This window comes from Scomber scombrus, chromosome 3 (genome assembly GCF_963691925.1).
Source record: "Scomber scombrus chromosome 3, fScoSco1.1, whole genome shotgun sequence".
Taxonomy (NCBI): domain Eukaryota; kingdom Metazoa; phylum Chordata; class Actinopteri; order Scombriformes; family Scombridae; genus Scomber; species Scomber scombrus.
The window spans coordinates 16,888,782-17,013,509 of record NC_084972.1 but is presented as its reverse complement, the minus strand read 5'-3'; the positions used below and the strand labels follow the sequence as shown (position 1 = coordinate 17,013,509).

The 124,728-nt window shown below is 39.2% G+C and overlaps 5 protein-coding genes across 5 annotated transcripts; 1 reads left to right on the top strand and 4 right to left on the bottom strand.

Moving 5' to 3' along the window:
• Positions 1-13,312: 13,312 nt before the first annotated feature.
• Positions 13,313-87,417, bottom strand: tex264a (testis expressed 264, ER-phagy receptor a). The gene is made up of 4 exons (XM_062444267.1): positions 86,924-87,417; positions 74,724-74,945; positions 21,358-21,529; positions 13,313-14,710 (listed from the first exon to the last, which is right to left on the bottom strand). Exons 1-4 carry the CDS (start codon positions 87,179-87,181, stop codon positions 14,340-14,342), a joined length of 1,023 nt encoding a protein of 340 aa, XP_062300251.1. The 5' UTR covers positions 87,182-87,417; the 3' UTR covers positions 13,313-14,339.
• Positions 87,418-90,377: 2,960 nt separating this feature from the next.
• fancd2 (FA complementation group D2) lies at positions 90,378-103,471 on the bottom strand. Its single transcript, XM_062415664.1, has 42 exons — positions 103,348-103,471; positions 103,192-103,259; positions 103,014-103,120; positions 102,836-102,896; positions 102,627-102,679; positions 102,455-102,533; positions 102,214-102,338; positions 102,028-102,115; positions 101,735-101,839; positions 101,535-101,635; positions 101,295-101,406; positions 101,126-101,161; positions 100,601-100,747; positions 100,085-100,219; positions 99,865-99,996; positions 99,668-99,775; positions 99,459-99,568; positions 99,328-99,382; positions 97,912-98,031; positions 97,649-97,722; positions 97,412-97,555; positions 97,225-97,325; positions 97,004-97,119; positions 96,810-96,918; positions 96,600-96,698; positions 96,395-96,489; positions 96,152-96,307; positions 95,758-95,874; positions 95,257-95,385; positions 95,044-95,162; positions 94,803-94,913; positions 94,424-94,554; positions 94,225-94,324; positions 93,497-93,619; positions 93,136-93,229; positions 92,874-92,945; positions 92,574-92,612; positions 92,404-92,478; positions 91,845-91,919; positions 91,392-91,538; positions 91,211-91,306; positions 90,378-90,571 (listed from the first exon to the last, which is right to left on the bottom strand). The coding sequence occupies exons 4-42, from the start codon at positions 102,860-102,862 to the stop codon at positions 90,488-90,490; spliced, it is 3,939 nt and encodes a 1,312-aa protein (XP_062271648.1). The 5' UTR covers positions 102,863-102,896; positions 103,014-103,120; positions 103,192-103,259; positions 103,348-103,471; the 3' UTR covers positions 90,378-90,487.
• A 2,112-nt stretch (positions 103,472-105,583) lies between these two features.
• On the top strand, positions 105,584-107,589 carry gpx1b (glutathione peroxidase 1b). Its single transcript, XM_062444268.1, has 2 exons — positions 105,584-105,923; positions 106,931-107,589. The coding sequence occupies exons 1-2, from the start codon at positions 105,705-105,707 to the stop codon at positions 107,279-107,281; spliced, it is 570 nt and encodes a 189-aa protein (XP_062300252.1). The 5' UTR covers positions 105,584-105,704; the 3' UTR covers positions 107,282-107,589.
• Positions 107,590-109,369: 1,780 nt separating this feature from the next.
• On the bottom strand, positions 109,370-120,043 carry usp4 (ubiquitin specific peptidase 4 (proto-oncogene)). Its single transcript, XM_062444261.1, has 22 exons — positions 119,892-120,043; positions 118,454-118,581; positions 117,845-117,975; positions 117,601-117,727; positions 117,320-117,465; positions 116,735-116,796; positions 116,420-116,566; positions 115,339-115,456; positions 115,004-115,177; positions 114,755-114,913; positions 114,221-114,445; positions 113,975-114,058; positions 113,757-113,851; positions 113,473-113,655; positions 112,987-113,213; positions 112,651-112,872; positions 112,486-112,556; positions 112,285-112,400; positions 112,046-112,195; positions 110,677-110,780; positions 110,149-110,237; positions 109,370-109,962 (listed from the first exon to the last, which is right to left on the bottom strand). Exons 1-22 carry the CDS (start codon positions 120,041-120,043, stop codon positions 109,840-109,842), a joined length of 3,033 nt encoding a protein of 1,010 aa, XP_062300245.1. The 3' UTR covers positions 109,370-109,839.
• A 392-nt stretch (positions 120,044-120,435) lies between these two features.
• Positions 120,436-124,153, bottom strand: emc3 (ER membrane protein complex subunit 3). Its single transcript, XM_062415630.1, has 9 exons — positions 123,962-124,153; positions 123,429-123,595; positions 122,876-122,933; positions 122,665-122,758; positions 122,221-122,325; positions 122,002-122,083; positions 121,807-121,886; positions 121,228-121,310; positions 120,436-121,148 (listed from the first exon to the last, which is right to left on the bottom strand). The coding sequence occupies exons 2-9, from the start codon at positions 123,581-123,583 to the stop codon at positions 121,020-121,022; spliced, it is 786 nt and encodes a 261-aa protein (XP_062271614.1). The 5' UTR covers positions 123,584-123,595; positions 123,962-124,153; the 3' UTR covers positions 120,436-121,019.
• Between the last annotated feature and the right edge of the window lie 575 nt (positions 124,154-124,728).

Sequence of the window (124,728 nt, the reverse complement as noted above, 5' to 3'; positions counted from 1 at the left end):
TCTATTTCAATCATACAAATTCATTTGTTTGCCAACAGATTTGATTTTTATCAAGAGTTAAAGTGTATAAACGTATTCATTTGTTCAGCAGTCTGTAATGTGGTACAAAGTGACCCCAAAATAATGTGAGCATTTGTTACACCCTTCTAAAAAACATATTAGTAAGAAAAATGTGACTCATCATGAGACAAATAGGCCATTTGAGGTTTAAGTTTTAAAAACTGCAACTTTAATGTTAGAGTTAAGTTCTGTTTGTGAATTATAAAAGCGTTATACAGACATCCCAACCTGCAAAAACTCTTTTGGGGGGGGTTCGCAATCGGTGTCGGTCCGGGTGGGTGCCAGAGATTGTATCTCATTTTCGGGCGTCAGGGAGCCGCTATCAATATGAGAGTTGGGATGTCTGCATTATATGTGTTCATTTATACAAAAAAATAACACACAATTGATATGCGAGGTAAGAGGGTAGCATCAGCTGCAAAATTGATTTCAAGAAAAGGGAAAAAATGAGTGCAAGATAAATATTATACTATAGTGGCCCTATTTTGCACTACTGGCATTTCGTAAAAGGAACAGTTCGCCATTTAGGGAAATATGCTTATTTGCTTTGTTGTTGTCTTTGATTGATCCCACTCAAAGCTACAGCAGTCAGCTCAACTTATATATACAGGGAAATACAGGGAACAGCTCGCCAGACGTCCAAAGGTAACAAAATATGCTTACCAGCAACAATAATTTTGTGGGTTATGTAAGGGACTGTTTGTTTGCCGGGTGACTTCTTAAGCTAAACTAACTGTATGCTGGCTTTAGCATAATGTAACCATATAAGAATGATTGTGATCTTCTCATCCAACTCTCAGCAAGAAAGTGAATAAGTACCAAAATGTTCCTTTACACACACATTGAACTCAGTGTGGTTCAGCTGTTTTCTTAAATTATTAAAATCCTGAACGGTACTTGATGTGTTTTCCTTTTAACACAGTAAGAAGTCCTTAGTCTGAAATGGTACCATTACAGATCAGTAAAAAAAAGAAGAAAACTGGATACTGAGGTGACTAAAATCTGTCATCAATCTGGCATCAGTACTGTGCTGAAACACAGCACAAAACTAGATTTACTATGACACTTCCATGTGGGGAGTTAAAACTGATCCAGTTCATGTATGGATTGGCAACAGAAGGGATGGGGGGTTATTGTTCAGTGCTGGTGTCAGTCCCCTCAAATCCCAGAGGCCTAATTAAGCAGAGTGTTGAGTGTGGAAGAAGTTTATCGGAGTAAATTATTGAGCTACAATGATCTGTCTCATATCCATTGTCTCAGAAAGTCAAATAGGCTGTCAAGAAGTAATTAACTGTATTGAAGTAATATCATAAAAACCAAGAACTCATACTCATAATTTCTTTCCTTTCTGTTTCAAAATACTAACTTACCTATTAAAACAACACAAAGCTCTCAAAAGGAGTCAGACTGTAGACCACATTTGTTTTTTTTTTCTTTGTTTCTCTCTCTCTCTCTCTCTCTCTCTCTCTCTCTCTCTCTCTCTCTCTCTCTCTCTCTCTCTCTCTCTCTCTCTCTCTCTCTCTCTCTATCTCTCTCTCCCTGTTGTTTCCATGGAAACTTGCCAGTAGATGAAGAGGGCGAAGAGGAAGTGGAAGACAGACCAGGACAAGTGGGCCAGTCTGACCATGCATACTGCTTGGTCCTATGGGAGAACTGGGAAGCCTGCACAAAGAACTGACCAAACTGCCCAGACTTCTGTCAGAGCTTTTCATGTTCTGCCTTTTAAACATTGAAGAATCCCAAATAAAACAAGTGCATTTAATAAATCTCTCTTTCAAATAACTAATGTATTTATATATTGCTTTTATATCTTGTCTTTGATCCACCAGTTATTCGTTGTCCAGCAGTTGTTTGATTAAGTATTATTGCCTTAGAGATGCTTCTGAGGCAAACACTGCAGTGCTTTAATAAGATATAAGATGTGACATGTTGCATTACATTTGATGAACTGTTAGTGAAACTCAAAGGTCCTTATTCGCTTGCACAAAATAAGTGTGTGGATGTGAGACTTTCCATTTGCTCCCACAGCAGCTTGTCAACAAGTGAAAGTCTGTCGCAACAGCCTGCGCATACGGGCCGAGTCTCCACTTTCCTCGCATGCAAAGGCAACTGCAAATTCGATTGTGTACAACAAGAACATTTTAATGCTTGGGGAGTGTATTTTGGCTGTATTGTAGCTCTGCAGTGTGTGAGACATAAATGCCCAAATGGCGAATGAAACTACAAGTCAGTGCTGTAGGCTGACTAAATGTGTTTATTTTAAATAGAAGTCTGCAGTTTAAAAAAAATGTCGGCAATAACACTGGTAAAGCACTTAAGCACACAGCCTCAAGAGAGAATGGTGACAAAAGGATTTCTGGCTGACACATTGCCAGTCTCCTCCTCGGTCATGCATTCCCACAGGAGGCCTCCTTCTCACCAGTGGACTCTCTTTATCTTTCACTGTCTTTGCTCACTTCAGCATCCAGCCTATTATGATAGTATACACATTCCTCCTGGTAAATCTACTTTTAGACAAGTTGTTGTTATATAGTAAAGGTTGGTAACTTCCACATTTCCTTTCATGTTGCAATTTTCATACGAATGCTACTAAAGCCTTTTAGACCAAAATAATTCATATATCAAGGTTTATCCACAAAATCAAGTTTAGAGGAATACTTCAGCATTGTGGGAAATACACATATTCAAATTCTTGCTGAGGGTTAGATGAGAAGATTGGAGCCACTGTAATGTTTATATGGTAACTATGGGAAAGCAGCTTAGCATAGCTTAGCGTAAACACTGGAAACAGGGGTGAGCTAGCGTAGCCCTGTCCAAAGGTTACAAAATCCTAAAAAGAATCCCCAAACTATTCTTTTGTCCAGCACGTGCTAGAGTGGTTATAAGCGCACACTTCAGAAGTATTAAAATGTACATATTTTATGTATGTGTGTGTAATTTAAACCCATGAAGATTCTTGACATAAAATTAGATGGCTGTTGAGTATTGCTTTGTTTGTAATTCAAACACTAGATCAGTGATATACAATTCCAAAATGTTCTGTGTATGTATAAATGGCAGGTGCTAAGAGCAATATTTACACATTAGATGTAATTTCCCACCCAGGATTCTGTCTACACGTTATCTTCAAAGAAAAACCATGCTTCTCATTTTTTCCTCGCTCCGCCTATGCAGCCATCTCTGTTTCCCTCTTCACCAGATTGCCTTTTTAATTCAAGAGCATAAAGCCTGCCAGCCTCTTACACACTTCAAACCAGACTGTGCGAAGGAATGGTAGGAGTGGATGGAGGGGGGGGGGGGTGAAAAAGAATACAGAAAAAGATAGCAGATGCGAGAGAGCAGGAAAAAAAGAAAGAAACAAGAAATGGATGGCAGTGTGGGCACCAGCAAAAGAGGAAAGAGGGGTGGGGTCTTAGAAAGATGCTATTCAGGCTGACTTTTTTATGGCACTCATTTGGCCCAGAAGTGGAATGCAGCATTAATATGGTAATATCCCCCCAGGCAATAGCAAGTGTTGAGGAGTGGGGGTCATCTACTGTGTATGCAGCCCTGAGCCTGGAGGAGGAGGTTGGAGATCCCCAGTGGAATGACTTGGAGGCTGTCTAAGAGGAAGCAAAGGTAATGGGAGTCAGGCTTCCCTAAAATCACATTTCCAGCTGACAAAGAGGATGGTCCTAGGTGGGGGAAGACTGAAGATGGTCTGCTAATGAAAGAAGGCTCAAGAGTGCTCACACACTTACACATACACATATATTACCGAGTAAATCTAGTACTACTGTACATGATCCACTTACTACTTAAGCTATCCCTCAAGTTCACACTAATGTTGGCAGAGCTGGTTTCAGGTTTTATGCACCTTTTAAATAAAATGAACTGCAAACTGCTGTCAATATAAAGACTTGTATTCCTCTTAAAGATTTTAAAGCTTTATTAACTGATTATTTTTATGATTCTTGTGAATATTTATAATAATTCCTTTTTTATTGTGTAGTTGTGTTGTTTCTGTCTGTTCTTTGCTTTTCAGGTCAAAGAGATCTTAATCTCAGTGATTGTGCCTGATTAAAGAAATATTAAGTAAAGTATTACATTTAAATCTTGGAAGCACCTGTGACAAATGAAATGATTAAATATTTGATATTTCATTCAACTTCTTGACATTTAATAAAGGATAAGGCTGACAATATTCTGTATTTCCTGGTTGTTGACACATGAAAAGACATAAATTCAACAATGAATAAACTATTAAGTATTGTTGTAATGAAAGCATGAAACATCTTATTTCTCTGTGTCATGGAGCGCTATTGGTGTCCAAAAATGATTAAAAACACACCAGTGAGCCAGACCTTTGGGTGACATGTTTCATGAACAGTTTTGCTACTAGATATTGATAGTGCACTGAAATGTACTGTGCATATATCAATCCCCATTAGTTCCCAACATATCCACAGTTTATTACTGCATTTACATTTTTTTTCTTCTCCCAATTGGATTGACTCATCAGTACCTATCTCCCATCTCAGCCTAGGTTTGCAGAGGTATTCATATGTATCTTTGCAGAAGCATGATGCACCTTAAAACTGTTAATTTTCTGTCAATCAACTGACCAATTCATCCACTCAAGGGTGAAATCTTCAGTCAGATATTGGGTGTAAGGGGTTTTAGGCTTATCTTGGACTTTTAGCTACTTAAAATAAAAATGTCCTGACAGCTTTGATGGAGCTCAGTATTGATGTTTCTGCAAAATCCCAGAGACATTCAGTGACACCTGAAAAACATTATTATAAAACATTAATCTAAGATGTTTCAGATGTGGCTGAGTCACATTAATACTGAATACCCAAGAAGTAAAATCAGCAAAATACATGAACATTTGACTTGATTGCCTGTATTACATCCATGGCCTGTATGCATCTGGTTATGCGCAGCAACATTACATGTTGCTCCATGTTAAATGTCAATCTGTTACATTAAAATACGAGGAGCAGAAATATTCTAAATTTGGCTCGAAACATTCCGGGCTGAAGCAGTGGTGGCCCTCTGAACCTACAGAACAGGTCCAAAGCTTTGGCATCGTACTCACAGCTGTTGTTCACTGCTGCTGGTTGAAATGAACAGAATTGAGACACAGTAGGTTTTCTGTGACTGATACACATCCAGTGTATTGTGGAGTCAGTTTTACACTGAATAGTAAGGGAACAAATTAGCTTTAACTCAGCTTCTGGTGGAATCAGAAGCATTAAGTCGTGTAAATGACTTAATTACTTTATTATTGGGTGGGACAAATTTCGATGTTTCATATACTGGGGGGATGTAACCCTATGTCCCCTGCAGCGATTACGCACCTGGATGCACTTTTTTATTGTAGAAGAGTTACATCTAAATACATGGGAGTGCAAAGAAGAAACGTTATTGGATTCAACTTACACATGACTCAAAAGACTGTTTTATAATGTTTTGTGAGTTGGTGTTATTTCCACTTAGACTAATGTGGATAACTGGTAGTAGTAGTATTAGTTGTATTAGTAGTATTATTAATAGTAGTAATAGTAGTAGGAGTAGTAGTATCATTTTTGCAGCTTCTTTGAGGCTATTTGAGATTCTCCAGTATCCTCCAGAGATTCTCCGTCATCTTGCATACACAGTCCAATCAGCGTCTGAGAGGTTTTTCACTGGCAATTTGCCAGTGAAAGGCTGGTTTCTTTCTGAACGTGGAATGCATTTTTATCTATTATCAAATCATTTACAGGTTTTTCATATTGAACCTCTGTGGAGTTACTCATAATGACTCACTCCAATCGTATAGTAAATAGGCCTATGGATGCTTACAGAGATGAGATGCTGTAGGTTTCATCTGATTTCACAGCAAGCCTACTTAATTGTCCGACTGTTAGATTTCAAAAGACAGATGACTGCTCCTCATCTACAGAACACATCGATGGCTGATAAGATATTTACAGACAATCCTACATGGATTATCTTTGAGAATCATTTAGAAGCAGCTGAATGTGAAGCCATTTCAATTAATGCTGCAAGGAAGATTGACTGGATCAATGATAACCACTGAAGTTACATCGGCAAAATGAGGAACTGCTTCCAAAAACTAAAAACCGCTGACCTTTTCATACAACTAACGATCAAGGAGAGAGAATGATCTGGAAATTTAAGTCAGCTGATAAGTGATCAGCTGACGTGACTTGAAGGTGTTTTTGAACAGAGGCCCACTGCATCACTGTAAAGGTTTACAGTCACACAACTGTGCCCACTTCGATTTGAGACTTTCAGTAAGTGGAAAGCGAACCTCATGTTCAGTTCCTAATCTTAATACAGTACAATCCACCTATACGTATGCTTATATTCTTCAGTTTAAAAACAACTTGCTGACTGTACTGCACCTCCCCCTCATCCATATCCTCCTCTCTCTCTCTCTCTCTCTCTCTCTCTCTCTCTCTCTCTCTCTCTCTCTCTCTCTCTCTCTCCACCTGTAAAGGGGAAATCCATTGCATCTGTTCACCAGTCCCATCACCTCCCACGAGCCCCATCCTGCGTCCTCATCAAACATTCATCCTCTCTCTTTGTCTCTCAGAGATCATTACTGCTAGGCCTATGATTGGTCTGAACACAGTGAGGGATGTATGGTGCTTTTGTTTCAGAGGGCTGCATGAGGTTTTTATTGTATCTTTGCATTATTCATCATCACACCACCACACATTTAAAAGAAAGCATCTTAAAGCAACACCATTTTTGGGGGGAAATCATTAGAAGTGCTTTTCTCTGACTCATTATTAATATTTGTGGGGGAATTAAAGTTATATTATCTTGAATCTGATTATATGAGATCTAGCATTCAGTTTTTCTCTGTTTTAAAATAGCAACTTTTATATAATTAAAAAAACAATATTGCAAAGCAGTAAGAAGTGTTTTTAGATAGCTGCTTCAATTTTTCTTAATTTTGTTCTTGCCTGCAATATCAAAGTTTTATTCACAGTGTATCATGATATTTTTTGAGGTGAGGAACACCACCGTGCAAAATTACACAATGGAATTTCAAACTTTATTGCAGAAGGCAACTGTGTTTCCTTCTCTGTTTAATTTTTCCTCTGACATTTTATGATTTTTACTCCACTATCTAACTTTACTCAAATAAATTTGGGAACGTTGACGTTGCTGTTGACTTGATTAAGAGACTTTCACAAGCAAGTAGTCTTAGTTTTAAGTCCAGTAAGTAAGTATCAAATTGACAATAGTCAGGTTTAAGTCAATTTGATCAACAGTGATCTGACAACATAAATAAACAATCCGACACCTGAAGCTGAAGTTGAAGAATGAACTAAGAATGTGGAAGAAAATGAGGAGCTTGAGGTTTAATATGTGAATGCTTCCAAACTGGGGATCAGGACTCCAAAAAAGGGTCAAGAGATGAAATATGCTGGTTACAAGTTGATTGCCAAGATTGGAATGAAGAATGGATTTTTATACCTTATTCATAAATTGCGTCATTTTAAATTTGATTATTTTTTTCATTAATTTTGCTATCAATTCTTTCTTGTGACATCAGGGTCCCAAAAAAACTCTTAAAATGAAACAATGGGTGTGGGAAAATGAGTGGGGAAAAGCACTTATTGAGCTGCTAACAACTTAAAGCCAAAATATGGGTCGTTAGAAGATATTGCTTGATATGACAGCATCACAAGCCAAACATCCATGGTTCATCCACAGCTGTGAACATTTTTTATTAACTGTTTCTACACTGCCACATACATGAGTCCCTGTACCATGACTGAATAATTATTTATTTATATATTTAGAAAGAGTTTTAAGTAGAAGGAAACTCATCATTACTCCCGATTGAAATTATTGACGTAGCTGACCGAATACTCACCTTGGAACTTCTCACATGTACATGAGTACAATAAGAGTGGGTCATTTCCGCTCAGTGCAGCAGTTAATTTTAATCGTAGAGTCATGCACATATCATTAATTAATTCGAAGCTTCCCTGTGCATTCACTTGAGCAAATGAATGCTTAAATCTTTCTACTTGAGTAGAAATCTATCGAAAGCGAGGCTACTTTTCTCAGTTTGATGTGTTATTTAATCACAATTTTATCAAGACTGCATCATCAGTGCTTACTTTGCAGTAATGTAGTTGTGTTGAAATTCAATTTGTGGTCATACTAACAGAACCAGAGAATGTAATTACCTCCTTAAAACGTACACATTTAAAAACATTTGCACTCATTCTGTCTGAAACTGCATCTCAAATTAAGGCCAGGGCTGCTTTCTGTTATTTCAGGGTCACTTAACCGTCACCTTGCACAGAAGATGCTCACAATTAACGCTGGTGCAGATGTATTATCAACTCACAGAATACAAATAAGCATTTAAATACATACATTTACAATAGTGCAGAGACACACTTAAATATTTAATTTAACAAATGTTATGGGCATCAGGTGTGCAGTATAGACCAGGGTTTAGATACTGGCAGACATCCAAGCGATGTAGTTCACCTGCATGCGTGAGTGTCTGCATGTGTGTGTCTGAGTCCATGACCATAAAAAAGAGGAAGCTATTAAGCTTTCATTTTTGATGACTTGAGTGACCCATCATCATCTCGGAGTTTAATCACTAATAGCTGGGAGCTGATACAACCCGGGTATATTGAAAGAGGTCTGAGTGACGAAGAGTCAACAAGGCAGATGTCTCTTGATATAAAGCCACGATGCAGCAAGCAGGCTGGACAAAGTTTAGTCATGCTCTGTTAGATGTTAGAGTGTGTGCAAACATCCAAATGTTAGTACTAATGTTTATGTACATATGAGTAATAGACAGCCTGTGTGTAGATTACTGCTATCTGCAGCAGCTATTTAAAGAAACAGTTGTAATAATGGGAGCAGCTGTACTAGGAAGAGATCAGGCAGTTGGGTTATGTGTTTGCACATGAACATATTTTAGAGAGAGGCTTTGCTGCATGGTTTCTCATACAGATTAGGAGCTGTTACTGCATAGTTTGTTCCAAAACTCTGACTCTGGCTGTCCAGGAAACCCAGAGTAATTAAAGTTCCCCATCCTCGTGTAAGACTGTATGTGAGTCAAGTCAAAAGTAACAGGTGAAAGAGACTGAAACACATAAAGCATAGCTGTGCAGGCACCATAGGGCAGACAGCCTCGCAACCCTCCCACCCCCTTTTCGCCTTTTTTTGTTTCAGGATTCAGATTATGGCAGTGGAGCATGATCTTCTTCAGTCAGCCAGGACCTGAATAATTTACAGTAATCAACATCTTCAGCTGTGACTGCTGGGCTCGCCATCATTCCAGATTATTTGAGGGGGATTTACGAATATGCCTCATTCCTTTATGTAACAAAATTCAGTGTCTGGCACACTAACGATCAACTGAAGAGTTTACATATATTAAAATATAGTTTCTATTTAAGTCTGTGTGTTGACTGAACTGATTACTCTGCATTCTGAGCGTTGTCTTTATGTGCTGAACATGCAGCACAGATGCCCCTGGGACTGAGGGAAGCATCCACAGTACATTTTGCTCCCCTTAATGACTTTGTCCAGTATTAACCAAGCTGCCTCTAAATATTTGTGCCTTGGGGTATTCATTCATATTCTTTGCATGTTTAAAAAATATATTATAAACTCCTGATTATATGATAATGGAAGAATTACACAGACTCCATCACAGAATATCCCCATAGTATCCCCATGTTCTCATGTTAATTTACAACAGTATGATGTTAATCTGCACTGATGTCTGTAAATTCTCAGATTATTAAAACCTTCATTTTGATTAAAAGGGGAAAGACATTAATGATAGATAACGCATTTCTGAGCATTCTGGGGTCGGAGAAGGTAGGAAATTCCTACCGAAGATAGAAACCAAACGAAAATTAACATGAACCATCTTTGTTGAGATCATCCTTTTCCTCTCCAACACCCTGTGGCACACAAACTAATTCTCAAGTTTTTGACTTTTTAATCGACCTTCCTCGACAATGTTTCGCACTTTTTATCAAAGTGCCTATCCAAATGAGCTAGATGAGGAGATATGGCGGTTGTTTTGTGCTGCAGCGCCTGTTTAGTAGTTTATCAGCAGCCGTGCACATGTGGAAGCTTGTGCATCAAGTAGACATGGCTGTAGCCACTGGCGAATAACAAGGAGGCAAAAAATGCCCTTCATTGACAATATAATGGAAATATAACACTATTGCCAGAAAGTGACGCACCTATTGATTTCTCCACTTATTTATAATAGATGTGTTACATTGTAAACGTCATAAATACGGCAATTCTCATTAGGATGTAAACAGTAAAGATTTTTTAATTCGCCAACAAATTCCAACCTGAGTGAACTGACTTTAGTTTAGCGTCTATGCAAAACAGATTGTAGAAGTTCAGAAATATTGCACCTTCAGGCATTCAACGCACAGAAGACAAAAAACAAAAAAAATCAAACGTAACCTACACTGCATCTCTTACCTGTGCGGGGTTCCTCAGTTTCCAGCGCTGCCGTGCGATGAATGGACTGTGTTAACACAACGCATATCCTTTGCAGCGGTGTGAGTTTTTAAGCCGAAAAACCAGCGTCGCTGTGAATTACAGTGGAGCTGGATGGATGAATGAATGGAGGAGGCGATCGTCGCTGCCTGAAGTTTGAACTGCAGTTGAGCGGCGCGCCAGGAGCTGTCCGTGGTGCTGAAAAAAAGCCCCAAACACACGCCGAGCCACTGGACTCCTGCTGTCTGCTGTTCAAAAAAGTCAACAATCATACACACGCAGAGGATACTACAAAAACGAAGCCACAGACGAGTACGTCATAGTCTCGATGAGAAAAATACGCTTCACTCTGTCGAGCATCAAGTGTGGAAGAGAAACATAAAAGAAGACCAATCTAGCAAAAAGGGACGTTTATGAGTCTGCTTTAGAGTGCAAGAAATCTGATAAGACATCAACTTTAAATTGTACCTGTTACTCGAGTAGCGCTACCTAAAAAATCTGAACTAAAAATGTTTTTTCTAAAAAATATCAGCTCGCAAACGCGCTTGCTGCAGATGAGCGCACCAAGCTGGAAGAGCCTGAACTCTCAGAAGGTTTGGACACTTGAACCGTAAACATAAGCGCAGTTTCTCCACGCAAGAACAGTCCTGGAGATAGTCTGCCTCATCGCAACCGTGTGTTAAATGAGCATTATGTAATTCACAGTCTTGTAGAAACGACTAAATGATATCTTTCAGCCGCTTTGAAAGATGTTGGGTTGCATTTGAATCGCAATGGGGAAAAGCTTTGAGAGTCGCCCCCCTATTTGTTTGGTCAGGAGGGGAGTATATCAAAAATAACGGTTCCTTCGAGACTTCTTATCGTCAGTGGTCTAAATTTCTATTTGGGATCCGCAAACAAGTTGTGACACGGCGCGGGAGAGTGTGAGGTCAGTCCCAGATGGCACTAATGCGCGCAGGTGATGTGCCTTTCAGAGGGATGTGCTGCGACCCTTTTCTCCCTCCTGCCAAAAGCAGCTTCAGACACGCAATGGTCGGCATCTAAATTTGTATGTTGAGACATCTCCCTCTCTTCCTCCACTTTCAATTTAATGAGATTAATAATTAACATCACGGGAAGGCAATAATCTCCGCACCCTCAAAGCTGCATGACACCCCAGTGGGTTTCACAGTTAATTAAATCAGTTGTTGACCCAGTGTGTCATCGCAGTCTCTTCCAGACTGATTTTCATTTTTTGCCTTTGGACAAAGGTCGGCGTGCCAGGATTAAAAGTGCAAGTGCAACAGACATGTGGTGAGGGCATCTGTCCCTGCAGACTGATCACACCTCTGTAGACACAAGCTACCAATCTCAGGGTGTAATCAGAAAACAAAATGTTACCCACAGACCATCAGATGGAATATTTTAAAGCTGTCTAAAGCAGTCATTTCTCCCATTAATGAACAACTAGGGAGATATGTTGGTAGATGTTCCTGTTAATTGTTCTTAGATGGACAACATAGGATATGATGTTATCTTCTATATTGTACTAATATTGTGCTGTATTATAATGTAACATGCAAGACTTTACAAATAGAGGACAAATTAAAGTGTCTTAATAAGGCATTCCCTCACCACAAGCTGTGAGAACAGGTCCAATGCTACTTGTAATGGATATTCCAAACTTCTCTGAAACTACTGGAGGAATGGAAAGGATTCTTCCAAAAGATATCCCACCATTTGATGTGTTGATGATGTTAGTGGAGAGTGTGCTGTCTAACATGTGGGCCCAAATTCTCCCATAGGTGTTCACCTTGATTTATTGACAATGCCATACGACAAATGATCAGACACAATTTTCATACAAATCATTCGACGATGCTCTGCACAGAAGCATCACATAGTATCATGTTTTTCTATAACAAGCCAAACACCAGACCAGAAGAGGAGAGTGTTAGGTGTTCTACCATGACTCCTGTGGTGTTAAATTGGTAAGAAAACATGTATACTTATAGGTCATGATGCTCATTAAGAATCATTGGCTAAAGAACACACGTCCATCAAATATCAATGGTCTGCTTGAACTTATTCTTCCTCCTCTCTGTACACATAGCTGATTAAATATATTGTGACACAAATGCCATACGCCTCAATCAAACACTGACCTGATCAATGCAGCTCCTGTCAAGGTTAATTTGAATAGAATAAGATTGTGTTTATGCTTCCCATCTGTAGTATTATGTGCATATTAATTAAACATTTTCAGCTTGCCAGGGGAATTTACTACCTCAAGAACACCCATGCCTAACAAAGCTGTGTTTAATTTTCTGGACTTGCACTAAAAAAAAAAAAAATCAATTTTGCTCTTATTGGCTCTTCCCTGAACGTTTTCTTCTTTCTTTTATCCAGGTTTTTGAATTCCACGTCTGTACTTTTCCAAAAGAAGCGGTGGCACTGGTCATTATTACAATGTGAAATCTTGAAAGCTGGTATTAAGTTAAAGTAATTAGAAGCTTACAGCCTCATCAGTAACATTTGGACAACAATGTGTCCCACTGTCACCCACACAGTGTTACATCTGTCAGTTTCTGATGGGAGACGGACAATTTTTTTTTTTTTTTTTTTTTTTAAATATCCTTAGAGTAGAGCAGTAATAATGTGGCTCTGTGTGATTAAAACTTAAAATTGAGCTTGTTGTTAACAGACATCCTTATAGAATAATGATTATGATAATTTTGTTAGTGCAACAACTCACTCCACTTTTCATTTAAAAACTTTATTACAGACAGAAAGACACAATCATGGCAATGTGCTGTACATAATTCCAATGTGTCACAGCACTAACAACAACCTACAAACATGTCACAACTAGTCTCTGGAAGTAAGTTAACTTTGGCTACAACATGATAAACACAACAATAGAAAGAGAACATTGTGTTAAAACTAAAGCAATTATCTGAGCAAAGACTGACAAAAAATGTTCTGTACAGTATCCAAGGGGGGAAAAGTTAACATCTTTGAATTGCATCATAAATCCTTGTCATGGTGACTTTGAGGCTTGGGCGGTGTTAGTTAAATCTTCCCTGGTGTTGATGCAGGTTTTTTTCTCTGCTTGGATTTCAGAATTCCCCTTGTTTGATAGATATCATTCATCTTGGTAAAATGAATAAAACAACAATTTAGGTCCATCAACATTTCTGTAACATTAGCTCCTGCACATTTTCACCCAACTATTACTTTATATCAAGACATCAAAGTCAGGAAATACACACAAACACAATGTAAGTGAGGAACAATATCAACTGTTGCACATGGGCAAAAATACTCTGTATGAAGATCAAGGGCTGCTGGTGTCAGTGTTTGTCCATTGATGTTAATCTTAAACAGATGCATAATCTGAACATGAATGGTGGTGAGTCAAACAAGATTACAGTTTGAAATGAAATAGGGAATTAAACAAATCTTGACTCTCATTTGCAGCCCACCATGAACAGAGAAAATTAGCTTTACTCAATAAGACTTTACCCTATAGGGTCTTCGCTTGTTCCATCCTGATATAGTTTAAATATAGGATCAGGATTTATTTTTAAAAACTGAGATTAAAGTATAACAAAAAGTACAGGCTTCAAAAAGAGAACTAGAAGGCGTAGAAATATGGCATGTTGGTCATGGCATGAACAGCTTAACATCCACCAACAAGATTACATGACAGATAACCAGCAACAGCAATAAAGAGAAACTCTCTAGTATGCCAGTGTTACATGGCTACATCCCTTATCTCTCAAGCATCCTCCCTACTCCTCTCCATCCCCTGAGGGCTCCTTCTTCTCAGCCACCAGTTCAACTGCTTCTTTTGCTCCATCTTCACGCTCAGGGACCTCCTCCTCTTCTCCATCTTCCTTCTCCTCCCTCTCTCCACCCTCTGCCTGCTCCTGCTCCTCCTGATCCATGTCAAGCTCTTCAAAGGAAGAGCCGCTGCCCATAGACTCATTTGAGCCTCTGTCGCTGTGGTCCCTGTGCTTAGTGTCTTCGTTTGCATCCATTATGTCCCTCAGTGGCAGGGAGGAGGCCAGGGAAGCGGCTGTGGAAGCAGCCAGGGATGTCTCTCTGCTGTCCCAGGGTGCGCCGCCACTCACTGAGCTCACATCACTGTGGGAGTCTGCACCTGCAGCAACATGGGAAGAAGACACAAATAAAAGAGGCTGTGTGATTAAGCTTTGTACAATACCAGTCTACGATTACTAGCATTGCGCTGTAACCACTCGAGGGCGCTCCTATAATTTATTGCATTTATTGACCATCTGATACTGATGTTGGTATCTTGAAGGCATTCCTCTTGGAGACTTTAACATTGACCTCCTCGAAAGTGAGTTTAATTTATCCTGAATATTTTTTGTGCAACTTGCTTATAGACCCTCATCTAAAAAGCAACTATGATAACAAATATAATATCTGCAACTTTGATTGACACTATACTTACAAATTATTTTGAGCATATAATCAGATCGGGATTATTGTTAACTGACATTTCTGATAATTTCCCAATATTTCCAAACGTAGTCCACAAGAAAAACATAATGTGAGGATGAAATATTGTACGTTTACTAAGAAAAATAAGGGCTTGTTTAAAACCTTGATGGGGGAGGTTTCATGGGAGAAGCCGCTCAGTAATCATGATGTTGAATTGGCTTATCTCACATTCATGAATGTATTCACTTCTGTATTTGACAAGTGCTTTCCACTTGTTCAAATTAACAAAACATGTAAGCCTAAAACCTCTAAGCCCTGGATCATTCCAGTTGTACAGAGATCCTCTGTTATAATAATAAAGTTTATAAAAATGTATTATAAGCCCCACTCCATTTAATACTGAATTGTTAAACAAGAAGACCACAGTATTTCACCTCAATTATCTAGTAGTGTCAGAAATGTCACTAATCCTATTGATATAACAAATGGTGTCAAATGTTTTTGTTAATATTGGTCCATCCTTTGCTAAAAAATATTTTTTAAACCACATTCCTTCTACCTCTAAAGAAATGCAGGACATTATACTAGAAAATAAAAGACTTCTCTGCAGGGCATAGAAGTCTTTTATTGTTTAGAAGGTAAAGAAGGTACTTTTCTCCATCATTGACCTCAACCATGTTTTAATTTTATCCATCAAAACAGCCATTGTACAAAGTGGTCTTAAAGTAGCTTAAATCATACCACTGTTCAAATCCACCTTTACTATTGTCTTACTATCTGTTTTACCCTGTTTTTCTAAAGTTATTGAGACTACTATATTCAAGGATACAATAAACATATGGTTTTCAGAAAAGAAGTTCAACAGAAATGGCTCTTCTGCATTTTGTTCACAAAATCTCTATGCCTTAGGCAACTTCTTCTACTACAACTTCCTTAGACACATTTTCAGATTTGTCAAAGGCCTTTGATACTGTCAATCGCAACATCCTTATTGCAAAATTATAAAAAAAATAAATATAGCTTTCATGATATTGTTTAAAATGTCTAAAATGACTGCTTGATTATATAAAAGACAGAACAGTATCTATCTATTAAAAGGCATAATTCAAATAGAGCTAGGTTACTTTGTAGAGTACCTCAGGGCTCCATCCTTGAACCTGTCTTGTTTTTTTATTTATATGAATGACCCACCTAGGGTCTGCAAAAATGTCCTGCCTCTTTTATTTGCTGATAACACAAGTATTATTTTTTCAATTGAAAATTTTAGTACACTGATTAGAGAAGCAAAAGAAAAGCTATTTTCTAAAGGGTTTAGATGAACACATTTCTCAATATAAATAAAACCGAATTTGATATTTTGTAACAAAAATAAGTATGTAGAAGAAAAAGCCCCCCCAACATTATTCACATTTAATTTTCCTGTGCTGTGGTACTTCAGAGCAAATTGTAGCTTCACAGGGAGGGTATGTTCATGCTGCTGTCTGCAGCACATATTACATATCTGAAATCATCATAAAGAACGTCCATTAGCTTAATTGATGGAGATTTCCTCACCCACATGATCTGCCTGCTAATGCTTTCAGACTAAATCTGATTCTAATTGGCCTTTGATCTATGATTCTCTGTGACCAAATAGCCATTCATTATCCCTAACTAATGTTATTCTTACAGAAGGTGTTTGTGTGTTAGCTGCAGTGTGCTTGAATCCAGTGCTAATGTGTTTTTTGCACACATTTGTGCTCTGAAACACAGTAACTGCAGGAAAAACAAACATTATGAAAATCTTACTGGAAGGTTGAGTGAAATTCTGTCCAACTATTAAAGCACTGAATGCACATGGGTCAAAGATAGAAGCAAACTAAACTAAACTATACTATGAGAGACAAATAAAATATGTGAGACATTTGTTACTTAGCGTAACTAAAAAAATGTCAATAGGCATCAGGACAGAATGTAAGAAGCACATCACATCTCCTCCCTACACAACAAGTCTTACTCAGTCAATGAGCTTTTTACAGTTGGTCTTCAGAAGAGACTTCAAAGGTGGAAGAAAAGTATACGTGAGTTGAATTCATTAAAAAGGATTATATATTCATAACCTTTTGTTTTTCAACACCTGTTGAAGTTATGATCAAGATGAATACCTCATCTTCTGCCAAAATTTGCTCTCCAAAGACCTTTCTGGTGCAGACTTTAATTATGGGTAAAGTCTTTCTTAATGAAGATTGTGTTATGTTTTTTTTTAGTATTTGTCTCTACACTCCTGCTTTTGCAAAAGTAAAAATGAATGGCTTCAATATAAAATGTGTTTCACAAATAAAATCTGACTTGATTTGACTTAACTATCCCATAGGACACTAACACACTATTGTCCAAGCCATTTTCCTGCTGCTTTCACACTCCAAACAAATCTCATCCACACATCAAAGTGTGTTTGCACTAAATGTGTCATCAATGACCAAAATATAATAAACAGGGAGTCTCTGAGCTCCTTGATAAGGTCAGTCTTCCCTTTCCATTCATTCACATCTCAAAATCACTCAGCAATCTAATTATCACATCCGAGCAGATCTGATCCTGTCTGCAGTGGAGATCATCATATATGGGAAGTCCATTTAGGTTATTTATAATTTCTTTTCATTGGCTGAAAAACATCCTGTTGATTAGGTAACAGGTCCAAACAAAACCACTGGGAACATTGTCATTGGAGCAGGATCAGTGTGAATGGGATTTGACACAGGGATCTTGCTTTAGGATCAATATAAGTGGGGTTCATGGCAGGGATTTATATTTCATTTGCATGTTTCAGTAAAAGCACTTCTCCAGAGAGATTAGTTTTACAATACCAGGAATTTTATGGGAAATAATGGGTCTATTTAGGGTAATTGGGTGGACAGCCCCCCAAGGAAGAGCCTCAATATACTGGATAACTTTCAACCCCCTCTACTATTGCAAGAAAGCACTGAAATTGGTACCCTAGTTGAAGCCAGCTTTGCCTCTGAAAGTCTTTTAGATAACATGTGCCTAAATTAGTTGCTAAATTGGGCCCATTGGGATTATTAGCAGAGAATCAAGGTCTTGTTCTTCAAACTGTTTGAAACAGAGGAGAGGATTTTTAAGGAGGTAATTACACACAGACAAGGCTGAGGCATGCTGAGAGTTAGAAAAATCAGAGTGGATGGCGAGGAAAAGTGTGATAGGAGTCGTATAAACTCAAGTTAAAAAGTGATTGTTATGTTTACAAATGAGAGTTGAGAGGAAGGAGCAGTTTAGGACGCTCCTCATAAAAAATGCACATGTATTGTGTTTAATGACTGATTCCTAATATGGGAAGTTCGAGTGGAACATGTTTGTTGAATTGCTCCAATGTGCAAGGCATCAAAGTAAACATTGAAATATAATATAAGGAATACATTTAATAAAAATAAGCTTTAATTGTGCAATGGCCTCAATCTACTGCACAGCTGACATTTGTAGATATCTATGAGTTTGTGTTCATCTAACAATGTCACAACCTTTTAGTTGCACCACATTTAACACTTAATAACACCACCCACTTCTGATGGTAATACCTCCTAAATTCATCACAAACTTTTATTGAGTGTTATTTCCTAATTATTTTATAGTGATTAGAATCAAATAAACAAATGTGAAATAGAAATACATTTGCAAGGTATATATACCATAGTTGGGTCCAATAAGTCCCCTGTGATGAAGGGAATATTTATTATTACTGTAAATGGTATAACAATGAAGCCCACTGGCCTTTTTTACACAGATGCTGGTTTGTGTCCTCAAAAGATTAACAAGCTTCTTGCTACACAAACACTGACTGTGATGACCAGATTATCATAAAAGTGTTTCCACTTTGTTGGAGTGCTTACTATTCACAGTTTGCTGTGATGGTGGAAGCCGGACAAATGTTTGGGCACAGTCAGAGTTTAAGGCCAAGACGGTTTTTAATGTGGACAGTGGAGCTGAAGAATGAAAAGTCGAAGGCAATCTCCCAGGTGCAGCCAGAGTAGGATTTCCACAGCTGGCTTGTCAGACTAAGCTTAGCTTTACTGATTGATTGGGCTCTCATTAAGAAAGCTTAGCTGTGTCTGGGATAGAACACACACACACACACACACACACACACACACACACACACACACACACACACACACACACACACACACACACACACACACACACACACACACACACACACACACACACACACACACACACACACACACACACACACACACACACACACACACACACACACACACACACACACACACTCTTATTTCTGGCAATGGCTCCTGAGTCCTAAAACACATGTAATATAACAATACAAATTCAAACTCATTTAGACATACATGTAGATATGTGTAGCACAAAAACAAAACATTCTTGTGTATCCACCATAAGTCTTTTATGTTAGGATTAATACTCCTGATGCTAGATGGGTTGGATTCAGAGGAAAAATTACATTTAAGTGTATGTGAGTGGTGAGAAATGACAATAAAAAAATCACACCTGCCATCTCCTTGTGATAAATTATATATGAGTTAATGGAGGAGTAGTGAGAAAGGGGTAGAAATGCTAGGCTAAAAGCTGTTGTAATTTTCAGTCTAGGACCATTATCATGTCACGTCATCAAGTTTGAATATTTTTTCAGATGAGAAAATAACAGATTCGCAAAATGTGGTTAGTTAATCATAGTAACACCTGTTGGAAATTTGCTCCAATACTTTCGTGGGTGTGAGGAGCCGCTGGCCAGGTGAGACCAGTCGGTCATCTCAGCCACTAGCAGCCTGATTCCTGACATGATCGGCCAGTCATTGTCTGTCGTCATATTGGGAAGAACATGATCTGATGAATTGATCTGTGCAGGTATTTGGTAATTTACTGCTGGCTCTGTAGCATCTTTGGAGCATTTTGATATCTTGATGATGCCTTAGCACAGATTCACCAGTAGGGTTCTTCATCCTCTCATGTTAGACTGAGGGCAGACTGGATGCTACAATGACTCGTTCTCGCCTCCTGAGGTACAAAGTGGTATTATGAGACAGGAACAGACTGGGACAATTCTTAGATGTAGCACCTGTAACAATCTCCAAGCAGTTACTGTTGTTACTGTTTTCCTGCATAATTGATCTTATAAACATGTATTTTCTGTAATATGTTGCTGATCAACCCATTCGAACACTATCGATCATGGTTGCTTGTACAGTAGCTCCACCTTGCCTAATGCTTTGTGGCAATGCTCAAAATTGGTTCAACAAAAAGTTTTGTATTTATTCAAATGACTGCTCCATAATTATATTTTAGTTTAAAACTATTTCAGATGGTACAGACTCAATTTCAAAACATATTTCTGCGGGGGATGATATAATGATTAAAACACAAAAAAACCCCAGCAAAACTGGAGATGTGTGTGTGCTTGTGTGCAGTAAGGAATGAAGACACAAATACAAAATGCCGTGATTATAATACCTGCAAGATCAATTTAATTTTGTCTGAATTACCTGACTGTTATTTTTTTTATAGAACTGTAGGTCTTCCCTATTAACGTTCTAATTTGTTAGAGAAGCAGAGCAAATTAAGACTTTGTCTCTGTCTGGTGATGCTGACAGTTCAGCCGTCAGAAAAACGATCTCTAACTGTCTAAGATAATGACTCTCTACTTCAAAGACAATCCCAATCTAAATATCCCTAAATCCATGAGATCATGTAGGACCCTCTTCCTAATATGTCTTCTACCTTTAAGCTGTGTTTACAAGGGTGTCACATGATCCAAGCTCAGTGTGGACAGCACCTGATGTAAATCAGCCCACTACTACCCACTCTGTCCCATCAACCCCGACACTATTTTCTTTCTCTAGTGATTTGTACAATGACAAAGTCAATACTGCCATGGACCTACAGGTTCAGCAAGTTTGAAAGAGTAATAGCAGCTGAAAGGACATTGAGCTTGATGACACACACTTGGAGTGACAGAACAATTACAGCCTCTCATATATCACACGTCCTCCGTGATCAAGGGCAGGAAGAGTATCAGTGCACTGCAAAATAACTTTTGCCACATTTTTCCCTCTTTCTCCTGACACAAGCTATAATCTCAACAGAGCAGAAACCTGTGTGTTTCTATCAGCACACTTCATTAGACTGCAATTAGACATAACATAATACTACAGAAATCAACTGTCATGTGACAAATCTGCTTTTTTTCTTCTTCAGGGAAACAAATGAACACTTCCTTCATATTGTGAATTACCTGGAACAGGAAAGCTTTTTGGCTGACACTGTCAATTAATTTGAGATGGGGGCTCAACAGTAATAGCAAATTACCTGTAATGTCGGTCCCTCTGTCTTCATCAGAATCCTCTTCTTTCACATCTGTTTTGACCTCTTCCTTCATCTCTGGAACAAAGAAGTCCGTCTGGCGAGATAGTGGAACCATATACTTGATGACATCTGTGCTACAGATCTCAATGGTTGGGAATGCACAAAGCTTCCTCTCCTGTTAATATGAGAGATAAAGTGGAAAGTTAGATTTACAGCATAACATAAGTCAAAGAGTTGTTCTGTACAGAGATGCAATCAAAAACCGGAAGAAATGTTTGCACAACACAACTTCAAAACATTTGAAGAATGTCCTCTAATTAAGAAGGCCATTACATCCTGCTGGGAGTGAAAAGAGAGAGAAGTATACCTCTCAGCTATGAGAAAAAACAAACCAGCCTGAACATTTAGGTAGAAATTCATGGCAGTATGAACATGAAAGATCCTGCTATTCAGCTTGATCCACTGCCGCATTTTCACACATTCATGATTACAGAATTATGTGTATTCATCTTTATGATAATTCCCAAACAGGCTTTTTTTTTTTTTTTTTTACAGTGGATATTTTCACTTGTTATAGTAGAAAAAGCACAGGTTACTAATAACATGAACAATGCCTCTGGACCCTGAAAATGAAGCAGCTACATAGAATTCAGCTATTATCAATTTTAATATTTTCACCTGTGCTTTTCCTACTGTGACATGACTACTCTTTAAAAGGCTTGTAGTCTTTTGCATTTAAAAATGGCAAATGCTGCCACCACCACCCCCACCATCCATATTCTGTTTGTAGGCCCAAATGTTTGAGGGGAATCTGGCAAACATGAAAAGACAAAACAGTTTCACTCTGAATAAGACCACATGGTCTCTAGCATTGGAAATGTATTGTATGTCAAACTGTATTGGCAAATGTGCAGTGAACGTTTTACATTTATTTGTAATTTGTCTTATTTATTTAATTGATTTGTTCAGCTTCAAAACTATTCAAATGCATGACAACATTTCCTGTTAGATCCCTGCTCTCCACAGCTCTTACATGCATAGGACCCAAGAGCCATGACATATCTACTGACTGCACAGCGACAGATCTTTTTACAACTGCTGCTAAAAATTTGAAAAGAAAATATTGACAGGGTCAATAACTGTGATGCACTTAAATAGCTAAAATATCTCAAGACAAGCAGAGATTATCACAGATCTGTAGCTTCAAAATGTCTTCAATTTGCTGACATAACAGTTAATATAAATATATATGCCCTCCCATGTGAGTCCATTAAAATTGCATTACCATCCACATCTATGTGTCTAAATTTGCACTCTCCAGTGGTATGTAGAAAGTGGAGGGTTTATAAATATTATACCATATTTTCTCTAAAGAGGACATTAGCCTTGCATAATTTTGCTTTATGCTTTTATATAGTTCTTAAAGAAGTGCAGAGAAGGGCACTCTCCAATGGGCCATCAGAGTACAGCTGGGAGGGCCTGGGTGTCAGGTCACAGCTATGATTGGTCGCAAAGTGACAGATGAATGTTTTAGTATGAGACACTGTACTGGAATAGTTGGCCAAATGGCTTGACAACAGATTAAAGTTAAACACTGCCAAGTCCATAAAAGTCAAAAAGATTCACAGTTCACACGATTCTTCGAAAATATCCTATTCCTATCCTATCCTAACTATTTAACATACTTCCATAACGTTTAGTTCAGACATTTATGTCTGTCTTAAAATTAGTTGAACCACTTTACTTCCTCATCTAGTAACATCAACGGGTCAAAATTTAAATTAGCAAACTACTTTTATTTATGACATACCTGTAAACTGATGCCATCTTCATGATTCACAGCTGTACTTTGTGTTGTAATGCTGATTAGCAAATGTTAGCATGCTTACACACAAAACTGAAGTGATGAAAATGGCAAACATTATAACTGTTAACCATCAGTGTGTAGTAAGTGCAGCCTTAAAGACACTTCCATGACTCCTTGTTCAGATCTCAATAAAAATAAACATATAATGTGGACAAAGCCTGGCAGCAACAAATCCTGCTTTTAACCAAAGTTATTCTTATTCTACAAACTTTGTTTTTAAGAATAGCAAATGTAATGCCATCTCCAGTATAAGAAAGGCTTCAAGTTAAATTCTTCTTTTTATACTCTCATGGCTCTAGTTCTGACCTGAGGAGGAGCAGTTTCTCAAAATGCCTGCATTCTTTTACAGATACTGTGTTTTCTGTAGTCTTATTTGCTGAGTGAAAAACCTCAACGTTTCCTTTCCACGAGGAATCATTTGCATAAATCTCTTTTTTATACTGAATAGTACTTTTGTGTTACACTTTTCTTTGTTTGGGCTCTCTTGTGTTTTTGTACACTTCCTGCCCCACGTTGACATATAAATAGATAGATCACATCATTTATAGTGTACAATGAAACTCCCTTTATTTGATTTTTTATGTTCACAATGGCATGCTGCTTGCTGTGTGAACATTCTCAGAAAGTCATAAATCTGTAGTCTCTAAATTTCAGTGAATGTCCAAGTTGCAATGTTGCCATGGTTGTGCAACAAAAAAGCCTATTCTGGGTTATTCAGAGAGGGCAAATAGCATGTTGGATGCTCTAACAGCAGTCACCTGACTCATTTTCCTCTGGGTCAGGGTGATCTGAGCTGATTGATTGGTTTTAATCTAATCTTCTGCAAAATAAGACTGTAGGAGCTGGTATGAATCACCTGGCTGCTACACACAGGGCCCCCAGCCTCAGGGCTGTCTATGCAAATGAGCACCCATCTCCTTGAACCCGCTTCGATAATGAGCAGGGAAATCGAGACAAAGACAGTTCACTACACACATACACATACACATACACAGACACACACACACACACACACACACACACACACACACACACACACACACACACACACACACACACACACATACACATACACATACACATACACATACACATACACATACACATACACATACACATACACATACACACACACACACACACACACACACACACACACACACACACACACACACACACACACACACACACAAGGGATACTGTCACAGATAAGAGAAAGAAAATGTGAGAAAGATGTGCACCAATATATGGGTGTATTACTGACAGCAACATTTACCTTGTTGAAGCAGTTACTTGTTCATAATTATCATATTCTCTGTGTAAGAGACCCTGGTGCCACAAGGGACTGCAGTTTTTCATTTCTACCAGAAACGACATCAGGTGATTTTACTGATTAACACACCATCAGCCAGAGAGGAGGAACTCTTTATGAAATCGCCTCCTATCATCTTTACTTAGAAATGAAAACCTGCAGTTTCCCTTTTCGCTACATGAAAATATGAAATGTTACCTACTGTATGAGTGGATTTTTGCCTTCAGCACAGGAAATAAGAAAGAAAGGATATTTCTATACAAACCCAAAATATGCCGTCAAAGATATTCATTGCTTACATCACTCCAGCCTTTGGAGCTACACAGTAAATCATTTTGGATGACTGGATTATGTATGAATCTCATACATAATGTATGAGTAAATTACTCTTACAGTATAACACTCACTTCATCTTCACTGTGTTTAAAAAAGATAGCTATCAAGCATTAGACTTTATGATCGATCATGTGTAATGTCTTGCTTTGCAAGTAACTGGTAAGTGTAGATATAGTGGAGTAAAAATTTCTACGTAAAAATGTACTTACTGTTAGTAAATTAATTGTTAAATTCTTCCACTGGGCAAATCTATTCTATTACCTAATTTCATCTTTTTCTCATCATTATTTCCAAGATGTTTTAGCTGAATTCAATAAAATGTGCAACTGTGACTTGTGGCGAGAGCTGTTAAGGTATTTTGAAAAATGAAGTGGGGTTTTAAAAATTGACATTCACACCTTCCAAACCAGCTTTCTCAAAACTGAGTCGTTAATTAAATTGTGTCCCTCCCCGCAGGTATTTTCCAATGTTTAATCTGTGATTAAAATATTCATTTCAGTTGCCTGCTTTCTTTTGATATACAGAGTGTTGCCCTTTGATGTATTTCAAAGAACTCTGTGACTCCACATGTGAATATTAGCTTCTTTCTTATCACTCCCTCGATTGTTGACATAAGGAATTGCTCAAAAGTAGATGCTAATTTATACATACCTGACCTACCTGCATTACAGGTTTATAAACAGTGTCACTGTTGCAAGAATGAACACAGACCAACATGTATTCATCCACAATGCTGAGCGACCTGTTTGAAGAATCTTAAAACTTTAACTAAGAACTTTACCTTCTTTCTGTGCTACTATAAATATGGTCTCTAAATTTACAGATTAAAACCAGTTAAACTAAACACATTGATGTAGGGAGATTTAGTGTCCTTACTGTCCTTGAACATAAAGGTACATTTTGTCAATTTATTTGCTGCATTTATTTTTCTCCACAGCTTTAATTTGAGGAAGAGTAGCAATTAGATATCAGGGAAGAAATGTAAACAAAAAATTGCCGCACTCTAGACTCTTCTTCACATCAAGTAGGATCCTTGCCCTAAAGTTTTTGAGTACAAGACAGTGTTGTCCAATCGGAGCTTAGCAACTCTAAATTGGCATGGCATGTTTGTCAACTTACAATTTCATTTAGCAAATGCTTTCATTCGAAGCTATGTAGATCTAATAGTTAATACAACACAAACAAGGATCTATTCGTGAGAAAACAATTCGAGTAAATGCCATAAATAAACTTGCCATAAGTTTGAATCCAATGGGATGTAGGTGCCAACAGGCAGTGCACACAGGCAATGCATAGAAGTAGATTTTTTCTTTTTTTTCAAGTGCGGAGGTGTTTGTGAGATTTTTTCTTAAAGACTGAGAGGGACTCTGCAGATCGGACAGATTTTGGTTACTTGTTCCACTACCGGGGAATTACAGTAGAGAATCGTCTAGCTAGCGACTTAGGGCCCTGTTGTGGTGGTAGTACCAGACGCCTTTCATTGCCAGAGCGTAGTGAGCGGGAGGGAGCATAGACCTGAATGAGGGAGTACAGATACAATTTGATGTAGCGAGTGGAAGGATATGAACAGTGGGGTGACATATACTGTTTTGGGCCACTTGAATACCAGCTGTGCCACCATGTTCTGGATCATCTGCAGAGGTTTGAACGTACATGCAGTGAGGCCTGTCAGTAAGGAGTTGCAATACTAAATGAGTAATATTACGAGAGCCTGTGCCAGGAGTTGTGCAGCATGCTCAGACAGGTAGGGTCTGATCTTCCTGATGTTGTAAAGGGCAAATTGGTATGATAGAGTCATTGAAGCCACATGAACCTTAAAGGTTAGTTGGTCATCAATTATGACACCCAAGTTTCTGACATACTTTATAAGCATGATTGGAATGCTGATCTGTTGTTGTGGTTAGGGTTAGGGTTAGGTTGATAAGGACATCAGTCTTAGAGGGGTTAAGTTGAGAGAGGTGTTCTTTCATCCATGCAGAGATATCAGCAAGGCGTGACAGGAATGTGTGGTCTTCCAGTGGGAATGATAGGAAGAGCTGGATATTGTCACCATAGCAATAGTGGGACAAGCCATGGGAATGGATGACACCAACTGAGGTGGTTGATATTAAGAGAAGGGGAGCAAGTATTGATCCCTGAGGAACCCATATGGATAAGCTGCGCAGTTTGAACAGTTATCCCCTCTAAGATTTTCTAAAAGATCTCCATGAGAGGCAGGACATGAACCAGCGGAGGGCAGATCCTGAGATACCGAGCTCAGTGAGTGTGGAGTAGAGGATTTGGTGGTTAACCATGTCAAAGCAGCTGACAGATCTAGTGACAGTAGAGCTAAGGACTGACTAGCAGCAGGAGTGTAATCTTGGAAGAGTAACCCTGTTTAAAGCCAGACTGATTCAGATCATACAGGTTGTTCTCGGAAAAAAATTCAGAAACTTGTTTAAAGTCTGTGTGCTCAAAGTTTGGATTTCTCCACATGCCAAAACAGTGTAGATGGCGCTCAAATAAGAGCGATACTCAGTTCATTGGTGTCTTTCTTTATAAAATGTCTATTAAAAAAACAAAAGTATAAGAAATGGACTAAACTGTGTGTTTATCCGCTAGTTACCTACTAGTTATGTGCTAGTTACCATAACCTGCAAACATCAGCATGCCTGGCTAACAAGCTTACTAGCTCTAGTGGTAACTTAGCATTATTTCAAAAGTAAAGTGAAATGTCATTAAAAAACTGCCAGCATCAGTCATCATTTCCCTTGATATAATCCACAGCTATTGGTTACAAATGAAAAAATCTGCTTTTGTTTACTTTCTAATCAAAGAAAAAACAAAACAAAAACATACTTTCTGGTGCTGTGAGAGACCAGAGAGATTAACAGGCACAGCAACAGACACTGGCCATGTTTGTAACTCGCTTAAGTCATTGCCATACAGTATAACACTCTAAGCTTCCATAAAATGGGCCATAAACTTTGCTCTTTCCGTATCTAATAGACATCAGTCTGAACTCTATACATTTTATTTTCCTTAACCACTTAATAATTACGGTTATCTCCAACCAATGATAAGCAAGTCTCATCTCTGGACATACATTGCACTCTCTCCAGGGAAATGAATAAAGAAACAGGCGGCAGATTAACTGTCCTGTCATAATCAAAACTCGCTCCTGGCATGAATGTTTTAATTATATGAAAAGCAAGATTTTCTATTTCCTCCCAGTGCCCTTTTCTGGCCCCAGCCTCCATGTCCGCAGTCTGATTGGGTGCCATCTATTTCCCTGTAGCCTATCATGGGAGTCAACATGTTTCCACTTAACCTGTGTCTGGGAGCTGCTTAGATTGAAATGTGTTCTCCTGCAGGATACAAAGGCAGATGAGAATTAACCATCTAAAAACAGGTCAGTCGTTCTTCTGTGTCGCCTCGGAGCAGACTCAACATTTATGATCATCACAGTCGCACTTACACTCTCATGACTGATCCATCATCCTGGGCAAAGAACCAGAAAGTGAGCAACCAGTTGATGAAAGCACCACTAAAAAACAATGTATCCTACAGACTATTACCTTTTCCCAGCCTCCATCATGGTTCAGCAAAATGGCTCACTTTCAGTCGTCCCTGTTATATAACCTCAGTATTAATAATTAATGACTTTGCAGCACTTGTGTGCTTTGTCCACTAATCATGTAACATTTAAATTTATTTTGTGATTGAGAATAAGTGATCCATTACTATACAACAAACCCTGCACTTGGTTTCAGTGTGAAAATCACACAGCCTTGTTTGTACCTGCATAAACTGGATGCATCTCAGAACTCAGTATCAAGAAATCAGAATATACAAAAGGTACAAACTATTGCAATGTTTATGTGTCATTTCAACCAAACACAGCCCAAGCTGGTTTCACGACTACATGTGGTTATAGCCTCTCAAGGTAGGAAAGCATCCTAATTACAGAAATGGGACAGTGGAAAGTTTGGTTGGAATAACAATCTGAATACTATTGTGCCTTGATGGTAAAACTGTAAAACTGTAAGCATCACTTGAAATAACATAGATGCCTTCATTATTCTTTAGGGTCGGGTTATATGACAAAATGAGACAACAGAAAGTTGTCAACAGTCAGAAACTTTGCTGTGCTGTTTATACTGAGATATTTTCTTTTAATTTTGCTGGTTTTGTAATTAGGTCATCGTGTGGGATGTTGCACATCAATGAGCAGATCTGCTTCACGGGAACATTGGATTTACAGAAACTGTGCATCAATGTGAGGAAATGCCTTGGGTTTTTTTTCAGATATTTTCTTCCGTAAATTAGCAATTAGACACTTCTTATTTATTTTATGTATAAACTGCTTGTCATTTAATTTTCAAGAAAGTATTTTTAGCTGATCAACAGAAAATTAATCACCAACTATTTTGTAATTGATTAATCGTTTTAAGTATTTTTTAAGAAAAAAAAAGAGCAAATTCTTGTGTTCAGCTGCTTAAATGTTTATTTTTTTGGGGGGTTCTTTAGTCCTCTATGATAGTAAATTGAATATTTTTGGATTGTGGACTATTTGTTGGGACAAAACAATATTTTAGGTTGCATTTTTGGCTTTCGGAAACGGTATTTGGCATTTTCTAGACAATAAAAATCAACTTATCACAAAGATGCGCTATTTAGCATAGTTTCTTAAAACTAATATTATAATACAAAATTAATAATAGCAACAAATATACTGTGTGTATCTCACACAGTGGAAACATGTGTGAAGGGTGGAGGCCTCATAGAGAAGGAAAGTTGTTGTGCTCTCTACTAACGTAAGTGGCCTACCCCTGGTTCAAGATGATTTGGAGTATGTAAACCATCAAGCGCTTCCTTTGCAATAATTTCCATTACTTTGCTTTTCTAATCTTGCTTTTTGACTGATCAGATAAACCAAGCCTTCTTGACTTTGGGTTAATTACAATATATTATATAATATATATTTTCATGCCTATATAAGAAAAAAATAATAGCCTTCTCCTAGAAAAGTTGGGCTGGAGTTGAAAAATACTAGACAAAGTATTTAAATAGTAGAGTAGTTACAGAATGACGGTGAGCATATGCAAGAAAGAGGTGTGACCATAATCAAGCAAGAAAATAACCATTTGTGAGACCATCATTTAACTGATTGAAAAGATCAAGTCCTCTTGACTCTTGCAAACTCCATTCTGTAGTTTACTTTTTATCTTCTTCATAAGACACAAGCAGTAATTTCACACAAAATCAATAAAATGATCACATTTTATTATGATTGCTCACCAAGTTGCCTCCCAGGAATAGGATATTTATAATTTAAGCAATCAAGTTGAGATTCATAATCTTCAGGTGACAGCTAGAGTACCAGCTGTATTTCTCAAATCCAGCTAAGTGAAACCAGACTACTTTACTTCAGACAAATTTGAAAAAAAGAGATTTTTGTTACCGCAAAAACAAACAATTTGAAGGGAGAAATCAGTGCTGCTGTAGGTACTTTATTTAATTGAAAAATTAATTTAAATGGTGATGTAACTGGATGTTCGGACAAACCAGGAATGTCTGGGGAAAAAAGGCGTCTGTGTGTGTGTGTGTGTGTGTGTGTGTGTGTGTGTGCGTGCGTGCGTGTGTGTGTGTGTGTGTGTGTGTCTGTGTGTGTCTGTGTGTGTCTGTGTGTGTCTGTCTGTGTGTGTCTGTGTGTGTCTGTGAGGAGGGTGGGTGGAGGGACAAAGAAACAGACAGACATAGGGAGGATCTCATGGGGCTTTGTAGTGTTTTTGACCTCTCTGGCAGCTGCTCTCTGTGAGTACACAGCATCCCTCCTCAAATAGAAATACCAATAAGAGGAAAGAAAACACAGATAACAACACCCCTGGAGCTTGATTTACTGCATCACTTAACTCTGAAATATAAACATGGCAACAGCATAATTGGGCCATAAGTATAGCAGGAGAGGCTAATGCCTGACACTGCACTGTATATGACATTTCAGCCTTTCATAAATGAAATATATTCTTTCTCTCACGTCTGATGGATAACACTGACACAAACAATCTCCCACTTCCCAATGTGTCTTTAAAGACATGACACCAAGAACCTATTTTCAAAGATCTGTGTGTTAGGTTTAATGTCCTTTTCATGCGTCATGTCTCAACACAGTGTTTGTGTTCAGCTCAATGGCTACTGACCAGAAATTAGAGATAGGATACATCTGAGAATCTCACTCTCCAGAGGCCAGCAAAGAGTCAAGGAGCAACCCACACTGAATATTAATTTACTGGAGATTGACCCAGACAGATGGGACATTTTTTACTTCACTCTGTTTTGCATGTTTTCAGAGGTGCCATGTATTGTAAGGGGTGGATTAGCTGCAGGGCATATAGCCTGGATCCTTCTTCCCAAGTCCATAGGGTTGCTCAGTGGTGTATTTATAGCCATGCGAGCGGCATGACTCCAAGGATGGCAATGTGGTCTGTCAGTGGGTCCACCACTTAAGTCCAGACTGAAATATTTCATCAAGTATTGGATAGATTAAAAGCAGATGTTGGGAGCAAGAAAGATTGATCAAAGCTATACAGCTGATAGATAGGCAATATTCAGCCTCTCCATGCCCAGAACTGTACAAGGAAAGAGTGGAACTTAAGGCTAAATATGAGTTATTGGCATCGGAAAAAACTGAAAGGATGTTGTTAAAATCACGAGGTATCATGTATGAACATGGGGAAAAAGCGGGTCGGCTTTTAGCCCACCAGTTAAAAAGCAGATCATCTCAGCAACATATCTCATGTATTATGAAAGATAATGGGGAAGTTACAGTTGATCCTGTAGAAATTAATGACGCATTTCAAGCATTTTATGCAAAGCTATATTCATCTGAGGCTCCTAAAGACAATACAGTTATGGAAACATTTTTCAACAATTTAAAGGTGCCCAGAATTAATGCAGTCAGTAGAGCAGAATTAGAATTGGATATAAGGCACACTGAAATTGCGGACTCAATTAGGTCCATGCAAAATGGAAAGGCACCGGGTCCTGATGGATACCCAATTGAATTTTTCAAGACATTTTCTGAGCAACTAATTCCACTTTTACTAAGGATGTTTGACTTCTCAAAAGATAATGGTACTTTACCTAGGACTTTAACAGAAGCCTCCATAACTTTACTATTAAAACCAGGCAAGGATGGAAAGGAATGTGGGTCTTATCGCCCTATCTCTCTCCTCAATTGCGATATTAAGATATTGGCAAAAGTTCTTGCACGCCGTTTGGAAAGAGTTATGCCAGAGGTGATTTCCCCAGATCAAACAGGTTTTATGACTGGGCGTCACTCTTTTTCTAATGTGCGTCGCCTTTTAAATGTGCTATACTCTCCTGCATCCAGTAGGGAGGCTGAAGTTGTCATTTCTTTAGATGCTGAAAAAGCATTTGACAGGGTGGAGTGGAGTTTTTTGTTTGAGTGCTTGAGCAGGTTTGGTTTTGGCCCTAGTTTTAGGTCATGGATTGAGCTTTTGTATTTTAGCCCAAAGGCTTCAGTAGTCACCAATAGGAATTGTTCAGAATTCTTCTCCTTAACAAGGGGGACACGTCAGGGATCGCCAATAAGTCCACTGTTGTTTGCTTTGGTTATTGAACCTCTTTCTATTATGCTTAAGTTAAAGCAGGAAATATGTGGAGTTCGGAGATGGGGACTGACACATAAGGTATCGTTATATGCGGATGATTTATTATTGTATGTGTCAGATCCTGTAAATTGTATTCCCCATGTGCTGAACATGTTGCAAACATTTAGTGTATTTTCTGGGTATAAATTGAATTTAACTAAAAGTGAGTGTTTTCCTATAAATGCCTTGGCCCGATCTCTTCAGGACTCAGAGTTACCATTTTGTATGTCCAGAGATGGGTTTAAATACTTAGGTATTAATTTGACTCAAACCTTCCCTGAATTATACCATAAAAACTTCACTCCACTAGTAAGTAAAGTAAAGGCTGACTTCCAGAGATGGAATGCCCTTAATTTGTCTTTGGTTGGTAGGGTTAACTGTATTAAAATGAATGTCCTCCCTAGATTTCTTTATCTTTTTCAATGTCTTCCCATTTTTTTGGCCAAAACATTTTTTCAGACTTTGGATGGGTATATCACATCATTTATTTGGGCAAGCAAAGCTCCTAGAATTCAAAAGAGATTCATGCAAAGGCATCGTGCCACTGGAGGCCTGGGGTTACCAAATTTACAATTTTACTATTGGGCGGCAAACTGCCAGAAGATACTTTATTGGTGTCAGTCATCTGATATGGATTGGTGTGAATCTGAAAATAACTCTTGTCTTTCGACATCACTCCCAGCTTTAGTAACTTCTAAAATCCCTCTAACTATTTCAACACATACTTCAAATCCAACGGTCATTAACACTTTGCGGATTTGGCAACAATTTAGAAAACATATGGGTTTACCTAATTTCTCCATTCAAGCCCCAATATGCAATAATCATTCATTTATTCCAGCTAGACTAGATGCTACTTTCCTAGTATGGAACAGGCAAGGTCTTGTCAGATTTAAAGATCTTTATAAGGAAGGTATATTTGCAAGTTTCAGTGATATATGTGAAAAATTTAATCTCTCCCGCTCAAGTCATTTTAGATATTTTCAAATTCGCCAATTTATTCGTAGTAACACGACTGATTTTCCAAATGAACCAGATCCATCTGCCTTGGAGGATATCTTGGATTTGTCTTGTAATTTAAAGGGACTCATCTCCAGAATTTATAACATTATTACTTGCCATGGTGATAATATTTTGGATAAAATTAGAGCAAAGTGGGATGATGAACTGGGAGAGGCAATACCAGATGGTATATGGGAGGAGGCTGTGTGTAGGGTCAATGGGACTACGTCCTGTGCTCGGTTAAGCCTAATCCAGTATAAAGTTTTACATAGGATGCACTTTTCTAAAGCTAAATAAGCAAAAATATACGTAGGCATGGATGAAACTTGTAGCAGGTGTCATAGCGCTCCAGCAACTTTGACCCATATGTTCTGGTCATGCCCATGCTTGGATGACTTTTGGTCAGGCGTATACAAAACGTTATCAGAAATGATAGAAATAGAATGTGAGCCCAATGTGTATACCTCAATTTTTGGAACAGTACTGGATGACCAGATAGGTCGTTCCAGGTACAAAGATATATTAGCTTTTTCCACTTTGATTGCTAGGCGGCAAATTCTTTTACTTTGGAAATCCCCAAAACCACCAAAAGTGGCTGTATGGTTGACTGATCTTATGATGTATCTTAAATTGGAAAAGATAAAGTATGCACTTAGAGGGTCCAATGAACGTTTCTATGGTATCTGGAACCCAGTAATTACATATTTTGAAAAACTTAAGACCCTTCCTGACATTTCCTAATGACATGCAATGCACTAGGACACTGATGTTATGGGCCTGAAGAGTTCTGCAAATACTTTATTTTTATTTATTTATTTTTTATTTTTATTTTTTTTTGTATTTCTGCTATGTCTGTAGGTGTGTGATCGCATGTGTATTTTTTAATTTATTTTTCTTCTATTATGGTATGTGATGGTTATAGGTGTACTAATGACTCACTAATGTATTCTGTTTGGTGACATTTGAAGACGCATAGGGGTTCTGTTGGGGAGGGAGGGTGGGAAGGGGGGGTTATATTTTGTAAAAGAAAGAAAACAAATTGCTTTTCCTTTCACAATGTAACCTTGTTGTTCTTGGTTAATAAAAAGAGACTTAAAAAAAAAAGTATTGGATAGATTGCCATGATATTTTGCACATACATTAATGGTTGCCAGGGGATGAATCCTTATGACTTTGATTGTTCCCTGAATTCTCCTCGAGCGCCATCATGTGGTTGACATTTATAGTTTTGACTCAAATGTTTCAACAATTGGATCTGGTAAGCACATTCATGTCGCCCTCAGGATGAACTGTAATAACTTCAGCGACTTCTCATCCATCTCTACCATCAGGTCAAAAGTTGTCCAATACCTTGGTTCATGACCAAATACCTGCAAATATAACAACATTCTTATCAGCTTCAGCTGTAATTTGTGTGTTAGCATTGTTACAGTCAGCACATTACAGTAACATGCTGATGTTGCATCCTCAAACAAACAGGACCCCATCTTTTGTTTGGAAACTGTATTTTCCTAGGCACTGCATCTGTTTTTGTGTTTGGCTTTTTTTTCCTCAAGTCACCACCAGAACTGGTGGACCATAAACATGCTCAACATAGACTCAACTCAAGTGCAGCGCCACAGCTGCACAAAAACTGAGGAGCTACCGTCATTCGAAACAACAGTACAGCACTTCTTTAGTATAAGCAAAAACAATAGTATTGACAAAAAAATTATAACATAATATAATGTATAACAATGACACGAAAAGCATCTTGGGTCACAACATGGCATTAGTACTTAACTGAAAACCCTACTGTGCCTAAATACAACCTCATAGAGCCACTAGCATGGCTAGTGAGAGATAACACTTTATTTTACCACTCTGTAATTTCTTAATGATTTCCTGCATTTCCTGGGAAAAAAAAACATTGAATTTGACACTAATAAAAGCTAAAATACTGTAAATACAATGATCCATCATTACTTTCAATCAATTAATTCAAATTAATTGCAATTGAAACCTGAAGAGTCCTTTGTCAGTAATTGAAACACTTAGGTCACCTAAAATAGTCTTGTTTGGTGCTTGGTTGTCCTAAAAGATCCTCTGAGGAATCAGTTGTTCGGTTTTTCCTAGTAAGTACATTTTTTAAAATGGTTTTAAGCATATTTTTCACTAAAGAAAATGAATATTATCATTAGCATGATCACAGTTAACCAAGGCCTGTAAATTTACCATACTGACCAAGTTAGGAGCTAGTGCTAGGGTCAGCTCCACCCTCTTGTCCAATTATGGCCACTTCTGGCTCCAAAAATCAAAGTTGTTTTTCTTTTTTCTTTTGCAGTATCAGCCTCTCCCCAAACACATGGTTTAGAGAAAGGCTGATGCTTAATTGTTTCAACTAGACACTCTCTCTGTCTTGCCATTATTTTCACTCCCATTAGGTTCATTACTCTCTCAGCTGGGAGCAGCATGCCCTCTGAGATTCTCCAGACATTATAAGGTATTCTAAGAAATTTAGGAAATCATTAACTTAAGTAGGATTTGACAAAGCAGTCTGAGGGACAGTGTATGCCAACAAAAAGGTAAGTTATATAGTTCATCACAACCCCTGGAGTGCTGTGAACATCATCGATGGAGGATTTATATCAGAGAATGAGAGGATCTGAAACTGTGTTTTTAATTCAACGACAAGGTGGCAGAATGGGACTGTGATTAGGGACCCTGACAGATATCCAGAGGGTTATTTGATCCTAATAATGCACTTCAACAGTTGTGAGCAAGGCACTGAGTCACCGCTATCTATTTTATTGTAATCCACTCGGAACAAGAGCAACAACTAATGAAAATTTCTCCTTACTTTCCACCTAAGCTCTTTCTTCCATCAATCTGCCACATGCCACTGACTAAAGCAAAGTCAGCAGAGCCTGTGTTTACTCTTCATCTCTCTCTAGGTCAAGGGTCACAAATTGATCAGACCAACTGCAAAAAGGTATTCCATAAAACTGAGATTTCAAAATGCTTAGAGACATGAACCACATACAAGATTTAATAAATGTAAATGTTTCACTTAAGTGAAAATTAAATTACATTATATTTTTCTCCCAATTTCATCATCAGAACAATTCCTGCATATCAGTAACTTGTTGTGATTCCACACAACTGGAATCAAACAGGAGATGCAGGACAACTGTCCACTTCTGCTTTAATGTGAAAACATAGTCAAAGCCATGGTCCATTGGCCTGCAGTATTGCTCCCTAGTTGACACTGGCTACCTGACGCTACATAGCCAAAAGGTAACCAATGACTTAGTGTAGCTTCCATATGCGAGTGGCCACAAGGGAAGCCTATAAATGACTGTCACATACATGACTGAACACAATTTGTGACTGGTAGCCCATGATGGCACACTGCACAGAGGTGGGACAAAAACATATCCTGACTTTTGCTGTGAGAGAGCCATACAACTGAGTTTTAGGCCTGTATTTCTGAGATTGTTGTTTTGTTTTAATTGAGTAGTTTACTTTATTTGTATATTCCAACAATCATGTTGTATCATGACACTCGATAGCCAGTGCCGGCACAGTTGCCCACCTTTTTGTCCTTCAATTTTATTAACTTTACTAAACCGACAATCTGACACTCACACCCACTTCACAGGGATTGGGCAGGTGTGTGGAGGTGAGAAAGTGAGCAGGATTTAAACTTCTCTCTGAGGCTCTTCTTTCATTATCATTCATCAGCTACTTTCATCACTTTTTGTGTGTACAGTCTAGTGTAACACCATGAATGCCTCTGAGGAGAAACTGTCTGAAAGTGTGCATCATTATCCCCACTTGTTTTATTCATCGCATCTCACCCCCTCGCTGTGACGGCAGGCGATTGGAAATGCTATAAACACTTTTGCCTTTAGATGTGTTTGGACGACACTTCAGTTATGGCATCAGACAGAAGCAGTAAAAATCAGGTTTTAGTGAAAGTCATTGGAATGAAACAAGAGCTTTTTCAGACCAGACCCATCATTTGTCAAACAGAGAGACATCTATCATGCAGAAGAAGAGGCAGGGACACCAATTTCTACCACAACAATAGCTCAGAGCAGCCATTGCTTTGAATTAAGAGTTTGGCCATGGTCACAAACATGAAGCTGCTTCTGTACTGTTCAACGTCATTCCTAATGCTGCAAATCATTATGTGAAGTAGAAGTTTATAACGCAGTTTGATGGAGAGTAGGCACACCCAAGAATCTAAATAGAAAACTTCACAATGAATTGAATTGAGCATCATAGTTAGACGAAACCTTAAAAAGCATCCCTGGCTGGATTTCCCCATTAAATGTCACCAACTATCATTTTAAGAAAATTACTGATGCTGAGACGGAAAAAGCTGTTGTCCTGCCAGCAGTAAGAATCAGTGACACCATACCTCCCTCTCAGGAGAGCGGAATGAGATATGGCGGAGGAGCAGTGGTGAATAATGAAAGGAAGATAGAACGTTCATTCAACCCTGCATTCACATTGACAACCTACAACTAGTATGGAGCCCATGGCAAGATGGAGAAAGACCCTGGCCCATAGCTATAGATGTAAGCCACTTTATCACAGTGGGTTATGTACAGAAGACACACTCACACACCAATCTGTACGCACAAGGACACACACAAACATATGAACACACACACACACACATCTATTTATAGGTGGATGATTTCTCACCCCGGTCCCCAGGCACACAAAAAGGAAAATTAATACAAAAGCTGGGTGATTCATGGTGACAATTGGTGACAGTCCCCTGAGTTCTCTCTCCCCTGGTCTATTTACTCCCACTGTAGCATTACAGCCAGATAGTCCATCCTCCTCACACCCACCATAACCTCTTCTTCCCCTTCTTTCTGTGGAAAGAGACAAAAACTCTACTTCACACCTCTACAGAGGTGTCCAATTCAGACTGTCCCTTATGGTCACACTTCACCGGAACACAGTATTTTCATTCTGCCTGCAATGAGGCTATTTTCTGCATCCGTTTGAGCAAGCCCAGACCTCCTCCATCCCCCTCTTGCTTCCATGCCCTGGTGGGAGTGTGCAAAGATGGCTTTAGGTGGAAGCAGCAGGGATCTGAGGACTGAAAATGGCATTGCTATATCAGCCTTGGTGCTGGAGGAGCTGAAGGCAGGGCGATTGTTGCAACCTCTCCATGCACCCATGCAATCAATAAGCAGAAACACTTGATGAGCTACAAGTATAGTGACTCTGTCAGCAGCTGCTGTGGTCTTCAGAGGTCCTCCACAATTGATCTGGTGAGCTGGCAAGAAGTGAGAGGCAATAAGAGCAGCTAGTCTCCCTACTGTGGATTAACCCCCCCCCCCCCCACACACACACACACACACACACACACACACACACACACACACACACACACACACACACACACACACACACACACACACACACACACACACACACACACACACACACACACACACACACACACACACACACACACCCTTTTGCTTCATGGGAGCTTTTGGACATACAAGAAAAAAAAGGTGCCTATTAACTGTGAAACTTTGAAATACTACATTGGATGTCCTGTTTCACATTATATATTCTTCACAAATCATTGCTGAGGAAGTAATACTTTGATTATTAGCATGGACTCCAATACTTCTTCAACCGTATATGCACATGAGAAACCAGGCTATTGGAAGAAATCAGGTTTGAGCATATTTTATATTGCAAAAGGAGAACATGTACTGTACTGTGTGCTGTGTATATGCATCTAACTAACTGTCTGCATTTCAGTAGTCTAATATTCAGCTAAGCATATTTTTATCATTATAGTCCTGGTCAATTACCTAAAGTAAATACTCACTAAAAAAGCAAACAGCAGCTTTAAAGTAGCTGTGAGATCTACCTCTGAAATCTGATTCAACAGAAAGACAGGGGCCATTAAGAAAACCATTGCAGAGGTTTGCAGTCAATTAGTCCTGACCATTAAAGCTTCAAAACTCAGTGAACCATTGCAGGGACAGGAGGATATGGAAATACATGGATATGAAGAGTGATTCATTTTAAACAGGCAGGCTGATTCCCTCATTTAATTGAGATCTTAATCTGAGAGTCGAATGTTAGAGATATTCACATCTCTATTCTAATGAGATACAATTAGGAGGAGGAGATGTGGACAGTGGCTGTGAGATGGGGAGATATCGGACGATCTATTCTTTTCTCCTGCAGGCCTCTCATGTGTCAAGCACCTTAAATATAAGCCACATAATAAGCCTTTACACACCGCTAAGGTCTCTTTGCACTAGCAGACCTGGAGGAATTTAGTTGGGCTGAGACATTATAAGTGAATAATTTCTGACCTGTTGTGAAGAGGGCTTAATTCTACATAAGTGGCATTTTGTTTCAGTGGTATAATGAAGCTCCACAAAAAATCAGTAAATCTTTGGCAGATCATTAGAGTTGTGCCTATGTCCCTGTTGCATCCTTATATAGACAAGCGGAGCCAATCAATTTTTATACGTGCATCTTGTCTAGACATAATTAAAGGTTTCGATAGGCAGCAGCAGTGTTCAAAGAAGGGAAAAGGGCGTTATTAATTCAACAGTGATGGGTTCCGTCTACTGTTTTACAAAGATTTGGCCAAAGAAGAGAAGAGTATGTTATAACAAAGAACTGTGAGTTGAAGAAAAGACCTGCACAGAAGAGAAAAGATGTAACAGGCAATTAAAATCGTTCCTTCTGCTCATCAAAATTAATAATCAACAGAGAGAGATGGAATTCTGTTGACCAGGATTCACTTGATCTAATGTCCTTCACAAAGTCTCAACCAGCATGGCCTTGTAGGCCTAGAAATGAGCCACCAGGCATTCTACCACCTCTCTATGAATAAACCATGGGCCCCCAATGTTGGTATTCACACAGGAGGAGGGCATAAACCAGCTCAAAGCACATGTGGCCATGGCGCACACACCAAATTAAATACGACAACAAAAAAATTCCTCTCTTAAACCCTCATTTTAAAAATATCCCATCCAGTGGCTTTAATACACTTATTGTTTATTCAGTACAATATCTGTTTGTTTCAATATTTAATTGGCGTCATTAGCAGCTCCATTATATCAGATGGAAAATTCTAGACACTGTGTGCATCATTTTATGTCCACACACATTTCTCCATGATATAGTCTGACATATTTGGCATCTTTGATAACCCAGACGTCAGTCGAGCATTATTTCTATTTTTTAAAAGTTTTTTGGGTCTGAAGACCCACATTCACAGAACATGTTTTTCCAAAAGCCCTGCCACACAGTCTGCTAACTGGTAGAACTAATTGTCACAAGTCTCAGCTCTTCACCTCAACTCCTGAGCCGAGCACGCAGATGATTGAAAAGCCCTGGAGCAGAACACTAAGACCTCAAAATCCTCCTTGTGTCTTACAGCTCCACATGGCATCTCCTAAACTAGAGAGCCCATAGAGCTGATTTAAGGACTGGATATTGGAACTAAATCTTAAGCATTTTATAAGCCGTGCCAGGTTGTGCTGATCATCAGATGGATCCACACAGCTTATGAATGTTTGTAATGGACAAGCTTTACAGTAGTGATGACGAGACATCATTTAGAAGAAAAAAAAATAATATACTGTTACATAAAAAAGACAATAACTCCTTTCAGGCTAAAAATCATGTGTGGTTGTCCGAGAGGAACATGGTGGGAAGGAGCACAAGTCTGAATGCCAAGCTACAAATGTTTCTTATAATTTCCCTTTTCTATTCACGCCTGTGACAACTCTTAATAGGAGGCAATGTGACACCTATCACAATACATAGGCCTCAAAGCAATAGTCATGTCAATAACTAATTAGGACACAGCACAGTGGCTAATATGAGTTTAATTCTGTTTGAGCCTTTCAATTAACCCCAATAATCTGCACGTACAGCAAACGCAGAGCTGTGATCAAGAAGGCAAACAAACTTCACTTCCATGGCTACAATCACTGTGAGTGGGACACAGACAAGAAAACAGGAAACTGGAACTAATCTTCTAGCTAATAGCATGTTTTAAAGAGGTACCAGAGATAACAATTTGTTTTAGCTCCACGCCCACATCCCCAGAGACTAAGGAAAAACACCGGGAGGGATGATCTGGTGTCAGCTACAAGACAGAGACTGTTGGGTCTGGGTTAAAGTCGCTATAGACCTGCTGCTGTCCACAGGGCAAGAGCCACGTTTAAACCACAGGCCAACCTCTATTAGAGCTCTGTCAGGCTAATGGTTACAATTAACAATCCCTTCTGCTGACAGAGCTCCTATCTGAAAGGCCCCTCTGTGCTCCTCTCAGCCTGATCCGGCCCTAATGACTGTGTTTTATGGGTGCAGTGAAAGAGAGACCCGGACCAAAAAGATGAAGCAGCAATGTGACGAATAGAGGATGAGCACATTTGTAGAGAGAAGATAAAGTAAAGTATGAGACAGAAGTTGAAGACAAATCTTACAGTGAATAGAGCTTTCAGAAAATGAGAGAGAATGCAACAGTTGGATTTAGATAAGCAGTAGTATGTTACCTATGTAACAAAAAAAATGCTTTTTAGTAAAGAAAAACCAAAACAACATAATGTTTTTTTCGAGGGAAGTGAACTCTAGATAACAGCGACTCCCACTATAGCTCAGAAAAAGTGCAATAAACTCCTGCTTTATGTTGTCTGATCCAATCTTTTTGGCTGTCTATTTTGCTCTGTGCCTTTCGCTCAATCAAAACACAATCTGTGTTCTTCAGTCAAGATTTGGAAGCAAATTTATTTAAGCGTTTCAACTTCTTATGAACATAAGCCACACTTCTTTTGTTAATATATACTAAATCAATTTTTAGTAGTTTTAATGTTTCTATCTAAATGATCAGGAAACGTGCTTCCAATTTAATGATACTGTTTGAGTTATTTAGTAATTCAAAATAACACTTGCATGGATATTGGTAATCAGAGGCAAACAAGCCATTTGGAGAAGTGGGAGTTTTCCTGGTGGGCCGGTCGACCAGTGGGCTGATGATGAGTCCAGCAACACCAATATAAAATCAGGAAAAAAATGAGTCATGTTTGATCCTCCATTAGGCTGACCGGCTGTCTCTATACAGATGTGAGTCTGGCAGCATTTAAATTCATATTTCATTAGTCTATATTACACTTACACTAACAATAAACAGTATTCTGCTTTCAGGTGTCAGTTGGAATTTCATGGTGACAACATGTAAACAAGGGGTTGAAAATGATTACTTATATGCAATGGCACTGTCAAATTTAGTGATACATACAATAAACTTCCTGAGATTACAAAAATATCAAATAAAACATTAATAGCAAATTCTTATATGCACCAAAATACAGAGCAAATTTTGTTTGTGAATAGAATTTTTTTTTTTTAAAAGAAGCTTTTTGTGCCTGACTTTTCTTCATTTAATTCTCTCTTTGGTTCATGGACATGTAAGATGAAAACTATAACAACAAGGTTTGTAATGACAATGAGTTTTTTATGATTTATGAGCGGAATGTATCAATGCAAGCTCTCTTGCTCAACTCAGTTTTTAACTAACAGACACCTAATTAGTAACCTGTCAAATCACAGCCTGTTGCACACTGATGATGGGACGTTGCATCTGAGATTTGCTCAAAACTCCATTATCAAGTCAGTGTTTTGTAGGTTTAATATTGACCTTGGAAACAGCAATTTGACAAAAATCTCACCTCAAGGTCCAACAGCTCTTCATCATATTACATGATCGTGTACATCATCAGATTCTTGATGAAGATTAGGTGATGACAGAAAGCTCCTGCAACTAATAGATGGACCTTAAGGGTGAGATTGTTTCTTAAGCTTTAAAATATTTTAACTGAGGCCAGTATCAGTGCAGTCAACAACAGGAAATCATTTGATATGATCTGTATGATGTATTTTATAATTTCTTATATTGACATTTCATCTTATTTATTAGTTTCTTTGTCAGAGACATTATGGATTAAAATAAACACAAAATGAATAAACTTGAGTTAACCTAGAAGGTTTATTTTAATCTGTGTGTGACCAGGGACAACACATATTTCTAGTCTGCTACATTTCATTTATAATATAAAAACAAGATGCAGATTATAAGGAACCTCCTTACTTTTGTCATCACGACTGTACTCTACTCATACTTCTCCCACTTTTCAAACTCTTTTCTCTAAAGAGCATATCACCTTGTTCCAAAGGGCACTTAAATCTGACCGACCTGTCTTCCTAAAACCCATTCAATTTGGCCACACCTCACTGAGTCTAAATTACTATTTAAATAGCTAAGAAAATCCTCATCAGAAAAGCCCCTGTGTTAGAGCAAACCACCTATATTAGTATGCCTATTTCACTGCTTTCCATCACTATTTCTGTCCATCAGTCCAAAGTGTCTTGTCGACTACAGTCACTCCTTCTCTGATGTGCTCATTATAGGCTGTCCCTGGGGCTAAAACTTTAACTTCTTCTACTGCTCCGCTGTCTGTCACTCGGAGAGCTTTCTCCTTTCAGTTACCTACTGACTTTTATGATAGTAAAGCTTCACATCAAAGATATTGCTTTGTACTCTGCCAGGCTTTAATGGATTTCCTCACAGTTCCTTTACAGTTTTTTGTATTATTATACATGGACATTTATCCATTGAGTGCAGTGCTGCTCCATTTGATATGGCAAATATTTTCATTTTAGTCCTTAACTATTCATGCTTCACATTCTAAACTTGTTAACAAAACATTTATTGGATCGTAGGCTCCCTCTGGAAACAAGTGGGGTCTATGTCAGCAGCAAAGTTGTTTTCAGTCAAGACCAAACACCAGCTGACATTTAAACCTGCTTTGGTCAAAACTTAAGGTGCTGTCAGTCGTGAATTAGACATAATTTGGCCCTCAAGATTTTGGATGATGTTCCAATCAGGTGTGAATTAATAAATATTCTCCTGACTGTCAAGTGTGTGAAGGTATCAGGCTTTAGCAGTCTATAGGAGGAAAGGCCATTTCAAATGACGCAAAGGGGAGTGTAACACGGTTTTACTGGAGCACGTCATAAAGGGAGACGGGGCCTCAGACAAACCTGTGGTTGTGCCAGGGAACCTGCCGCTTGTCAGGTACAGTTCTTTATAATTTTCTACTAGGGCTGACAGGAACATAGATGATGGAAATGTCAGCAATGACTGCTTCTTTCAGTGAAACACATGCCACTGACTTCAGCCTGACAGTCTTCCTCAAAAGACACCGCTGCACAGGAGTGTGAAGAAAACTGAAGCGCTCAGCAGCTCTGCCTAACAACCCCCGACACAATCGGTTGTGAATGACAACAGCTTGGAAGCGCACGTTCAAAAAATGCAAAAGTGGGACGTGTGCAAGACAAGACAATGCACCGCCAAAGTGAGTTTGACTGCAGGTGTCAAAAGTTCTGGCGTTTGTAACCAGCATAAGGAAATCTCAACACTTTTAATGAGGAAGTCGTCCTTACAGCACTACAATATGCTGTCTCTGGTGGCAGTGCAGGTCAAAAAACATCAGGTAAAGGAAAGAATCTTTGAGAAAAAGGAAACTACTGTTTCAGGAAACTCTTACAGTTCAAACATACTTCAGAAACTTACAGCTCATCAGAGCAAGGGAGAACAAAAATCTAAAACAGATCTTAAGCTACAGTATTTTTTACACTATCCTCCTCCTGTGCTTCTCATTGGTCTAGGACAGGTAGGTACTCCAACTTTCAGTTCTGTAGTTAAGTCAGTTGTGTTTTACCTCTGCTCTGGGCATCTGACTCAACCAAGCTTGTTGCCAGGGTAACCGCCTCTGCCAAAGAGCCCCCTCTCCGTTTTCCATGGAGACCGGATACTTTGATAATCTGAGGGATTGCAGAAGACGTGGGGGGACTGTGGAGTGGCTGCCAAATGTCTTTTGAAGCACAGTTCTCTCAAAAGAATAAAATGAAAAAAAGATGAAGGAATGCCATGAGTGATCCTGTGTTTTATTGAGATGTCACCTGTTCAATTTTAAGAGGTGTATTATTTCTATTTTTCAGTCTATTAAAAAATGTACAAGTAGAGCGCTACTTAGTGAAGCTAATACATTTCAAGCAGACATTCAAGGAACAAAATGAAAACAATGTACAACAAAGGAGTCAATTTAATTAAAAAAAAAAAATACTGTTATGCCTGCTACTTATTGCCTAGTTGTAGGTATTGACAGTTTGTATATGGATTGCCATATTGCCCCGTGCTTTACAGATTTTCTTAAAATCCTAAATATAAATAAGATTTTTAACAGAAAATAACAAAACTGACCTCATGCAAACTGATCTTATGACACTGGATGTGTGCCTTCAGACACATCTTCCTCATAAATGTGTCCAATCAGTATCAAAGAATTATGTGAACGGGAGCAGCTGACTGTTCCCAACCCTTTTTTAAAGTTAACTATTTCCTACAGATACAAGAAAAGTTATGTGTTCTGCTAATGAGTGACTCTGAGGGGTTGTGGGTATACCAGAGGCAATTTTTATATCAATACATTTTAAATTAATTATATTAACAACTATTTGTTGATTTGGTCAGGTTAAGAAGAACTGCTTTCTAAATATGTCAAATATTTGAACTCAGGCTAAGTCTAATTACTCCTTTGGCAAAGAGCAGATCCCTATTTGGGATGCTGTTGTTTTTAAAAAATGGTAAGAAATCTACTTTCATCTGTTAAACCAACTAACAAGGATATGATTCTTCTGGCTAATGGCTTTCATTCTCAGTGTCTCAAAAATACAGCTTTACCCCCAAGTCAACTTCAAAGTGTTAATAGGATTTGTGACAGAGATGCAAATTCTGTGAAATATGTCAAGGAGATGATGAAACGTTTTAGAGATTAGTCACAAACCTTGTTGACTGCTGCCAAAGAACACAGGTTATGTAAAATCAAAAATACAGAAACCCAACATAAAAACCTTTATACAGGAATCAATCCTACAACTCTAGCATATTTTAAAAACTGATATCAGTCTTAAAGATATATTAATGATAATAATAAAGATATAAGAGAGAATGTCATCTTAGAAATGGACTGCTGCTTGCTTACATATGTATGCTGCCTATTTCAACAGGTTGAAGTCTTCAGTGAATTGTTTGGATATAATCAAAACTCTTCCAAAATAGGGTGTTTATTGCCTTTTCTTATGGAATTTTAGCATCAAATAAACATATTTTTGATAATACACCATGATATTAACATTATACTGGATAATATCTGGGGAGACACCTGATATCAGAGATAAAAGTGGTTCCTAAATCACCAGGTGGCATCATTTGAGTATGGGAAATTTCCCAGTATAAGCAAAAGTGCTCATTTGATTCTCTACATCATTACACTGCATCAGCTAAAGTAAACAGAAAACATAAAGTCCAGTTGCTCTTGGGCAGAGAAACATAGAAAATGAGCATATATGCAAATGAATCAGGGAAAGAAGAAAATGTAAATGTGTCCCCAGCTCTCCACATAAACCAGAGAAACTATTTATCTTCATTCTCAGCCGAATATGAAAAAGTTCCCCAGACATGAAAATATGGAGAACAATAAGCTACCAACGAGTCTCAGGGGACTTTGTATCCATATGAAAGTATTCCTCATAGCTGTGTGCTGGTGACAGGAGGGAGATGAATGAAGACGCAGCAGATTGTTCTTTTCTCAACAGTGGCAGAGTGATGCTGTTATGCCACCTTATTAATGTACAGCAAACAGGGAGCAAGCTACATTGCCGATCATTTCCTGATTAAAACTGTCAGATGCAGTGGCGACAAGAGATGTAACACATGTTCGCACCTGCACACACATATACTGAGTTATAAAGTGAGGAGCATATCTGAAAGAAATTCAACTTCCTAAGCAATGTGTAAATGTTCCAAGAAAATTATATTTATAGTGCATTTGCCACTCCAATTACCAGAGATAAGGCAAAAGCAAAGACACACACAGACAGACACACACACACACACACACACACACAGTAGTAATTCTGATATTATAATTCCCCCAGTTTCTGCATCATCAATCACTGATTTATAAGAAACAGACAGACATATACACAATATAGTGCACATAATCTGCTATTTATATATATAGTATACGATATATACACATATACACACACACACACACACACACACACACGTGAATGTATGTACACTATTACACATCATATACTGTAGAGTACTTGTAGAAGACCTAGGCACAGTATAGCTTAAAAGATAGGGTCACATTTTTTCAATACAGTCTTAAAACAATACTCTCACAAAAGAATATGTCAAAGTGTCTCCTAACATAGAGTAAGTGTCATATGCCAATGCCTTAGTCTGACTCCAAAATTAGATATGGGGGACAAAATCCACAGACCTGACAAAAATACATTTTCTAATGAGGCTTCAGCAGTAGCAGTAGCCAACTATTCTGATAATCAATTAATCATTTTGAGCAATTTTTTTAAGTAACAAATATCAAAATGATCTGATTCCATCATCTCAAATGTGACAATTTTCTGGTTTTGTTTAGTCCTCTATGACAGAAAATTGAATATCTCTGGGACAAAGCCGTCACCTCAGGCTGTGGGAAAGTCGATTAATCGAGAAAATAGACAGATTAAATGATATAGAAAATAAATGCCATTTGCAGCCCAAATCTTTTAAATAACAAAATTATAATCCTTCCATCAAGGCTCAGCAAAGAAACACTGTCCACAGAAACACAAAGAAGGAATTACTAAATGTAAAAGTGCTGAGCTTCAGAATGCATTTTGCACAGAACAAGGACTGTGGATCTCTTGTAGTAAGAGAGGATCTCTTGAACAGGAGGAATGATTACAGCTTTTAGTGTAGACATGGAAATATGAGTCATTTTAAAACAGTTGAAAAAGTTAATGTCCTTTAATCGTGGCCATTTTATTTACCAAGTGCCACATATTCTGAGGCGTGTCTGTTCCTTCATTTCAGATCTGCATTTGCTGTCATCCTCCTTGATCTGTGGCACAGTTCGCTGGTGTCCTGTTGCAAAGTGTGTCTGCTCCTTGAGCCTTGAACTCAGTGGGTGAGCTTAATGCTATAGGCAACTTATATAGGGGACCATAAATACACACCCAGTAGACCAGAGAGGAATAGGATATCTTGTTGCCGTGGTCTACATGAAAATATCCGCTCTTCACTCATCTGCTCATGCTGTACTCTTCATTGCACTCGGGTGCCTCCCATCACCTCCTGCCATCCAGCTCAGCAAACCGCTCAGTGCCATGAAGATGTTTATGGTATTTCACACCCTACCCTGCTCTGCCTCATTCCTCTGAGCGACAGCTTCCTGAATGGCGTTAATAAATTGAGACGCCCTGTTAGTCTTCTTCACTTCACATCACAGAGGAACAAGCACTCAGCTGGCATTTAAGAACGACCTCAGGTCAGGGTGGGTTTGTCTGAGCCGTTTCATCAACTGAGAAAATGCCCACTGTGTGGCCCAAGTGTGTACACTACATTAGTTTCTTATTATACTGCTAATAGTTCACAGAGTCCTGTCAGAGAGACACTGGACTGGGTTGCACCAGCTGTTTTTAAATCTGTCACTAAGCCCTTCCTAAACTCAGTAACCTTAAATTAAGATTAAAATTAAAATTTAAGAAAAGTCTGTCTTAGCTAGTAAACACTTGAATAATGTGTAAATTGGTTGCTACAAACATCTGTAGTGTTGTCCAACAGGAAGCAACCAGTTATGTAAATAGGAAATCACTGTACAGTAGCTTCACAAGCTGTAATATCCATCTTCCAAAAATGACAGATTTAAGGGCCAAATGACAAAATAAACTTAACTGCTAATCCTTTGTGAATGTAGGTAAGACTTTGTTTTATGTCATTATGTTTAAGAGTTGGTAGTATTCATGCAGTTAACACTTAGAGGGATTATGCTAAGCTAACCGAATATTTTGGTCATTTGGTCAAATGTTATTGGCGTAATGTTTTGTAATTTGAGGTTTTGTGTGTTTTTTATGTAGAATTTAAAGAGTCAGGTCAGACACGTCGACCATAATTCCATATAAACTCTTTTGCACATTAATCTTATTGATTTAGATATTAGCCAATTAATGTTAGCGGTGTTAGTTGGTTGATTCAGCTTGAAACAGAGCAGTTACACCAGGCAGTTAGTTGGTGTAAATATTCAGTAACAACTAACGTCTAGGAAATAACTAGTTTGTGTGGTGCAACTGGTTTTAATTTACTGAGGCATAAATCTCAGCTTTGTAAACACTTGACTAGGTAAACTTTTAACTTAATCGGCTCCTGGTCTGTATGTAGTCAGCTGTTGGGATGATACAACCTGGGGTTGTATTATGACTGCGTGGTAAACAGCAAAAGCAGATACGTAAACATGATCCTCCTTATTTTTCCGCTTACAGAAGATGCAGTTAGACTCACAGTTTACATCACCACATCTTCATCTCTGTATCCGGCCCCAAGATATATGAATCTCATGGAAGTTCACCCATTCCTACTTCATCTCCCAGCATAAAAGGCTAATGTAGGCAGGCATCTTAAAACTGCCTCAGTTTGTATTCATCACCATCCCACATACAGTACATGTCCTATGTGTGTGTGTGTGTGTGTGTGTGTGTGTGTGTGTGTGTGTGTGTGTGTGTGTGTGTGTGTGTGTGTGTGTGTGTGTGTGTGTGTGTGTGTGTGTGTGTGTGCGTATAAGATAGTCTTCCTTTATAGGTGATGGACCAAATGTGAAAACATCAATTTTAATCATTTGTCTCTCAGGGGGCTCACAGGGCTGTTTGGCTCAGGCTCACACTTTGACATCCTTCCTGTGTAACATTAACCTTTCCTCCTGTTCCTAATGTTCCCAGCCCCTGCGGCAGACAAGAAAATTAGAGTGGGCATGGGAGGGGAAGACAGGCCAATAAGGACACATACAGTGTTTGTGATGGTGAGGAAAGATCTATGAGGAAAGTGAAGGGCAGCGGGGGTGGAGAGGGATGTGCATGAGACTGCTGATCCATAACCTGTGGCATGTTGAATGTTAAAATATCACATCTTCTCCTCAGATGGAAAGCCCTCCCCTCACCCACTCTCCTCCTACAACGATTAAAACATTGATGCCGGGGCCGAGCGCTAAAGGAACATCTAAGTGTTAATCTTCTTTTTGGCTCGTATTTTTGCATATTAATTGGAAGTTAACCCTAGGCTAATTTCTGTATTATGGCTTTCTTGTTGTATTTCAAGCTACCATTTAAGTCATATTAGCCATTACACCAAAGAAACCTCAACTACTTGAACATTCAATAAACAGGAAATTGACTAAATAAAAGTAACACCTTATAATACAGTGCTTTGAAATTCTATTTTATTTTTATTTTAGGGCAGCAGAGAACCATAAGCTGACACTGATTATGAGTGACACCACCCTGAAGGACATTGGATGGACAAAGAATAGAAATAACCCAGTACAATACTCCTTCAGTAAACACTTGTTGATCATTGTTGATCCTATATTAAACAAATATTTGTTAAATATATTTCAGTCAGTGTTGGCGAGTTGTCAACAACTAACAACAGTTTCTATTTGGCTATTTAGATATGATTTTCTGTATTTGACATACTGTTTATCATCTTAGTTTTGAGACCTTCCACATGAAACATATTTTAATTAGCTGCAAAAGTCATTTAGAGTTGATGCAGCATGAGGAAACAAAATGCAAGATTGTTTTTTGCCGAAGAAACTCATGCATCTGAAAGACAACAAAATAATGTTATCTGGCAAGAGGTAATCGCTAAAAAATTACGACAACATATATCAAGTACAAGAATCTGCTTTAGCAAAAAGGGACAGCGTAACAGCCCTTTAATACTAATGACTAAACACTTAAAGCATTCATTTCTTTACAGTGCGAGTGTTGAATAAACACTTCTGACAGTCTAAAAAAACAAAACAACAGTTATCATATGCTTTAACAAATTGATACTTACTGCATAGCTACTGTACTGTGTAATAGAGTGTTAATGTTTTATTCATCTTCCATTTATTCAATTTAGTATCACTTATCATCATGTTTCTCTGGCTGTAAGAAATAAATGGGATATCAGAGACTGGATTATGTATGGAGTGTGGGTAAAATAACAGTTAAGAGCCATTTAGTTCAATTTAAACACGTCCTGCAAAGTGTATTACTTACTATGCCCATTTACTTTGGATGGTGAAGACTGAAGTGCATGCTAAGACATCAGGAACTCCTTAAACTGATCAGTTGAGGGTTTGGATCAACACTTTTTGTAAGCCAGATAGTTTGTGTAGTTTAAAACAGTAGCTGCCAGTTTTGGTTTTGACAGGGAAAGTCCCACTGTAACGGAACAATTATTTACAGTTAGTGTAGCTGTGCAATATGTTGTCTTGGCTTTTGTATTTTGTGTTAAGTCTGAGGAGGGTCTGGCCTGTCAGTTGAACTGAACTGAAAAATGTCCAGCTACTTCCTTCTATCGTGCTCAGCTTCACAACAACTCCATTAGCAAAGATGAGGAAGAAATACACTTTAAAATGCATCCCACTAGTTGAAGTATTACATATTTCAAACACAGTGGGTGTGAATATACAGTACCACACTGTTTGATACAGCCTCTAAAAAATATTATTATGACCACAGCCCATTCCCCAGCTGTATGATCCTGCTGACCGCAACACGCCTTGGCTTTGATAGTAGAGCTGTAGCGGTGAAAGGTGATAGATGAACCGCAGCTTGTATTGTCCTCTCACGAACAAAGACCCTCTTTGCCAGTTGTGATACATTACAATAGTGCTCAACATCAAAAGTCCTGCACAATACAACATTAATGTCCCTTACTTCTCATGTGTTTCAACATGTAGATATATTGAAACATTAACAATCGCAAATGTATTCTTGATTCTTGATACCTGTGATATTTTTTATTGTTACACAGCCCCTCACCTTCTTAGTCGAGCTGGCAGAAAGAAACAGCACAGAGGTCAAATGCATAAAACTGTGTAGCTTCATGACGAAAACTGTGTGTACACACAAAGAGAGAAATATGCATTCTTTTCATTAGGTTTATTAAGCAGCATGCATCTGTTCTATAATTCTCAGTCATTGTGGAACTAGACGCACGAGCACAAGCCTAAATTCCACACCTACAATTAGCCATAAATGGATGAAGACATGCCTTTAACCAGCTGTTTTCACATCAATTTGTCACCTGCTCCAGCACTCTGTACAACTGTCAATGAAACAAATGGGGGGAAGAGAGTGCAGTTTCACTGAACAGCACCAGAACAACTGCCATTACACAAGGCTGTGAAGCTCTTTACATTGTCCATATCATTAATACTTTACATGGACCTGTAAAGCATTGTCAGCAATAATATCACAGAATGATAATCTTTGTAGCACTCATATCTAAACTGATAACAACAACTACAAGGTGTGATACAATTAAGGATAAAATAAAAGAATATCAATAGCAAAATAAAATGTTCACTAAATTAAAAAAAAAAGATCAAATTAACTCCATAAAAGTAATTAATCAATGTTATCTTAATAAATACAAGTTTGATTGCACACAGAATCAGTGCATCTGATTATTAACCTAAACAAACAAGATGTTGTCTCTCACCTTACATTAATCTCCACCCCATCACCTCACCCTCAGAAAAACTCTAGAAAATTGTGTAGGCCTGGTCTGAAGAATGCGTGAGATGTGCACATTGTCACTGCACATTCTGCTTTTTTAAGTACCAGTGTGGGAAATGGCGTTTGTATGATTTTTGTGTGTATGCATCGTATATGCATCTGGCTCCTGGGATCTTTCTTTAAACAGGTACTGCACACATCTCCTACAGTATGCCATTTACTGTCTGAATACTATATAAATCAGGATGGGGGTTTCTGCTTTGTCTGAATAGGAGATCTATAGGCAGTGCAGGTATCAGGGCTGTCAGTGTGATGTCACTGTGGGACTGGGTCTAAGGCATGCTAATGTGGCATTTGGGTTCAGGAGTGAATGTGACAGGAGATAATGGGAGTTGACAGGGGACAGGCAGGACCCTTATTATCACTGTGATAACCAACTCTTCCTTTTTCTCGCCCATTTCATATGAGGCAATTCTGAATTCAACCAAAGGACACAGTTCAATCAATACACACATGCCCATCTACTTTATGATTTAAGTAGCCTCTGGTGCAGAACTGATCAATGAAAAAGAATAGATACAAGCACATCATGCACACAAAAGAGAGAAATATCTGAAAAGTTGCAAGTGGACACAAATATTGAAAAAGGTATTTTTGAAGAGCAATGTTTTGACTTTGTATTACATTATAAAGAACATCAGTCAAAGTCAAAAGGCTGTGTCATGTAGCACAATAAGCTGGTAAAGCTCTATAAGTGGAACCGCATTTCCAAGGTTTCAAAGTGGCAGGTTACTATCTTATTGCGGTTTCTACTCTTTGGAGCCATTTCTAAACAAGCTATGGTAACCAAACTCTTCATGACAAAGCAAACATGTCACTCAGTGTAGCAGTGTGACTGAAGTTTTTTTAGTAGTTTTTGGACAACAGAGGTCTACAGCACAGAGGAATACAATAGATCAGGCTTTAGATGCACACACATACACTCTTTAGCTTTAGATACACTCTTTAGCTAAGTTTGTAACTTGGTGATAAATCAGATTCTTTCTCAGTGATCACGTGATCTCTTCTTGCATTATTACCATTTAAGAAAAGATTCAATGCAAATGAATGGAATTCGTCTTGTTGTCCTGACTGAAGTCAAGCTATCTGTGTTTTTCTGAGAACATATGGACTAGTCAGCCACAGGGGGTGGATGGGAATGTGTGTGGGATTAGTGTTTGGGCCTCTGTCATTCTGTAACGTCTATTGATCACAGTTCTGCCTGCGATCTCTAGCCTTCTAACTTTGCTCCACTTCTCCATTCCTGCTCAGCCTATTGGCACATTAATCCCAATCTGCAGTAGCTCCCGTAACGCAGATTGCATTAGCTGCTGAGTGATCAAATTAGGCGCCAGCACGCTTACCCGCCTCTGCAATCAGTGGCACTTTCTGATGGAGACAACTACACGCTTACAATCAATTTGCTACCCTAATCTAATCGAGCGGCTCACACACAGCTCTGTGCCCTGTTTTATTTCTTTTACATGTGGTGACATGGAAAACATGAGCTCTGCTGCTACACTATGACACACAGAGGAGTACACGCACCCACGCATACTGACACAACTGCATGCGTGCACATGTATAAACCCTTTTTTCGAGCATTCATATTCATACATGCCCTGATGGACATGCCTCACTACAGCCACAAATAAACAAATTTGCCTCATGCCTCTCCAAGGAGCTCACTGCCTTCTTATTAGGAGTTGGTTAAGATGTAGAGCAGCAAGCGGAGAGCAGGCAGGAGATGATGCTAACACTGTCTCTTAATCAACACCATTCTTCTCCCAAACATGCCTTTAGCAGCTTCACAAGCAGGTGAGAGGCAAGGCAGTGAACACACCACTATTCTGCTCACTTTGGGATGACAGATACACTCAGTTAATAACAACTTCTTTTTTTCTTTTAAACAAGTTGCACTTCATCATTTTACACTCCAACCCCTTTTCCCTCAGAAAAATTCAACCACGGAATTATTTCAGCAATGTCTTAAAATAAATAAAAAAGTGCAACTAAAGATTTTGTTGGATCATCAATGAATAAATGCTCAAGGCTTGTCATTTTCATTTAAACGACAGTTAATACTTCACCAGTTTTCTACATTTCTTTTTCATTTTGTAGAGCTGCATTTGGTCCATGAAAGTTTATTATTATTTTTCACAATCTTCACAGGAAAATGTCCAGATTCTTGCAAATCAAGAGATTGGTTTTAATGGATTTATCCTATAAATCCAAAAGTTGTCTTTCCTACTGTAATTAAAACTATAGAGTTCACTGTAGTTAACAAATCACAAATATAATTTTGCAACAGTACAGCTCAGAAAAATGGGGAGAAAACAAAAATGAGCTGCTGATTATGCAGAGTCCCTTTTAATCATAATGATAAAAAAATAAATGCAGTGTTTGTGTTACATGTGACATCTTCTACTGGGGAACCATTTCTTTTTAAATATTTAAAATGACCACAGATATTTTGTTTCTTTTCAAATTGAAAATAATATGTCATACAGTTTGAATGCTGTTGAGATGTTGCTGTAAAATCTGAATGACTTCCCTCTTTGATCATTAATCAGAGCAAACATTTAACCACATGGATCTACAACATTCGTCCCACAGGGAGAGAATAAACAGAATCAATATTTGCACCCATGAAGCATTTCTCCAGGCTCCACAGTACAAACCACTGATGTCTCATCTCTTTTAATGAGCGATGGCTCAGCAGGCATCTTTAACACACAGATTGTTCCCACTGCAGCTCAAGGCTTCTGCTAGTTAGAACGTGTGCAGTTCATGGGGAGATGCAAGATGTGGGCTGATGACATTACACTTCATCCATACGCATGGAGATTGGAAAGGTGCCAGAAACTGGAGCAGATCTTAGCATTGTACTATGATGCATCATTTATCCTGATTTTTACCCTTTGTATCATGAGCATCATATTATTCAGCCATATTTGCTTACAGAAAAAAATAGTTTTGATTTTTAATATTAATATTACCATTAGATGGATTTTACACTGTTTGACAGATCGGTTGCAATGTATGAGAGTTAATGTTGCCCTATCAGACAAGCTTCATTCTGACTACATCCTTGAGGTGAACCAGCAGATGTCACCTCTCCTTTATATTTTTTACACAAACAGCTGTCAAAGTAAATATCAAAACAGACACATTATAAAGTTTACCAATGATTCTGTTATATTTAGTCTCCTGGAGGGAGAGGAAATAAGGCATTTTGCTGGGGTTTTTTTTAACTGTCCTCATTTTGAAGTGACCTCACAATTGTATCTCGCAATTGTAATCTAGATTGTTGCATTATTTGATTATGTTTTTTTTTTTTATGATTAATGTGTGTTTTATTCGCATGGCTGCACCCAAATTTCCCCTGGTGAGATAATAAAGTTTGACTTGACTTGACTTGACTAAAGGGAAGAATATGAGGCAAGACACAACTTTATTGTATCTGACACTCCATGGACGTCAAACATTAATGATTCAAACAAGGCTATGTTACTTTTGTCTTCAAAAAATATTAGATGGCCCCTGGGTAAAGTGTGGAAGTACATGAACTATCAACAACATTTGTATACAAATTGTTCTGCTTATATGTTGTGCAAGCTGAGCTTTAGCTGCAAAACCAATGGTTTTTAAATGGCAGAGGGCACATAAAGTATGGCAGTACTAGTGCATTTACTGGCTTTTGATGTGTAATTTTGCCTTGCAAGCTCAACCGCAAACAGGCTTCCCATGCAGGCAAACATGGACATGGGTCAAATGTGATCAACATCAGCATGTCTTTCCACATTTGCAGAAAATGAAATGAGTTTCCGCAACTGGTTTCTTCAGAGCTGGTGGTTTATACGCCAGTGAAAAATGACCTGACTGACTGCAGGTTAGGTGAATTTCAAACTATAATTTGTTTGAAGGTGTGAATAAGAGTGTGAATTTCTTCGTCTATATGGCTGAGTCAGTCATGATGCAATTAACTAGTGACCTGGACAGGATGCATCCAGCCTCTCACCTGAACCCTATCATGTGTTTCTACATTAATTCACTCACTGCAGCCAACCACTAATACTTAGTGCCACAGCAATGCCTTGTGCATAAAATGAAGTCTTATTTAACACTATCTGCCTGCAGTCATTCTGTCACTCAAACATCACTGTCACTGTGGGACTCCATATAATTGTCTGTTCTGCTTCATTCATCCGCTGCTATAAGCTCATGTTGATGTGTGAAGCTAACATTGATTTTAATTCAATACTTATCTATGTGTGTGTCACAATTAATTAATTCAAATTAAATGGCAGTGTTAAGTGTCCAGTGTTACCAAAACATTGGTAGCATTGATAAAGTATATCTAAAAATAAATGTTAATTGTTTTTCTTCACTTTTTTGTCAAGAAGTGGGTATAAAAATATTGAAAGAAGTTTTATTTCATCTCTGACAAAGCACAATAAGGGGAAATTACACTTTATGAAAAATATGTACATAATGTTTACTTTTCAGCATGCAGATATCCTGCAGACATACAGAGAACAGTGTGTCTGCCTGATCTCAGCTCAGTACTGTTTGTAAGATAGCTATCTATACACATCACCAGTGATCTAACATGTGCATGTGACATGTATTAGACAAGGCTAACGTGATGCCCTCAGGTCGCTATATGTAAAAAATGTAACTGATGTTGACATGAAGCTCTACAGCAGGTGTTTACAGGCGCTCTGATTAAATGAGGATGCCAGTGCCTCCTCCACAATAACTGTTAAATAAAACAGAAGTTCATTTTTCTATTTGTGAGGGAACAAAGACACGCAAACAAACTGACACACCAACAAACACTGTAAAAGGATGAGAGACATAAATAAATACCTGCTTAATTAAAAGGTAGTGTAATGGACAAACTGCTCTCTGAAGCATACAGACTGCCCATCGCTAGCCTGTAAAGAAGGTCTGCACTCAGTTCATTAAAGCCTGAAATTACAACTGCACCTTGGATTGCCAACTGCAGAATCATCACTAAAGAATCAATAGGACTTTCGGGTCAGGTGTTGTTGCAGTGGGGGCACAGTTTTGGAAAACAATCTACCAGAGATGGGACACTAATCCAGGACCACATATCAGGTCACAAAGTTCAACATACAATATTATGAGGCAAGGCAAAGGCAAAATATACGTCCCCTGATGCCACAATAGTGGAAAATTGTGATTAATCCACATATCTGTGTATATTGGCTGTATATTTTTCAGACATGGAGGGGTGTCTATAGATTTTATGGTCTCTAAAAGATCAGCAGTGGTGATGCAGGAAGGCTGTGAGATTCATATCTTATACCCATCAACACAGTGACAAAACAATTTTAAATAAACTTCATGGATAAGGTTTATAGTGACATTCAATTTTCAGTTTTTTTATGCAGTTTTTTTAAATTTATCTGATGTTTTTAGTCTTTTTGATATGATTTCCCAGGGGACTTCTATTAATCCCATTAAAAGCACAATAACATTTCTTTTTTCTCATGGAGGCTGCAAGAATGGACCACAGCTTCAAATGTAGAACGGATTGGGAAGCCGCCTGGGAGAAAGAAGAGAACGGACACGGTGGTAGAAAAGGAATTTGACAATTACTTTCACATGAGACAACACAACGTCTGTTGCAATAAATTCCCTCTTTGAAGCTCTTTAATTCCTCTTAAGATGGCAAAGCAGCAAGTGGGCAGTGATGCCGGTGCTGAAGATGTGGCCACAGCACAACACTGATGAGAACAAAGGATATGGGAGAGGAAGGAAGTTCAGGTCTGATCAAAAGAGATCGAGGGGCAAATTCACAAATGGACTGCATGGCTTTCTGGACTGCTAAACTAGCACAAGTAAGACAAAAAGAAACCATGGAATTCATGAAGCACCTGCAAAGGGTGAAATGCACCCCTAACTGCACTGCCAAGCAAATCGTGTCTGGGTGCTCCTTTGTTATTTGCATGTATTAAAAGTAGATAATATGCAAACATTTGGTGCAAAATTAGCCCCTTTCTATACAAATGAACCTCATTGCAAAAACAGTCCAATTCAGACCAGTGCTAATAACAACATGCAGTTAGAGTGAAATTATTAGTGTCTTCAGAAAATTGGTGGTAACTGAAGTGCATGACATATTACTTCGCTCAAAATCATTAATTTTTTTAAAGGATGCTGTGACAGGATGCAATGACAGTTGTGTCATGAAAAATGAATAAAATAAAGTTCCCCAACATTGTCATTTTTTAAAATAGCTACATGTGGGAAAAAAGAGAATATGAATGAAAAATAAGGTGCAATGGCACAAAGGCAACATTTATAGTTTGCCACATGGTTAGTTGCAATCAAACGTAAAACATGGGACAATTAAACTGAGCTACAAAACTTTATGGGCGTGTTGATGCTGTAATATCATTAGCTCAACATCCTTGTAACTTTGTTATATCCATACAACTGCACGTGATGTGCAATTCTATCAGTGGCTGCAAGTCATTCTTTGTGAATTCAACCTTTTATCTGAACCTTTTACATAATTGGTCCCTATTTCATTCAAAAGTTCATAGTGCTGCCTTCAAGGGGTGTTTCATAGAAACAAGAGCCAAGAAACAGTGTCACAACACACATTGTCCTAGTTTACAATCCTCATGTCAGACATGAATCCCCTGCTTACTGGTGGTGGGAGAAGAAAATACTCTGCACCTGCTCTCAGGGTTTACCCAAGCGTACCTATAGTATGTGTCTTCCCCTCTGAGAGGGAGTTCTCCACCGCTGGAAGCACCATCACTCAAAAAAGACATAACGTTGTGCTTGAGAGAGAAACAAATGCTGCTTAGTGCCAATTAGTTACCAGGATTAACAGATAATGTAAACACTGTTTTTTAAAATATGTTGTATGTTGCATATAATTTAATATGCAAGTAAATACAGAAAATAATACATAATTGAGTATTAATTTACATTTTTAATATGTTCATCTGCAGTTGCAAAATTAATTTATAAACAGAATCCATTCATGAAAAATAATTTGTTGTTACAGTATGTGAAAAGGGAAAATTAAGAATTTGAAATGAATCAGCTTCACTACACAATATACTTTGATACTGGATTCTGCTGTGATTTAAAGCCTTCAAATGTTGACAATATGAGGCTTTTTCACACTTTCACAGTCTCATTTTTCCCCCCAGTGTGGGTTCCGTCTGAAAGACACCTCTCTTATTATTCCTACTCTTTATATTACAGCTCAAAGTCCAGCTTCATGTTGCCTTAACTTTATATTTCGTATAGGCTCAATCAAAAACAAAAATGTAAGGTTATTTAATATAACCTTGGATATATCTCCCAGTTGTGCTGCCATCATCTCTGTGAGCGAGACAGTTTGTGTCATCTGCAGTGATTTGGGGATAGGTGAGCTTCTTTGTCACGGTTGTTACATAACATCTGCCTTCGGGGCATCAGTGGTTCGATTGAAGTACCTCTCAATGGGATTACTGCAAAACCATTTTCTTATACTTGGACTATATGTTTTTTGTTAGTTTTTGTGAGATAGACTTATACAAGTTTGTCACACTTGTTATAGCAAAGCAAACACTCATAAGTATCAAAGAGTACCACGTGTAAAAATATGAATGCTACCTGTGCTCTTGAGCAGAGCAAACTAGCATAATTTAAAGGGTAGCCATAAAAGACAGACAGGCAGCCATAAACAGAATTTCTCTGTGTCTGAAGTGTAAATACTGTAATAAGCTGTTAGGACTTTAACCCTATGAATGTAAAATGGCTGATATTAAAGCTGTATATCATTACATTCTAAGTACTGTAAATGTTTTTGTCTTTCTGTCCATAAGTGTTCAAAAATAGTAATGTTTTTCTTTAAGAAATACTCAATCCAATTAACAGATTATCCAAACAGCTGGCAATTAATGATATATTTATCTACTTATCAATACATTGACCAATTGTTACAGCTCTATAGTTATATCATTAACTGGCAGAACATAAATAAAGGAGACAATAACCACAATATCAGTGTCAAAGTTGTATCAGACTATGGCCACATTTGCAACATAGACACAGCATGCTCCATCTCCCGCCATAATATTCTCCTGCTGTGGCTGTGGAAGCGCCTAAAGGCCAGTGCGTGTCTGTGTGGCTACTTTACATAAGCCCAGCATCTTAGTGTGCACCCACTGGAAAACAAACAAACTCACAAACGCACAGAGAAAGAAGTCTGTAGCATGACAATGGCTTTAAAATCAAAAAGACAGAAAACCAAAACTTGTAATACATTTTAGGAAATGTCAACAGCTGATCTCTTTTGACACCTTTGCTCCTGCTCTTCTCCTGTGTCTTCTCCTGTTGTGGATTAGCTGCTGTATGTTCCATCCAGACGGAGCCTTCTCAGAAATCTGGCATCTATTTAAGATTTGCTCACAGCTGCAAGGAAGTGTGGCCTTTTCACTGTGGGACAGCCAGAGAGACAGGATAATTGACTGATCGAGGGGACTGGATTAATTTAGTCCACAGGACAATATATGTGTTCTGACCCTGAGGTCAGTGCTACATGTGAGGTGGAGATCAAGGACTGACCAGCAATTGTGGGCAAGATGGAGACCTTTGATAGAAGTGGGAATAGGGGTTGTGGAGCAGACTTGGGGATTATTATTGCTGACAAAAAGGTGATAGTTACAACACCTAATTATGTTTTCAGTAATTTCATTGGTGTTCTTATATAAGTATGGCAGATTTTCTTGTAAACATGGATGATCCTTGTTCTTTTGTACATGTGATCACTTGATATTATGTTATGTTCCTACCTGAAATTTGATGAACAAGACTTGCATACTCTGCACACAAGCCAGCCATTGTTGACCATCATAAATACTTTAAAGCTTTCATCTTAAAAGCTAAGTTGATGCTGATTGTAATTTCTCATTGTTTGAGACCACATACAGCAAGCATGCATTCTCACAATGGACACTGGAAAGTATATGAAAAAAATCCAGTTAATGAAAGTACAGTAGCACTGGGCTGTGAAGGGTTCCTGATGAGTCAAAGTGTTGCTCCGTGATTATTAGTTCAGAAATAATTTGCATATACTGTACATGATGGCAGACCTCTTAGCACTGAAAGAGACCTGAATGCAAATTCAGCTCCAGAATTCAGACTACTATGTGATGTTACTCAAAGTGGTGGTCAAAGTGAGACAAGACTTTTGAAGTAAGCTTTGAAACTATGGGGAGATTTTAGTGAGTAAACACGATTTGTCACAGAGCCAGTAGTGGTCATTTTTGTCCATCCAGTTGGGCGATGACCAAATACTCTGTGGATGCACAAAGCTTCTGCCATCAAAACTCTAACGTTTACAACACTCCCGCTGCCTCAGTCTCACACTAAAGGTGCCATTCTCCATGCAGATGAAAAGGGGCAGGCCCACACATTCAAATAGACCATTATTAGTTCTCTGCAGGTCAAAGCATGATTTCACGGAGAGAAAAGGACAGCACTGAATATCAAGGAAACACAATGTGTTCTGCATTTATTCAACACAGCAGTAGTTAAAAGCAGTTTCGAAGACGTTATGCAAACAATACCTGTGTGTGCAAGTATCAAAAAACATGAATACACCATAGCAATCATTCAATTATCAGGTGAGGCTGAGTGGGTCAGAAAAAATGTGAAAGGCAGCTTTAACCCTCAGCTGAATGGGAATAAAGTGCACACAGAATAGAGAGGATGGACAAATACACACACGTCACACATACAGTGGTGAAAGTGCTACCTGTCAGAGCGCGCTCAGAAGAAAGAGTCTAATTGGCAGCATGGTTTTTGATGCCCAGCTGGACTTACAGAAGGGAGAGTATCCCAGAGCCAGAGGGAAGCAGGAATCAATAAGAACACCACAAACACTTCTGCCTGTGACCAACCTCCCTTACTATATCAGCTGGATTGTCACTAAGTATAGGAGCCTCAAACCATATGAGACAACCAGAATGATCAGAGCCTGGGATTGCTTACACATGTACGACACAGTCTCGGAAAAATGCAAGTAAATCAAATACTTAAAGAGCTAGTTTGGCATTTTGGGAAATCTTCTTTGCTTTCTTACAGAGTTAGATAAGAAGAAGAATACCACTCTCATGTCTGTATGCTAAATATGTATATACATATACCAGCAGTCTACCTTGGCTTAGCATAGAGACTGGAAAAAGTGGGAAGCCCTGGCTCTGTCTAAAGTTAAAGAAACGTAAAAACTGGTTTTATGGACGTTGCATGTTTTAATAATCATGTCTGGGCACTACAGACTGTGCCCAGCTGTTCCCCCCTGCTCCTTGTAAACAAAAGTTATTTTTTTGTTTTTTTTAAGAGTTCTGTACATTGAGTTACATAGGTGACAAAGTTACGTGTCCTTGTTCTTTTTTACATCTGATCACTTGATATTATGTTATGTTCCTACCTGAAATTTAAAGAACAAGACTTGCATACCGCACACAACCCAGCCATTGTTGACCATCATAAATACTTTAAAATGTTCATCTTTAGAACTAGGTTGATGCTGATTTCTCACTTAGGACACATTGAGCCCACAGGTATGGCAAGCATGCATTCCCATAATGGACACCGGAAAGCATAAAAAGTTTTTTCCAGTTAATGAATATACAGTAGCACTGGGCTGTGGAGGGCTCCTGATGAGTCAAAGTGTTGCACCATGATTATTAGTTCAGAAATAATTTGCATATTCTGTTCCTGATGCCAGACCTCTTAGCGGCCAAAATCCCAGAAAGAGACCTGAATGCAAATCCAACTCCAGAATACAGACTACTATGTGATGTTAGTCAAAGTGATGGTCAAATTTAGACAATAAAACTTTTGCAGTAAGTTTTGAAACTAGAGAGGTTTTGTTTGAAAATAAACATGATTTGTCACAGAGCCAGTAAAGACGATACTGGTACTGTTCTTTCCTCATCTATCTCTCTTCAATATGCTATTTTAGATGACCGCAGAGCTGCCTGCCCATGCTTTAGCAGAGTGTACTGCCTTATGGACCTCCTGTACAGATGATGCCAAGATAGGCCTAATCTTCACAAACCCCATCGTCCACAGTCTGCTACTTCAAACCGACAGATTTAGTTAGACTGAGCCCAAAGTTCCTACAGAGAATTGCTTCTTAAAGGCCATGAACTTCTATTTAAAGGCCAAGATGTCCTTGCTGACTTAGCTGGTTGTAATAAGCTGAAATCAAGTCAATAAACCTCACGGAGCTATCTGATGAACAAGCTACTTGACACACACACAAACAGGATTTTGTGTGTACATGTGTATGTGTGTGTAAAGAGGGTAATATTGCTGCCAATGAGGGATTGTCCGTCCAGATGGGCGATGACCAAATACTCTGTGGATGCACAAAGCTTTTGCCATCAACACTCCCGCTGCCTCAGTCTCACACTAAAGGTGTCATTCTCCATGCAGATGAAAGAGGGCAGGCCCACACATTCAAATAGACCATTATTAGTTCCTTGCAGGTCAGAGCACGATTTCACGGAGAGAAAAGGACAGCACTGAATATCAAGGAAACACAATGTGTTCTGCATTTATTCAACACAGCAGTAAAAGCACATTTAGTTATCATAATTTCAAGGACAAGTTAAAACCTTCTAATGCCTTCATATGCAAACAATACCTGTGTGTGCAAGTATCAAAAACATGAATACACCATGCCTTATATGGTATGGTTACCATAACAATCATTCAATTATCAGTACAGGTGAGGCTGAGTGGGTCAGAAAAAATGGTAGCCTTAACCCTCAACTGAATGGGAATAAAGTGCACACACAATAAAGAAAATGGACAAATATACACACGTCACACATACAGTGGTGAAAGTGCTACCTGTCAGAGCGCGCTCAGAAGAAAGAGTCTAATTGGCAGCATGGTGTTTGATGCCCAGCTGGACTTACAGAAGGGAGAGTATCCCAGAGCCAGAGGGAAGCAGGAATCAATAAGAACACCACAAACACTTCTGCCTGTGACCAACCTCCCTTACTATATCAGCTGGATTGTCACTAAGTATAGGAGCCTCAAACCATATGAGACAACCAGAATGATCAGAGCCTGGGATTGCTTACACATGTACGACACAGTCTCGGAAAATGCAAGTAAATCAAATACTTAAAGAGCTAGTTTGGCATTTTGGGAAATCTTAGATAAGAGTTAGATAAGAAGAAGAATACCACTCTCATGTATGTATGCTAAATATGAAGCTACATATACCAGCAGTCTACCTTGGCTTAGTATAGAGTCTGGTAAACTGGTAAAGACTGGCTAAAATGAGAAAATCATCTGTAAATTTGAAATTTGAGTAAACATATTTAATTTATTAAATAAATTAAACTTTCATTCATACTTAAAACAGAAATGTTAAAACTGGTTTAAATTGAAACTGGAGTTAAATGCTATAACTACCATGTCTGGGCGCTACAGACAGTGCTCAGCTAGCTGTTTCCCTCTGTTTCCAGTCTTTATTGCTAAGCTAAGCTAACAACCTGCTGCCCCTAGCTCTATAGTTACATACCACACAGGTAGTGGTATAAATCATCACATCTAAGTCTAGGCAAGAAAGCAAGCCAGTTTTTCAGAATGTCAACCTTTAATAGACATTTACATTTTATTGGAAAAAAAATAAACATCAGTTCACTGAGTCTCAATTATACAAGTAGGAACATTTGTAGATGTAACTAGATGGAAAAATGAAAATAATAATGGCATGCAGCAGCAATTCTCAGAAAGCCTGGCAAGGCAAACAGAAACAAATAGGCCTTAAATGAAATTTTGGGAAGAACCTAGTGTGTAGACAGAGCTTCAGCACATCATAGCCCACTCTTAGAGGGGGAAAAAAGGGAAATAGTGATGAAACTGTCATCAGCGTCACTGGAGTCTAAATATAGCCTTGTGCATCTACAGCCCAGTGTTTCCTCCACAGATTCAACGGCAGACTGAAGGGATAACAAGGAATATTAATTGCAAACATATAATATGAACTGTTGCAGGTCAGAGGCAGCCATTGCCACTGGAAAGTCTCTGTTATGTTAAGGTTATTATTTTTGAGAACATCAAAGAAACAAGAACCTCTGGTTAACCAATAAAATGTAATGGAGGGAACAATGCAGTGCATTAATAATGAAGGACACTTATCTTGCTCTTACCACAGCCTGCATTTTAAAGCACACAGACACACACACACACACAGCATACACTACGTGTCTCTTCGAACTCAAATTTTTCACAAAGCTCCCAAACAATTAGTCGAAGAAACACATGATCGCTCACAAACTCGCACATCACTTAATGACTCTCACTTTGCCTTCTACTCTTTGATGGCATCGCAGCAACAACCCCTGCCATATACTGCACCATCCCACGCAGAAAACACTGAACAGAGAGCAGTTAAGGGAGTCTGCACCCTGAGCCTAGGAGGCATTAAAGATGTAGAGGGGCTGAAGAGGATCAAAGCAGGTGCAATGCTGCCACGCCCCCCCTTACCTCTCCACCACCACCACCATCACCACCCCTTTCCTCCCACATTTCCCGTTGGGCTGGTTTAAACTTTACACTGCCTGACAAAGGAGTAGAGAGGGTCAGCGTAGAACTGTGTAAAGCCATACAATTGCTGATGATACTGCACATACAGTACATATTGTGGACCAACAGTACCACATTCAGGTCCGAGGTCAGCAGGCAGAAGCATGATGAAATGACATTGTTATTAGGAAATACTACTTTTTCTGGGCTGTTTCATCACAATTATGCAAAAATGTGCAAAAACAACAATATATGTTTAGGAAGTACTGAGTAATTATGGGTTGATTTGGGAAAAGATTACCATTTTAGGCTTTATTTTTTGTCACATTCCCATGTGATACAAACTACAGATTCCTTTTTTTATTTCTCTGCTTGCAGTTTGAAGGCACCATATGCTAAAGACATTCTTTTCCCCACAGATATCTATAACATAAGCTTCAAACTGCACAGAAATGTAGGTTTGACTGACTCTGGGTAAGAAGGGAAATGGTAAGAATACCCACAAGCAATCATTCCTTCAGTATATTTTACTGCTAGAGCACTTTCCAAGATTCAACTACAGTCCATGCACTCAAAGGCATTATCATCTTTCCTCGTGTCAAAATATTACCTGCTTACTGTCCCCTCTCTCTCTCTGTTGCTGGAAACAACCAGCACTCATCCAAAATAATTAGGAAAGGAAAAGGAGAGCTCATTAGCGCGCTGCATTATCATGTATTTTATACAATGTGGCAGGTGGAAAAGACACGACAATAGAGAAAAGAAAAAAACAAAACAAAACTGAACAATGCCTCAAAATAATCCTGAATAGATAATCAGATACCCTTGTACCAAAACACCTTGAGTCTTTGAGAGGCTATACTATCTGTGGGTCCAGAGGGTTTTGTGTGTCTGGTGTCAATATGCTACAGAACACAGCAAAAGTGACTTGTTATCTGCATAACAATTAAATCCTGAACCTGAATTCAGCAATGTCAGATAGATAACAAAAAAGGGCTGTGCAGGAGCATGATATCCTGAAATGTTGTGATGTGCAGCAACGAGTGGGAGGATTCCTTTACCTGTTTTTGAGAGGAAAATAATTGGCTTTATAACCGTATAATGTGATTTAGGATTATCATTAATAAATTGTCTGTGTGTGTGTGTGTGTTTGTGTAGATATGTGTGTGTTCAGCAGCAGCTGAAACAAAAACAGAACTGCACTACAAAGGTGGTGGAATTACAGTTGTTTAACAGGAGTGTCCTAATTCCACGTTCAGTATCCTGCCGTTTGATTGACAGACAGCAGTTTATCAGCTGCACACACTTGGTACACGACACAAAGAACAAGATATAGACAAAGAAGATGCAATAGGGTTTCTAGAAACCAAGAATATATGACGATTTGATAAAAGTAAGTAGCTGTCCTGTACAGTAGAATACAAAAAATACAAACACCATGTGTCAGAATCCATTTTGATAAAAGTTGGTGCAGAAACAGTAACTGACTGTGATTGAAGAGACACATTTATATTCACCCACAGAACCATATAACCAGAGCGAAGGGCATCTCAGTTCTTGTTTACTCAGTGGATAAACCTGAAATCAGCGCAGTTCCACTGGCTAACCCCTAATCGGGACATTGCATGAAATATAGATGCTGTGGACAGGCAAAACAAATTTTCTATATTTAATTCAACAAATAATAACATCAAAGACGTTGGAGAAGAGTGGCTGGTGAATAATCCATGAGCAGAATGGAGGTGAGGAATCAACACCCTGCAGTGGTAGAGCATGAAGGTGCCGGTGGAGTCAGACACAGGAGTTACCTGTTTTTTTCAAGCAATTAACACCAACACTCGACTCCACCCCAACCCCACTCCATTAGAAGACACAAGCCAGTAGTAACAAACATGTGTTTGTCCAGATGATGAAGTGTATCACATTTGCATGGCATTCGCTATGCTATAGTTCAGCAGCCCAGAAATCTCAAATTACTTTTGATCCATGAGCAGGGCGGCTGTGGCTCAGACGTAAAGTGGGTTTTCCACTAATAAGTAGATTGGCAGTTTGATCCTTGGCTCCTCCGGTCCGCATGTTGCAGTGTACTTGGGCAAGATGCTGAACCCCAAATTTCTTAGTGTGTAAACGCATTAGATTCTCCTCCATGAGCAGGTTGGCACCTTGCATGGCAGCCTCTACCATGAGTGTGTGAATGTGTGTCTGAAGGGGTAATGTTGGCATGTGGTCTAAAGCACTTTGAGTGTTCGGAAGAATGGAAAGGTCCATTTACCATTCCATTTAGTCATGAAGCTTTTACAGCATGTTCAAACAAGATGACTTTATCTTCACCTGCCTCTGCAACACCTGAATCTGAATCTCACCACCTGCTTCTCATGTTATAAAATTATTCTGGAAGTGAAGTTTAGGTTCTTATGAACAGATGCCACAGCTAAATATTTCCAGGTCACCCTTAATGCACATTTGCCTTTAGTGCATCTGCACAGCTGCACCCCCTGTCACCTACTCACCACCCAACCCTGGCTCCAAGAAATTAAATGTATATGTGAATGCTTGCCTTCATTTGCTGCACAATTGGCAACACAACAGACTCATCCACTTAACACTAGTTGGGTTGGCCCATATGGTGCCACTACTAAGTCTAGCTGTGCTCAAAACAATATTCCTGTTGTTTATCATTGTGACAATGGTAAATTGCCTTGACTTTGTTTGAAGAAACTAAACTGAGAAGAGAGCAGATAATTGTGCCGAGATGCTGATACATGCTGTTAAGTTTTCCCCATTCTGCTCACAGTTTGTTCGTAAGCAAAAACTGTGACTGTTTTGCCAGCACTGAGTATGATTCATCCTCCTCCTCTCTGTATAACATATTTCTTCTATACACACACAATGTGAGCAATCATACAGAACAACAATAAATAGAATACATCCAAATTCTGCCATACTGAAATACCCAAGATGATACAAACCAAAGATATTCTGGGGTGTTTATAGATCTACATTTCAATCGCTATGGGACCTGCAAGGCAAACTAAATGGTGGCATGATACAGTATAGAAAGAAAATAATAATGAGAGAAAAAATAATAAAGCTTTTATGATGCTTGATTCAGATAAATGGATTACTAAATGGACCGGAGCTATCGGCTTCTCATCTTGTTTCTGCTCATGGGGACTACTGGGAGTTTTGTCTGAGGCAGTCACCAAAATAACACCCTCATGATTGTGTGCTCTCTATTCTTCGGGTCCTAAAAATGGTGCTTTCACAAAGATCAAACAGGACTTGCCTAAGTCCTTTTAATAAAGCGTGACAGTTACGTCTTCATCCTTTAATTTTTCCATCTTTAACCATCAGCCTTTTTAACTGGTAGATGATACAATCCCAACATGCGCTCATGCCCCTTCACCCACTGCTTTCATTTAACATCTGACATGAATACAAAGCTGCTGACCACAAAATACCATGTTCTCAGACATTCAACTGATACCATACATTACCCGATACCCCCTGATTATGAACAGCACTTTGAAAACATCAGGATTTAACACAGTGGATACCTGGCACTGACAGCAGATCATTTAAGCTACAGCTACACCACCTAGTGTGTGTGTGTGTGTGTGTGTGTGTGTGTGTGTGTGTGTGTGTGTGTGTGTGTGTGTGTGTGTGTGTGTGTGTGTGTGTGTGTGTGTGTGTGTGTGTGTGTGTGTGTGTGTGTGTGTTAGCCTGTGCATTGTGCATGGAAGAGATAAGGCAAGGTAAGCTGGTGTGAAGCTGGTGCTTTTGGACCAGAGAGAAAGCGTTCAAGTGAAAAAGGACAGTTATGCACTTAGCCTGCTCTCTGATAAGTGAACCCCTACGGGAGACTAGAAGGTGTGCCAGAGTCTCTGAGAAAACACTTAGGGCCTGATTTACTAAGATCCCAAATAGTGGGTACTAAATTGCGTGCACGGTGCAATAGATTGCGCGTGCCGTTTGCTTGCGTTTTGCGGGTGATCTACTAAGAATAATTGCGTAAATGAAAACAGGTGCAACGGGGTGGAGACAGCAGTATTTAAATGATGTATTTTTTCGTGTCTGAATGGAGAGTTTGGACGAGCAGAAAGCTGCAAGCGCAAAATGAAATATGATCAGGTTCTAGTGGAATCGGTTAACAAATATATTGAGTTATAACAAAAACAAGTATTACCAGGAAAACCGACATATGGGAGAGTATTTGTGACGAAGTCAATGCTGTTAGTAAAATCAAAAATATTCCACTCCAAAATGATTAACAGAGGTGGAAAAACTCCGTCCGGTGCGTATTCTGTCATTGTGCCTCCGTCTCCTCCTCTCTACAGTGACAAAAGTCATCTGTGCGCAGTCGGTTAATACCTGCCCTTCAAAAGGTATTATTTATAGACGCAGTTAGCGCCAGAAAAAATACCTTCAGGTTTGGTAAATCACAATGCGCGTGCTAAATAACATATTTGCATTTTCTCCTCCCTGTATTTTGCACACTGGGGTTGAAACGCCCCACATTACATATTCATCTTGGCAAACGTACTAAATGGACAGCGCATACTATCTTGCACAGTTGAAAGACGCAAACCTGAGTGCGCTGCGTTAGTAGATCAGCTTGCACATTTTTTGCGGGTGATGTCAAGTTTGCACACGTTTTTACACACGCAAACCTTTAGTAAATCAGGCCCTTAGTCGGGTGATAATTTTGAGTGATACAGAAAATTTTGTCTTCTTTTAGGTTGTTGCTTAGGTTTTACAGGCTGCATCTTTACTGTTTTAATTTAGTCTCACTACTCGCACCAGCTTTGTTTTCAACTGCAGGAGTTAGCAACAAGTGACACATTTAGCAACTACAAAGCTGTATATTTCTCTCAGGACTTGATGAACACCAAACAGAGTTAAGTGGGTGGTGAATATTGGATTTACATTTGCCAGATTGCCAAAAACACAACTTCAAATGAATGCCAATGTTGCTTGATGTCTACTGGATGTGTTCGCAATATGCTAGCCAAATAAATGTTTGTAAGATGATAATATTACAGTTCTGCTCCCCCTGATGGCAAAAACTAAAATCTGTCAAATAGAGTTGTGCAGTGGGAGACATATTTCAGGCAAATAAAAAGTAATTTTTGAGTGAATTCAGCAACTTTGGCGCAGTGTTCACTTCAATACTGCTCTGATTCAATGGCAGCCGTTGCCTGGTGGTTAAAATATAATCTTGTTCATTACATTATCCAAGACAGTGCTGAGTTTCTGTATTGAGTAATATTGAGGATCTTTTAAAGAAAAAAATTAAATTGGTACATAGAATGGGACTTTACTGGGTTTAAATTAGTGCATAGATTAGCATAGAAATGTCAGTAAAGGTGAAATCTACTGGACCTACAGTAGATAATGAGTACAAAGTTACGTCACAGAAGTGTCTCCCTCCTTTCAAATTCCCTCACACTACAGACCTACTCAATTAATCATACATACTGTATATATGCACAAACTTCTAGCACATTCACATAGCACCTTCCAAACCAAGTCTGTCTGAACCTTGCTCCATTATTCATTAGCCTCGCTGTAAGCTGGTATGCATAGTGCACTCACCACTCTACAACTCAAACTGAATGGTAATGTGTTATTAGCCCATCTGCTGTACAAGGGCAGCTCCTTAACGACCTGTCACAGCACTCAGGTCAACTGATGGACTGCGACAAGCAATTCTGCCCCATGGCGGACAAGTGTGAGCGAGTTAAAACGGATGCTTTCTCTACGGTGACATCAGTTAGCCTGACAGACAGTGCTGCACATACTAAGAAACAAAAGATGCACACTGACACTGGCCATGATTATGTAACAGAAATAGCGCCTAAAAGGGAATACTAAATTTTAACACTGTGGCATGCTATTCCTATGCCTTAAGACCGTTTAGTCTGTGTCAGTGCACATGTTAGAGTTTGTCCTGCCCCTGATGTGGGATTCTACAGCATACATAGTGCCTCAGAGACCAAGCTGCAAAAAAGATGAGAATGCTGGTAAATTATGATAAGCTGACCAGACAATGGTTCTTTGAGGATTACAATGTGTAGATCACAACAGATATTGCCACTGCAAACTACATATGTTTTTGTTTTTTTACAAAAAAGGTCTAAAAACTTGTAGAGTTTGAAAATGCTTTAAGTCAATGTCCCAGTTATCCTCCCTGGAGCAGATCCTAACTGCATACTGGTAAACATCACACATCAGAGTCTTGCCCTTTTGACTTTTCGCTTAGAGCACACTAAGTAACTTATAGTTCAATTCCTGGTTCCATCCAGCTCAGGCAGGCAGCAATGAAAACAATTGGTAGTGTTGGCTGTGAAGCCAGCCAGGGATAATTTCCTTGATGGTGTACGAGCAACTCCTACTGGTTGGTTAGCCTGCCTGTGCGCATACGAGTGGGTGAGAGGATACGTGCCCCAAGGGCAAGCGAAAAGAAGCAGCTGGTGACCATGTGTACCATGGCTGTCTTCAGTGACAAGTACTGCAGTATGGGGAATTAGTCAATCCCAATTTGGAAGACAAAATACACTGCTGATGTTCATTTTTGAGCTGAACCCACATTATGTTTAGTGCAGATACTTGTGTTGAACACATAAATCCAATATAAAATCTAAACCTTGTCAGTGCCCAGACAAGGCCAGGATGAAAGTCAACAATATAACCAACTGAGACCTTTCAGAAATCGTCTGCCTACCACACACAGGCTATCTTTAGCAGGGCTTTGATATGCAGGCAGAGCAGACAACATTCAATGAACGATGCCATTGGTGGGGGCCTTGCCCCTTTACTCTCCTCTGCTCCATACAACACAACAACAGCAGCAAAGCACTACTTCAATGGTAAAATGCCACCATTCACATCAACTCTACATATTTCAGCATGCTGATGATTCATTGGGTTCGTGCGGGCAGTTCAAAACACTGCAGTTTACTGATAAAATACAAAAAGGTTCACAGAAATTAGAGTAGAGTAGAGAATACCAATCATTTTCAGCACTCAAACACGAACCCTCTTGCCACAGAACAGTATCTGTTAACTTCCTGTCTCCACCTGTCATGACTATGAGAAAGAAAAGGTGAATTTGAGGGGAAAAATCTGCATATTTTCAAGATATAATGGTTCAATCTCTCATTGGGAAGTGGGTCCTTTTGCCTCCTGTGCAGAGACAGAGGTTTAAACAAACAGATGGACAGACTTGTGCACACATACATACATGCACTCACACACAAGCACACAGGGGGCATTATTCATGCAGTGGGATGCCCCTAAATGAATCCATGTGTGTAAATGTCATCAGTAAATGTCAATAGCTTTTTGAGGCCTGTCCTGAGGACATTGAGCCCAGAATATGGGCCGCGGGACTCAGACGTACCTTCATTTCCTACTACTTCATCTATTCTTAATCTGCTTTAAAAGACCTCATCTGCTCATGTGATGAATTAAACAACACATGAGTGAGGGTCTCTTGACAAGCAAGAAGCAGAAAAGAGGACAGTTATGATCACAAGATGATTGCCATCCATGGAAACAGAAGACTATAAGGAAGATGAAAGAAGAAAACTCTTGTCTTACTTCTTCTTATGATGATTATAACGGTATATACACATACATAAGTCATTCGTTTTTGTACATAGTATTCACCTTTACATCTGAGTTTATGTGGAATCTTTTTGTTAATATAAAAGCAGGGATAGAACCTGGTTCAAAAATCACACGTAAATTAAAAAAGGTAGAACAATATTTTTCAAACATAAGACACCATGTGACTAAAAGAGCGATGGAGTAGCTCAAGAGATTTCAGGGTATCCACATAAGAGCTAATATATTTTCATAGTGTCTGTACCTCAATGTAGGAAGCGACCCTGGGGTAGACTCTGTAAGGTCCCATTATGTGAGACAGAGGGCTGGTGCAGGGGAAGGTGGTGGTCACTGCATGGCTCACTTCAGGCAGAGAAAACACCTTGAAGCCAAACTTCTCATACAGCTTCTGCAGCTCTTCGTCGGGCTTCTCCTCACCCTCACACAGGACACTGCCCACGACACAGCGACACTTCTCTGGTGGTGTCTGAGGGGACAGAAAGGAGAAGACAGTGAAAGACAGATCAGAAAGAATAAGATTAACCATAAAAATGTATACATTCAAATTTAGTTTCAATTAGAATAAACTAGAAAGGCTAGTATTATACTAAGTCTAATTTCTGTGAATGAGGCAGTTTGAAGGTGTAGAAGAGGGGGAGGTGTTTTCCCTAAAGCTATTGTCGAAATCGGTTGAATCTGGGTTTAACTGTCTCTATGTCATTAGGCTTTGCTGAACTTATTATATTATGTTTAGTTGCAATAAGGTTCACATTAGCAACAGCTTCTATTAGTGATATATCGAGTCTGTATTCACACAAAACTGCACATTTAGAAGTTAAAATAGAAGCTGTTGATTTAAACTTGTGGAGACTTTGCACCTTCACATAGTCTAAAGTGTCACTGGACCAGAAACCTGTCAGCTCTGAAGAAGATCCAACTCTAGATATCTAAGAGCTAGGTCACATATGCAGCACTTCAAATTCCATCTGTGTTGAAAAAGTCAAGTGTACCAGAAATGCTCACTTACTTTTAAACTATGCTCCAAGTTCTTCATCATTTAGGTTTTGCATCTTACCAAAGCCAGAAGTGCTTTTGATAAAAATGACTTGTGGGTATCAATTAACAATTATCTATTGAGTGGTCTCAGCCTCCCATATTTGATCTCTTATCTGCAAATCAGCCTATTTCAGAAATAAGGAAATACTGATAAATTACATTAAGTGTGACTATCACCATATTTGTGGGTTTGTCTACAGAACAGGAGCCCTGCAGCAGGGATTGTTTGTTTTGTGATAATTGAGGAGTGCAGATATGTGCTGACAGGGTGAATATGGTGTTTTCACTACTAGGCCTCTTTGATACCAAAATGCCTCTAATATCTGCATGCAGATGTGACAGAGACAGAATCAAAATCATTGAGTGAGCTGTCAGTCAGAAGATTATCTCCCATTCACATCTGTTTGCAGACAGTCTCTCAGTACGGCTTCAGGGTTATATAATAAAAACAATAAATTGGTCAAATAAATTATATCTGTTAATTTGGATATGAGAACATGAGTGTGATATGTAGCTGTGAGAAATTATATAAAGATTATAGTTTTCCATATAATATACCAGTTATCGGAAATCAAGTGCCATTACACCCTACCAGTTTCCATTATTTTATGTTAAGTATGAAATTAATTTGCAGAAACACAAATAAAACCAGACATGATGTCACTGTGACAGATTACCTCACTCAAACAAGTTTTAAGTGTTTGCAAACATATTTATCTACTGTACTGAAATGAATGACAACCAATGCAGCCCAAAATAAGTATATGATGTCTTTGGATTTTTAGCAAATGAGGTAAAACATGGAAAACCCCATGTATGGTCCTTTAAGACCTGCTGCTGGTTTCAGCTCTGTGGCAATGGCTATCGGTTGAGGGCTGGCACTGAGGGGGCACAGATGGGAGCCAGCAACACTCTTCATGTCCCTGGCATCCTCGCATAATTATCACATCCAAACGTCACAGCCTTCTCTTCTTTTCCATCTCATTTCTCACATTCAGGGCTATTTTTTGACTGCATTGTGCTCCTGCTACTACACTGCGCTGTTCCCACCGTCTTACTTTGTTCGTAAGGTGGCTTTTGTGCTGTGATTCGGCGTTTTTGGCTGCCATTGAGACTCCTTAGCTGAGATGAATCTATTTGATAACCCCATCCCTAACCTTCACTGCCTCTTAATGTATACATCATGTAGGTAATGATGATTGACAGTGCCTGTTCAGCCTGAGCAGATAATCTTTACTGTCAACTGACAGAGACCCTTGCCACCATGTTCAACAGTGAGTCAGGGAACACAGATCACCTGCTTTTGACAGGGAAGGAATTAATCATTCAAGGCAGCATGAGATATACTACATCTATTTACAATGCAGCAATGAGTCACTGCAAACACAGACAGTCACAATGGCTGTGTTAGCATTGTAAATGATTACAGCAATGTGACAATATACACAAGACATTCTAGCCTAGTAACATATATTTACAAGATTACATCTATTTTGACTAAAAGATTATTGATATGAAATCTCATTTAATAATCAACATTTAGAACTAATGGCCTGTTGTTTCCCCCACAGGAACTTTTCTAAGAACCCAGAAACCTTTTTAGGACCTTACCCACATTTCCACCAGAAGAACACGGACATACTTTCAGTTCTTCCACATTAATCCTGGCCCCAAATAGGTCCAGGAACTAACCTCAGGCTGCAACAACATGTGGGCAGCAGACAACATGAGGGGTGGAAATTTCTTGTCATTTTTGCTTAAATCCATTACATTAATTCAATAAAACAGAGTTGCACAACGGTAAATTACAAAGACAAACACAATAAATCAGTGCTATTGTTCTGTCAGGTGTGAAAACTCCTTCTGTTATGTGTCTAGTCTGCTGAAACTCCACAATTTTTCAAATGCAGCGAAAACACAACTAGGACTGCAAAAAGAGTTTCTTAATTCTTGGAACTATTTTCAAAAATAAAGTGGCAAATGCTTTTTTAACATAAATATATTAGTATGGACACAATTTTGTAAAATGTTGACACATTATATCATCATAATAGCAATTCTGAAAATGTTTACCCGGCCCAATATGCCATATAATTAAATTGACTGTTTAAGATTTTTGTTCCTGAGCCTTAATGGCTGAGTTGTACTTTAGATATTCTCATGCACATGGATTTATGTGAAAGAGGTGGTCTGCATCACCCTCTTTCTTTCATGATCATACCAAATGTATGGGCTGTCAACACACTTTCTTACACCCTGTCAACACTGGTGGTCTATGATAAGATGCAACAATATCCATTCAAACACCAAGGGGACAACAATTGTCCTCCCATGGCCTTGCTTCAGTGTCTTACCATCTTGCTATCTCTCATGGTTTCTGCTCTGATAGACTAGAGTGTGTTAGCCAAACCAGTAGTTCACTAATGATATCATTCAGGGCTCTAGCTATCATTCACATCCCACACAGTGGCAAGAACAAACAGCAGCCCTGACTGCATCTCATCTCTGCTTCCCTCCAGATAACACACCCCTCGCTTCCCTCAAGATAACACATAAAACACTGCATTGCTACAGGCAAATAGGAAAGAGAGGAGCACCACTCCATGCAATACACTTGTCTTAACCACAGTTGTTTTGTTTGTGTCTGAAATTCTAACACCACAAAAGGTAGAAATTCTCAGTTGCGGTCCACGCTGGGCAGCGGCACCCTAAAAGTCCGCCGCTGCCTGAGCAGTGTTCTGAAAGACAGCATGTAATTCCATTTCTCACAGGTAACAGAGGAAAGCCGACTGTGGCTTTTGATTGGCCAGGGTGAAAAGCTGAGTGTCATATAATAGGAAGACGGTGGAGCTTTTACCTCAGTAACAACACTGACATATTATGCTTCTGTACCACACAGCAGACAACCAATTCAGCTATGAGTGAACTGTGAAACATTGGCACTATCTACAAGTTTTGTAGTACGTCTCTGTTGATTTCATGTTTGTTCAATGTCCATTTTCTCTATGACGAGCAAGCTCATTAAATCAGAAAAAAAGACATTCAGTCAATTTTCGTAGAGTGCATGACCCATGGGACTCTAAGACGACTTTCCCCTCAAAATTGGTGCAGTTCCCATCTCTACTTGATTCCCTTAAGCCAGGTCTCCAAGGACCTGTTGGGAGGAAAAAGTAATTTCAAAAGCAATTCTTTGCTTGAGGCTACAAGGGCCAGTGTTGATGGATGAGGGCTCTCCAACAATAAAAAGGTATGGCTGACAGAGGTAATTCTTTATTAGCAGACACGTAATGAGGATTTACTCTCCTCATCTTTCCAGGTCTCGGCCCTGCATCTCTTTCCTCCTGGCTACCACCACTTGGGATGCATTGTTTTGAGTGCGTTCACAATTGCTGGTCATTGCTTATGTGTTAGCAGGTTAGGGAAAGAGATGAACAAGGCAAGCAGCCAAGTTTTTGCTTGAAGAGGCTTAAAGACAAGATCATAATGAGTGTACCATACTCTGTCTGACCGAGAACCATCTCCACGCTTATTATAACACTACTGCAGAGCGACCAATGAACAAAGCTAAAGGTAACCTTGTAGTGTGCAACTCACAAGGTAAAAAGTGTACGTGACTTTTAAAAGTAATGTTACGGTGAAGTGCCAATCATCACGTTTTCCCTTCATGATCCTGCTGTCAAACTGGGTTCACCATTACGCCAGATGTGAGGGAAATTATTGTATGAATATGTATAAATGCTTACGTGAACTTGTGAAAGGTTAAAATGCTTAGTGACAGTCATAGATATAATGTCTGTGCATCTGAACAGTTTTTTACCGTGTGAAAGACAAACAAAGAACATCTGTTTATTCTGAAGCAGATCCTGCCATGTGTGTTTGGGTATAATGCAGAGAGTAGTCACAACAACCTGTAGGAGTTTAACAGTGAAACAGATTAAAAAGTATTCTCCCAACTGTTCAGGGCTCACTTGTCTATGTCTGTATCGAGTGTGAGTGTGCCGTGCTCTGAGCATTGAAGAAAGTGTGACAATACTATATCGAGAGTTGTCTCCTTCCTCACTGAAGTCAAGTGCAAGATGTAAATTGCCACGACACAGAAAGGAGTGATTGAAGAGGCTGTGACTGTACAAGGGTCCTTCACTGCACTGCAGTCAATATGTCTGCAAATACGGAGCCTCTCTGGACCTCCATGTCGTCTTCACATCAACATCTGCAGTGAAGCATGACAAGCAGCAAATGCAGCATCCATAAAGAACACACCGAGTTTGTGAAGAGAGGATAACAGACAAAAAAAGCCTATTTCACCAAACAGTCCAGTTGCATTGGACAAATGTAACAATACACATCACTGCCTTCGCTGGCGAGGCTCTCTCTTTCTGTTCAGTGGTTTGGAGTATCATTTTCTTTCTATATCTGGAACACCAAGACAGATGGTGCTTAGGGTACTTCCATATACAAGCAAAGAACCTGACACATGGGGAGCAAGAAGAAAAGAAGACTATGGGATAAGCAATCTCTCAACAAGAGCTCTTTCACCTCAGTGTGTCAGAGCGATAACCTGTCTCAGCTGATTGGAAGCCATCTGCCCCCCACAACCCCCACCTCCACCTCCAGGCAGACAAAGCAGCATAGACAGTCACCAGGAGGTAAATTGAAACTAATAGGGTTTCACTGCACTGGAAACTACAGGTATGCTGTGATGGGCTGATTGCTGTTGAATTGATGCTATAGCAGTCAGACTAATTCAGTTAAAACAAACCAATGAGGGTCATTTTACAATTCACGCAAAAAGCTAAATCAGCCAACATCCTGATTGATTTAATACACCACTTGAGTATATCATTGTTTGTAGAAATAAAATAAAGACTTATTCAAACTACAAATTTCAAAACATAAATATGTCCTCCTTCGGAAGGGGAGGTCTTCAAGTATCCAAATCAAATTCTAAATCCACTGCAGTGATGAGACATGGGCTACATTGGCCCCTTGAGTCAAGAGCCCATGGAAATCTTTTTTTTTTTTGTCTTTCTCTTTCACCAAGTGCAGTTCTGTCCCTTTAGGCTGTGCTCAGACTTAACTGGTAATTACACATGGCATCCTGGGAGTTCTGGCATGTATAATTACTGGCGAGGATAAGCACCCTGCTGGAGGCAGGACACAGTTTTTCCTTTGCCACAGTTGTGGAGTTGGTTCACCACTTCTTGGCCAGCTGGACACAGTGTGGCACTCCTCCAGCCAGATGTCACAGAGCGGGGAGCTAATCTTCTCTAATAGAAGATATGAGTGAATTCCTCTCCTCCTCTGCATAGGCTTACTTCCTTCTATACAAACGTTCAAACTCTTTCTCTCCAGCTCCTCGCTCTCTGTAAACTGCTCTGATTAATATTAGGCTGTGTAATCCAATATCCTACGCATCATAACACAGGGTGAGAAGCAAATATGTGTCACAAGATTGATAGTGCAAAAGATTTAAAGACATTCTTCAACATCCTGTTTTAATATCTAATCGTAGCATGTCAGCTTGTAGAGTAACGTCTTTTTCCTATGTGACAATGGATGAAAATGGCATCCCAAAAAATTCCCTCAACAGTTCTCAACAGTTCCAGGATATAAAAGTAGTGAAAATTTCCCAATTTAAAAGATTCTGTCTGGATAGCGGTGTTCTCCTTTTGCAGTACTCACTGTAGAGATGTTCATAAATATTAACAAGGTGCTTTACTGTAGGGAAAGCTTGCATGTCCACAATCTTGCATAATATTGACTTGAAGACCTGTGGGACAAGACTTCAGAGTATCAGCGTATTTATTTCTCATTTTATATCCACCTTTAAAAGTGGCAACTCCTTGCTAGAAGCCCCCCTTTCATGTTGTTGCTTTCGACAGACAGACAAGCGGCAGTAAAATGCTAATAAATTTGACTGGGAGTGCAGCGCTGCTCAGCGCTCTGATCAGAAATTCCGATTGATGAATTGGAGCACTGCAAGGCTCTCAAGGTGAGTCAGACTCCTACCAATTTATACCCCTCTTCCGAGGCAGTTCCGCACCTCGCCTCATCTCTCACTGCCACTCCCATATACGTCTACACATGACATTTCATTTTCTCCTGCTTGTCATGAGGAGCCGTGAGTGGGTTTGCTTCAGAGGCTAAAACAAAGTGGGAATTCAGCAGATCACAGATGAACCAAACATTGGCTCTAGTTTAGCCTTGATACAAACAAAACATGTTCACAGCATCAAAGGAAACTGCATTTGCTGTTAAGTCATAAAAGTATGGACAAGAAGAATAGATGACGGACAACGGTTAAAGAAGCCATGCATTTCCACAACCTTCTAATTCCACCTACACAATAAAATTCATTTTATCCTTAAGCTTCTCATTCTCTAGCAGTTTATTGTCTTAGCATCATGACACACCCACTGGTCTCTGAGCTTTCACTTCTGCCCACTCTCCTAAATTAATTTTTTCTCAGGAGATTCCTTGCCGACATGCAGCCTGCTTGTGGATTCTTTGCTCTTTTCCATTCAACAAAAGCACAACAGACAAAGTCAAGGATTTAGTCTGGGATTTGTTCAATACTCGTGTCAAAGCAGCACTAAAGTCGACCCTGAGGCAACTCTGCCTTGAATGACTAGGTGTGTTTAAAGAATAACCTCAAATGCTATGGCTCACTGTCCAGTTGGTTGCCTCTACACTACATTGACTGACCCCTAGGAGCCAAACTGCTAAATGTTCTATCCCTCAGGCAAGTGTGCTAGTAAGTTAAAGCAATTACAAGCACACATGCAAACATAAATGCATGAATGCACACTCCCAAGCAAAAGGCATTAAGAGGAGCAGTTCGATTTTGTGCCAATTGGCTCAAATGCCTCCGCAGAGTGATATGAGGATGTCAACCAACCTCTACCACTGCAGACCACTATAATCACACACACAGTCCCAAACTGTCCACAGAGCTGTCTAACTGGCTTAATTTCGGGTACATTCTGTCATCATGAGTGAAGCCTGCTCTTTCTACTTTCTGTGATGAATTTAATCATTTGGTGTAGTTGGTTTTGAATCCCATTCCTTAGGACATAGAGCCCTGGTGGCTTTCAATGTAGTCAATAAAAAGGGACTATACTACAATTTGAATCCAAAGTGAATGCAAATGACTGCACTTTGTGATAAAACTGGCTGTACTCTAAATCTAGCACAAGGAATGAAAACCAGTGGAGTAGTGTTACTGTGACCAATTGATGCACAGCCTCTTGAGCAGGTTTGAAATCCTATTTTATTTTAATATGATGAAACACATTTTTGACTGAATTAATCTGAAGATGCACGATTTATGTCATGGTAATAAATAATAATAATAATTAAAGCCGCAAGCGGCGATGGCGGGCCCTCGCTCACCCATGCCACCGCGGGGCCTGAGGCATGGCGGGGCTGTGGCGTGAAGCAGAAAGTGAGAAAAAAACTGGAAGGAGGCCAAAAATGCAATGTTTCGTTCATCCAGTAGGGGGCAATCACAGGTAGTTACACATATGGTCTGGTGTGGTCTGGTGTGTTCAGGGCGGCCACTCATCAGTCATGTGAAGTTTGGAGTGAATTGGACAAAGCATGAAGGAGTTATGAGAGGTTGATGGTTCATCCACCAGAGGGCAGTAGAGTGTAAAAAAACACAAGCGGTTGCGTTCAGGGTGGGACAGTGATTACACATGTGAAGTTTTGTGGAAATCGCACAATGATGATGTAAAATATGGCACTTCTTGTTTCCACTAGGGGGCGACACGAGTGAGATCGCCTATGAGCGAATGGAGACGTTGAGGTCGGCACCCTGGACCTGTGTACCAATTTTCATGATGATACAAGTTCAATAAAGCCATCAAAAAGCCAAACGTATTTTCATGGCGAGGAATTGATGGTCGCAGCGTCGCCACACAGACGCCATTACTCGTAGCTTCACAGTCTTCATAATGTAGCTTCACCAACTGGTTCTGAATGAAGTTGATGGGGCAAAGTATGTAATTTTAATGAATCTTAGTTAACTTCCTGTTACCACCGGGGGGCGCTATGAGTTACGTGGGAAGTTAATATATCAGAACGTTCAGGGCGGAGCCATCATCATGTCCAGCAAGTTTGAAGCTGATTGGATGAAGTATGTGGGCGTGAGAGCCACTCGTATGTACATGGCGAGCACGCCAAAGTTAGTTGAGCCCTGGCAGACACGCCCTTTGACCTATTGATGCGCAGAGCACAACTTAAGCTCAGCTAGGTCTGGGGATGTTGCGTACCTAATTTGAACTTGATCGGGCGAATGCTGTGGGAGGAGTTAATTTTAGGCGGGAAAAATCAAAACCAAAATGGCCGACTTCCTATTGGGTTGAGGTCATGAGGTCAAGAGGCTTTTTTGCATATGTGGGTATAATACATATGTGTACCGAATTTTGTGAGCATAGGACAAAGTTAGCAAAATTCCCTATGGGCAGTTTTGGACTTTGTAGGGGGCGCTATTCCGCCATTCTGCGTCGACCATGTGCGACCACCCAAAAATATCGAATTTCGGATGAGGCCGGACGTCCGTGCAAAAGTATAAGCATTTTCGCATTTGGGAAAGGGGCGAAATTGGGGCACGAAATGTCGGAAGAATAATAATAATAATAATAATAATAATAATAAACATTACAATTTCAATAGGGCTTTCGCCAGGCGACTTGCAGTCGCCGCTCGGGCCCTAATAATAATAATAATAATAATAAGTATGAAGATCAATGTGTGGTTTTAGGGATGTTCCTGCCTCCTTCACAAAGTCAAATCCAATGCTAATACTGCCATCTAGTGTCCATTAGTGTTAGTGAACCACCTTAAGAAATTAGGTCAAGTCTAAACACAGCAAGTTGCAACATCCACTGCCAGTCAGCAAAAGTAGTAAGAAAAGATGACCTCCTAAACCTCTTACAACTTCTTAGGAGGAGTAACAGTGTGCCCACAACACTCATTCTTCATTTACTGCATTGGAGTAACAGAATAAGAAAAGACATAAGATATAAAGACAAGTTTCACTATTAACTAATAATTCCATCTTAGCTCACTGTAAATTTAGTCATCAGGCATTTCCCATTTTTTAGTTTATGTATGCGGTTGGTGGTGAGTAATCAGAGTCTTGGCTTCTGTAAACTAAGAGGGTCAACAAATTCTCATGTCACAAAGCAAACATGGAAACCCTCAAAATAGCCCAGCCCTTCCAACCTCAGTTATAAGGCCAGTCAAGAGGTTACAGCTTACTAGATGTAATTATCAACCATTATTTGCTTTAAATTGGCATAACATGAAAAAATGTTCAACTATCAGAGTGGCTGGACTCTTTAGACGTTTTTTATAACAGTCCCCAGTTCTGGACAAAAGTCAAACTTTGAAAAAGTTTGGAGCTTTGATGAATATGAGTATCATTAACTTGAATATTGCTTCCTCTTTAATATCTTTATACTCAACATATTTCTGTGATTCATAATTTATCTCCACAAGGAGGTCAGAGGTCCACACATCTACAGATTAAGTCAAAATAGAGAAAGAAACCAGGACAACGCATGAGTAGAATATCTTTGCCCCAGTGGATACAGAGATGTCGAAACATCCTGTAATGGCTCCTTACAATCCAAACTCTCTGCAATATCTGACACCAGCAGAAACGTTTTAAAAGCTCCTCAATGTGCCTCTTACTGCGACTTTCCACTTGTATGACTCATAGTCAGGGTTTCCACTAAAAGCCTTGACTGAAGCAAAGGACAAATGGTACAGAGAAACTGGCAGCAGTAAGCAGAAAGACAGATAATACTGCCAGTGTGCCATATTTTTTACTCCACAAAGGATGTTTGAATTTTTATATGACCGAATGCTGCAACCCAACACAGACACCCAGTCATTTTATTTGGTGTATTTTAGTGTCAGTCATCATAAAATACAAAAGATTAATGATCAACTATACTAAATAGGCTGTCGACACCGTAGTCTGTGCTACTTTTTAACCACAGACTAGGTCACAATGCACTCTGGGCTGATGTGCCATGCGCCTGTATTTTGCCATATTGTTTATCAGATAGCTTAACTCACCCAACCACAACCAACTCTGCACTCAAATGTCAGTACAGCTGACACAATACAGTTCAATAATACAGCATGAGCCAACGCCTCAAATCAAAAGAGTTGTGGAGTTAGTGTTGTTAAGTCATGCAATAAACTATTAATAGTTTATATTCTGTCTTGGTCAGATTTGATCAAACTGTGTGTGAGTGTGAGTGTGACAGAGAGTGTGTGTGTGTGTGTGTGTGTGTGTGTGTGTGTGTGTGTGTGTGTGTGTGTGTGTGTGTGTGTGTGTGTGCTTGTGTGTGTGTGTGTGTGTGTGTGTGTGTGTGTGTGTGTGTGTGTGTGTGTGTGTGTGTGTGTGTACTCTTCCAGTATCAGCCAGGAACTCAATAAACATTCCCATCCAACAAGCAGACATTTCTTGTTGACTAGAAACACAACTCGTGATGAATGGCAGAATGTGGACTTAATGGAGTTGATGACCACAGATCTCAACTGAGGAATGATCCATTTATTCAAAGTGTAGTTATGGCTGAGGATCAGGGTGACAAAAGCACAGTCACTGCCTCTCATATATGGATTGTGACTAATGCTGAGACCGGCTGATTGTAATTACATAACCATTTAAACTACTGTCGATCAAAAAGTGAATATTTACTGTCAGCAGCCTGTCAGCTCTCTTCAGGTCCATGTGAAGAGGCTGTGTTTGTCCTTCTAAGTTCAGAGTCTGGTTGCCAGCTTTGATGCTGAAGCACCCTGAAGTCACAGATGAGAGGGGGAAAAAATATCAACAGTGCAACGTGGCATTGAACAGCTGACTGGTTTCATCATTCAGGCTCAGTTCCTCTAAAAGGCTGCCTGTGCAGTTAACCCCTTGAGTCATGCATGCTAAATTACGCTGAATTACATCCCTTTTGAGGGAGTTTTTCCTCATTAGAAATGAGGGTCTTAGGACAGAGGATGTTGTATTGCAGTACAGACTGGAAAGCCCCAAGGCAATTTTTTTGGTTTGTGATATTGGGCTGTACAAATAAAATGTGGCTTGACTCGACTGACACATTACACTTCCATTTTAAAAAATATCTCCAAAACCTTTAAAAATGAATGATGATCAGATTAATCATGTTTTTTAAATAATTTTGTCCCAACCACTACAACTTTAACTTGCAAGTTTTGAATATATCAATGTTTGAGTGACCTTTAAGACTTTGTCTAAGTCAAACAAAACCTAACTGTAGGCTACTAACTGTAATATCTTATCAGGAAACAAAGTACATTGGGTTTTGTGGTTATGTCATGAGATCGAGTGTAAACACAGATTTTGTGTGCTCAGTCCTGGGGTCTCACCTGCTTGGGGTCATCGTAGAAGACACCGATGGTACTCAGCTTTGGCCCAATGCTGCAGCTCTCTGTGTAAGCTGCACCGCAATCCTTGTATGATCCCTCTTTGAACTTATAAGCAATGGTAACGTTTCTGACAGGAGGTGGCCCGGTCTTTATAACCACGTCAGACAATAGCCCCGAGAACAGCAGGAAGCCCCCCACTGTCACAAGCAAACACACCAGGAGCACGACAATTAGGAGCACCAGGATTAAATCAGACATGGTTTCTCAAAACGGTGCAGCTGCAGTCAGTGCAATTAGCCAAATCTGTCAAACCCTGAACGTCCTCCTCCTGGCTTAAAAACACCGACACTGTGGTCCAGCAACGGTTCAAACGACGACACAAAACCCGTTGGTATATAAGAGAAGTGTTTAATTTCGTTTTCACCGTCGCAATAACCTGAAACGACAAAGGAAACACTCGTTCAACTTGGCAGAAAAGACAGTTTGTTGTTGGTATTTCCCCAAACACTGGAACATGCTTCCTGGATAAACCATTCTCGTTTACACAGAGGGTGAGGACGTTAATGTACTTATTAAATGACTAGCTTGTATAAATAAATCACACCCGTTACAACTATTGAATTTATATATATATATATATATATATATATATATATATATATATACACTTGCTACTAATGACTTTTACTTGTCTTGATTTATGTAAGCTTTAGTTAGTGACAACAGTGTACACATTTATGCCAGACCCCTCGTTTCGTTGTTTTATGGTTCAACCCAGGAGACAGCGCAGAAAGACGGTTGAGTGTGCCGACGTAAAGCAACGACTTTTGTCTGTGTTTTCATCCTGATTTGTATATATCTTCATTGATTCCCATGCTCTTCAAAATCTGTGAAGGGTTAGTCTAAAGGTTGTCAGTGTGGTCACATAGTTTCAGTGCAGCTGTTACGGGCTAATGAGTCCAACATTTGTCGGTTTTGTTCCACCAGCATTAAAGAGTCCTGCTGACGTCAAGTCGATAAGTCTATGGAAATCCAAAATATTAAACTAAATATAACAAAATATTGATAATGAATTCCAGTATGTGCAAAAAATACACGTTTTGAGAATATTTAGGGCAGAATAGGGTTTGAGTAAGCAGTAGAGCTTTATTTAAAATTCAAAGCTTTGCGCTGTCAGTTGACGTCAGTTTGAATACCTGCCATGCAACATTTAAAGCTGTATTAATTGGAAGATTTTTAGCAACTAAATTGCAGAAAAGCACATAAACACGCTGACAGATATAAATCTGCCCCCATATCACTTAATTGTAGGTCATTCTGGATCTGTCTTGAATTGGGTCCAGACCTTAATTACGCAATTAGCAGACAATTGCATACTTACTAGAGGTGGATTGATATATCGGCCAATGTTAATTTATCACAGGTATATTGACATTGGTGTATATGTACGTCAATAAATAACAAGAAACTCTAATACAGAAATGCCACATACATATTTGAGATTACTTCAAAACAGTGTCACAACTAGGTCTTGGTGGCAATTCAAAAGACAGGATCAAATTATGACCTCAATAATCTGGTAGTCTACTTCATGAGTGGACAGACCAGAGAGAGAAGAAACAAAGAAGCTCATGGAGCACAGATTTGGGTATTTTATAACAGTTATTGATGTTCATCCACAACTGCCAAAACAGCTGGATAAAACAGTGAGACCAGATTTTGAACTGAGTGAATTCCCTGAACAAATCTGTTCATGCACATCTCTCAGCTGTTGAGTTGGCTGACTACTGCTTTGAGTGTTTTGTCCTCCCACAATTATCTTTGCCATTAGTTCAAGTCCATGAAGAGTATGACTTTCCACTGCTTGACCCACACATAACCAACATAAGATTTTAAATGTTTCATTTAAACCAGCAGAGCAAGTTTATTGTGGAAATGTACCCTTAAATAAAATGTATGGGCTTTTTCAGATAATATTGTCAGCTACAGCGGTTTCAGCCTGTGCATTTGATCATCACAGAGTTGTGTAAGTGATATAGTGTCATGTCTAATTTTACACTTCAGAATCCTACAAGCTCACATAGTCAATAATGCAATGTCAACATACTACCTGCATAAAGTGGCACCTAATGGCATCATAAGTCTGTCTATCCTTGGTTTTCAGTTAAGGAAGACAGGAAAGGTTGACTTTAAATATCCTGGAATAGTACATATAAATGCTGTTTTAGAGTTTATTTTCCTTTCAGTAGGCAAATCGTTTACATCTTCATTTTCACCATCACCTTCACTGTAGCAGGAGCCCTCGAGGAGACAGATGCGTGGTCTGTTGTCCATTTGATTCATTAGATGTAAGTAATACTCCAATTTCATTCTTAGCAGTCTAACCACAACCTTGTATTATTTTGTGCCACTGCATATTTTGTGTTAGCTTTTTTGTGTTGTTTCTGTGTAGCCCTGTGTTATCACCCACTATATTCTTGAAAATGGATTTTCAATCTCAGTGAGGCTTTCCTCACAATCCTCACTTTTGTTCGGAGTGTACAACCATCACGTCAGTTTCTACATGTTCACAAAAGAATCTCCCAGACGTCAGAGTATCAAAGAGATTATTCACCTTCATTTGAAGCTTACATTAATCAATGCCGTCCCTCTTTGTGGGATTCACCAGGAACAAAGATCACAGTGTTTGGTCTTCATGCTGTGGTGTTTTCTTCCCAGGAATCACCAGTATTTGACCTTTTTGAGAAAATACTTGGAAAGTCATTCTGTTTTAGTATCCAAACTAATGGTTATTATTCAAACTTCGCTGAATCTAAAACTTCTCTACATCTCTAAATGATCGTTTATGGGGGCTTTTTATGTGGTGGTACATTAAAATTGATTCATTAGGTAGCAACAAAATTATATATATATATATATATATATATATATATATATATATATATATATATATATATATATATATATATATATATATATATATATATATATATATATATATATATATATATATATATATATATATATATATATATATATATATATATATATATATATATATATATATACATATACATATATATATATACACACAGTATACATATTTAATACACAAATACAAATGACAAACCAGATCGAAATAATTTCAACAAAAACAATGAATACTTTATTGACAACACATTTTTTTCAGAACCCAACTGACTGTGAAAACACCTAATTATTAGGCATGTTTTATCTTCAGCAGAAAAGGAAACTTGTGGAAGTACATGAAGTGCTTCTCATGAATCCCTCACTGTGCTTGGATGTTTTATGGCCATATGCCTAAGAATACAAGAATTGTGATTATATATACATACATATATTGCTATTATAGATCCAATACCAGCACATTTCCCATTAAGAAGTTGTATTTAAGACAGTTGAAAAGTGTCAATATAAAAAGTCACTAAAAATCCCTCAGACATTTGAAACTTCAAAAAGTGATCCACAAATGGGGTTCTGACCCAAATATAAAAGTTTAAAACCAAGAAAAAATGTTGTTATCACTCTGTTACTTACAAAGCATTAATCAGAGTCATCTGTACTATCCTGATCACCATCTTCCAATCTGTTGACCTTCTTATTTCCCTCAGAGTCACTGTCCTGGGCCTGAAGGAAAGCACAAGGCACATTGAAGTTATGAACATGATTGCATAGTGCAGAGTTAAAGAGAAAGTCTTAAAAATGCCAAAGCTACAGATAACAGGATCTTGGAACAGATACCACATCAAACACTCTTCCTGTTAACCATGTCAGCCACTAATCATTAGCTTGCTACAGGACCAGTTATCTTATCAGCCCACTGCCCTCTACAGTTTCAACAGCCTGTTAACCGAGCTGTGTATCAAGGCTTTGTGAAGTATTGACTGACTTAGCAGAAATGACAGGTGGCTGTTTGGCTGGCTTATATAACTGACATATTGCTCCTGTGTGCTGCTTATATCTTGAGAAAAAACTTGTCCTCACTACTGCCAATCTTTTAGGCCACTTTCCTGTTACTTATTTACATTACATGCTCAGTTTTTGAAAAGGGGGTTTAACAAATATGGTATAAATTATGTACGTTTCATGATTTTCTGATATACCCCTAAATCTCCAAAACTCTTCCCAGGTTGTTGTTTTGTTGTATTCTCATTTGTGATCAAATCAATCAACAATAAAAGTTGTAAGAAATTTGAGGGGAGCCAGCACAGCCCTGCATCAGACGTAATTACAATACTGTTTAGAAATTCTGGACATGGACTGTACCTCTTCCTCCGACTGTGCCTGAGGGAGTGATGAACGTTCCCCCTCCTCCTCCTCCTCCTCACTTTCTTGTGACCTCTGAGAGAGAATCTCTTCACCCTGCAGCAGACAATATATCACTCTTGTAAGTCCATTGCTCAAAGATAAACAGAAACATATTCATAAAACTTCGATCAAATTATACCTTCAGGTTGCGATTCTTCAGGTTGCCCATCCAAAACGCTTCCTGACAGTTGTTGAGTGTCAGCATGGCCATCACTCTATAGATAAACAGCTCGAGACTCTTCTTCAACGCTGGAACGTGGTTGGTCAAGCTTGTATCCTGACGAATCTGAGCGCCAACACATTATGACAAGGTACTTAGTTAATGAGCACCTGCACATTACCATATTAACAGCCTCAACTTTTTTACCTGACAGGAAGCTGACATTTTAGGTTTAAAAATAATTAAGAGTAAAGAAGATCCCATTGCTGCCTTTTGACTCCCAGCACGATGACATTTAGAAAAGTATAAATAAGAGCAACATTTACAACATACTATGTGAAGTCAATTAGCAAACTATTTTTCTGTGAGGTAATGTCAATATACAATATAAACACATAGAAATGAGATAGAAACTGTATAATCTGTAGCTACCTTTGAATGTCCACACATGTGATGGAGCTGCCGGGTGCTGAGTTGGAAGGTCTTTAGCAGGCTTTGGACATCCTCCTAAGAGACATCATATCACACACAGTTTTTAGTCATTTCACACAACACAGACTGTTTTTCTGTACAAACGGTAGTTTAAAAACAAGATTACACTTATTTTTCTCAAATACAAATGAGAAAGTTTTTGTGAACACTGTGGAACTTCTGAATACTGTGCTTTAATGCAATGTGTCTTGATAAAATATTGTTCTGTTATTATTTTATAATATACTTGTCTAAATAACACCACATATAAGCACCATTAGTAAACTGTAAGTGTTTCTGATTAGATGAGTGCTACAGAATGTAAGGAGTGGCCTGTTGGGTAATGTTTGCTTATATTTAAGCAGGAACAGGACAAGGACTGTGTGTAAGGTTTACAGTAATTGTGTGAGTTAAAAACACTCAGGTCAATAAACTATATGACCTTCTGCAAACACAATTTACCAATGACACCCACTTCAGTATGACATTTATTGCAGCTTAGAAGAAATTTCATTTGTACCTTGTGCCTTTTGAAACTGTAGTCCAGTAGTGGCATTCCCAACTTTAGGAAAGACTCCAGGAAAAGGCGGCCATACTAAAGATAACAACATTACAACCCTTTAATACAAAGTCACAGCAGTATTATATACTTCAGTGTGTAATCATCACTGACATGCAGCAGAAGCTCACCTTCAGGCACACATTGAGCACCAGCCTAGAATCAAACACCTGTGTGAAGAGATTAGAGGAGAAATAGGTGAGCAGATGAGCTTCATTTAAACACTTGGACACATTATTTTAATCTTTAAAAAAAATATGAGGTGAGATAAAAGTGATCAGACTGAATGATGATGATTACAAAATGGCCCTTGAAATGAAATCATGCAGAATACATACATCTGACATAATAGTTAGCTGAATGCTGGAAATAGGTTAAAAATGGTTTGTTAGACATTTACAGCTATAAGATCATGCTAATAGATGATGTACCTTAACGAGGTTGACCAGGATGTGAAAGTCTCTGACAGCCAGGTTCCATGTCAGCAGCTTCTCACTCTGAGCCTGGAAAAAGGTTTATGTTAAATGGTCTAACTCATGTCAATCTTCAGGGAAACAGACAGCTGAGAAAACAGATGATCCATTACAATTTCATACTGCACGCTCAAAATACTCTGTAGGTTGAAAAGTTGCAGTTACACACACACTGGAATACAAGAGAATACATTGTACAGAGCAACACCTAGTGGCTGACCTCCATGTTGTCACTGATTTTGCCAGCTGGAATCTTCCGGACAGCTCTTTCCAGCTCTGCCATCAACACTTTATAGAAAACCAGGAATGTCTGCCTGAAGAAGAAAAAAAGAAAGATGAAATATTTAATGACATATTAATAACAAATAGCTGAATATACCTTTGCTGCAGCTGGTTCATTATTATTATTATCATTATTATTATTATTATTACAGTTACATGGTGATGCAACCAAAGCAGGATGGTTGGAGCACATGGATCAATCTATCTGCTTGGCTGAAGTTTCTCTTGTATAATCACTAACTCACAAACAACTTTCCATTTAGCCTGAAGTTAGCTTCGGATGAGGACGGAGAGCATACCTGTTGAGAGTGGGCCAGGATGCAGAGCTCTCATCTTTCGATGCGTTGATGAGCTCAGGGATTCCTTCTCCAGCTATTTCCTCCACCGCCTTCAGAACATCGTCAACATGCTCCAGGTAGATGCTGCAGTGAGCAAGACACGGATACTGACTTTATAATTAAAATGTAGATATGTGTTTTAATTATAGCAATACGATTTATGGTCATAAATTGTGTTTACCAGCAACTGTGCACTTAAGAAACTGTGCTAACACTTGAGAGATTGGGATGGATGACTTTAACAATTCCTGCAAATTTTAATATGAATGTGCTGTGGTCATTGTGCTGTGTAAGTATTGCTGAAAAAAATTCTCACTATATTAATTTACAGTGGTTTCTCTGTAGAATCTCTGTAAAATTAAGTCTATGTAGCTCAGTGGATCCACAGAGCACCAACACTGGAGATGTGGCTTGTTTGTTGTTTGCACTGCCCACCGTAAAAACATGCACTACATAGTCATAGGTAATTTCCTTAAGCAGGTTGCATTGCAAATAACACCACACACTCAACCATATAACAGACACATAAACACAGAACCCAGCTTTTATACAGGTGATGCTCCTGATCAACCTCGTTATTCCATAAAAAAATCTGTCAATTTGATGAATTACTTCACACATCACACTACCTAAGTATGTTATTTTCCTAACATTGACTTTTCATATAACTTTGTATTGTGTAGACGCACCGTAGGAGAGTCTGAAGTGGTTCATTGAATTTGTTCCCTCGCTCCTTCTCCCCACTAGCTGTAACCCACTCCTGGCTCAGGAAACGTCGTGCAAGGGAAGCTAAGTCGAAAAAGCAACCAAAAGTCAGCAACCAAAAGTCAGCACAGTTCATTGGATAGTAGACCAGTGGATTTAAATGAGGCCACATGTCAGACTGACCGGTCTGTTCCCTGAAGGCAGCAGAGTTCCCTCCTCTCTCTGACACAGTGGATAGAAGCTGAGAGAGACACAACGCTGTGCTGAGACTTGGCATTGTGCTGCTGAAGTTCAGCAGGTACTTAAAGCTGTGTCTGAACAAAGAAAAAAGTATATACATGTTATTCCATCATCACACATGCTATGGCTATATACCTATGGATATTAAATGACAGACTTCAATGACTTATGCAGAATTAGTAACAGTTGCACTTGAAAAAGGGCTCTTCTTTTGATACTTAAGTCATTTAGAGAATTGTGCAGTATATTCTGCAACTTTCTAAATGATAATTTCTAAGAAACATGTATTATATATAGACGTTTCTTAACCTTTATTACTCACTTTACAAGCTGCTCCAGGTTCAGCTCAGCACCTCCCTCTTTGAGTCGTCCAGCCAAAACTCCCAGAGCCTTCTTAAGTAAGCTCCGCTGGCCTGGCTGGCTGAATCCAGACCTGACCGATAGATATCACACATATCAGGGACAAAACTCAGCAGGAGCCAGAGACAGACTCCCACTAATGCCCCATAGAACTGAAATATTTCAAATCTGATGTGGAAGTCGGTGGTGTTACTCTTCCTCACCAGCTGAAGGTGGTATTCAGGACCTGTAGGAGCAGCTGGTAGGCTGATGACATTAACTGGTGCTCTTGAATATCTGTGGCAGGTCCATCCACAACACCGTTGTTCTCAGACAGCAATGTCTGTGAATAAAAAAACCCAATATATCATATAAGAGAGCTGAAAGAAAGAGATGTTGCTTTCACTTACAATCACAGATATTTAGTGATTTTCTACCTGAAAATGGTTGTGGCAGTTCTCCAAGTGTGAGCAGAGGGCCGGCAACAGCTGGACACAGCAGGAAGCAATATCCTTGGAACTCTTCTGTTGTAAGTGTGAGAAGCCCACACTCTTATCGGTTCTCCCCTGTACAATAAAATATTTCAGTAAGTTTTGACTAATATAAGTTTACATTTTGGAGTTTTATACAGTTGTAATTGTATATCATTGACACTCAGAACTTCTTTACGTCTTATCATGAGTGACTAAGAACTAATTCAGATAGTTTAAATTTCTTGGGCCTGAATTTACGTGCTGCGTCAGAAAATCTAGGAGAAAAAAAAAATCATATTATACGTTTAAATCAATGACAACCTAAAATGTCAAATGTTTTGTGCAAATGCCATACCTCTCAATGAGTTGAACATTCTTACACACAATTTGAAGTTTTGGGGTTTTTTCTGATCTGTGTTTATTGCTTGTATGCTCACTCTATATGCATTAGCTTTTTTTCTGTACCTTGAGGAAAGGAGCTCTCTTGGCAGGTGTAGCTGTAAGACAGAACTCGACTTTGCGAAGCATATCCTCCAGCAGGAAAGCCAGCTCAGCAGGACCCAGCAGGACCTCCTCTCGCACCTCAATAAAGTAGCAGTATTACAGGAGACTTCAAACTTGGGGTGAATTAGTTATTACTCTTCACTGGCATAAATGATAATTATTCTAACACAGTCCATATGAATTTGAATCCTGCTGCTAAAAAAGTGATCTTAGTATCAGAGGATAGTTGAGCTGTTATGTTCTTTGTTTTAAACCAGAGAAAGGGTTTGATTTAAAATTCAAATCAAATTAGCAAAACATTGGGTAATGGGCACTTGCATTGGGGAAAAAAATCGAACCTGATTCCTTGTCTTACCTTGGTTTGGAGCTCAGAGTCCAGCAGTGAGCGGGATAGCAAGCCACACTGCAGAACACTAAGCACCTCCATGTCCAGCTCCCTGAAAAACTGTCGGTAGGACACCAGACTGACCCCCTGCTTGACCTCCTTCTCTTTCTCCTTCTCTGGCTGCTCCTTCAGAACAAGCACAATAACCTTTTTTGTTAGCTCAGTTAAATGAACATTAAAAAAACCAGATTCAAGTGAGAGGTCGGAGTTCACCTGCTGAGTTTCATCTGCCTCAGTCCCCTCCTCAAGTTGAGAGCTGCTACCTGAGGAATTCTTCCCAGGAGCCTTCCTCTTCTTTCCTGAGCGATCTTAACAACACATGTGAGTCAGACAGCTTTATTAGTGCTTTTTAAATTACCCAGAGTATTTGGTTTTATTAACAAAACAACATAAAATATCCTCTACAGTGTATGGTTACCTTTCTTTGCTTTATTCACAGGAGCAGCGGAACTAAGTATGATCGCGTCTGTGCTTTCTCCATCAAAGTTAGCGACAGGTGGAACATAGCCAAGTGTTCCTGAAACACATTTTTAGTATTTCATATTAAAAGTCTTAACAGGGACACAGAGAATAATGGGAAGATTTTGAGACCTCAAGGTGTTATTATTGAGGTAGACTGAATACACACCTGCCAGAGTCCTCTCCAACAGTGACTGAAGATAGGTGATGTTCTGCAGACGAGTCATCACTTTCATCTTCATCTCAGTTTCTTTTTGTCGACAGAAGGCGTTTATGACCTAGCACAATACACGAGTGAAACACAGCTTTAGTCACAGATTAATTTCATGCAAATGTTCATACAAATCCAACAGACACAGTTACCTCTCTGAACCAGTTGATGGTGTGAAAGAGCAAGGTACAGAGGAACTCCTTCTCAGCTTTTGACAGGCTCTCTATTTTGTCTACTATATCCATGTCTGTCAGGATTAGAGGGCAACCTGTGATCCATCAAATGCAAAACCCACAGTGAGAAATGATCCTACAGCCACAGACATTAGAACAAACTGGTTTCTGTGAGAAATGTGCAACTTGATCTTCCTCACCCAGTAGGGCATCAATCTCTTCGAGGTCTCCCTGGTGCCGTTTCTCCTCACACAGCCTCAGGAGACGAAAAAACGGAGACAGACAGAGAGGTGACACTCGCCTGCAAAGACGGAATACAGTGAGAAACTAGTTTAATCTCATTAATAACATGAACTAGTTATAAGAGGTAGGAGTGGGGCAACTGACTTATGTGCCTTCTTGGTTTGACTCTGCTGTTCTCCTTTGTTCTGGAGGTCTTTGGCCAGGAGAGGCATCAGGTTGATGGCAATGGCCCCCTGACTCTCCTCCTCATCCAGGTTGTACATCACACGGACTGGGAATGGGAATGAACTGAGACAAAAAGACAGGAAAATTTACACTATTTATAGTAATTAGTATCTAAGAATACTGAAACATATAACTTCTAATACTGCCATCACTAACCCTGTTTCATCTGGTCCAAGATCCACCACAAAGTCATCTTGGAAGACATCCAAGACACTCTTTCCAATCATTTCCTGTTGGCATGAGGAAAACAACAGGACCAAAATGCTTAATCATTCAATGGTTGCATATTGTAAAGCTAACTGCCTGTCAATAATTATATCTATATTCAATTGAAAATGTTAGCAGACCCAGCTATAAATCAATGAATTAAATAGAGATATTCAGATAAGAAGCATGATAAATGTTTGTTTGAGACACACCTGCACCTGCGGGTCCAGAGTAGAGCTCAGTATCAGGTTTGCCAGTTCATCATAGTACAGAGCTGAAGCCTCAGGTGAGCTTTCACTGCTCGACTGCACCAGTTCCAACAGAGCCGACACCTACAACAAGCAATACACACATATGCATGTCTAAACAGGAATTTGCAGCTACAGTCATATTGTATTCAGTAACTAGAGTGAAGGAAATATTCCTCAAACCCCAGGTACAATTAATAATAATGAGTCATTTTGAAATTTGCAAAGTCAAAGCGCAGGCTTAACAATTAGTGAACAATAAATGGCACTCTAGTATTTGATGACGCTGTAGGATGGATATGTGCTGATACAAGGGCTTGAGCACACGTCCATATCCATCAAATGAGGGTTATATTTTTACACACTAAAAACCGTGTGGTATAATGATTCTACCTCATCCCTGATGATTTTAATTATGCAGCCCATACATCAATGGAGAGAGTAGACAGGAGTCCAGGATGTCTTGCATTGAAAAGGTTTGTTTACTTGTATACAAGGAGAAATGAGCGAACGATCAGTACATGTTATGTTCTGATGCTCTCTCCTTCGGGGATGGACTTTAAACCACACAGATAATGCCCAAGGTTGAAACAATTGCCCAAATATGGGCAGACCAACACATCTACAATATACAGAATGTAGTCTACTGGTCTATAGACAAAACATTGCTTAGACCTCACTCAGGACCTTTGTCCTACATCTAACGCTATATCAAACCTCTGACTCCAGTTACCTTTACCCCATTCAGTGAAAACAGTCAAAGACATATCTGACCTCGGCTGCTATAGCAACACTATCAGAATGCCTCCTGTTTTCCCCAAAAGGAGCAGACTCACTGCTTACCACTATGTCAAGAGGAGACAGTGTCTAAACCCAATATTTTTCCCTAACAATCCCCATGTATGTATATATATATAGTCTATTTTTTGATAATATATAAGCATTATTATCAAAAAATTACAGAAAATATGAGTATGATATGGTAAAAAAGGAAAGCCATCTTTCCTTCTTATAAAACCTACTGTTTTTAAATTGATTTTCTTTACTAGTAAGCCTTACTCTGCTCCATTGAAAATCAGAAAAAAGGCTATAACATCATGTTTTATTAGACAATACAAATTACAAAAATAGAGAAACCCGTTCTGAAATTCTTTTTGTAATGTTCATGAAATGCCCTTTACTCCTGCGATGAGAATAAAATCCGCCTTCACAGTGGTGTGAATGTACAGTAGCAAAATCCCAACTGAAAACTCTAAGGAATGTTAAACTGAAAGACAAGTATAAAACAATGCACAAATAAAAACTACTGAAACAAAATCACACACTAAAATGATTCTACTACATACACATTGTTTATTCTGATTATTTTAACATATGTACCTGTCTGAATGTCTCCTGGGGTAACGACCCATTCTGTGAATCCTTCACTTTAGGCCTGGGAGGAGACAGAGAGGTAAACTAAAACATGAGAAATACTTGCTTATCTAATACTTGTGAGAAACAGCCTTTACCTGAAGGACCCCATGCTGCCTATAATCATGACAGCTCCAATGATGCCAATGCGCTTGTACTTGGGCACAGTGCTGGAGAGCTGTTTGCGGATGACAATGTGCATGTCATCCTGAGGGGAGGAAATGAATGACAGAGGTGGGTCAGAAGGAGAAGGATGACATGACAAGGCCTGAACAGTGTTGAATAAAGACTCAGTGTGACTGTGCACCTGGATGTGAGATCCCTGCTGCTGCTGTCCAAATGCCAGTCTGCTCAGAAGGTGAAAGAGTCTGCGGATCTGCTGTGGCGTGAGGTTGTCCATGTAGTCCAAGATTCCCTGAATCACATATCATGGTCAGCTAAAAACTGATCCAAACACACTGGTACGGATCGAGGTAATATATATATAAGTGATCACCTCCTTACCTTAACAAAAACGGCATACAGGGCCATTTCTGAGGGTTTTTCTGTAACCAGACCAGAGAGCAGCTCAAGAGCCATGTCCACCTCCCCACCCACACCACTGCACACATGGGTCACCAGAGAGCCCACCACCTCCTAAAACATCATACAGGATGGTATGAAAATGACTGATGCGTTTATATTCAAAACAATGTATTTATGCATATTCAATAATGAATCTCACCTGTTGGCAGTAAGAGTCAAACGCAGTGAATGCGTGTCGGTACATGTGTCCACCAAAAGGCACCACACAAGGGTCAGGGGAGCGCAACAAACTCTGAGCCAGGGCCAGGATGGAAGGGAAATACCCTCGCATGACCTATAGAACCAATGAATGATTACATCAACAAAACTATACAGCATATTATATTGTTTATTCAAACTCTTCCCCTTGTATGTCAGCAGACTATATGCCACTTGACTCTTTTGGTACTTTTCTGGATTTCGTTTATCCATTACATTGAGGCAAACCTTTGCAAGAATCTAGGGCGGGGTTTGCAGTGACCATCGTTCATAAAACAAGGAATTACTTGCACATTATTTAGGACAAGGGGAGGATATTTGTCTTTTTTGATAATATTAAAAGTAAATTCACTATTTTCATGTCATCATCAGCTCAGTTTGCTTGGAACCTCAACAGTGGTGATACCAAAAAAAATAGGTGGAATGTACCATGTAGTGGAAAAGGGGCTTAACCCACCTGAATGTAGTCCCTGAAGGTCTTCTGTAGCAGCACGTCTTGGATCTGTCCAGTCCTCACTTTGAGCTTGAACACCCTCTCTGCACCACGCCGGCTCTGGTTGGCATTGGTGGAGTGGAGGATGAACAGCACCAGCAGATCTATAACCTGACAATAAGGCAGAGCACATTTTATGGAAAAGGGGTTCCTGTATCTTCTTAATCTCCAAATGTCAGGTTTTCTCCAAGTATAAACTTTATGAGTGAATCTGAAAACAGTGGTACAGTGTGCACTGTGCAGTGTGTTATATTCCAATAAGGGCAGAGAAATAAAACTGTTAACTGGTTGTCTCTACAAATAATAATGAGCTTCCAGAAGTGAAAGACAGTATTTTCCTTTAAGTATCCACACTTCCTGCACAATAGACACAATAGATGTGTTCAAATTTTATAGGTCAGTGTGAAAATGTCCACCCACAATGGCATCTAAGCACTTACATTAACCCACTTCCAAGAGGATACTCTGAACACAGGAGACAGCACTAACCTTATGGTCCTCCACCTCATCCACAGACTCTATAGCCTATTAGAAACAAAGTAAAAGTATAATCAGCAAAACTAAAACTGAGAATGTTGGTCTCTCTACAATTCAAAAGTATAAGCATTTATTGATTAATTAAAGAAAGAAGGCTAAAAAAACCGAATCAATTTCCCACCTTGAGCCAAGCTTCAGATATGGTTTTCTGGAAACGCACTGCTGACTTGATGCCGTCCAATATCAGTGAAATACTGTCCTGGCTGCTGCCAGCTGCTGGTGTAGAAGCCGACCTGATACAAAACCAGACTTATTAGATCACATTATCAAGAACCTGCTGGTCTACTTCTAAATACTGTAGATTCCCTATAACATGAATTGATGTGTAGTTGTGAGACAACTAGAATCTCTGTCATCTTACACTGCTGCTCCTTTGCTCTTCAGACGGCTTTGGGATGCTTGCAACACGGGAGGGAGAACACACTGCTCCAGCTCCAGCTTCTTACGAAGGTTATGCACAACCTGCCAACAAGAAAATAGTACTTCTTCAAAAGCAGAAAAAACAACTGATAGGTTATGTTTTTTAAAAGCATAATGCTGTCGACATGACTCAGCTCTAACCTCATATGCATCAGAGGCTGAGACAGAGTGCAGGATGAATTTGACCACCACAGGAAGGTCTTCCAGTTGCACAGCAGCCAAGGTGGCCATAACTGCTCCACGAACCTGAGATAGCAAGCACAAGTGCATTTTAATTATTAGTGCTTCAGCACCACAGTATTAAATGTAAATAAGTTTAATTAAACGCTTGATTTCCAACTTAGCAGACAAGGCAATTGCTCTAAGACAACACAGTAACATCCACAACATCTTCAATACTTCATCAAACATGAGTGTAGTAATGTGTGAGCTACCTCAGTCAATAATGAGGAGCTCAGGTTCAGACTAGAGAGGGCGTCCAGGATGGGCACAGTCAGCTGAGTGTTCTCCTGGAGTAAAGAGCTACAGAGAATATGATGTGATGAGAGTGAATGATGGTATACTCAGCAACTTTGAAACCAGGTAGCTGCAGATCTGTAGCAATGGTTTACTGCACATACTTGAGCTCCCTGGCTATGTCATTGTGCTGGGAGTCCTCCAGTATCTCTGGAAGACTGGTGATGATGTCACGCTGAACCTCCACCGGCGCCACAGACACCAGCTCCATGAGCTTAGCTGCCAACTCCTGATCCGAAACAGAAATATGTAATTACAGAGTCAATGTGACAGATCAGCAAAAATAAAATCACATTGACACTGTACTATACGTGCAACAAAACCCATCATTATAGAAATGACTACCTTGCTGTCCACAACTCTGTCTAGCCATTTGAACTGGTTAATTATTACTCGAGGAACACTGAGACCGCTGTCACCAGTACTATGAGACAGAAAAAGATTACCTTTAGAAAAATAAGACATCAGAAATACTTGTGTAAAAAAATTGTTGAATAAACTTATATGAAATACTGACCCATCAAGCATAAATTCAGGGAGTTTCTCAAGCAAGGTATTAATGATCGAAGTCTACAAGGAAGGGAAAAGAAGATGATTAAGGATTTGAGTTAACAGATGTAATGTGTATGGACATTTTTATTTTGCACAAAACACATGAATGCTGTATAGCAGAAAGCACCCTTTGTGAAAAGATTTGTTTGACAGAATCTATGAAGACAACCCTACCTGTAGCATCTCAATCCCCAACAGCATGCGAAGCAGACTTTCCTGGAATGAGCTGACACAACTGCAACACAGTTTGTCAGTTTGTTTAATAATAGAAACCCCTGACATGAGCTTGGTGTGTTTTGTCACCGATAAAATTAAAGTATGACAAGAAGTAGCCTTTCTTTATGACAGTTACCTGGAGTCTCCATCAGGCAATCGTGGAACACATGGGAGGAGGCAATTTCTAAACCTTTCAGGATCCTCAATATGAGACTCCAATCCGGTGATGAATTCTTGTACAATCTAAGCAATGAAATGTCAATGAAATTTAAGTTAACTGAATGAAAAATTCAGGGGATGGTGCATATACTCACACCAGGGTATCTGGGACTCTTCTGCAGTTGTTGCTGTATCCTTTTTTGGAAAACTACTTGGTCGACAGCTAAAAGGGGAAAAGACACAGATGCAAGTGAACAGCTGATTTAATTTACTCACCTAGTGTGTTTATATCCCGAATTGATGATATTTACCAATCTCATTGGACGTACCACCTTGTTTCAAGGTGACACCTGCCCCTCGCAGAAACACGGCAAATACACTTTGATTAGCCTCTTCTGGAACAGCTTCCTTCTGCTGCCGACCAGTGCTGCGACTCTTCTTTACTTCTGTGTAGAGAAGTGAATAAACTCTTCACAAAAAACACAGTTTCAAGTGGAAATCAACCACATGGCTTCCCATGTAAGAAATGAGTTAGCTGGAGTGTTAATGTTTCATCGAGGGAATGGGTAGGTTGTTGAGTTAATCTCAGGGATTCTCGGACCCCGATTTGGTAAGATTTTTTCCCAGGGTCTTTTAGATGTTTTATTGCAGAAGGTGTATAAAACCCATGACCAAAATAGTCATACATTCTGTGTTACTTATGAATGAAATTATAGTTTTAAAAAAACAACAAAAAACAGAACTCCCCTTTTTGCTGGGGACTCTCTGGAATACCTTCAATGACCCCTGGGTTATAAAACATGCCGTGATCATGTCACACTATGTCATGCTCCTGAATCTATTTTACTCTCAGTATGAATAATGTAGTTACTGTGCGATCAATCTGGACATTTTGACAAAAGTTGTGATGTTACATAAAACTTACTAGGGGCGGTAGCAGCTGCTCCTTCTCCTTTATCCACAGATGAGCGTCGCTTTTTGCGCATCATCTAATGAATTATACAGGTCAAACGTTTTTAATAACAATACATTGCTAGCATACAGTAACAAACAAGCTGGCGTGTTGTTCATAATGTTACGTATACAACAAACATACTGTGACTAGGATGTTAGATAATTCAGTAACAAACACACAAAACATGCCATACTTTACTGGTGTAACTTATGTTATATCAATGTTCTGTTGTTTGGCTGTCCAAATCACTCAGAAGGATAACAGTGAGACATACTTTTAATAGACAGAAGAGCTCACAGACGACAACCAGCAGTTACAAAACTTAACTCCGCGCCAATGTGTTGCTCGCGTCATCAACCGCAGCCAGGGACCATTTTCATTTAGTTTAGCTAGTTAACAAGGACAACAGCTACAAATAAATGCCCCACACATCTGAGAATAATCGAAGAAATCATATATGGACGTTGTACGTAGCTCCTTAATAAATGACACTGATAACTGGGTTATCTGTTGTGTTATTAAAAGCAGCGCTTCATTCTACGCATAGACTGTATATATAATAATTCTACGTTACAACATTTTTACAGACTGTCTCTAAGTTTCTAGCTTTTGGCGGCATGTTTTTATAAACAAGTTGCCCGTTGATGGGCGGGGTTATATTTTCACAGACTTGCTACATTGCAGAGTGTCTGTCCGGGATACGCCGTGTAGATAAACATGCACAACCCCAGAGCATAGTACCTGCGCCATCACATCGAAGAGAAAAGTTGAATAAGATGTTTCACTGTTTCCTGTGTCCGTCTTCGCCTTACTTACGTTAGTTTACTGACTAATTATTATTATTGTATTAATTAGTTGACTTATCAACGTCTTGATTTAGTGGCTTAAGCAATTTAGTTTTTCAAAGAAAACAGAATGGTCTTCCCAAACTAACGTGTTGTAGAATACTTTGTAGCAAAATTATTAAACGGTAGCTTCCCTGAAATAAGCAGTTAGCGGTAGATACTGTTAAACCTGTGTCTCCTCATGTACTTTGCACATTTTACCGCAACGCAGCAATATTTTACAATAATAACCCGTGGTATTAGTGCATTTGTTGATGTTTTGTTTTTTGATAGTTTGTTTTACAAATAAGTTTTTTTTCTATTATTGGTTGAGGGGTTTTCTCTGTATTACTCTGGGGAAAAAAATACATTTAATAGGTGTGATTTATTAAATCAAAATTATAAAATGTCTAAACAAGATTTTTGCCTTTCTGAGTAAAATTTATTAGATTAATTAAATCCTAATGAGTTATTAAGAAAACATTTTTTGAACCATTAAGCAATTCATCAATTATTATTGCCATTACAACTTTGTTGAGGATTTTATTTAGATTTAAGTCAAACATTTGAATTAGTTTTTCATGATCTGGATTTATTATGAGTATTTTTATTTTCATCATTCCTTTCTTCTTTCTGGCTGAATTTTGCTTATATATAGGCTAGGCTATATCACGTCACAGTGAACCGTCCTGCGGGATACAGGGCTTGAACACTCTTGACACCTTAATTCAGGCTCTTTGACCATATAGACGTCTATGACTATGGTCTATGACCCCACAGGTTGGCTATAATATCTGAAGGAAGAGTTTTGGGTCTATTGTGTGTGGTGTCAGTGAAACTGTAGGGTGTTCGCTGCTACTCTTGAGAAAAGGAAAGAAGTAGCCCAACAATGGCTACTAGTAAGCTTTACGACTTCACGGCCAAACTCCTTACAGGAGAAACGTTTAATTTCTCCTCCCTACAGGGCAAAGTCGTCCTCATTGAGAATGTCGCGTCTCTCTGAGGTACGACCACCAGGGATTACACCCAGATGAACGAGCTCCACCAGCGCTATGCCAGCAAGGGGCTTGTGATCCTGGGAGTACCCTGCAACCAGTTCGGCCATCAGGTGAGGCAATTAAAATGATATCCACCTTGTTTCTATTATTGAGGGGTTTTTTTTCTTTCTTGTATCATATCGCATTTTCGTCTTTTTGTTTTTACTCAACTCTTTACATAGGTTTTTAATTGTCTCGAAAGATCACAATTAAAAACCTCCAAACCTCTTTTAAAGTATTGTCAGATGAGAATCAATATTTCAGTTTTCCTTTTTCTTTAAAAAAAAAAAAAAAAAAAAAAAAAAAAAAGCCGGCTTTAATACATTCATTCATGTTTCAAATTCAGCCGTATTTTTAGTCATTTATACCCAATGCTACGGACAGTAATCCAGTTTATTTATTACATTTACTAGTTTGATGGTTATATTGGTAACTATATATTTTAAAGTGTCGGATCATTTGTCGTGTGAGAGTTTAAAGCAGTTTCAGCATTGTCGGATATGCAAGAAAGAGGAAACTGCGGCAGGGGTTCAGATTTACAGTTAAGAATAAAGTTCTGAAGTTTATGGAATATATTTTTTAATGTTTAACCGGCCATGATCCATAAAATAAATAGTAAGTAGCAGTGGTTAGTGGTTAGTTAGTGGTTATAACAAGTAAATCATTAATAGGTTACCGAACGGGATCAAATAATCAGCCGAATTCTTTGAGGAAGTAGGAAGTCACATATGTTGCTATGAGGGGTTCTTCCTGATTACCAAAAATGACACATTAACATCTAAATGAAGTTCTACTGAGAGAAGATATACATCAGTGTGATGTCAAATAAAATCTCTCACAACCTGGCAACCCACATGGTTTTTGCATTATAGTTTAATAATCTGATCAGATTACTTGTTTGTAAAACATTGACTTATCTATTAACTATTTCATTAAATTGTTCTTGACAGCATAAACTGTTTAAAAAAAAAGTGTTAATACAAAGTGGTGCTGACATTGCAAGTGTTCCCATTTTAAAATGCACAAAAGTGTCTGTGTATCACAGGACTTAACGTAATCATATGATCATCTCATGCAGGAGAACTGCAAGAATGAAGAAATCCTCATGTCTCTGAAGTATATCCGCCCTGGAAATGGCTTTGAGCCAAAGTTTCAGCTACTGGAGAAAGTGGATGTGAATGGGAAAGATGCCCATCCCCTGTTTGTGTTCCTGAGGGAGAGTCTCCCATTCCCCAGTGATGAGCCAGCAGCCCTGCTGAACGACCCCAAGTTAATCATCTGGAGCCCGGTCTGCAGGAACGATGTGGCCTGGAACTTTGAGAAGTTCCTCATTGGGTCAGATGGAGTGCCGTTCAAGCGTTACAGCAGGAGGTTCCTCACCAGCGACATCGAGGGAGACATCAAGAAGCTCCTCAACCAGGCTAACTAATCCTAAATGTCGTCCAACCATCGTGCAGCTTCCACCGTACTACCCCAGAGTGTGTGTCCATGAATACTCCACAGCTTCAGTAGATGGTGTATGAAACTTTTCACGACCACCTGTGCTCTCTTGTACATGATGAGTGTGTTGTGTTCTTTTACTAAATGAAGGCATCCTCTGAAACCAAGCTAATTGTGAGGGGGGTATCTGATGAAATGTAAAAGGCTCAACGTTTCAGCTGCATTGGGTGCATGTAAAGCACAGCTGTGGTTTGATGTGTTAAGAGGACCAATAAATTTATATTTTCCCGAAGCTTTCCCTGACTGTGATTTTGAATTGTTTCCTCAACCACAACTCTCTGCTGCCTACACCCAGCTCCAGATCATAGTCCATTTTACAACTCGTCAGTGCATGAATGGCATGTTATTCTGATTGCATCACCTGGAAATGAAAGGGATTTTGCAACACCAGACATAACCACTGGAGTCAGAGTGTCACAGTTATGAGGTTGGATTATTTCAGTATAGAAGTAAGACATAAGAAATAAGCATACTACCCATCACCCACATTTTTTGTGAATGCAATTAGTTCAAACAAACCACCTTGTTGAGGCTTCCACTCTTTATTGTACTTTGAATTCAAATATTTTTCAGTTAAAAACAAATACTGTAGATATCGGCAAGATAAATATGAGGACAAGAATTTATACACCTATTTAAAATAGTGTGATTATTTACATCTCTTCGGTTATTTTTGAATTGCTGTCATGATTTGGAGGGGGGAGAAAGCAAGACTCACTGCATTTGGCAGCTGAATTTTGTTTTCAACAAAGTATCTAAGATTACAGATATGACATAAAGCTTTTCTAGTCATAGGCATAAATGATTAGGTAGTATAATAGTACTCTGATTGACATGATGATGGCAGGACCAACATATCAACATCCTGTTATGCAACAAAGTGCTGAATTTATGCCACAGAACAAGATCTCTTATCTTCTGGTAATCAGAGGCATTCAGTGCTAACAGCCATCTGGCTTCACAAGGAGACCTTTGACAAAGTATAAGTAAAAATATTTTATACTCAGTCACACTCATACAAGACACCTGTTATAACTGCGCTTACTGGCATATTTTTTTGTTGGTAAATTGATGATTTTAATTTTTTTTAATGCTTTCAACAGTCACACTTTTGCTATTTTTTACCTAACAGGTGAGAAGTGTAGGTACTGCTGTCCTGCCCCCATCTGATGACACATGTAGATTGTTCCTCATGACTAGGAGCGAGTTCAAGTTTCATGAATAAAAGCACCACTTTTATACTAGTTTATTTTTCTTCACCCAGTGTGCTTTTAAAGATATCAAATAACATAGCCATTTCAATACAGAGCTGCATTAATGTACAAGACTAATAAGGACAAGCCATTGCAGGTGAGCTAGGGGTCCAATCAGGCAGCAAAATATGCTTAAAAGACACATTAAAATGATCTGGAAGTGTATGACAGACCATAACCCTTAACGCTAAGGCCGAAGCATACATTTCTGTAATGTCTAAATACACCAGAAGCAGGTAGATAATGTATTCATTGGAGAATTCAAAGTGCCTCCTTTCTAGTCAGGTTGCAGGAATCAAAAGGCCGCTTTTGCATTGTGATTATAAAAAAAGGGGGGGGGGCAATGTTAGCAGGGTGAGACTCCTCTCAGAAGTTTAGGGTCCGAGTGACAGCAGAGCCCATGCTGTGTGTCAAAGAACAAAAAGTGATGGCTGAACAAGAGCGAGGCTCAGGGTAAAAAAAAACAAAAAAACTGTTCCTGCCTCATCTCATATCGAGACCCAGATGTTAAAACCTTGAAACGAGATATCCCCCTCTGTGGTTTAGCTTGCAACATAGACCCAGCAGCCCAGGAGCACAACTGCCACAGCTAGTAAGATACCTGTAAATAATGGATCCACGCTACACCAAGTGGCAGAAGGTCACAGGATTCTTTAAGCATGGCATGCATCATTCTGGGTGCACATCACACTGTAAGAGCTTGCATTTACCTCAGCACAGCAAGATTATCAGAGATAAATCGAGGCACAATGCCAGTATCCTGCTAATGTCTTAACAGTTGGTACATTTTTTATTTTAAATACCTTGAAACGCTTTGGTTGAAACAAGATGTGCATTTGGCTTTTTTTTTCTTTTTTTTTTCTTTAAATATTTCTGACTCTTCTTTGTGGGCAACAGAAACATTTGTTTATCTACGCATTTGAGGGCACTTCTAACATTCCAGTGAGAGGATCTATATCCATTTAAATTCCTCTTAGTTCCCGACTAGTAAACTATGTTCAGAAATCAGTATGCCACCCGCTGCAGGGAAGAAGTCTCTCAGGTCATTCTTCTGACAAGGCTGTTGGCTCTAGTTGACAACATACGAGACAAAATCAAATAAAATAAGGGGGAGGTGGGGTTAATAATGTTAAAGTCTGTGGAGTCCTCTGTCACTAAAGTAGCTTTGTGTGTGCGTCCAAGTGTCTCTATTTGCCATATGCGTTTCAATGTGTGTCCCTCACATCGGGGCTCCTCAGTTTGTGTCCATGTGGTCTTCTGCTGCCTCAGGGGCTCCTCCCAGTGAGGCCGAAGGCTGAGGTTTGGAGGGGGCTTCCTCATCTCTGCGTTGATAGAACAGCACGTAGGCTGCTTTAGTCTGCAAGGGGAGGGCAAGGATAAGGTTACCCTATGAAAACAGGGACACTAAACACCAAGTACAGAGAGCCAAAAGGGCAGATGACAGTCTCATCAGACATCATTCAACAGATAAAAACAAACTAGGGGATTAAACAAATACCGCATCTCCAAGGGTAGACTTAAACATTGAAGAATGAAAGCTCACCACAATCTGGTCCTCTGAGGCAGACGAAACACTGCTGTCATCGAAGTAATACCACTTTCCATCCACTTTATTCTTGCCATAAGCTGTGTCTGTCAGACAGAAGGAAACCAAGTGTTACCAAATAGTTATTCAGCCCATTTGTTTACCAAAGAGAGAGAGAGCGATAAAATCTTATGAGACCAGTTCACCGTGAATGGACAAAGAAGAAAAAAAAAAAAACAACCTAAAATGAATCCACAAAGAAAAATTATGTGTGAGCCACCTTGACATATTAAAATGTAATCCATTACAGTGTCCATGGAGACGGTGGTCATTCAACATTCACCATCTGTTGACATGTACTGTGTGCATGTTTAAAGACTAAAACTGTGTTGAATAAGAGAGAACCTTTGTTAAAAGCTGAAAATAAAATGGTTTAATGTTAATAGAGCCTTTTATCAGCTGTTTATGTGAAGTCATTAAGGTCAGTGTTTTCCATTCGAGAAGAAAACTAAGAGTTAAGAGGGGAAAAAATGAGCAGTGACTTACAGTGACCTCCTCCCATTCCTCCATAGTGGTTTGACACGGCAATGAGGTCGTATATGTAGGGACCGGCCTTCGGGTCGCACACAAACTCGGACATGTTCAGATCCCTGACAAAAAAAAAACAACCAAAAAACATCAGTTGCAGCAAACAAGTGGCCACCACAATTAAAACGTTCAACAGCTTACACATAATAACCAGATTCCTCAAGGGTCACTTAACTTGAAGGCCACAGCAGATGAGTTTATGTTTAGGCCAATCTTACTAAGCATGAGTCAGCCTTTTTTTTTTTCTTTCTTTTTTTTTTAAAGGCGGGATTTAAATAATGTTATCTCTGCTTCCTGGTTTTTTGAGGATCAAGTTCCTCAACAGTGGTCACACTATGTTGCTGCACACACAATGCAGAGAAGGAGACAGAAATCCGTTGTGCCACAATCCTTAAGTAACTTCTCCATTTTAAAATGCAGCGGACAATTCACAGTCACAGCTGCAAAAAACAGTTATTGACTCATACAGAGTTGAAAAGCTGCTTCAGTTAGCTGCTCAAGTTACACAACCAAAACAGATAAGAACACAGGTCTTATTGTTCTTTGGATGTCAGTTAGCCATTGTCTCTGAAGTGCAATAATATTACCTAATTCAGACTTGGGGTGAATTAGTTTTCTAAGTTTCAGACTGCAGCTCCCTCTAGTGTAAAAGTGCCACTCATACTCTGACACTACAACTTCTCACTGTTCATTTGCTACCATATCCAAATGACAAACATTATCCTAAAAATAATAAAAAATATATATAATAATAATATGCCTCAATAGCTCATTTTGTCTCAACGGTAAATGCATTTTCCTTGCTTTTACATAGAAATATGATATTCCAGCAAACTGTCATACATAAATGTTTCCGATATTATTTATTTTTAAAGAATTATTTTTAGGCTTTTTATGCCTTTATTCAGATGGTAACTGGCAGAGAGGCCGACAGGAAACAGGGAGAGAGAGAGAGAGGGTAATGACATGCAGCATAGGTCCCTGGCCGGATTCGAACCCGGCACGCTGCGATTATGTGGCACTCTACCACCAGGGCGCACCAAATGTTTCAGATATTTTATTAATAAATAATAACTGCCAAAAGTCTATGAACTGATAATGTATTAATTTTAGGATAACTTAAATTACTCTCATGTACCCATTGTCCACCCTCACAAGTGTTTTCAATTATTTTGCCTGATTAGACCACTTCTCTGTGCAAGATTGTCCAGGCAAAAGTTGACTGACTGATCTCCCACATTCTCTTAATGTTGAACTTGATTTTCCCCCACATAACTGCCCTTAAACTCTTTGACTTTACTGTCATTGAGAAATCCTGCCTTCATACCTGATGGGAAAGTCCACCACTGTGTCCAGTTTATCCCTCCAGCATCGGTTGTAGGAGAAACGCTTTAGATGAACGACCAGAATGCGAGGCAGCGACCACAAGTCAAACTTTTTTGTGGCCTGTTGGTGTTTCTTACATGTGGGACAATACCTGGATGAAAAAGATTATATTTATATGACAAAAGCGGTGGGAAAAAAATTAATTTGACACCAAGTCAGGCTGAAGTTGTGAACCCTCACCAGGGATCGTGTTCTCCAAGTGTCTCCATGGTTGTGAAGAGCTCGATGCATTCCCTAAGAGCCACGGTGGCTTTCTTTTTTTGGGGCTGGAGCATGCTCTCGTGCTTCTCGTAGGCCTGCACATCAGATATTTACACAAAGATAAACAAACTGTTTGCATATCCTGTCACAGGACTGTGTGATGAACATTAATCCACTGACCTCTGCTTCCTGTTCATCATAACACAGTTTCTTTGACTCTGTGTCCCAGTCAATCGCCACTGTGGAATGTGCTGCAGAGAGAAGAGATGAAGAGGCTGCCTCAACACAAAATGGCATTGAAAAATAAAATGATTGATGCAATTTCAAGTTTAAAATAACACTGACGATTAAGTTTGAGGACATTTCCATCGCAAGGCAGCGGGCTGATGTTGGCTGTTCCGTAAGAGTTGACTATGCTGAAAGTAAAGAGCTTGGCTGGTGAAGAGCACAGCTTGTTTGTGTCTCCTTTAGACCCATTTTCCAAGTCAGAGGTCTCCTCTTCCTCCTCTTCAGACTGGCCATTCTCTCGCTCTGGACTCACCTGGTGGTCCATGGCCTCCTCTTCACCTGAACAGACAGACAACCATGACATCTCATCACATTTATGGTTGTACAGCTTCAGGTGTTCGTGGTTAATATGAAAATAAAAATCAGTTTTGTAGGGTAATGTTAGCTGCTTACCATCATATTGTCCATTAGACTCATTGCAGGTCCCTGAGTGGTTGCTGCCATTACTGGAGCTGGCGCTGCAGGAGGCCCCATCTGACAAAGGGCTGCCACAGCCACCCAGGCTGGCGTTGACGTTGGACGATGTGGAACATTCAGAAGCCTGGCTGCAGCTGGCAAAGGTGGCTGACGCTGATGCTCTGCTTTCAGTACTGGGGATCTGCGAGTGTTTTATATACCGTCTGAAACAGGTAACAGAAGAGAGAAGTTAAAAAGTAGATACATTCAGAGATCACTCATTAATGATCAGTGGATTCAGTTATACTAAACAGGCACTGTGATCTCTTTTCATGATTTTCTACATGATCACATCAATGCATGTACACATCTCCTGCTTCTGCATTTGTTTTCATCCCTCCGTCTCTTCACACTGGCTGTAAACACACTGTTATTACACTGTCATGCAGTTTTGGTTCTGCTCTCTGCACAGTATGTTCTCACCCAATCCTCTCTATGATCTTGTCATAAAGAACGTCTGCTATGAGGTTTTGTCTGGGCACATTGATGAGTAAAGGCTGGCCAAACAGCATGGTGCTTGTGGAGCTTCCGGCATGTTTGGAGTGTCGCTCCCTGAAATACACAGGCAGGTTCATCCTCTCACTGTCCTCCTCCTGTACCTCATACCTGCAGAGAGCATCAACACAAACATACACACACTGTATAAGAACATCAGCCACAGTGACTATCATTACATAACTCATATTTTGGTCAACAACATAACATACACAAAGATGTCATCTTTTTCCATGATTTGGTTGAGGCCATCGTCCCGTCTATAAATTTTATGGAACCTGTGATTGTAAACGTCAGCCACCACCATCTAAAAAGACAGAAATTAATTGTAAAATTATAACATATTTCACCCTAAAATATAAACAATAAAGTTGAAAGTACGCTGTACACTTGAATTTGTTCTACTGGTGTAAAAATGTTAATGTCTAACATTTTCTGGAGGGATTCCACAGAGTCTGGACAAGGCGCTGCAAAGGTCTGTCACTGAACCCAGTTTGGGGACCACCACTCGATACTGCGAGACAACAAGACAAATGCAACATTAAGAGATCGGTCAGTTTGTTAAAGGTGACATAAAGATAGCGCTGCCCTGGCTTGGAAACTTAGTTTGAGTTAGTGTTCCTTCAATTGTAGGTCAAGTCTATAAGAATAACCCTGGAGATGATTTCTGGCTCACCTGTGTGGGTCTGGATTGAGGGTCTGATCGCACCAGGAAAACCTCCATAGTACGATCCTTCTTCATGGGCAGAGGCAGTGTGAGGTAGCAGAATGGGTCAAAGGTTACAGACACCTTGGAGCACTCTGGGCACACCAAAGTGGATTTGAAGAGGCCGTGGAAAATATCAACTATGATAGAGTCATTGCGCAAGCGATGGTTCGTCCAGGCTTCCTTGGCAACAATCTGTAATTCCGCAAACAGTGAGGAAACAAAACCCAAAACATTAGATGCCATTTTACTGAACTTCATTAACAATGTGTTATATACAGTTTATATACACGCCTTTTAATTTTTTCTATGCTATGTCTAATGGAGAGTTAGAGAATATTAGTTCTTACAGCACCATCAATCTCTCAAAAATTAAATTGGATTTCAATTTTACTTCAAATGCAGTTTTAAATTACCTTTCGGAGACATAAAAAGCCTCTGAAAAATTATACTACAAAAGTCCAGTGTTTGAAATCCAGAATCATATCTTTGTATGTACTATACCTCATCCGGACGGCCCTCTGCATCCCTCAGGGCCAGATAAGGCTTCTTCTTCACACGGTTCAGATCTTCATGGAGCCCGTCCAGCAGGAAGGCTAACAGCTCTTGGGAGTCCTGCTGCTGGTAGCCTGAAAACTGTGGGGCAAAGCGTCCTACCTGGGTCTGGAGATAAAAACGCAGATGTTATAAGCTGTGTCTGCAGGTTTAAGATTATGACTGGAAAGAAACATGGCGTTGTTGGACACAACTCACTTTGAAGGTGCGTGGGGCCACATAGCTGCTGCGGCTAAGCCACATCTGCTTTACTAGATCAGCGTAGGCCTCAGCAATCTCGCCCCTCATTCCCAGTGGATTCTCTCTGTTAATCTCTGCCTCGTACTGGTCATTGAGGAAGTATTCTGTGAGTGGAGATGCATTGCTCAGGCACTGGGAAAAGAAAGGACAAAAGTGGATTGTGTGAATGTAATAGCCAGAAACATGCTTGTCAATGTGGGACTTTCTCTGATCCGTGACACTTATATGAAATTCAAACACATTTTTCCCTTTGTCTTCAACTCAACTGTTGGCTATACGTTAACAGTTTTTACCTGGAGGGCAGAGTTCATGAAGCACGTGTTGCCCAAATTACTGAGACCACACAGGCCAGGCTGCGACTGTGACTCTCTGTAGTTGTAGGAGGAGCTGTATGAGTTATAGCCCCCAAATCTGAAGGAAAAGCAGATCGTTTACTGTTGAGATCCTGTACTGCCATTAAAGCTAATATATCACAGATATGTTTAAACACAACACAACTCAAATATGGAGCACAGATTCAATATCAGATTGACAAACAGAATACAACTTCAAGAGAACATGTTAATAGTTATGATGCAGACCTCTATGAGCTGTTAACAACTGATGTCAGCTAAGCTGTCACCACTGCACTGTTGTTCTCATTTTGAAAACTGGCACACTCAGCCATGTGAATCCTGAAGAAATATAACCCCAGATGCCCTGGGCAGTTGATGTGACATGTTTGATTTGCCCTTTGTCTATTAACCTAATAAGAAAATTTGCCATATTTCATTTTAGTTTTTGTGTTGTATCAAATTGTGTCTCTAGCACACACATTCAAAGGTATTTAGCAGTAAACTAATTATGATACTCTTCTACTTAGACTGCAGATGAATCTGTAGTTAATAGAATATATTCCAGCTTCTTTTAAGTTATGACAATCAAAAGAACATCAAAGCCTTTTGAATATAGTGCAGTCATTTCACCAAGTATGTACTCAGATGTCTGCAATTAAATCTCATTTATTTTTAGAATTTAATGCCCTGTGTCCAGATCCACTGATAGTCTGACCTTATGCAGAGAATACATGTAAGCATGATTTTTTAAATTTCTGATTCAATTTCCATTACATCCCAGAACACTGCACAAACTCTTGGTGTCTCTGGAGACATAACAACTGGAAATTACAGGAGCTAAGTACACAAGTGAATTTAGTTAGAGTAACTGCTGGTTGTTATGGGTTTGGAACAAACCCATGTGGTCATGGCTGAAAAGGACAACCAAAGAACCTCTGTGCCAAATAAACCATACAGTAAATGCTGAAGAGAGGTAAAGGACAATACATTTATGGCTGGAAAACAGTAAAATCTGGATATATGAGAAACAAACTCTTGCCTGTTGCCAGAGGACGTGCTGTTGTTAAGTGTGTAGCCAGGGCTACAGCTGCTGTCTCCATTGGTTACTGTTGAGGAGATGCCGGCTGATGAGTTGGAGGACAGTTTTGGGGAGGTAGTGAAATTCCTGGATGGGGTTGTACTGGATCTGGTAAGCAAGAACATGTTTTAGAGAAGCGCGTTTCTATAAATGACCTCTAACGTTTAATGCTGCGTAAACTTGGATTTATGTTTCCACAGATAGCCAAAAAAACTTAAGAACAATGATACAATTGATCTCCTTTTCCTGAAAAATAATAACAAGGTATTTCCTTACTTGGGATGAGAGGCTTGTCTGGGCCACGTGCCATCCTCATTCTTGCGCTCTATCACAAGCACCTGTGGGAAAACAAGCTGAATGAAAGCCAAGCAGGCACAACTGACTGACCTTCATGTCAGAGCTATCATGTCCCAGGCTTGAATTTAATACTGAACGTGCGCCAGATGCTGCAAAGCTTTAGCAGCTGCAAGTAGGTCTATCAACAGCACAAACTTCTATGTGTAATTACAATTGCAAGAAAAGTCAAAAACAGATTAAGAACACATGATAGGTCTACTGCAATACCCAGTATACAATGGACAGAAAATCTGTTATCCCCTACAATATCATCCAACACAACATTACAAAAACCTAACATGACAAAACAGTCTGTAATATTACTACAAGATTACCAATATATAATTTAATGCTGGGCTATTTTATTGTAGTATATTAGACTGTCAGACTTCTCAGTTAGTTTTTACAGTGCCTGTAAATGAATTATGTATACACAGTACATTAGAGAGCTGTGGTGTTCTTCAGCAGAAACGAGGAAGAGAGTCCGTCAGTGAGGTGAAGGTTATTTGAATAACACTACACTACCTGTCCCTGGAAGAGACCCGCATCCTGTACAGTGCTGTCTGGCTTGTTCAGCTGCTCGTAGGTGTTACTCATGTATTTGTTCCAGAGCCTTGTCTCCTTCTCTGATGGGATATTGAACAGTGTCCTCATTTCCTTCTCTATAGTATCTGGAAAAGGGTTGGAAATGCACTTTATATATAAAAATGGACAGCGGACAATTTTTTCCTGTGTGTATATGAAGCCAGTCATCAGATTTTGTACATGCTGAACCCATGTAGATTCTAGTAGATTAGTAGTCTCACCTATAGTATCAGCTTTACTGAAATGACGCGTGACTACATTTTCCATGTTGTCATTCTCACACAAGTTCAGCTCCAGCAGATAGACCTCCACCTTACAGTGCTTGACAAACATACCATGTTCGACAACCTAGATAAATAAATAAATAAATAAATAAATGAATAAATGAATGAATGAATAATGTAGGAGCCCAGCACACAAGTGAATGTTTGACAAAACGAAAAAAAAAGGATCGAGCTGCGTTACCTTCCTGACGATGGGTCTCTGGCCATCTAGGCAGCCATACCAGCTGACAAGCTTACTCCATGCGTCAGTGGGTACAAGGACATAGTCCAGCTCATCTATAAGGTGCTCTTTCAAGGACTGAGTCTCCTGGTCTTTAAAGGGAAAAAAGATGATTACAGGTTAAGAAGAAGGGATGCACCAATCCAACTTTTTTGGTCCTGATACCTATACATGGGCTTTGGGTATCGGTACCGATATGATACCAGTATTTAATTTATAAGCATCCCTGCTTATGCATCACTGTGTGCAATAAACTGAGATAGTACTTGTATGTGTACAGCAACATCAGACATTATTTAAACAAAACTTTCCTATTTTTGTAAAACTAAATGTCACAAATAAATACATGAATATAAATGTACTGAATTTGATTAATCAAAATAATGGTACCCAATACTCAATCCAGCTATCTAAGTCAGTATTGCACCAATATAACATAACAGTAGTGGTATCAGTGCATCTCTACTGAGAATAAACAGCTTCTTCCAACTTTGTGTTAGTTTTGTACATTTCTCAACAGTAACAGAAACTAAAACACGTGAATGTTTCTTTCAAAATGCCAGTTTTTACCTGAGAACAGCCCAGAGTTATCAATTGGTCCTGGATAGAGGCTACGTTCTCCAACATTGTACATGTCCCAGCTGTCGAACCCCACATACTTCTTCCACTGTTTGAACCAGCGGCTGTCTATCAGGTACCTTAAAAACAAAAATGGAACAAACCGGTAGTAATACTGCATGGCAAACATAACCGTCTTTGAAAGTGACTCTTAAACACTCATACTTCATTAAAGATTATTGGTAATCTGATATGGATATCAAGCAAGGACAGAAAAGGGTCAAGAGAAGATAAAAATGCATGGGGTTTGGATGGACACTGAACCCAGTCTTATGACAACTTAACACATTATGCAACACCAAACTACCTTGGCACTTGCAGATATAGTAACAGCAAGCTAGTTTAAACTTAATCTCATCCCAAGCGAGAATCCCCTTTAGTTAATAGGCTTGTTAACAAGAATCCACATAATTTGATGGCAGTTGATGAACATGCAAGTGTTTTGTACAATCACTGACAGAATTAATGCAATGGCCTTAAATTAAGGTGAAGCAGGTGTATGATCTTTGCCCTTTAAACCTGAGGCAGCTTCCTCTAATTTTTGTGACAGAGTTATTGAATTGTGGAAAACCATATATTTCAGCTTGAATATAATTTGATGATGAAGCAATGGTTCGTTTGTGACCTGCAGTGTCCAGAGACATTATCTATCGCTGGAATTGGTTTGATTTCAACATCTAAACGAATATGTTCACTGAGTAGTTGTTATATTACATTAAGCCTGTTCTTCCTTTAGTGCTCATTTCCTCTTAACAAAGAAGCCGGCAAAATTGCCTCTGCTCATCTGACATTTAGTAACTTACTTAGTATTTGGGTGAGGTGGGGCTTCTTTAATAATTCGGTTGCATTTATGCCCGGGCCTGGGAGGTCCTTTAACAACTGATACAATGTTAGCTAGCACAAGTAGCTGGCCAGGTTAAGAAGCTTGTCTGACAACTCCAACTGGCATGTCTCTACAAGCCGGTAACGACATCACATCATGTTCTTGTCAACAGGCCCATTTCCTGATCAGAGCAGATCCACAAACGAACCGGTTTGACTGAACCATCTGTGGCCGGGGCCTATTGTAACAACCGACTAACGCTAGCCACCGCCTGCTAGCGTTGCTTGTTAACGTTGAAATACATTACGAATTAGCCGGTTAACTGGTGTGTCTGGTTGTTTATGGCTAACGCTAATAGTGTTTACTATATGCACCACTTTTAAGATTAATTATAACCTCAAGCTGTTTGGTTGCTGGTATGCTAACTTGTTAAACATTAGCTAGCTAAAGAGATCAGTGCTAGCTCAGCAGCTTTCGATTTCAGACTTGCCTTAGCATGTTAGCATTTCCTGTTTCTCACTAGCTAGCATTAGCGAGCCGAAACTGTTGGCTGTTGCCGCCTCTTACCATTCGTCGCCTTTTCTTAGAGTTGTTTTCAAAAGTGACCCAATAGTCTGTTTTTGACTTTCGGTTGAAGGGGTTGGCATTTGTGCTGCTACCGGCTCCGAGTCGGAGTCCGCCGCGCCACCCGACTCGGGTCCGCCTCCCTCGGCCATCATGCAGCGAGTGTGCCGCCGGTGTCGTGAACGCGCGGATGGAGCAGGAACAGTTGGGCGAGGGAGACGCTCTTCCTCTCCGGTCATTACACAGTCGAGGAGAGATAGGGTGCTGCTTTCCAATGTGACTATCCTGTCATAGCGTCCTCCAAACCGGCTAGTCACTGAAGAACCAGATGCTAAATTTCCAAATCCGCAAATTACCAAAAGGGTTTTTACATGGACCCTTGTTCTGCTGGGAGTTCCCCCTATGGTATCATTAAAATCAACACTGAATGACACTGTATGATAGCTAAGGGCAGAAAACAATATTAGTAATTACTAGCTTGCAAAAACGAAACTTGTATTTAGGTGCACTGCAACAAATCAACCCAGGTATTTAGTCAAAACAGGCTTTATTCTGTACAAAACACAGGAGAGTTACAATACAAAATAAACCATCTACATACTTCAAAAACACAACATTTCAATCACAAAAACATATTTTGCTCAGGCCAACACCTAATCAGTTCTGGATTTACTTCCAACTTCAGGCAGCTGACACAGAGCAGATGATCTATCTATGGTCTAACAAAGGAGTGGTTAAAGATTGTTAAATTATAATTAGATAAACATCATTCAGACCTGTAAAATGGTATTTACGCCTAGTGTTGATGGTACATATGAAAATGAGTACAGTAATGCTAGCTGTGCATGACCTAAGAAAAAATACACACTAGGTAGTTCACATTCTATTACCTAATGGCATTATGATGGCATACAGTTGCAAGCTAATAATGATGCATTTCAATATGCAAAAAGCCACTTAATTTCTCCCAAACAGGTACGGAAAGGTAATGTGACAAGGACCTCAAATAAGGGAATGTAAACTTTGCATAACATGAAGGGATTTGTCCCATCTCTGTGTTTGTAACCAAAAACAAATCCCTGAAATGATCAAAATTAAAAGTGAAAGCTCCAAGTAGAAATTATCAGGCCATCAGAAGATGCCACTTGGCAGCTCCTTGCTAAACATGCCATCGAAGTCCAGCTCCCTGCTCATCAGCTCCTCCTCTACGCTCTCCAGTGCCCACTGATGGTCAGTCAGTTCCAGTGCCTCCCACTCGGCCTGGAATCAAGGACAAAAATCACATGAACAAACGACCAATGCCCAACCTCATTATTAACCTTGCTGATGCTATATGTACCTTGAAAGCTTTATTTGTGTCTGCCGGCATGGCCATCGCAGCACCACTCATCTGCTCCTGCATGATCCTCGACTGATCAGCACCTGTGAGGGTTGCATCACGTAACAATCACAATCAGAATCTTTGGAATGTAATGATAATTATCTGAATGCAACTTATAGCATGGAATTCAACAAAGTCTCATGCTCTCCATTCATCTGTTCATAGTTCACGTTCAACACTGAATCAAATGACAACTTCAAGGGTCTCTAGTACTGCTGATTTTGAATCAACACCTCTCTATGCAATTAAATGCAGCTTTTATCTATTGGTTTACATTGGGTGGTTCACATAGTTGAGGCCCAACCACTCACACACCTACCAATTTAAAACTATGTGCACCAACGCACAAGAGTGTGCCAACAGTTCCTTGGCAAGTAAACAATTAAATTATTGATTTTGTTGCTATGAATATAATTGCAATCTTTCGATCCTCTGATTCAAGTCCCTTCATTTTTCGCTTGTGTAACAGGTGCAGACATTTTTGTGTAAACTGTACATTCTGAGAAACAAAATAATATTGAAATTAGCAAAAATTACCATTATCTTGGCCTAGGATTAATGAGTACATGCTTCGTAGCCCAAACACATTCAGGAAATACCAGGACGCTGAGCTCACCCTTGATGAACACACAGAAAAAACAAGAGAGAAAGTGACCAAAAGGTAAAGCATTATCTTGACATCAGTAATGAGTAGCACGGTATATCACAACAATTGTTGTTTTGTAAGTTTACCAGGAAGCATCCAGTGAAAGCAGCTCTATTCCTTGCTGCAGCATGGGCTTGAAGCGCAGAGTGAGAGGGAAGGGAACCTTAGCTGTGTGAAAAAGGGTACAGAAAGAACTCGGTGTAGGGTTTCCACATAAAACTATTTCTTATAGCAAAACAAACCAAAAGTCATTTTTGTGCATCCCACATAATGTGCCACAGGCTTGTGATGAGTGAGATCATTACTTGTTACAAATCCTGAAAAGGTCCAGTTTATCCAGCCTCCAATGAGGATCATTGGAAGCACGTTGGTGACATTTCCTTTCATCATGTCTGTCAGCATGCTGGGATCTGTGAAAAGATGGAGTGAGCAAATATAATCAATATGTCTTGTACATTTGTTTTATTACAATAATAACTGTACAGTGAGTTTGCTGCACCAAAATGTAGATGTGTTAAATTGACAATTCTTTTTCTAATACAGACTTTAAGTTTCCCTGTATATGCATTTTTTGTATAGTCAAAGACCAGACTTTCAGCAGTGACATGGTGATATCCACAGGAGGAAAGACTCCTAATACTGAAGTGATGCTCATGATAATGCCAAGAAATTCTGTAGCTATCATCTGTCCTGTCAGGAGATTGCATATTCACATTCTGTATATTGGTTAACACTTCAAAAAAGATTACCGGTCATTGGAGAGGGTGGAACAACCTTTCTTTTGGTCTTCTTGAAAAATCCATCTTCTTGATTATTGAAGTAGAACTTCCTCATCAAAAATGACTAAAACATAAGAGAATTTAAGTATCATTGCCTCACATGCTGTAGTTGCCTCAAATAAATGGCAAGACTACAGGTTTAACAAGTACGTAATGAAATAACATAAACTCAACTGCCTACCTGTTTGGGAATGTATTTTCCATTTTCTCTGAGAATTCTGCTCCGAATAAGAACCTGGCTGGAATGGGAGATGTATTCATTCATCAGATCAAATCAGACCAATTTGTCTAAAAAGCAAAGATCTCTATGTGCCCAGCTGAGACCTGGTATTTAAACACTGACTACTGAAACTGAACAGTGTGTTAATCTAGAAGAAAAGCAGATTGGTCAAATGTACTGTCTAAATGATACGGAGGATATTCATTTTTTCTACTATCGTTTTTATTGTGAACTGGTTGATCCTGTGTTTAGTACAATTTTTTCAGATATTGATTTAAATTTATTTTCTGTGAACACTTCCTTTGGGATTTTTGTTTTGTTTCATGTTTTTTATTTGTGTTCCTTTTCTCTTTTCCACTTGTTTCTGTGTGTGCTTTGTATATATATTACTAGGAAGATGCATGTTTTGTCAAATGTCTTTAATCTCATGTGAGGTGGGACAAATGTTTGGCATGACACAGAAATAAAAACTAAACATTCACACATAGTCACATCACTATTACAGATTACTTACCTGTCAGAAACCTGTTCTAGTGTCAACTTCTTGTCACTTTGAAGAAGGATGGAGACATAATGCCGAATCACCCCAACAAAAAAGGTGATGAAGACAATGGGCAATACCACCCATAGTCTAATGTTAGAGTCCAGCAGAAGCTCCGGCTCAGCCATATAGCCTGGTAGCTGAAGAATCAAAGACACAGACTATCAACAGGCAAGTTTAAGACAGATTTTGTCAACTCCGAACACTAAAACCTGCTGATTAATGTGAGACTTGCTTGCATGTAATAGCTCTGTAAATGACCAAAAGCTGTAAGAGCTAATTAGCGTTAGAGGTATGAGCTGTCAGTGCATCTAGCTAGCAGGCAGCGGCTGTAGCATGCGTATCAAGCTAACTAACCAGCGTAAAACAATACACTTTAGCTCCGCGTCACAAAGTTGAAACAATCTGTTTTCTCATAAGAATAAACAAAGGATGTCCGAAACTGCTATAGATGCGCAGAAGAGACGCTGGTGGTACGCTAATGTTAACGTTAGCCATCTGGCTACCTTCCTCTCTTCCTGATGCCCGGTTCGCAGTAGTGTTGGAGCAGGCGTGAGATCGCGGCGACCGCAACTCACAATGTTTTTCTTCTTAACTTCGAAAGACTCAAAGCATGCGCTAAGTGAGGTAGTTTAATCAATTAAACAATATTTAACAATTTGCATCAGCTGCCGCGGCCATTGCTCTGTGGTGGTTGAATCCAGGGATGATGAGCTCTGCTTCTGTGGCTCATCCGCGTCTCACTCACCGGGACTGCAGCGCCACCCCGCGGTGATGGAGGACGCGTCTGCCCTGGTCAGCCAGTGTCTCCCATGGTCGGCATGCTGGGGTCTGTGGAAAGATATTTGTTTTATTACAATTAATAACAACTGTACAGCTAGTTTTGTCAATTAGTCCTCCTGGGTAACTAAAGTAGTTGTTTCTGAATTTTGAGGTAAAGTGAAATCTTGTTAGAAAATAATACAATTGTTTAGAATTCAGAGTACTTGTATTATGGCTTTAATACAAGGCACCCATGTATAAATAATTAAACGTAATAAAGAGCAGGAATGGTATATATTAACAATGCATGTTGTTTTCTCTGATTTTTTTTCTCTTAAGTGAATGAATGTGTGCCCATTTGCCCGTTTTCCCCATTTGGAAATGGATAATTTCAAAATGTCTATCCTGGTCACAAAAGCAAAGCTTGAAGGGATTGATAGCCATTGTCTATAGTTTTGGGCATAAGCAATTATACTATGTAATCATAGAAGAAGATTCCTCTGCTGATGAC

What these genes read in the sequence shown, in the direction of transcription:
- tex264a (XM_062444267.1), bottom strand. Translation starts at nt 87,181, where the DNA reads ATGTCTGATTTAATCCTGGTGCTCCTAATTGTCGTGCTCCTGGTGTGT. An exon ending in TCTACGATGACCCCAAGCAG is followed by an intron (nt 74,946 to 86,923) that starts GTGAGACCCCAG and finishes CTGTCCCCTCAG; the next exon opens with ACACCACCAGAGAAGTGTCG. An exon ending in CAGAGGGACCGACATTACAG is followed by an intron (nt 14,711 to 21,357) that starts GTAATTTGCTAT and finishes ATGTTGCTGCAG; the next exon opens with GTGCAGACTCCCACAGTGAT.
- fancd2 (XM_062415664.1), bottom strand. Translation starts at nt 102,862, where the DNA reads ATGCTGTTGGGGATTGAGATGCTACAG. An exon ending in CCTTCAGGGACTACATTCAG is followed by an intron (nt 100,220 to 100,600) that starts GTGGGTTAAGCC and finishes TTGGTTCTATAG; the next exon opens with GTCATGCGAGGGTATTTCCC. An exon ending in CCCAGGAGACATTCAGACAG is followed by an intron (nt 98,032 to 99,327) that starts GTACATATGTTA and finishes TGCTTGTTGTAG; the next exon opens with GTGTCGGCTCTGTTGGAACT.
- usp4 (XM_062444261.1), bottom strand. Translation starts at nt 120,043, where the DNA reads ATGATGGCCGAGGGAGGCGGACCCGAGTCGGGTGGCGCGGCGGACTCC. An exon ending in AAGATCATAGAGAGGATTGG is followed by an intron (nt 113,214 to 113,472) that starts GTGAGAACATAC and finishes TACCTGTTTCAG; the next exon opens with ACGGTATATAAAACACTCGC. An exon ending in GTCTAATGGACAATATGATG is followed by an intron (nt 112,873 to 112,986) that starts GTAAGCAGCTAA and finishes CTGTCTGTTCAG; the next exon opens with GTGAAGAGGAGGCCATGGAC.
- emc3 (XM_062415630.1), bottom strand. Translation starts at nt 123,583, where the DNA reads ATGGCTGAGCCGGAGCTTCTGCTGGACTCTAACATTAGACTATGGGTG. An exon ending in TCCACCCTCTCCAATGACCG is followed by an intron (nt 122,326 to 122,664) that starts GTAATCTTTTTT and finishes ATCTTTTCACAG; the next exon opens with ATCCCAGCATGCTGACAGAC. An exon ending in AATCCTAGGCCAAGATAATG is followed by an intron (nt 121,311 to 121,806) that starts GTAATTTTTGCT and finishes CAACCCTCACAG; the next exon opens with GTGCTGATCAGTCGAGGATC.